Source organism: Engystomops pustulosus, chromosome 7, assembly GCF_040894005.1.
Source record: "Engystomops pustulosus chromosome 7, aEngPut4.maternal, whole genome shotgun sequence".
In the NCBI taxonomy this organism is placed as follows: domain Eukaryota; kingdom Metazoa; phylum Chordata; class Amphibia; order Anura; family Leptodactylidae; genus Engystomops; species Engystomops pustulosus.
In genome coordinates, this window is record NC_092417.1 from 62048629 (window position 1) to 62154153 (window position 105525).

At 42.2% G+C, this 105525-nt stretch overlaps 2 protein-coding genes across 12 annotated transcripts; both read right to left on the bottom strand.

The window, feature by feature from the left end:
• Positions 1–4697: 4697 nt before the first annotated feature.
• LOC140070180 (uncharacterized) lies at positions 4698–8764 on the bottom strand. The gene is made up of 3 exons (XM_072116523.1): positions 6903–8764; positions 6127–6624; positions 4698–4808 (listed from the first exon to the last, which is right to left on the bottom strand). Exons 1-3 carry the CDS (start codon positions 8151–8153, stop codon positions 4698–4700), a joined length of 1860 nt encoding a protein of 619 aa, XP_071972624.1. The 5' UTR covers positions 8154–8764.
• Positions 8765–11448: 2684 nt separating this feature from the next.
• On the bottom strand, positions 11449–104846 carry EML1 (EMAP like 1). Of its 11 annotated transcripts, none has more exons than XM_072116178.1 (26): positions 104709–104846; positions 54011–54193; positions 49799–49855; positions 47443–47472; positions 44674–44806; positions 42529–42579; positions 41136–41270; positions 36985–37013; positions 36287–36313; positions 29874–30003; positions 28313–28462; positions 27692–27761; positions 25154–25264; positions 24349–24444; positions 23833–23967; positions 22371–22470; positions 21535–21686; positions 20679–20804; positions 20348–20479; positions 19181–19248; positions 18761–18849; positions 16593–16690; positions 15382–15469; positions 14852–14947; positions 14247–14377; positions 11449–13982 (listed from the first exon to the last, which is right to left on the bottom strand). In XM_072116178.1, the coding sequence occupies exons 1-26, from the start codon at positions 104734–104736 to the stop codon at positions 13857–13859; spliced, it is 2571 nt and encodes an 856-aa protein (XP_071972279.1). In that variant the 5' UTR covers positions 104737–104846; the 3' UTR covers positions 11449–13856. The 11 variants fall into 11 exon arrangements, with proteins under 11 accessions (XP_071972279.1, XP_071972272.1, XP_071972274.1 ...); XM_072116171.1 differs by lacking the exon at positions 104709–104846 and adding an exon at positions 96305–96484; XM_072116173.1 differs by lacking the exon at positions 104709–104846 and adding an exon at positions 65567–65900.
• Between the last annotated feature and the right edge of the window lie 679 nt (positions 104847–105525).

Sequence of the window (105525 nt, forward strand, 5' to 3'; positions counted from 1 at the left end):
AACAAAAAAAATATATAAATGTTCTGCCCATTGTTACATGAAGATACAAAAACAAGCAAATTTCGCACAAAATGAGTTCTATATTCTGCAAAACCAGTTAACCATAAAAAAGCCATATAAATGGGGTATCGCTGTGATCATGATGACCCATAGAATAAAGATAACACATTATTTTTATGGTATGGTGAACGAAAAAAAATGCTAAAAATCATAAACAAGAATTAATGATTTTTTTAACCACCACCAAGAAAGAGTTAATAAAATCTAATTATTAGCTATTGAGCCCCCCATAAATGTTGCACCTGAAAAGTGGATCTCATCCACAACAAAAAAAAAATCTCCCATATGTCCAAATTGCAAAAAAATAAACATTTTATAGCCTGTAAAATGTGACATTGCAGATCTGCTCTGAATGGCGCCTCCTTCCATCCTATGCCCAGCCGTGCGGCCGTACTGCTGTCACCACCACATATGGGGCATCCTTATACTTGGGAGAAATTGGGTATCAAACTTTGTGGAGTTTTTTTGTCATTTAATACTTTGTAACGGTAAAATTTTTGGCCTAAATTAATATATTGTCTAAAAAAAAAATTACAGCTTGTAAATGACACCTCCATTTTGTTTTAACCCCTGTGAAGCATCTAAAGTGTTAACACACTTAAAGTTGATTTTTTTTTTTACACATTGAGGGGTGTAGTTTCTAAAATGTCATGATGTATGGGGTTTTGCTGCTGTTTAGGCCTCTCAAAGTCAGTTAAAGCTGAGGAGGTGCCTCTAAATAAGGGTTTTGGTGATTTTGATAAAAATAAGAAAAATATGGGAAATGTTAGTTATAAAGTTACTTAGGTGCTACGACTATCTGTCTGAAAAGCAGAAAGTTTAGAACTTATTAGAAATTATTAATTTTTAGAAATTTTTGCCAAATTTTATTTTTTTTCATAACTAAACTAAAAGATGTTATCAAAATGTTTCTATTACTTTGAAGTACAATTTAGAGTAAAACAATCTCTAAATCCCCTGGATATGTTAAAGCGTCACGAAGTTATAACCTCCTATAAAAAAATCAGGCCTGGTCCTAAAGGTCTAAAATGGCTTAGACACAAAGGGGTTAACATTTGTATCATTCTCAAAACTTATGGCCATGACTATAGGCTTAAAATGTCAGGCTCACCCAAAGCATCAATCTTCTTCTCCTTTCTGTGGTGGCTGTATGCCGCTCTGAAGCCAGTAGAAGCGATGTGATGACATCATGTCCGCTGGCTTCATGACGCATAACAGTTACTGAACAGAAGAGGAGAGCTGCTGCTGCTTTGGTAGAGCATGGAAAGGGATTTATTAACTATTTCATGAGCTTTGAAACCAGACCCCACTGTAGGGATAGACGTCCTTGCAAATAAGGTCATAATTTCCTGCTCTGATATTCTCAACATCTCTACTAGAGATGAGCGAGCACTAAAATGCTCGAGTGCTCGTTATTCGAGACGAACTTTTCCAGATGCTCGAGTGCTCGTCTCGAATAACGAGCCCCATTGAAGTCAATGGGAGACTCGAGCATTTTTCAAAGGGACCATGGTTCGGGAATAAAATGTGTTAATTAATTGAAAAAGAATGTCTTCTGATAAGTTAGCAGATGTATGCAAACATCTGCAATCTATTCTTCACTGTTCCGCGCGTATATTATCTCCCGACAAGTTAACAGATGTGAAGAATAGAATAAAAACAGTGACCACATGATCATTTAAGTGAAAAACACAGTGAAGAATAGATTGCAGATGTTCTGCACATCTGCTTACTTGTCGGGAGATACGCTGTCCCGGGATCCGCTGCTCTTCTTCCACTGAAGTCTCCCCGATGTCTCCGTGCCCATATGTCTCCGTGCCCATATGTCTCCGTGCCCATATGTCTCCGTGCCCCGATGTCTCCGTGCCCATATGTCTCCGTGCCCCGATGTCTCCGTGCCCATATGTCTCCGTGCCCCGATGTCTCCGTGCCCCGATGTCTCCGTGCCCATATGTCTCCGTGCCCCGATGTCTCCGTGCCCATATGTCTCCGTGCCCCGATGTCTCCGTGCCCATATGTCTCCGTGCCCCTATGTCTCCGTGCCCCTATGTCTCCGTGCCCCGATGTCTCCGTGCCCATATGTCTCCGTGCCCATATGTCTCCGTGCCCCGATGTCTCCGTGCCCATATGTCTCCGTGCCCCGATGTCTCCGTGCCCATATGTCTCCGTGCCCCGATGTCTCCGTGCCCCGATGTCTCCGTGCCCCGATGTCTCCGTGCCCCGATGTCTCCGTGCCCCGATGTCTCCGTGCCCCGATGTCTCCGTGCCGCTGCCCGATGTCTCTGTGCTGCTCCCCGGTGTCTCTGTGCTGCTCCCTTGTGTCTCCGTCCTGCTCACCGTGTTCTGCAATGTCTTCTTCACACATATATATTGTTCTTCACATACTATTTTGTTCGCACCGTTCCGCGCGTATCTTCCGACAAGTAAGCAGATGTGCCGAACATCTGTAATCTATTCTTCACTGTGTTCTTCACTGTGTTTTTCACTTAAATGATCCTGTGTTCACTGTGTTCACTGTTTTTATTCTATTCTTCATTGTTCTTCACTGTGTTTTTTTAATTAAATGCTCAATCTCGAGCAGGGGAAATACTCGTCCGAGCAACGAGCCGTCTCGAGTACCTTAATGCTCGAACGAGCATCAAGCTCGGACGAGCATGTTCGCTCATCTCTAATCTCTACCCTTTAGAGCAGTGGTGGCAAACCTTTTAGCAGTCGAGTGCCCAAAATGCAACCCAAAACCCCCCTTATTTATTGCGAGGTGCCAACCAAAAATTAAAGCAGTAACTTATTGCTCCCTTTTCTTCAACAACTTTCAATCATATTGGTCTCCTGAGGACAGCAACACAGTAGAAATATGGAAAATGTTAGCTTCTTTCTAAAAGCGGCATCTTTTAAGTAGCTTGGAACTGCAGGAAGATTCTTTGAATCCTGTATGGTGTGCTTGGGTGATGGCCCGGGTGCCCACAGAAAGGGCTCTGGGTGCCGCCTCTGGCACCAGTGCCATAGGTTCGCCACCACTGCTTTAGAGGGTGATATCAGTGTTACATTAGTCATGGCCCTTCTATTGGCACGTGGCAATGTTGGTGCAAGGCTCCAGCGTGGTGAACTCCCTCTGCTACCAGATACTGTATAACCAGAGGGGGTTGAGGTTGTCTCCATGATGAAGTGGTAGTAATACAAGCAGGGCTATAGACACAATAAGCAGGAGCTTCCAGCTGTGGTACATATCTACCTGGCTGAGCACAGTAAAGAGGCACAAGTCACTGGCCATGGTCTGTAGTACCCTTTCATTAGCAGCGGCTTGTACTATTGGAGGCTATAAAGGGCGGTCTTCAACCCCTGGAAGGTGGTCTCTCAAGAGTTTAAACACCTGACTGTGGAGGGCAGCTTCTTCTCGGTGAGGTCCATCAGGGACTTCACTGTAGCGCTGAAGTGTGGACTGAATCTTCATAGTACCTGGCCGTGTCCATGAAATAAATCGCCTTTTTCTTTGTCCCTGTGTATGCCCAGGCTTTATAACCCGTCTACCCATTGCCCCAGGTAGAGGACCTTGCTCATGCCGAGGTGGCACATTCCCTGCTTAAAAAGTCAGAACTGTCTAGCAGATATGCCTGAGCACCTGCATCATATGCTCTCAGTGATGTTGTGGACTCTCTCGTGTGACGTAGTATATAGGGAAGATCCATCACCCTCTCCTGTGTAGCATATTATATACAGAGGAGTTGTCGGTTCTCCTGTGTGGTGTAGTTTATAGAGGATCTATCAACCTTCTTGTGTGCTCTGAATTAGCATTTTATTACTAACCCCAAAATCTATTTGTCATTGCTACATTGGAGGACACAGCAACATGGGTATAGGCCTGGCCACTAGGAAGCTGACAGTATAAAATAACCTGGGAAAAAACACAGCATGTACCCATAAAACTAGAGAGTGGGATCTGCCCCCCCATTGTAGCGAGAAAACAATTTTACAGTAAGTACAAACATTTCTCGCTTTAATATTGGGAGGCACAGAACCATGAGACATCCCAGAGCAGTTCCTTAAAGACAAGTCATATTGTAACACCCCTCTTCGGGAAACTGCTCCGCCTTGTGTCCTTTTCAAATTAAAAAAGCCTCCCATGTCCCGGCTGAGCTCTGCCCCTATTATATCCATCTATAGATGCTCTGCCTGCTGTCTCCAAGTCTTGCTACGGAGTTTGCCTAGTTCCCCACGCCTCAGTGTCTAGCAACCAGAAGCATACAGTAGCACATGCGATACTTGCAGACAGCGGTCGGAACATCTACAAATGATGTCCCCAGGGGGAATAGAACAGGGGGCGGAGCTCAGTCTGGACATGGGAATTTTTTTTTTATTTGATAAAGGACACATGTAGGAGCCACTTCCCAAACCCTCCTCTATATCCATGCCCAGGTAACAAATACCTAGTCACAGCTCACATGGAATATAAAAGGTACAACATAACATTTTTTTTTCTGTAAAAGCTATTTGGAATACAAAAGCTGTTTGGCAGTGTATGTAATATGCTCTGTGGGAACTGAAGGGGGGGGGGGGTGTGCTAAAAATGGGTCTCCAAATGACAGGTTCTCTTTAAGGGAGGGAAACATGATTCCATGCGTACAGCTGCATGAAGCACCTTACACCTCACTTAGAGAAGGTATGGACAGAGGTCTTGGTGGCCTTGCATACTGGAACAACTGAAGTCTGATGCCGAACACGCCAATTACCCAGGTCGATTGGGTGGTGACCTGAAGGGGGAAAAGGGGGAGTGTAGGCTTCACTAATTACCCTGAAAATGGTGAGCTTAAAAGCCGCTAAGCCTTTATGTGGATCCTCAGGAATCAATAACAGGGAATACGGACATCGGAAGAGACAGACAGAGAAGCTTGATATGGTCCAGGCTATTAACCTTATTAAGAGAAAGTTCTTGTGGAGGCGTTGGAGATGGACAGTGTTCTTATTGAGATGAAAAGAGGACACCACCTTCTGAAGAAAGGTAGGAACGGGACACAAATGCAGCATTACAAAGGCAACCTAAGAAAGAATGCATAGAGAGACCTCTCACTGGGGCTCGAAAGACGAAAATAGAATAGCCTCAAGAAGTAAATTCAGGTCCCAAAGTTCAATTGGGTTCCATTAAGGAAGGGGGGGGGGGCACAGTGCACCACAAATAAGACAAATGTGAGGCAAATAAGTCTACAATCATGGTGCCCACACCTGACAAAGCAGTTAAAGACCTCTGGATTGAGTCACCACTTCCCCTATCCAACAAGTTATTTGCCATCCAATTGATGGAATGTGGGCCGCCAAGAGGACAAACGTTTCTCTCAGCCCACTTTATGAAAGAGCTGCTTAGGTTCTGGTACCCCCTTGATGGATGAGATAAACCACGTTTGTGGCATTATTACTGTGCTCCTGAGGGTGATTCCTAAGAAGAAAGGTCCAGTGATTGAGCAGTGCACTGTAGTAGGGCACTGAAATTCTCTGTGCATATACGACAGGTTGAAACTGGGTGACCGGCAAAGAAAGCAACCACACAGATATCCACTCTGCTGCAAAAGCTTAGGGTGTACGCCCAATACTGGCAGGTCATGTCTGCCTCCTAAAGACACTAGGCTAATAACTGATCAGATTAAGGCCTGTAGTAAGGCCTACCATTTCTCTACCTAGTGTCATCCTGCTAGCAGCTGGGCCTATGCCCATGGTGCTGTGTCCCCCAATGTTAGAACGAGAAAATGGGAATTATTCTCACCGTTAATTCGGTTTCCATTAGTCCACCATGACGGCCCCACTTGGAGGATGACCCCTTGACCTCTGTAGGGACAGGAAGCAGAGAAGTTATACCCCACCCCCGGCATCCATACTCCAGTGACTACCAAATAACTACACCGGCAGCGGATGCAACTCTTTTATTGTATGTTAAATCACACACACAATCTTTCCATAAAGTACAGTATAATATACATGGGTGGGAATATATATGGGCTGTCATGGTGGACTAATGGAAACCGAATTAACGGTGAGAATAATTCCCATTTTCCATTGCGTCCCCCATGACGGCCCCACTTGGAGACATAACAGATTAATTTTTTTCAGGGGGGGGACAACAGCTTGAAGTACTTTTCTGCCAAATGCTAGTTCTTTTGTACTCTGTAGGTCTAACCTATAGTGTTTTACAAACGTCATTTGACTAGACCATGTTGCTGCCCTACAAATTTCATTAATGGAAGCTCCCCTTTTTTCGGCCCATGAGGTTGCCATGGCCCGTGTGGAATGAGCTCTAATAGTTTCAGGTATAGACATATTTTGAGCTACATAAGCATTTTTAATGACAGTTTTGATCCATCTCGCTATAGTGGATTTTGAAGCTCTCGTGCCTTTGTTTTTCCCGCTAAACTGTAGAAGGATATTTGAGTCCCTTCGCCATTGCCTTGTTGTTTCTAGGTAGAAGAGAAGAATCCTTCTGACATCAAGGGAGTGCCCTTCTTCTTCCTTCGGAGTTTTCGGATTTCGACAGAATGTAGGTAAGATAATCTCCTGGCTTAGATGGAAGCTAGAGGATACCTTGGGAATAAAATTTTTATCAAGCATTAATGTTATTCTATCTTCAGATACTTTCAGGTATGGTTGATAGATAATGCCTGGATTTCTCCTAGACGCCTGGCTGATGTTATGGCAATGAGAAAGGTTAATTTGAGCGTCAATTCTTTAATATTTTTTGAGTCTAATGGCTCAAATGGAGGACCGGTAAGATAATTTAAGACAACAGATAAGTCCCAACTTGGGACAGCTATTCTTACGGTAGGTTTTAGTCGGGACGTAGCTCTTATAAATCTCCTTACCCATTGGTGATCCGCTAGAGGACTATCGAAGAAGGCACTCAACGCAGATATCTGGACCTTCAAAGAGCTGGTCTTCAGGCCCTTGTCAAACCCTACTTGGAGGAAATCCAATACCTGGGAAATATTGGGAGAGTTCTGGTTAGGAATCTCAGGTCCACAGAATGTTACAAACTTATTCCATATACGGAAGTAAATAGCCTGAGTGACAGGTTTCCGACTCGCCTTTAAGGTGGAGATGACCTTGTGGGACAAGCCCTTGGTTTTTAGCAATTCCCTTTCAGGATCCATGCTGATAATTGGAGAGCCTGGGGATTTGGATGCAGAAGTGGTCCCTGGAATAGTAGGTCCGCACGAGGAGGGAGGTGAATAGGCTCTTCCAGAGATAGCCTCCTGAGTGATGGAAACCATACCTTCTTTGGCCAGTAGGGCACTACGAGGATTACTTTTGCCTTCTCTCTTTGGATCTTCTGAATCACTCTGGAGACTACTGGTATTGGTGGGAAGGCATACATCAGTGCCGCATTCCAGGGATGTCTGAACGCATCTAGTTGGCTCATAGGTGTTGAATTGTCTAGCGAGAAGAAAAACTTTGTCTTCGCATTTGTGCGGGTTGTGAATAGATCTATTTTTGGAACACCCCATTTTAGGGTTAGATGTTTGAAGATCTCGTTGTTCAGGCACCATTCGTTCTGGTTGATGGTCTTCCTGCTTAGGTAGTCTGCTACCGTGTTTTCTTCTCCTTTCAGATGGACTGCAGATAGGGATAATATGTTCTGCTCTGACCAACTGAAGATCTTTTCTGATAGAAGAAGAAGATCCAAATTCTTTGTGCCCCCCTGGTGGCGTAGATATGCCACTGTGGTGACATTGTCTGAGTATATTCTTAAATGATGGGATTTCATTAAATCTCCGCTGACTTTCATGGCTTCCCACACTGCTCTCAACTCCCGGTAATTGGAAGAACGTTTTTGTATGGATAGAGGCCATTCCCCTTGAAGAAGGGATCCTTCGAAATTTGCCCCCCATCCAGACCGGCTTGCATCTGTCTGGAGCGACCACAAGGGCCATGGGTGCCAGGCTATCCCTTTTTGTAGGTTCTCTTGATGTGTCCACCAGGCTAAGGCTTCTTTGACCTTTGCAGGGATCTCTATCTTCCCATCTAGATGAGACGGATCTTTGTCCCATACTGATAGGAGCCAACTTTGTAATCTGCGGGTATGAAACTGACTCCACTGTACTGCTTGGATACATGCCGTCAGTTGGCCTAATAACTTCATCACATCTCTTATGGAACAGTTGACTCTGTTCTGAAATAATTCTACTTCTTGACAAAGTTTTGATACTTTTCCCTGACGAAGGAAGGACATCTGGAGTGATGAATTTAGAGAAATCCCCAGGAAAGTAATAACCCTGCTGGGATTCAGATTTGATTTTTCCCAATTTATGATCCAACCCAACTGTTTGAGGGTGGTAATTGTGAAATCTCTGTGATGTATTAGCTCTTGTTCAGATCTTGCCACAATTAGTAGATCGTCCAGATATGGGATTATGATTATCCTTTTTGTTCTTAAGAAGGCAACTATTTCGATGATAATCTTCGAGAATGTCCTGGGAGCTGAGGATATTCCGAAGGGAAGTGCCTTGTACTGGAAATGACTTATGATGCCTTCTGGGTTGAGGACCGCAACCTTGAGAAATTTTTGGGATGCTAGATGTATTGGCACGTGATAATAGGCATCCTGCAAGTCGATTGTGCACATGAAGGCCTCTGGGGGAATCTGGGTGATCGCAGAGTTCACAGTCTCCATTTTGAATTTCCTGTATAGGATGTATTGATTCAGGTCTTTCAGGTTGCATATCATCCTGAATGTCCCGTTGGGTTTTTTATTAGGAATAATGGGGAATAGTGACCTTCCCATATTTCTGATTCTGGAACCGGAATGATGACATCCAGATTCAATAACTTCTGAATTTCCGACCATAACTGAAGAGCAAGCTCTGGAGACGGTTGTCTGGTGAGGAAGAATCTTTGGGGAGGAAGAGATGTAATTTCCAGCCTGTATCCATCTTCCAACATCGATAAAATCCATGGATTCTGTGTAATTTTTATCCAATGTTGGTGAAATTTCAGGAGTCTTACCCCCACTCTGGCGTCATTTCCTAAATGATGAGGTGGTGTTGCTGGAACTAAGGACGAACCCCCTTCCTCTACCCCCCTTTGGGTAGCTCCATTTCCCCTGCTTTCCTTTCCCTCTATAGGGAAATCTCTTTTCTTTTTGGTCCCGAAAGGGCTGCTTCTTCGGAGTTGTTTTTGCCTCCGGAAAGCCCTTCTTCCTATTGGCTGCCTTTTCAAGAATGGTATCCAATTCCTGTCCAAATAGGTATTCCCCTTGGAATGGAAGGCCACACAGTTTAGATTTTGACCTGAAGTCTCCTGTCCACTGTCTTAGCCACAGTGTTCTCCTTGCCGAATTGGAAAGTGCTCTTTCTTTGGCGCTAAACCTTACACCTTCCGCCGAGGCGTCCGCAACAAAGGCTGCTGCTGATTTAAGTACAGGAATTGTTTCTAAGAGAATTTCTCTCGGTGTTCCATCCTTGATGTGATTTTCTAGCTCAGATAGCCAGTAAAAAAGGGTACGAGAGACTGACGTAGTGGCGATGTTCGATTTAAGATTCCACATAGACGATTCCCATGTCTTTTTCAGCAGGCTGTCTGCTTTGCGGTCCATGGGATCTTTGAGCTGAATAGAGTCTTCAAAGGGAAGATCGGTCTTTTTCGCAATTTTTGTGACCTGGACATCTACCTTAGGAAAGGAATTCCAGATCTTTGATTCTTCTTCCCCAAAGGATAGACGACTCTTAAACTCTCTTGATATAGAAATTCTATTTTCTGGTTCTCTCCATTCCTCAAGGATTAGATCCTTCAGAGTCTTATTGATCGGAAAGACGCGTCTCTTTTTAGCCTTAAGGATCCCAAAAAGCTCATCCTGAATAGATGTTGGTTCTTCAACCTCTTCAATCTTTAGGGTGTCTCTCATGGCTTTTAATAGAGGATCTAAATCCTCGGACATAAACAGGTATTTGGTTTCCATTTTTACTGCTGATGTAGATGGAGTTGAATCTAAATCTAAGGAGTCCTTGACCGAACCCTCTAGTGATTCTATATCGGACTCTGATTGATATTCAACTCTCTGTCTTTTTTGTACAGGTTCCTGAGGTATTAGGTTAGCTAGAGATGAAGCTAATGAACACTGAACCTCCCCTTTTATAAAAGTCCTCATTTCGTCCATAAATGATGACTTTTCCTCTTTCAAGAGGCTATCAATACAGTCCTTGCAAACTGCTTTTTTATAATCGATAGACAATTTGTAAAGGCACATGTTGCATCGACGGGAGGTAATTTTTCTTTTCCCCGCATCTTTGGGAGGTGGATCCTTAGATTCTCTATGCTTTTCCTTCTCTTTCGGTTCCTACCAACAGAGAAGGAGAACAGTGTCACTATCTAAGAATAGTAATACTAAATCTTTAGACATAAATAAATTTGTGTATGTTAGGATATGACCCACAGTAACACTTAGATACCCCGAAACCACTCACAGGAGCTATAGGCGGGGGATCTATAGACACAGCATCCATAGTACAAGATTCCGCGTTGCCAATGGTAAAAAACGGCACCTATGTGTACACATATTATATATTAGCATATTTCAAAATAAACGTTATATATATATATATATATATATTGGACTGCTGTTCATACTTGCCTTGAACACACAAGATCGTGAGGTAAGGCAATATTTTGGCCCAAAAATGGTGGTGCCTGAAAAATATACAGCCCATATATAATACTGAGTCATTGCATATTAAATGTCTCAGTCCGAGTTTACAATGAAAATACCTTAATAGACCGCAGTGGAGGATATGGTGCGCCGGGATACAGGAGCATTAGACCTCAGATCATTGTGCGTCCCCGCCAGCTTTAAATCTTACCGCTCCACGCGCCTGTTTCCGGACCGTGCGACAGATTACCTCACTTCCGGTGCGCCACCGGAAGTTGTCACTGGCGGCCGTGTCAGGCACGCCGCCGCCATTTTGTTGAAGTCCGGGTGTCGTTAACCTCACGGGGTCGCGGACAGAGCCGGAACTACCGGCCCCAACATGCCGACAAGGGAAGGGTCGTATGCACCGATCGCTGTCCTGGACCGGAGGGGTAAGAGGAGGATCCCCGCGCCACACATGCTCCCCTCTCACTGTCCCTCTTGGATGGAAGGATCAGAGGAGAGATCTTCTCTACAACCTGCCCTGTGTAGGGACAGGAAGACACTGGAGTATGGATGCCGGGGGTGGGGTATTTAACTTCTCTGCTTCCTGTCCCTACAGAGGTCAAGGGGTCATCCTCCAAGTGGGGCCGTCATGGGGGACGCAATGGAAAGTAGAGCAGAGCAGCGACACACATAGAATCATAACCGTTTGCCGAGTTTCTATCAGGGTGCCGAAATATTTATGTGCATATTATCTAAAACACAAGACACAAGTACAATTTTATTTCATAACAAATTTCAAATTTATTTTTCACCTTCATCCCCCCCATGTAAACAATGCATTTCAAGCCTTTTAATCAAACATTCAAAAACGCAGTAATGGTTCCTGTTCGTGTGAATACAAACATTCACATAGACGTGAGTGCTCAAGTCCGGAAGATTAAATAGTTGTATATGAATGTTCCCTTCCATGCAGATGTAACCTGACACAATAAAACCACTGTACACGAAAACATTTTTTTTTTACAATAAGTCACAGAAAATTAAAAGGTTAAGCGGAGCCGTGCCGCCTAATACATCCAGTATAAAAAGCGTAAAGCTTAGTGCTGAAGTGCCGCTTAGAGGGAAACATTGTAATAGTAAGACAGAAAAAGGCACTTGGCTCTATAGTAACATATCCTTCATTAAACACCTGTTGGGCTACATGAGCGGCAAATCTACAACTCCCACCCTAGTCAAACTCTGTTTACAGTAGAGGGTCCATCATTCAGGATGTAATCTATAAGCCACAGTGACTACCAAGAGCATCTCTCTATGGAGGACAGCATATCCGTATATTACTCGGACAGCCCATTGATAGCACAAAGAACTGTGCATTTCCTTATTTCTCCTATAGTGGTGCTGCAGAAAATCCAATGTCTGTTCCCTCACATATCACAGCTCATCCCCAGGGATACTAGCAGAAGTCCGGAGTCTATAAGGTATTTGTAATTCAAGCTAAAAAGTCAGGGCTTGTATAGAGCAACATATATTGAGCCTCATATTATGGCTTCACATGGTATTACAAGGATTCATCTTCAGTTTACAGTCTGTTTGCCAATGATTATTGTACTGATTCTGCAGGGGAAACAAAGCCAAATGCGTACATGTCATTTCCATCATTATCTCCAACAACCTGCGTGTCCGTCCTAGGTCGAGAGGCAATAGAGTGCATAATTGCCCCGCATTTATGATGGGATTGTCCATTCTGATATATAAAGCTTATTTATTGTATTATGGTTATTTCAATACAAGTTCTGCAATTTTCCATTGTGGTTGGACTTTCCACGTGGTGCTATTTTCTTGCTGTATACATTTCATACTTGACCTCATCGAGAGCTTGCTACAAACATACGAGGGGTCCCCCAAAACACTGCTCTATACACGGTGCATCAGTCTCTCTCCTACCTTTAAGATTTGCAAAGTGTAGCAGAGAGCAAGAAAGAGCCATGTGACTGAAATCAATGGGGCATAAAGGATTTCATTCACTAGCAGAAAAAAAACATAAAATAAACTATATGAGCGGAATTCAATTGTAGGATCTTGGTACAGATTTTCGGTCTGAAAATCCTGTTGAAAATATCTCTCCTATTGGGAGACCATAGAGTTTTTCCTCTGAAAGCATCATGGTCTGCTATATGGGGTATATTCTGAGCACAATCCAGACTGATGGCGCTGAAAATATACTGCATGCTGGACAACTTCTGCATCAGATGGCAGATATATACATGACATCTGAAAGGTACTCTTAATGGCGTGTAGCTTCAGATTTATATATAAGAGTGGACAACCAGTTCCTTATTGAACAGTAATACTTCAAACCATTGCACATGCCCAATTCATCAGTTTTCAGTGCCACCTCAGGTGTCAAGACTTTACTGCCCACCTACAAAGCAAATGTTTCTAGCTGATCTGCTGTGATATGGACGCCTTCATCCCTCTGATATATTTGCTACAACCAGACTTCTAAGCGATTTCTCTTCTCATAGATGCAGAGCAATATTCCACTTCAAACTAGGAGAAAGCAGATAATTGAACACAAGAGCTACAAATCAAAAAGGCAGAATAGAAAAAGTTATTGCAGGTTATACTGTATATTCCTCAACAGATGCACACCAAGGTTACCAACATATGGAAGTGAGGCAATGGCATTACACAGATACCATGAACAATCCCATCTGAGGAACAATGGGGAGAGTTACAACAGGTAACTAACTACAAGTGCGTAAGCACTGATGCCCATAAACAAAAAACATTTACACAGTTCCTAGGGTATCAAGTCTAATGCAACGTACCAACTCATGTCACCGTCATTGTCTGAATACTGCTCGTGGTAAAATAAGACGTACACAAGGCAAGTTTAATAATTTCTTGAAAACTAAACTGACAGCACATTATAGACAGAGAATAGAATATAAGACCTTTCTGCGTTACAATGTAATGTGTATGGTGTTCTGCAGGATACGGTGCCAGCACAACCCCCCTTTATTAGAAGCCTAGGGATGATGACAATCAGATTGACAATCATAAAGAGGGGGAGATATTTGGTTCCTGAGTTCTCCACAACTTGTTAAGAAGCAGCCCGTGTTAAATATAGGAAGGCATGTTGGTTACGGGATTCTCTTGGTTTCTTCAATGTAGATTAAGCAGGTGACTAGAGAACGCGCCACTGCATGATGCTCATGTCTTTACCACCAGTAGAGATTAAATGACTGTCGTTCTGCAGAAAGCTCACATTGGTGACATGGCTGCTGTGGCCACCATAAGCGTGGCTGGATGTCTGCAAACACAGTAACAGAAATAAGAAAGGTTTCTCCCTTGAAAGTATCTCCAATCATAACAATTTTTTTTATTTACCAACAATAAAAACATGGCCTACATTACAGTCTGCACATCACAAAAAGGGAGCATAGAGAGCAATACAGGCTACACTGCATTTGTCTGTAACCATAGCGACACAGGTCCACACAGGTCTGTATACAAAAAACATACATTCTATAAACTATATGAACTATAGCTAGTTTAGTCGTTCATGGTCACTTACCCGAAACTGTGAACAAGGATATGAAAACAGATGGACTTTGCCAAAATCATCTCCAGTAGCCAGAAGCTTCTGATCCGTTGACCTACAGATTGCATTGAGATCTGTTCCATCTGACCCCTCTGGCCACACTCCTGCAAGAAAGATGAGAAGCAGGTTCAGAACCATAGAAAATAAGTTGCTTGGTAATGTATACATCACTTCTGTATCACTTTGTTTACCATATCTCTTAAAACCATATTCCTATTTATGACATCTCCAAAGGTGAGACCCATATCCATCTCAAGAACATGATCCCCACACCTTAATCCCACAGCCAGGCTGAGTGGAGAGGTGGCATTGCATGTTTTAACACTATGCAAGACACTGATATACAATGGCTGAAGCGGTTTGATTGGTGATATTCAGATCATGAATGAGAAGTGCCTCAGATCCTCTCTTCTCACCATTTGGCACCATGGGATGGGGGTTATATGACCCACATTTTTGAGAAAGATGCAGGTAACTGGCACCTGCACCTATCTGGTATTTATGACATAACCTGTGGATACTGTATGTTAATGGGAATAAGATTAAGAGCGCTTGACAGAGAAAATGGTTTTACTAACCAAAAACCTGAAATCCAAGAGTGCAGGTATATGTTGCCCATTCAAGGTCTCTGGTGGTCTCAACACTGACTACTTGCTTGCAGGCCATAGGAATCCCTGCAACAGAAAAGTCATTATGTGAAAAGAAGGCAAAAAACAGAATAACTTACTCATCCCCACTCTCCACATTCGCCATAAATCCCCAAAACCATTGGTAAAGTGCATGGAATATTTCATAATCAAACTATGTAAGAAAATCTTCTTGATAAGCAATGTCTTGCATGAGGGTTTATTTGTACTTTGCCTATTTACGATCTGTACTTATTCTATTTTATTCTTCTATCAAAGCATCTGTAGTTACTGCAAGGAAAAAGCTCATTTCTAATGTTAAATAGCGACTGCCCACAAGGTGCCTGAACTAATCTGCATTGTAATTAGATCAGGTGATATCCTTCATAAATTGTCCCCAAAGCTTTATTTTCTTACATTCAACACAAACCAACAATAGTCAGATACAAAAATGTAGCAAACAGGATGCTGATAGCACTTACAGTACAAGATTTCATAATCCCCGGAATTAGACATCAAATATTGTGAATTCACAGACCAATCCAGATGAGTAATAAAACTGGAATGACCCTTAGGAGGGGAAACATATTTATTAGAAATTAGTATTTTAAAAGAAAATAAAAGAATTCTATAATGGTCATAGGCTAAGCCGTATCCCAATCTAAACTTTAAAGATTAAATGTTAATCTAAACCTGTGGCTAGTGGAATAAAATGGAATGGATTAGTTTCCATAGTTGAATTCTACCTCAAACATCTATTAAAAAATAAATAAATAAATAAAATCAATCAGAAGGCTACTGACCCCAACTATGTAAGCCGTGGCTGCTGCAAGTGAGGACTGTATCAAGTTTGTCCTTTATCATGCCCCTTTATTCATGTGACAGCTCCACTTTCAGGACACTCTTAGTGGAGCCACTAGCCAAGGCTCCTCCGCTGCCTATGGCTCAGCATTGTGCCACGCAGTAGGTTTGATTGCTCTAAAACTTTACTTTTTAATATGGATACATGGGGCACCATTAATGCAATATATCTGGTGACCCTATAATAATGTGTAGAGAATATGTACATATGAAGTATGGAGTCATTATTTACAACTCAGAAGTGATAAATGGGACTCCTCAAGAACTATACCTTACAATAATAATACACACAGACCAGTCATTATACACTCCTTTCTATGCATTCCAATCAAAAAATCTCCTTAGATACATTCCCTAGTACAGGGGATGAGGAATGAGGAGGGGACTCATGACTGAGGCTGAACAGGAGTGACTGGAATACTGGAATATGACACTTGGACTCACCTTGGAGGGGAAAATCATGACACATAAAGGTCATGCGGGGGGGGGGGGGGGGTCACGGGTGTAGGTTCAATGAATGTTGCCTGCCCCCAGCCCCTCTCCTGACCCAGGGACAGCACTGTGTATCAGATTTGTCTGGAGTGCTCCTTTAAGTACCAGACTCTGAATAATGATAATAATAGTAACATAAAACATGACAGTACCCGCCTGAACATTCCACAATAAAATATTGATTATAATTTACTGCTTCTAATATTCTGTTTGTCAGTGCTGCAATATCTTTTTATTGAGCTCTGATGTTCTCTGTCACTTCCATAATCGTTTATGAACAATATAAATTGTGCATCAGCAAAAAAGAAAGTGGGGGGGGGGAAACAAAAAAACAACTTACTGAGCATTTGCCAATGCGACTGTATTTTCTTCCATTCTCATTAACAGCATAAATATAGATGTAGTTGTCATGGGAACCGATTGCAAGGAAATTTCCATCTGTTCAGGAGGAGAGCAGGAGAGAAATATAAAAAAAGATGATCCCAGATATGAGTCAGCAGAAAGGAGAGGATCGGTTCCACATAATCTACTGGATGTCTGTCTATGTGTATCCGCTGTTAGAGGCACATGGGGAAGGACTTTCCCATCAGTCTACAGTTGTTACTTTCTTAGCACAACTTAGGGCAGGGGAGGATTCATATTAGGACATTTCTTTTATTGACAATATTTAAGAGACATTTGTCCTTCGTTTCCTCCAGCAGGCGGATATGCCCTACCCCTTCCCAGTCTAAAAAAACACCTTAAAGGAAACCTACCACTTGAAGTGGCAGGTTTCAGAAGAAAATACCGAGCACCAGCTCAGGGTGAGCTGGTGCCGGAGCTTATTTTTGTTAGTGTTTTAAACCGCTGTATCGTGGTTTAAAACACTTTTTAAACTTTATAGCTGGCGCAGGCAGGTACGCGCTCGGCGCTTACCGTGCGCGCGGCTACATAGGAAGTGAATGAGAGCCGCGCGCATGGTAAGCGCCGAGCGCGTACCTCCCTGCGCCGGCTATAAAGTTTAAAAAGTGTTTTAAACCACAATACAGCGGTTTAAAACACTAACAAAAAAAAGCTCCGGCACCAGCTCAGCCTGAGCTGGTGCTCGGTATTTCCATCTGAAACCTGCCACTTCAAGTGGTAGGTTTCCTTTAAAGAGCAGCTTGTCATCTGACTAGAGAGGAAAGAAGGAGAGAATTTTTGCGCTAGGATCAGGATGAGATTACTGTCATTTATGGTACAAAATATACCTGGAAGTTGTCAGAACTGGCAATATACAGCAATAACCCATACACTAAGGGTTCATTCACATGGCCGTCTGCGGGAACGTACATGCAGCCGCATGTACGTCCCCATAGACGGCAATAGCGGCACGGCGGGGATACGGACCGCAAAAAGATAGATCATGCTCCATCTTTTGGCGAGTGTGCGGCCGTGCGCCGCTGTTTTCTATGGAGGTAGGAGGTCACCTCCTCCTCCTCTCCAGCACACAGCGGTATGCCCGCACAGTGGGCATACCGCATGTGAATGTGCCCTAAGGCTGAGTTCACATTTTGCTTTTGTTGTGCTTAACATTTTGTTATGGTTGATGAATTCCCAATGCAAGTTAAAAACGCAACAAAATGGCACATTGTAAACAAAGTCTAAAACCACTGCCAAGCAAAAGACACTTATCTTGTTACAATGGCACCTGTCAAGGGGTAAAATATATGAAGCAACAAGTGAACAGACTTGGAAAAAGGAACAGTGAGGCCATGTTCACATGCTTCATTTGAAGTGCAGTAGGCAGGAGTTCCTCCCCATCACAGATACGTTTACACCTAAACGCTTGCGATCAGGAACGAGCACCATGTGTTTTGCTGGTAAACTAGTGCTCTTTCTAGGTAGCAAGCTGCGACCAGAAGCTTCTTCTCCCCACTGCACTTAAATTGCATTTGTAATACAACTCATCTACGTGTAAATGCGGCCCAAGGATTGGAGCAACTGTGAGAAGAGCAGTTCAGTCATCCTATTGCAGAAATGGAAGTAATGTTTTTACCTGTATAGCAAAAGAAGGTAAATACACTTCAGCATTACTGTCCCATCAATTCCTGGTATATTCATTACACCACTACATATGACGTAACCTTTATTGCACTGGTACATCATTCTAACTGGTCCTGATCAGGTGAATTAGAATTAGACTGGGTCACATGCAGGTCACTTACATAGGATTTAAAAATGGATAAAAAAAAAAAAAAGAACAGTTGTATTACATTTAGGTTACCCCAATAAAATTATACGGATGTTGGTCCATAATTATCTAATTTTGTTGCATGTATTTTCTGGTTTCTATACAAGAACATGGGTTAAATCAGTGGCCTTGTATCGGAAGTGAAGAAAATCAACGTTACCTAGATCTAAACCTACCAAATTGCTCTGTTGACAGCTTCAAAACAAAGTTGTGACATTTCCTAACCAGTTCTTTTTGGAAAAGCAGAAAGGAAACATATCTTGGCTTTAATTTAAATGCTTGGGAAGGAGGCTAACCTGGAGAGTAGCACATGACGGAGAGCTGCTCGTTCCCATCTGTATGTACAGTCACCAGGTCTTTGGTATCTGTATCTAACACAAACCACCTTGAAAACAAAATACAACAAGAACTGTGAGATGGAACCATATGAAACAGTGACATTCATCAGTCCACGTGCAGCTAAGGTTTTATAATGCGGTTGTCATCGAGTAGTAATAAAAAGTAACTATGTTTAATTAGTGACTGGTCGGAGAGTTTATTTGCATGATGAAAGGATAAATCCAAATCATCATCACTTTAATTGTATTAACCATCAAAACAAAATAAAAAGAAACTTTACAATGACCACTGGTTATTACACAAATGACCAGTAGAGGGGGTTAGATATCAGTGGACGTTACTTGCATGTGAGAAATTGTACTTTGGACCATGCATACCTGCCAGTCAGTGTTCCTATTGCTACAACAGAACCATTGGGATGAAAGCCAGCAGATTGGGCTGGATCCTAAAAATAAACAATAATAATTAAAAAAAAAAAAAAGTGTGAGTTGCTAGTTTTTTTTTTGTCAATTCTCAAAATAATTTCCTTTAAAAGGAGTTTTCTATTTTTTCATTGACCAAAATCCTGGCACCAATCAGCGTTCTTGTGGCCAGAGACATATAGTCAGAGCTTTTGTCGCAAAACCTAATTGCAGCTCAATTCCACTTAAAAGAGAACCTGTCACCACATTTTCACACATTAAGCTAGCTTCCTATAGAGCCCTTTTAACAAACAGACACCCTTATTTTAGCTAAAAATTGTTTCCCTTGCCCCCCCATAAATCAAGTTTATATTATATTCCGTGGCATCAGAGAACATTTTGGCCTATCCGTGCCATAACTCTCCATGTGTCACGCCTCTTCTCAGCATTTCATGTAACCAAAGTGATATCATCACAGGTCCTTTAGCCACCTAACATTAGCAAACTGTACACCATGCATATATCTGATCATTTGAAATCACGGCAGCAACTTCTTCCCATCCTTCATGGAGGCTGCTGTTATTTCTTGTGATCAGATACATACATGGGGTAGACATTGCAGATGTAACAGGACCTTAGAAGAGGTCATTCTGGTCACATCACTGAATTCCCAATGAGCTCTCTCAATGTTTTATACAGCAGAATATCATAGCCCTGAGACATGTCAATCAGGCAGGACAGTGCAAGTAAACTTTAATATGCATGAATCAATTAGTGCGAATGACTCACATCAGTCGACTTTCATATAAGTTTACAAACCTTTGTTTTGTAATTGCAGCCATGGAAAATAAAAAAAAAATAGGGATAACGGCAATGAGTTGGGTGGGTAAATTGCATGACAGGTTCTAAGTAAATGGGGCTGTGCTGCAATACCAGACACATCCATTGCATAATGTATTTGGATGCTGGGTAAGAAGTGAAAAGACCACATTGCTTGAATGAACACTGCAGTAGATAAGAAAATTGCCGTGTGTGACCAACCAATCTGATATTGATCATCTGTTCTATGAACAGGTGATCAATAAAAACATACTGAAATACTGCAAGTCTGTTTCTGGGAAAGCTGAGTGACCATATACAAACCTCGATGATCTTGTTCCAGACTGGACGATGACTGATGGCATCCCACAATGTTATCTGCTTGTCATGACCACATGTCAGAAACTGAGGCTTCTGGGAATGTGCAGTTAATCCCCACAGTTCATCAGTATGACCCTGGGAACAATAAACATTTCCAGTTAATTGATGGTCATTCTTATGGATGTAAATAATACAAAGTTGTATCCACTGGTGGCAATTGGAGATCTTGAAAAACACAAGATATTGAAACGCATTTTTTTCACTATAAAAAATTCTGGATCTTTACTTTTAAATGAAGTATCATACAAAGGATTCCCATTCATTTTAATCGTACCTGGGTAATTGTACTGAAGTCACCAGCTAACGTTCCTTGAAGGACAAAGTTTCTTGTTGTTCCAATCAGCACAACATCACCTTTCCCTTCTGCTACAGTACGCACGGGACCAAATTGCTCTGGAATCTTACAAGAGATATATCTGCCAGTTATTAGTTGCATAAATAATCTCATATGTGCTTATGTATCATCACTCCTTTCACAATTTAACAGCCCATTACTGCATTTTGATGGGTAGCAAACATTCTGTGTCTGCAGTATCATCTTTTAACATTACTTCTAAACAACTCAGTGACCACTAATACGTGTTTGATCTTTGTATAGCAGAAGTATACCTTGCTGGAAAGAGCAGTTGTTCGGCCATCTTGTGACAGCTGAAAACCTGCTCTAACATCTTAGATAGGAGAAAGATCTAAGAAACGTATTGCTGTATTTCCTTATTTCTCTGCCTGATACAATTTTAAAAAAAATGTAATAAGTTACACATACCTGAAAATGGTTCAGTGCTTATGCCCCTCTCTATACCCTACGCGAGATAGCGATCTAGCTTGATAAAGGTCAGGATTTGACCAAAATATTTATTCATTTTGATAAGTTTTGCATAAAAATGCACAATGTACATAAAATAACTTTTCATGTTGAAAGTTTATTTTGAAAAAATGTATCATATGTTATAAAGATTTTATCAGCATCAGGTAAGTTTATGCAGCTTTAAGAGGAACTATTGAGGCAATGTAGATTGCCCAGCATTTCTCTCCTCGTGCAAACTTTGTGCTGGACTATCAGTTTTGTGTATACCCTGCCGTAGATCTCAATCCTGGTTACATATTCATTTTCAGCACAGTGAACCCCTTACCTCAACTAAATTTAGTTTCTGGTAATTTCCATCCCATGATATGAGCTTCCGATCTTTTCCTCCGGACACCAATGTACCATCCCTTTGCATGCAAAGTGCAAAAATACCGCCGTCATGGGCTCCTTGGACTGCATGGCTAATCCTGTTAGAACCTTTAAACAAAAGACAATTCAGTGTTAATAGAGCGTATAATATGGTATCCTAAACCAACTAGAGCTACCGTAAATCATTTTTCCTTCAAGATATCTGCCTGTTTATAATGGTTGCTGTTCAGTTTGGAGAACCCCTTCCCTAAGGGTCATCCAAAATTACATGGAAGGTATTGAAATCTCTGCACTGGCTAGTGAAGGGGAAAAGAAGCGTTAAGGGTTGTAATCCAGTACTTCCATATACCATTAACAGGCATACAGCCTCTTAACACCTAGTCCTATTAGGCTTTAATAATTGTATTCCCCATTAAATAACACATTGGGGCAGATTTATCAAGCAGTCTGAAAGTCAGAATATTTCCAGTTGCCCATGGCAACCAATCACAGCTCAGCTTTCATTGCACCAGTGCTCATGAATATTTTAAAGGGGAGCTGTGATTGGTTGCCATGGGCAATTGGAAATATTCTGACTTTCAGACTGCTTGATAAATCTGCCCCATTATGTTTTTGTATTTTGTTATTATTCCTAGAAATTTAAGAATGTATTGACACTTGGATGTTCCTCTTGTTCCTCTTCACAGTAACGGTACCAGGTCAATTTGAATCCCAGAATGTTGTAGTTCCACCACAATTTGACAATGATATGACGGACATGGAGACCCACATAAATTTTGTAGACAGATTTACCTTTTCCCCAAACCAGGAGATTACCACTTGAGTCGCCTGTAATTGTGTCACCATTCTCTGAAAAAGTGACACACAGAACAAACTTTGGCTTTTCTTGTTTCTGCAAAAAAAAAAAAAAAAAAAAATGGAAAAAAAAGATGAAAACTACTTATAAAACAATATAAATACGGTAAGTATATACACATATGCTTCAATATACAAAATGTTTAAAAAAAAACCCTGTAAAGCTAGATCAGCACAAACCCTAAGGGTGAAGACACACATGGCGTTTTTGGGACGTTTTTACTAAGTGCGTTTTCAGATCGTAAAAACGCATCCGTTTTTGTCCGTTTTTAATTGCGCAAATTCGGAAAACCGGTCAAAAACGTATGCGTTTTCAAAAACGCATGCGTTTTAAAAAAACTGATGCGTTTTTTAACGCATGCGTTTTTTGCAATCTGAAAATGCACTTAGTAAAAACGGCCCAAAAACGCCATGTGTGTCTTCACCCTAAGGCTAGATGCGCATGTGAAAATGCCGATAAATAGAGATTTATTTGTCAACACAGTTTTGTTACTAATGAGACTGCACATGAAGTTCTTATGTGTTGGTATGTTGTCCCTAGCCGTGTAGCACATGTGTGGTATGTGATTACCTTACTATTGCACATTTGTTAGCTCTGTACCAAAGTAATATAAGGGTTGTGTATGTGGCCTGTTTTATAGTATATATGACACATGAATCTCCCTTACCAAACTTTGATCCCAAAAATGTTTTGAGAAATGTTGCCAGTTGGCTCTCCCATTACTAAGTTCATCTATGTTGGCCCATAAAGGATGTTTATAGTAACCATTACAGGATATTTGTGAGGTAACCTATTTTTTAGACAAGGCATATTTTGTATCCATTTCACAAAGCTGTCATCGTCCTAAGTTTCACAATTAATCAATTAAAATTATGGACCAAAAAAAATTAAACTTTAATCTAAATTATTTATAATCACATTTGCGGCAAATATGCACATTCGAAGTTTTGTACATTTTTCTGCCTTCCCTTCCATAAGGCTGTATGAAAACTTCAGGGAAAACTTTAATTTGCTGTGTTTTTTTTTTTTGTGAAATGTCTATTACCCATGTGTAAGGTGGCCCAACATGTTAACCCCAGTTGATACGGGTAAACTAACAACCAGCAGCAACACAGCATCCAAATTTCCACTTCCTGATCTGTTTACGTGTTGCTTATCGAGTCCTGTAATATTGAGAACAGTAATAAACAACTACTGCAGTTCTATAGGGAGTCCTCTCTAAAAGCAGTATCTCCAGTCCTACAGATGCAAAGAAGTCTGACAGTTAATTTATTCATCAGACAGCAATTAGGAAACTGGATTTCCAACCGAATATTTTTTTACCTTAGCATCCTATTCCCACTTTAGAAGAAGAAGCTGGATATGCATGAGAAGTCACTTCCGCTTATTAATAATTACCTCAAATAACCCTTGCTTTTTGATCAGAGTATTTCCTTCGAGGGTCCAGAAATACAGATGAGATTTGCCACATGTGACTATGATGTTGGTATCTGTCGGGTGGAAGTCCGCCACAAAAACAGCTTCATTTGAGCACTTTAAAGATTTAAAAAAATAAATTAGAATGAGTTATAAAATAGATGACAGTCCACAGACTTCCAAAGACTTTACCAAGTTATACATAAAAAAATAACACGAAGCTTAGAATTGAATCTCCTCTCAAAGTTAAATTACTTATATTATGACCCCACTGAGGTTCAGATTCTAACGGCCGGTCGGCTTTTTACATAGGAGTAATGACCCATAAGCCTGAATGTTTTTTAGCCTCAAAAACAGTAGATTATCCATCCCTCGATAACATGAAACCTCATCAAATAATCCAATCAAAAAGTGAAACAATTTGTATGTGTAATATCACCCAGGGCCTAAATGGAAAAAAACAGAATCATCATTAGAGGCTGATGTGGCAACTGTTACCTTAACATCAGCCAACTTCTCTTCTTTCTGCCAGTCCCAGACGGAGAGCACATGGTCATTGGAATCATCCACAGAACACAGGTTTCCTCCTCCATTCTAAATAATAAAGCAAATATTCTGAACCAAGCAAAAGATGGGGGAAAAATTGGTGAGCTGTAAAAATTAAGCTTCATCCACACCTCATTTTATTTCTATGCTGTAAGGATACAATCAGCAGGATTCTCAATTTACCCTTACAATGTAAGACAGCAGTGTATCCCACTGTATGCTCACAACATCAGGGCGTTTCCCCAGTGAGGTCACGGTCCTCATACGGCTAATTACATAACTGGGAACCTCCCAAATTGTACGCTCAGTGGAGGCTGGAGGTGAATGCATCTGTCCCCCACAGCCTCCAATAGATACCGCTGCACATCACTCAGCGGTATGGAAAGACCTAGATTTCTGTCTCTTTCCTTCCCGTGTTTCCTCCATGGATATATCCACAAAACAAGGTATGCATTTAGCCCTAGAATGAGTTTAGGCACTAATTGCATATTGTTTTTAATAATGAGATAATAAAAATTATAAAAGTAAGCTCCCTCTAGTGGTAGCAGCTGATCGAAAGTATCTGCTCTTTTAAAACCACTGGATAGACAGAAACTGCTTGATTGCTGAGAGTTTAAATTTTGTGAACTTCATCGATCACCAAAATGTTTAAATGGTTATTTCTGTTATATTGTAAAAATCTTTATGCCTTTTGAATGAATGTAATTTGTACTTAAAAAGAAGTATCAATGAAGTAGTCCCAGCTTCTATTACTTACAGATTTCGAGAAAGCAACACAAGTTACAGCGCGATCGAAGAAGCCCATGCCAATGACATGCAATGTGTTGAGTGTCACAGAGTCCCAAACACGGACATGTGGAGGTAATTGCTAAAAAGAAAGAAAAAAAACAACATATTACCGGCTCACAAAAAGTGAGTGTCATAAAGATTAATAGATTATATATACAGTAAATGTGATTAAAAATATTGCTGTTGAGAATTTTTGGCTAAGAGTATCCTCCCTCAGATGACCCACCTTCTTCATCCCTTCCTGCTAGGCCTTTCTCACTTTCAGGAAAAGGTTAAAGGTAAAATAAAGAGGCAAATATACTTTTTAATATCACTTTTCTTAGCAAGGAAGTAATGAAGTTCTTTTGCTTTTCAGTTCCTCATTATTTTAAAGATCTCTGCTTGACATCAGTGAACGGGATCATTTATGTTCCACTGAAGGGATTGCAATTGTGATAAAGTTATTCAGGTCAAGATGCTCTTAATTATTGTTTATACATTTTATTTCTATGGTATATAAGCTATATGTCTCCAACCTGGTGTAGTTTATTCCTGCGGTATATCCATTTATATCTAATTATATCTACCCCAGTCTTTATAAGACAAAAATTGGGGACATATGTAAAGCCATATGACCTCAGGATCACACTACAAGTGGCTTCCACAAACTGCAATAACCAAAGGATAAGTCATCAATACTAGTTTTTTCAAAATCTCTTGAACATTATTTACAAATTATTTATAAAAGCATTAACAATTAAAGTTTTAGTTTTTAACTTTTCCATCTAACATAGCTGAGATCCCATGTACACAGAAAACCCAAAAGGAGCATCCTAATATTATAATTGTTTAATAACAACAGAACCCCTTTAACTCCTTAAGGGCGCAGGATTTTTTTGCTAATTTCTTGCTCTCCACCTTCAAAAATCCATAACTTTTTAATTTTTCCGTGTACAGAGCTGTGTGAGGGCTTATTCTGTGCGTAACAAAATTTCACTTTCCCGTGATGTTATTTATTATTCCATGCTGTGTACTGGGAAGCAGGAAAAAACTTCCAAATGTGGAAAAATTGTGGGCTCAGTTTTTACGACTTTCACTCTTCGCTCCAAATAACACCTCTACTTTATTCTTTGTTCGGTACGATCGCCGTGATTCCAAATTTATACAGGTTTTATTGTGTTTTAATACATTTTCAAAAATTAAACGAATGTGTACGAAAAAGGAAAAAAAAAATGTGGCATCTTCTGACGCTAATAATTTTTCATGCTTTGTTATAGGGAGTGGTTTGATTTTTTTTTGCAAAATGAGCCGACGTTTTCATTGCTACCACTTTGAGGACTGTGCGACATTTTGATCATGTTACACTACATTGTTTATGTGATGTCAAAAGGTGTAAAAGTCGCATTGCAGGCATTTGGACGCCATTTCCGTCTCAGAGGTCACCGCCGGTTATAACCGGTTTTATATTTTGATAGATTGGGCATTTTGGGCAATACCTAATGTGTTTGTGATTTTTACGGTTTATTATAGTTCTAGGGAAAGGGGGGGGTGATTTGAATTTTTAATATTTTATAAATTTTTTTTACATTTTTTACTTTTTTCTTTTTTTTTCCCCCCACAATTTCTTAGACCCTTTAGGGTACTTTAACCCTAGATGGTCAGATTGTTCCTACCTTATACTGCAATACAACCGTATTGTAGTATATGGAGTTTTTGGATGTGATTCATTACAATGAGCCACTGACTCATTGTAACGAATCTGCAGAAACCATTAAGCCTCAGGTCTGACGAAGACCCGAGGCTGTCATGGCAACCGATCGCTGCACCCCGATGATGTTCGGGGGAGCAACGATCGGAGGTAACATGGCGGCCCCCATGCGCCACCACGTTTTAAGTGCCGACGGCAATGAGGAAGTTAACACCCGCGATCAGTTGAGGCACCGACCTTGGGTGATAGCGATGGGTATGGATAGCATATTGCAGCAAAGCCCATCTCTGTATGAAGAGGGCTCAGCCCGTGAGCCCTCTTCATACACCCTTCAAAGCTCTATGGCGGATATATCCGTCGCAGAGCGTGAAGGGGTAAAAAAAAAAAAAAAAAGCCCTGCAGACTCATTAGCATCATTTTAAAAGTTGATTTTAGAGGGAAATATTGCCACAGTTACAGCGTCCCTGTTTTGTCCATGCTTGGTTTTGATGGTATATTTCCTTTAAGAAATTTACAATCATATAGATAATAGGGAAAGGACCCAAAGTTTTTTAGTAAAGTGCCATAGATGCATGAGATTATAAGGAGCTGTAGTAAAAAGTGGGAGTGAATATTCACAGTATAATAATAATGTATTTTAGGTTAATTATATGAACCTTTTCCAAAAATGTTAATATGTTTCCTTTTGTGTTTAGTGGAGGCACATGCAGCAACTCATCCTACACTTGCAAGGAATATGACAACCGTCTCAACATAACACCAGCTGTGTAGCTCCTTATCTTCTATTCTGCACTTCATTAACAGTAAAGGATAACTTACTTTTCCATCCTTAGAAGTACCTGCGACTTGGCCTGTTGCTATGGTAATTTTATCAGGATGGACGGCAAGGCTGAAAGAGGAGGAAAAAAAAACAAAAAAAAAACCATGAGTTTCTGAGCAAGGCCATAAATAATTAATATTTACTTCTCAGACTCTAAAAAAGGCACACGCCTGGCGGCTGGTATAGAATGACTTCCTAGAAGACAAACATCTGCTGTGCAGAGAATACAGGGTCAGCATTACTATGCTATCAAGTATCACCGAAGAACATGGCTGCTATGGGGAAACTGATGTAGATGTAGAATTGTGTGTTACCCTTGAATACAGTTCTCACTAAGCAGGGAAGACTTTTAAAGTCTCCCACAAATGTAATGGATGCGGTTTATCAGTGAAAACAAATTATTAAAAAGGAGGAATCCCTTCTGCCAGCTGCTGATATTACATTGATAACACTGGGGATAATTAAGATTTGTGTGGCTGATATTTATGCACTACAAGCAGGCACCACATATTCATGGGTTTAATAATGACATGACAACCGTGTACTTCTAGGATCCTTGATCATTTGTCATTATTTGTACATTGACAAGGACTCAGGTAAGGCGTCATATTTGGACTTACCACTTGACGTCATCATTATGACCAGTGTAATGTCTTTGCAGTTGTTCTTCAACATTGTATAACACAACGACAGAAGCTATGAAGTACACGGTCTCTCCAGTGGGTAACAGGTACAGGTTTGTGCGACAGTCTCGACCACGGTAGCCATAGCTAAAATACTAGTAAAGGAAGGACAACAGAACTGGGAGAGGTGGAAGAGTCCAAATGCAATACAGATTTGGAGAATAGATTTGCCTTAAAGGGGTTTTCCAACGAAAGAAAATTCTCACTTTTAAATTCTCTAGTGATGATAACACAATAAAGATCATTTTAACGCCTTACTTTACAATTGTATTGAGTTTTATTGCTGTTTTAGCTCCTATCACTCTCTATAGTGCTCAGTGTAAAATCCCAGGGTGTTCTAAGCAGACACATTACTGTATTATCCATCTAGTTTTGAGGGGTGACAATGTGGTTACATTATGAGGGTGCAGGGTTATATACACTTTCATCTGGCTTCTGACATTGTACTAACACAATGACATATAGAAGGAGAGATGAGACAGATCAGAGATGTAGGAGATGATTACACAGAGGCTGATAGACACAGCGTGACAGACCATTAGTGTTACAATGTGAGCTCTGCTACATCTCACAGACATGTGCCTGCATCCCCCTTCCCCCAAGTCACTTATCTCCTTGCAGCTTGTGGTTTGCAGCCTCTCTCTCCTCATGATTTCCTGGCAGCAAGTGTCCATTTCTCAGTGTGCAGCAGTGAGCTCAGTGCAGGGGGCGTAGCTACAGACAGAAATCTCAGCAGCACAATCTCACACAAAAATCCAAGATGGCTGCTGACCCTAAGTGAGAAGTTACTGGGTCTTGTCTAGGAGAAACAAATTGTGTACACCAGGACTGAGAGACCGGTTGGACACCTGCTGCATTTTTGTTAATAATGTGAATTTGAAAAAAGTGTTATTATGTTGTTCTGAGTACATATAAGAAACTTGTCTACGTGGGAATACACCTTAAATACTTTGTGTTAACTTTTGTATTTGTAAAAACATTATTAATGGAGTTTTAATATTCGCTTACAAAATGCAATATTAACTTAAAGCATTTATATCGTGTTAACGCAATGTAATTTGGCAAATATAGCCTTTCACAATGCAATGTAAGCTCCATGTGTGAACGCAGCGTTATAGAGGTAGCTGTGCACATGCCCCGAATTACTTTTGCCGTTTCCAATACTTTCTTAGATGTCAATGAACACATACTTGGCTATCTTGCATTGTACTCTTTACCTAGGGTAAGTCACAGGGGTCCCCTCACTTATTTCTCAGACAGTTGTGGGATATTGCATTACAATAAAATTTCAATGACATTATCAATACTATTAGATCAGAGTTTATATCAGCATGTACATTAGTGCACTAGTGTCTGTCCCTAAAATATCGGATCTGTGCATCTCATGTCTACCAACGTGCTTCCTGGAGTTTTTAAGTTACTACCTGCACCGACTACATAAGCCACACTTCGATCATCAGCCCATGTAAACTTATCCTGTGATTTAATAAAAGGATACACCCATTCCAGTTTCAGTTTTTTGGATGGAAGTTCCACTTTTGCCTCTATATTATACGATTCCACTTGGTCTTTGGGCATGTGCATAGTCACTGGGCGACCTCGCAAAAACATTTTCACATAACCTTCCTCTGAAGGAAAAAAAAAGTTATTTAAAAAAAGAAGTTAAAAAATAAAAAACTGCAAATAATTTAACAAGCAATAAAAAAAAAAATCAAATAAAAGTACAAATAACAGCTGCATCAAAATCATGTAATTAAAAACAAAACATAATATCTGGTTAAGAGTATAAAGAAAAGAAAACACAGGACCAGTAAAGTAATTCAAAGACTCTTTAATAAAAATCAGTCACAACATGCATATATGACGATACAAGGCTGCTGGTTACTGAGCTACAAAAGGATTAGTACAAATGCAAAAAAAATTACAAAACATAAAAATCTGAGTAACGTGGAGCAGAAAGATTACACAAATCCTGACATCTGGACTACAACTCCAATATGGGACAGGGGTCACTGCTGAGACCTTCAGGGTTTAATCCCCATACCCAATGAATTACATGGAACAACGTTTCGTACAGACAGTCAATTAGATTTTTTAAGTTTTGGGCTGTCATGTGAACAAGGATTAAGAATAGAATTACAGGTATCTCTTATAACTCTTACAGCTCATCATTGCAGCCTGGTGGTAAAATTATTAGCATCCAGGGTGTCCATCTGTAAGGCTGGGTTCAAATTATGTTTTTAGTATACACTTGGCATATCCAGTGACATATACTGGCAGACGTCTGCTCAGTATACAATGGGGCAGATTTATCAAGCTATCTGAAAGTCAGAATATTCCTAGTTGCTCATGGCAACCAATCACAGCTCCCCTTTAAAATATTCATGAGCACTGGTAAAATGAAAGCTGAGCTGTGATTGGTTGCCATGAGCAACTAGGAATATTCTGACTTTCAGACAGCTTGATAAATCTGCCCCAATGTATCTGGTGAAAAAGACACAATACAATCAGCAGGGGCAATGGAAGCCTGTAGGAGCGGATGCAGCGTCCCCCGGCCTCTGCTGAGCGGGTACGTCATAAGGGACAGTGACATCACAGGGGAAACGCCCCTTACATCACCAGCAGCCAATAAACAGCTGCTGCTATTGTTTACTCTTCCCCCAGAATTCCCCCGTGTGAAGCTTATAGCGGTATACGTCTGTGCCATATGTTGTTAGGAAACGTCGGGAATCTGCCCAATGTGTCCTTACAATTCATGTAAAAAACGTGATGTGAACCCAACCTAAGTCAAGTGTTCTCGGGGACTAACTATACTTTGATGGGAATAGTGCAGCCACTTTGATAATGTTTCGACTGAACTATTGAAGAGGGTATGTCCAAATTCATCCAAAACAAACAAGGAGACAAATAGCCCATTTGGTTAATGTTCCTATGTAGTTATCCAGGTTATACCTTCCACGTTGGATTTACATGTCATTCCAGAACCATGACACAACGGGGCATATAACAACTCCCATGTATGTGCAGGCGATAAAGATAATAGTAATGACATCACTAGTCACTAAATACTACATAATGTCACTTAGTTGTGTGATTGCCAGTAGTCACTAGCACCTAGTTACACCATGCACCCTGAACACCCTTAACAAGTGATGGCATGGAAGGAATTGCAGTATGGCAAACTCCCATATATTGACAGCTTCATCATTACATACATCTTTATCTATGCCCCATATAAAACTCACAGGATATCATCAGAAATGTATAAAATAAAGCATTTCAATGCACAAACAACTTCTCATTCTTATCCATTTGTAAGAGGAATAGAAGATTAGAGTTGTAATACAGTAGCCAAAAGGACAGACAAAACTATTTTTTTTCCAAAATACAGTATATGTTAAAAAAAAAAAAAAACATACAACAAAGACATGGCATCTCTAACAAATCAAGCTACACCTGCCATGCACAAGTAGAAAGCATTAATAGCAAAGCTGGAAGTAGCTGCTGGGGGACCTGGAGCTTTTGAAGCTAGGTGACCTGGGGAGGGGCATATTGGTTTGACTGGGGCTTTTAGTCAGTGGCAAAGACAAATTCCTTGGGGAGACGATCGCCAATTGTCCGCATTCAGAAGAGAAATCCTGCAGTTGTGCGAGTTGCTCAACTGATTCGACCTTGTTCTCAAAGGCGTCAGGCAAATGTGAAGCCATCAAAACCTGGACGGTTACTATATGACAATGGACAACCACAAAAAGGAGGAAAAAAAACAGAATGGGAGGGCACAAGATACAGGTTAATAGAACAAAAGAGAAAGAAAAGAAAAAATACTAAAATTAAATCATTTGTGTGAGCAGGTGATATATGCAAATTAAGGGAGATGAGGGGAGGGCGCAGGGTGGGGGCACATACACCTAGGAACCTCTCTATTGAGACGCTTCCATAGCCCTTGAAGCGAATAGAAGATTACAAAGTTCAAGGTCTACCCCAAGCTATACAGCCATTTCATTTAAAAAAAGTGCCTGATGTCACAGTTACCAAATATATATTGACCAGTCTATAAAATGGCCACGCTATGTGTACGGTCACTGCCAAGTATTACAAACACTGAAATGTAATTGTTGTGGCTTGATCCTTGTATTGGTGATAATTAGGGGTGGTCTTTAGTGTAAAAGCAGGAATATAGGCAATGCTCTACCATTTGTGTACTGTAGACATGGAAAAGCCAAGCTAGGTTTACAGGTGACAGAGATACTTTACAGTGTCTTGATCTATTCATGTACTGAGTCTCTGTCATGCACAATATTCACCCTCTTGGCGTTCTTCCTGTTGCACAATCATTTTTAATTTTTATCATTTAAAGTGGATTTGCTATACAACTACTCATCGAGATCTGCTCCATGCAAGAACTTCAGAAGTTAAAAACGGGTCAAAAACGGATGAGTTTAAAAAAAAAAAACAAAAAAAAAACGAATGCTTTTTTTTTACCGGACTACTTAAAAAACGGCCCAAAAACGGGTTCAAAGCACGTGTGCCGCCGGCCTAACACATAAGTTTTCAAATGCATCAACTGAAGAGGAGATTTGTCTAATTTCGTTGTCAACATGGCAGCATGTGTTAACGCTAATAAAACGCAACATGTGAACCCAGCCTAAGTCAAAGGGGCTTATTTACTAAGGGTCCGCGGATCGCATTTCTATCGTACTTCCTGACATTTTCGGGATTGGCGCCAGCTTTCATGCAACAGAAATCGGGCCGGGCCGTCAGATGATCCAACCGATTCCGACTGAGCGCCAGATTTAACATTCAATTTTTGCCACAAGACAATGCCCTTACATGCACCGGGAAGAAGATGGTGAACTCCGGCGGACCTGAGCGGGGATGCGTCACATACAGGATATCGGGCGCACGATCTTTGTGAATCACGGCAGATGTGCATTCTGGTTGGACAATGCACTTTCGGGGATCGCGCAGGATGGGTAAGTAAATGTGCCCAAAACGGTCACATACATGAGAATATAAAACACACCTGTTGGGCCCCCAAACCTGCATCACCAAAAACTAGAATATCAAGGAGCTCCTCAAACACAAAAACTGATGAGGTGTATACATCAGGGTTGGGCTAAAAATATCACACATTTAAAATCTCATGAAGAGGCCTTAAACTGAAAAGTAATAAAATGAGAATAAAAGCCAAAATGGTCAATAATTCCAATATGCTAAACTAATAAACATACCCCAATAGACTTGCATCTATATTTGTAGTAAAATGTGGTTGTATTACTAGTGACATTGAGGGTGCGGTCACATGTGACGTTCAACAAGCGTTTTAAAACGCAATGCCACAGCTGAACACAGATTTGCCTAATTAACTTAATGTTTATATTTGCATTTCCAAAACGCAACAGTTAATGCAATGTTAAAGCACAATGTGTATGTGACTGCACCCTGAGGAGGGTTGTTTGTCTTAACAATTGTGTCACAGGCCGACGACACATGTGGTATTTCGAACCCGTTTTTGGGCCGTTTTTAAGCAGGCCGTTAAAAACCGCACGAGTTTTTTGAAACTGCATCTGTTTTTGACCCGTTTTAAGATAATTGGTAAAACCGGTTAAAAACGGATGCATTTTCAAACACGTGTGTTTTAACGGACTTCTTAAAAACGGCCCAAAAAGAGGTTTCAAACCGCCACGTGTGCCGCCGGCCTAAGGGTTCATTCAGATATACCGTTCTACAAACCCTGGACAACACGAAGGCTGTACAAGGAGTCCTTGCATCATATAGCACCATGATGAAAGGAATCCCCGATTCCCTGCAGAACAGGTCAGTGCTGCTATGACATGGGCAAGAATAGGTTCCTTGCATCATAGATCACTATGAAGCTTGGAGTCCTGTCCTCAGCACTGTGTTTAGTGAAAACTGGCACCACATGTTGGGGAATCCGGGACCAATAACCATCTGTTTTGTGTTTTTTTTTAATGGATTTGATGAAGTTGTACATGCTATGTAGATCAAAATGTTAGAAATCCATAAAAACGATGTCAATATCTGGTTGTAATGCATCAAACAAGGAAAACGCTAAGCGGGTAAATACTTTTGTAACGGACCTGACAGTAGCTCCTGTGTTTATAATAATATTGTGAATGGTATATGGATATTTCATTTTATGTGCACTTTCTGGTGTGATAAATATTACAATTCTTTCAGCTGAAAATAGTAAAGGGAGTTGAATGCAGGATGTTATTACATGCAAATACGATGCAATACAAGGAAAAGCAGTGCCAGCCACATTGCAGGTCCGATCTCTGTAGACCTTATCATACATCGTTTAGTAAGACAAATGACTACTACAAGTGGTGAAACGCTCTGCGTGATCTTCCCTGTGCAATGCACTTAAGGGCCCATACTGGCATCTCATAACATTTCCATCTTATTACAACAGGGTTTAGCTACTACTGCACAAGAGGCAATTATCAGAGTACCCTCTGTAATACATGGGTGTGCAATGCTGGATGGCATCATTGTAAAAATTCTGGCATTTGGAATCTGAGATTATGATGTGACTAAAAGATCAGAAAGCAGAGCTGCACATATTGAGAGGGTTCAAAACGGAATATAAGATGTGATAAATTACAGTAAGATGACCTTTAGAAACCCTTACAACTTAGAACTAAATATTTATGGTCACCCAGAGCCAAAATTCTCCAGAACTACTTTAACAATTCATCAGAGCTGAAATCTCCCAGCATTCCCTGCCTGTTTAAAGTCAGCAGAGAGTTTTATCTGGCGATTTGCATTGTGAGAAGTGCCATTTTCACACTGGTATAGTATCTTATAGACTAATAAAATAGATATAGTAAATACTCTTGTACATGATAAAAGCCTCTTGAGTGGTAAATATACTAAGCAGACGTCCTCCTCCACCTTTGGTAGATTCACAACACCTGGCACTATATTTATGAGCCTGGGGCCTGAAACTATATATAATAAGTAACTCGAAAGTGTAAATGAAAACAAACCAGGGACAAAGAAAACAAAACACCATTAATAATGACTGTCTATTTACATTACAGTTAAAACACTACGTGACGGCATTTCATCTTTGTAAGGCTCAGTGTTACTTTCAGTCTGCACAGTGTCCAGTAGAGGCTGCTAAAGCACCAATCTAGAAGGGTGAAGCCCTTGTAAATCCTCATTCATTGGGAAGTTAAGCAGCTTCAAGATTTATATCCGCTGCAAGAGTTGAGTAATTTCAATTTCTTGTAAACAGTATAGAGGGAAAGGGAGGGTTTGGTAACTCTGGGACTGACAGATATGGTAAGGAGTAAATAGAAATGCAATGATTTCTATTTGTGATTAGGACGCTGCTATATTTCGATTTTCTGTTCTGCCTTTGTAAACATGAAATGCCATTGTGCAGAAATACATTGTTGTACAAAGCAACCAATGTGCAACAATTAGAAAAGCAAATAAATCCGCTGAATAAAAAAAAAAAAAAAAATACTAGGGGGTAGGCAGTGAGTGGTGCAGCTAGTTTGGAGGTGCTGGCTTCTTACACAGTATCTACCGCACAAACATACAAGTCCCTGTGCAGACACCATTGAGCGCTTGCCAAGATTAAGCAGTGTTATTTTTGTTTTTTAGAATACAGGATATTATTTGCATTTCCATTTTGCAGGATGAAGACTATTCACTGGTCCCCAGCATATCCAAAGGAGAAAATGCTGCCGATCTACCAGGCTGCAAAATGGAGGCCTCCGACACAGAGGATATGCCAGAGTTTTATGAGTGATGGAAATGCAATCACTAGTGGCCTTTCAATGTCGTTCAGCATTGAAGGGTTCAGTGATGAACCTGCTACCATCTTGGCAATCATACTGCTCAGAGAGCTTGTCAGGCATGGCGACAAAATCCTACCTTTACAATGTGTCACCCGGCGCTTCCCTTGTGATTACAGAGACAGAAAGAGAATTCTGGGTAAAGATGTATTAATGGCAGCAGTGTCATACACCCAAAGCATCCTCTACATTCATCAAAAATGTGTGCTTAGGGAGGGGGCCACTGTTATACTGAGAATACTCCATGTGAGATACAGAAACTGTAGTGTCAATTGCTTTCTCTCATATTATTTATAGGATTATAAATAGAGTGATAATTTAATATCAACTCCTCTAGTAACAGTAGACATGGTTATTGCCATTGGCAGGGGTCACAGTAGTAAAGCCCCCACCCTGGGCAAGCACTTAGGGCAATTGCCTTTTGATAACTTTTATAATCAGAACAAATGCCATATTGTTAATAGAAGAATTCTATATAGAAAACATAAGCAAAACAGACAGACTAGAAGTGTGGGATACAAAAATTGTGCAAGACCCCCCTCCTCCCAAATATAAGGCATTTCCAGAAGATACTTTATGGCCAGTAAGATAAGGTGAAGCACCTACCACATAGGAATTGTATACATGGGATATATATATTATATATATTACACACTTATTCTGCAGGCCTGTATAAATTCAAGAGCGCCTGCTAGAGGTCAGATGAGTTAACTAAAAGAGCTCCTCATAACCCAGACAACAAGACAATCACAGATAAGAGGAGAGGTATGGACTCACCGGCACTAAATATGGGTTCCTTCGGTTTGCTGAAAAACAAATAGAACAGAATTAGAAACATATGCATGTAAGCACCAAAGCCGTGTAAAGTTATCTGTGCTTTGAAGCGTGTTATTGTGGGATGGTACACTATGGACTCTAGGAATGGGGGTTAGGTTTCGGTTAGGTTACATTTAAAAGATGCTGAACATGAAATGAATGCTTCGCTATACAGGCGGTCCCCTACTTAAGAACACCCAACTTACAGACGACCCCTAGTTACAAACAGACCTCTGTATATTGGTAATTTACTGTACTTTAGACCTAGACTACAATAAACAGCTGTAACAGTAATCACAGGTGTCTGTAATGAAGCTGTATTGTTATTCCTGGTTCTTATGACAACCCAACATTTTTAAAATCCAATTGTCACAGAGACCAAGAAAATTCTGTCCGGGGTTACAATTATAAATATATAGTTCCGACTTGCATACAAATTCAACTTAAGAACAAACCTACAGAACCTATCATGTACGTAATCCAGGGACTGTCTGTACTTGACTAGATGCTCTGGCAGCTTGTGAGCCCTTTGATGTAGCCTGTCCAACGAGTTGTCCACCTTGAGCCAATTTGGAGCAGATTGCAGAACATTAGGTCATAGCCAGTTACAGCACCGAAGACCAAAATGAAATCTGGATTAACTAAATTTCAGTGTTGAATGCACAGACTGCTACATGAATGAGACCCATTTGTGCAAAAGAGGAATCTATTGCACATTATTTTTATTCACAACCAGCAGACACTTTGGTTGAGGAGTTGGATTATTACATGAACTAATTAATCCCAGCTGCCACATACCGCCACCACCACCACCCAGAAACTGGCTGCTGTACTGTATAATTCAGAGAGAGCTAATATCTGGCAGCTGCACTGGAAAATGTGCATCTTCTCTCATCTAGTACAAGAAGTCATCTCCCCGCAACAGTGATGTGAAGGCAATAGGGCAGCGAGAGGTCTTAAAGGGGTATTCCCATTTCAGCAAATTAATGCTAATGTTTTTATGATAAAAAGTTATACAATTTTCAAATAAACTTTCTGTATCAATTCCTCACGGTTTTCTACATCTCTGCTTGCTGTCCCGCTATAGATACGTGGCTCGTAAAGATCACAGAGTAATCAGAGCTGTGTGATATAACAAGCTGTGCACCTGGGTGACTATGGTCAGGTTTCTGCCCACTGGAAGTAAACATAGAAGCTTTCTATAGCAGGACAGCAAGCAGAGATCTAGCAAACCGTGAGGAATTGATATAAACAATGTATTGGAAAATTATAAAACTTTTTATAATACAGACAATTTGCTGTAATGGGAATACCCCTTTAACTCTTACAAACCTTAAAAGGAGTTGTCCACTTTCAGCAATTAATTGATATGATTTGTAGAAAGAAAAGTTATACAATTTTCCCATATATTTTCAGTATCAATTTCTCATCTTTTTCTAGATCTCTGCTTGCTGTCCTGCTATAGAAAGCTTCTGTTTACTCCCAGTGGACATAAATCTGTCTCTAATCAATACTGTGCGATTATCCGGGATAATAACGGCGCATGCACTTGTGTGACATCACATGGCAATGGACAGATTTCTAGCCACTGGAACATGGAAGCCATCTATAGTAGAACATCAAGCAGAGATCTAGAAAACTGTGAGGTATTGATACAGAAAGTATATTGGAAAATTGTATAACTTTTCCTCATACAAATCATAATTATTTGCTTAAACTTGACAACCCCTTTAAATTCCAAATGTGGAATTCCTGTGTCAGAGAGGAGCATATGTAAATTTAGGCATAATGCTTCATTTACAAGTTTCCACCCGTGTGAAAGTGCTGATCCACCACTGAAACTCATTATGCACTTCACGCACAGACTTAAAACAACATAAAATATCAAGTCATTAAGTAGATACACTTTCTGCATTATGTTCCAGAGCTTAACTCTCTATTACACCGATGGAGTCACTGTGTGCATACATGCCATTACTTATCCTGAGTTACATCCTGTATTATACTGTAGAGCTGCACTTACTTACAGAGGAATCAGTGGGGCAGACTGCTCCAAATTTATAAAATGTATCGGATGCTGGATGATAAATCTTGTGTAGTTTAAAGGAAACCTACCAGTAAGAATGGCAGGGGTAAGCTGTAAGTACCGAGCTGGTTAGTGTTCATTAGTGTTATAAACCGCGGTATCGCGGTTTTAACACTTTTTAAACTTTAGAGCAGGAGAGGCTTCGGCGCTGCGCGCAACATCTCCGCTATTTCCCATGTAGGCGCGCGCACGATCGTGCGCACGCAGCGCCAAAGCCTCTTCTGTTCTAAAGTTTAAAAAGTTTTTAAAACCGCGATACCGCGGTTTATAACACTAACGAAAGTAAGTACCGGCACCAGCTCACCCTGAGCTGGTGCACGGTACTTACAGCTTACCCCTGCCATTCTAAATGGTATGTTTCCTTTAAGGCTGCCTGGTCTAACTTTGCGCCTCCTATAAGTTGGTACAGAAAAATCTAATTGTTTTTCGTAACCTTTGCCATGCACCAGTCACAAAGTGGTACAAAAAAATAATTTTTGGTGTAAATTTAAAAATAATTCTGTTGCAAACTCTTTGATGAATCTGTGTATATTCATCATTTATCCTCACACATTGTGAGTTATATGCTGTATACTGCTCCAGAGCTGCACCCGCAATACTGGTGGTAGAAGCCCAACAAAGCCCTTTATTTGTAATACAGGTTCTTTGCCATGAGAAGATTCATACAGTCTCATAGTGAACGATCACTGTGATAAATGTAACTATGAACACACGGATCTGCATGACATCATCCAGCCTCACACACAGACACAATGGGACATCCTTACAAGGAGCCACCATTCACTTCCTGATTACAAGACACTGTAAATGTAGGGTCCTGATAAGGAAGATGTCTTGGTCAAACTTAAGCTATTTCCAAGTCAAATACAAACACATTTACGGAAAGTTCTGCTAGGGAAGAAAGGATATATTTTATGCCTCTCAAGAAACTTAAAAAAATAACTTTAAACAATCTTTTTGAAAGGATTGTTACAGCGCTTACATCTATTTTTAAGCATTACGTTTAGGCATTGAACGGCGGGGATTTGTACATGAAAACACATAACATGACACAAACATTATCTTCCTGCCTATTCTGGAGGATCCTTCATGTCTGCTGATTGCGGAGGATCAACTTATTTCTCTCCCCGATTCGGATGGTATGACGAAGATGAAGTCCGGCACAATTCACTACCAGCGTGCGCCCGAGTTCCTGCATCTGTCACTTCCCCGCTGGAGTTCACCTTCTTCTTCCCGGTGTATGCGAGTGCGCGTCTTGTGACACAATTCTAAATGTTAAATCCCGCGTGGATTCTGAATCTGTCGGGTTGTCCGACGGCCCGCTCACCCCGAGTTGCGTCGTGTGCAAGCCGGCGCCCGTGCGCCAAAATCCGATCACGTGTGCCAAAATCCCCTGTTAAATGCAGCGCAAAACAGAAATCGTCGGGAAACGCGACGAAAATGCGCTCCGCGGACCCTTAGTAAATGAGCCCCAATATCTTTTGAGAACTTTATCCTGTCTCCTAACAGGCCGTCTCCTCTTTAATCCTCCTTATCCAAGTCTTTTATTTCCTATAGAATAATAAGACTGGAGCATCTGTTCTTAGATGCTACTGTTGTCATTTAGGCTTCTTTTACACTAACGCGTTCGGGACCAATATCCGGCCGCATAGTTTGTGTCAGAATATCGGACCACATAGAAGCCTATGGCGTCTGGCTGCGGTAAGGCGACCATACGCGTGTATTACCATGCTGTCCAAGGGAAAAAAATAGAGCATATATCCCTTCTCTCTTCAGCGCGAGGCTGGATGCTCGCCCTTTGGGAACAAATTGCTGTAACATTGTCTATGCCAAAGGGAAGTGTCCATGCATAGTCTGACAAGGTCAGTAGTGATTTGCGTAGTGGTCTGTAGTAAATAGAGTTGGCCGGGCGTCCCTACCCACTTTTCAAAAATTCAGCTTTTCAGAGTTTCTAGCTTCCTGGCAAGTCCCATTCTCTGTGTGTAAGCAAATGCCAGAGACTTCAGTAACTTTATAAACTTCTCACCTCTCACTGTTCTTCTTACTGCTGGATGAGCTGCTAGTAGATCCAGCCCGGTTCCTGCTGCCTTTGGCATCCCCAGCACTTTCTCTTCGGCCACCTGGAGAAATGCGTTCGGTAGAGTTTGTTCTTTTGACATTGCTAGAATGAAAGAAGATAAAAATTACTGCTTTTAAAGAAGCAAAAGAAGTCTTAACAGCATCTACTGAAGGTCATATCTCAGACACAGATTTGCTGTGTAGTACAATACTGTACTCATCCCGAGTTACTTCCTGTATTATATTCCAGAGCTGCACTCACTATTCTGCTGGTGGAGTCGCTGTGTATAGACATTACTTATCCTGTACTGATCCAGAGTTACATCCTGTATAAAACTCCAGAGCTGCACTCTGGAATAAAATATTCACATACATACATACATCAGTACAGGATAAATGATGTAAGGTACATTCTGGATTTCACTTCACATGACATAACTACTTCAGGCATCTCTCATCATATCCTGTTTATTCAGTGTCTACAAAAATCAGGTCAGGTGGTCAGACAATTCGGAAAGAGTCATCTTCAAATTCATCTCAGGAACTTTATTAAACTCTAGGGGTAAGGCTGAATTCACACGACCATAAGGATGGGGGGGCGTATATACGGTCACAAGCTAGTGTCCATACGACTCCTCTCGCGGTGCGTCCAATGGACTCCTCTCCATCATGGCATACAATCGTTTGAATTAGTAAAATGGTTCATGAAGATGCTCATAGCACAGTCCTTATCTGCCTATAGGGAGTTTATAGAGGTTTCTAAATCTTGAAAGTAATACATATAAAATATTGTCCGCATTTTAATAGCACAAAAATGAAACGAGGAAAACAACAGATCTGATCAGTGAATTGAAAAAAGCAAGTTGAGTAGGAGTACAAACAAGTAATACAGAAGCTGCGATAGAAAATGCTTAGATCAATGAGCTATATTTCACAAATTCTAGACTAAGCAGTAACATACCAGGTCTTGAATACATGTACAAAGTCCCCTTGCCTAGTTGCTACTTTCTATTTGGACAGGAGTAATGGTTTAAATGCTATTAAAGCTTTAAGCTAAAAGTTTCCTGTACCCGGAAATAAATGGAACGAAACGACCCATTCGCTTCTATGACACTGCTGGTAATAGCCAAGTACATTGCTCTGCAAACTCTGGCGACCCCAGTGCATGCGCATCCAGCCGCTCCGATCATTTGGGGTACAAAGCACCATGGTTCTGGTGATCAGCGTGGGTCCCAGCAGTGGTCATAACCCCCCTGACCAGCAAGTAGACTCTATCCTGTAACAGTCATTTAAAAGCTACATGATAGCTATATATGAATTTCCAAGTGAAAAAATAAATAAAACAACTGAAAAGTATTTACCTTGTGGTGGTTTTAGTTATTTTACATGAATTCAAGAGACGGACAGACTTGCTACAGCCAGAATGGTGCAGGAAAGAAGCAAAGAGTGTAATCGGGTGAGAGAACAGGTAGGTGCCAGCAAAAAAAAGAGACAGAACAATGAACACAAAGAGATTATCTCCTCATACCACAGATTCAGTCATCAGCCTAGATAAAACAAAGACTACATAAATGCACACATATCAAGGTGGAAGATTGAATTAGTCAGCCTGGTTGAATGCAACAGAAGGGAAAAAAAGAAAACAAACAAAACAAACACCGAGACAGTTACTGTAATAGTTCCCTTTAATGGGCTTTATAATCCCATTCTACCTGCACACAGCTAATGCCTTATCCTCCATACTTGTTTTCTATGTTAATGACCAGGCCATTTTTCTGTTTTTTTTATCCTTTTCTTTGTCAATGTGTTCTCCGAGCTCTAACTTTTTTTTTGTTTTTCTGTCACTTTTGTTGTGTGCGGTCTTGGTGTTTTTGGAACTAAATGAAGTTAATAGCACAATTTTGGAATTCATATATTCTACTGGTGACCTTTTTTTAACCCTTTCTGTGCAGCATATCTAACTTTTTTTCTAATATTAATTTTCTGCCATCATCGAACCCAAATAATGCAAAAAAATATGCATGTTTTTTTCCTTAAAAATTACCTTCCTTTGCATAAAGAAATAATTTAGGAGGGGCGGGGGAGATTTAGGATCCCCACCTTTCAAGCAACATTACTTTTTCGTTTTGTAGCCTTGGTTGGTATGGGTGTGGACCTACAAAAGGTATGTGATTTCACTCTTTTCTTAAAGGGGTGGAAAATTTCGTCGAGTTAGCATTTTTAAAATTTTGTATATCAATTTGACCCACAAGGACACTGACATGAGATCATGTTTTATATAATGCAATGCATTACTTACCGTATAAACTCGAGTATAAGCCTAGTTTTTCAGCAAAAAATTTTTGTTCTCAAAAACCCTAACTTGGCTTATGCTTGTTTAGATGCTCTGGTGCCGCCGCAGGTCCTTCGGATCCTCTTCGGGTTTTCCCGCTCATCTTTGGGTCCCCTTGCGATGCCAGCAGCTCACAAACAATGACGTCGGCAAGCAGATGACGTAATTCTGTGTGCCGGCCGAGCACGGAGACCCGGAGAGGAGCAGAAGAATCCGAAGATGACCGAAGGACCCGAGGCAGCATCGGAGACAGACTCGGCAGTCTATATACTACAGGGGCTGGGCAGGCTGTATGCTACAGGGGTCTGGCAGGCTATTCACTACAGGGGTCTTGCTGGCTATATACTGGGAGGCTGTGACCAATGCATTTCCCACCCTTTTCTTATACTCGAGTCAATAGGTTTTCCTAGTTTTTTGTGTTGAAATTAGGGGTTTCGCCTTATAATCGGGTCGGCTTATACTCGAGTATATACGGTATATACTTATGTAGTTCAGTGCATTGCATATCCCTGATCCAGCCTGGCCTAATAGATAGTTAACACAGTTAACCCTGGGGACCTTCAATGCTAATTATGCTATGGAGCCTGAAGGGCTCTGGGGGTGTTACCAGATCTCCCCTGTGCCTGGATCTATGGATCATTGCCCTATGGGTCAATTTGTCAAGCTTGGTTTTGATGGTAGATTTCTTTTAAAGGCTAATGTTTAATCAGTGTTCAGGGCAAAGGATGGTTATATAAAGAAGAAATAACATCCAGGAGTATAGTCATGAGATTCCACATAAGGCAGGCTTAAGACTGCGTATTTCACAGGGTAATTTCCAAGAGCAATGTTTGTAGGAATGATCATTACCTGTATTAACACGCTCCTAATCGGCCGAAAAATTAGAAAATACTTGATTGTCAAACGACTGCATGTTTGATGCAGCATAAAAGATGTGAACAGGGATGTGAACATTGTAATAGCCAACAAGCAATGACACTGTATGGGTAAGAGTGCGTAGAGATTTTTCCTACCTTTGAGTTTTGCTCCATACAAGAAACAGGTAAGAAATGCATCACAGAGCAAGTTATGTATAATCTGCAATTCACGGCAAGTCCAGCAAATAACCATGCAAGTAAAGATGCCTTCGAAATACAATTGCTATCCCCTGCCCATTGATGTAGACCGCACTGACCTTTTGGATCCAAGTGGAACAATATCTTTTCTGGTCCCAGAAGGTGATGGGAGAGAATTACTTGGTTTCTTTGGTAAGATGGTCTCACTGTTAACAGCCGCTCTCAATGGCAATGCCTGAACTAGGGGTCTAGCTGTGGGGAAAAAATGATACATTTACTAAATATTTAGTGATTACCCTTCCAGCCACAAAGTTAGTTAATAAGCCTGTTAATGTAAAAACAAAAAAAACAAAACAAAAAAAAACACATGTTAAAATGCTATTTAGTGGTTTAGGAAAAATGTAAGACCTGTGTGATGGAAGAGTTGGCTATGTACACACTGGTGGCACAGACAAATAGCAACAATGTAGAAACAAGAGGATGGGAAAAAAATTAATTGCCAATCCGTTGCCATCAAATGTGGATCTGCAAGAGATCGCCCAGAGATAGGACAGATCTCTGACAATCTTCAGGAGTTACAGGTCTGGGAAAAGCAATGATAAATGGATGGACAGCACCGCTTAACATTGTACCTGTCTGTAGTTCGGCCGTCTCTTACTGCTGGTTTCCTATACGGGTTAGTATCTACCCCTATCTCCCTTTGTGGCAGGTATGTTACTCTCTGTCAGGGTTCATATTTCAAATATTTTTAATATAAGAATGTTTGGCAAAGTCAAACAATCAGACATGGTGATTGTTCTCTTCTATGTGACAAAGCTGCAATTCTTTTAATGAAGTACCAGAAAGTCTACAAGAAGGTCTTCCAGAGAAATGGTATTTTCATGAAATTGTTTTAGTTGAATACGATACCTGTAATATTTGCTCAACACCAATGCTCCCATATCAGTTTATTTTGCATGGTATTTGTTTTATGTATGTGATATGTTTTATATTTATGTGTATAATTAACCCCTTATCACCGACACTAGTTTTCAGCTCAATGACCAGACTCGATTTTTCAAATCTGACATATCTCACGATAATTGGTTATAACTTCGGAACGCTTTAACATTTCCCGGTGATTTTGAGAATGTTTTCTCGTGACACATTGTACTTCATGTTAGTTACAAAATTTAAGTGATAAGTTTTGCGTTTCGTTCTGAAAAAAAGTGGAAATTTTCCAAGTTTGAAATGTTCTCCTTTCCAGACAGGAAGTAAAACTACCAAAAAAGCTTGATAATTAACATTTACGGAATGTCTGCTTTATGCTGAGATGATATTTTATGCATCCTCTCATTTTTCTAGGATGTTATGAGGTGCAGAACTTTAGGTGCGATTTTTCCTCATTTTCATAAAAATTGTCAAAACTCACATTTTGAGGGACAACTCAGCTTTCAAGTGACTTTGAAAGGCCTAAATACCATATATACTCGTGTATAAGCCGAGTTTTTCAGCACAAAAAATGTGCTGAAAAACGTCCCCTCGGCTTATACACGAGTCAGTCAGTCAGTATTACTTTAAAAAAAAAAAAACATATACTCACCCTCCGGTGGCCCCGATGCGCAACGCTGCTCCCCTGATGTCCACGTGGCTCGCCTTCAGACATCCGTGCCCGTCTTCTGTCTTCTGCAGGGCGCCGCCATTGTTTTTCCCCCGGGCGGCGCCTAGCATGACGTCAGCAGTGGCGCGTCATACTAGGCGCCGGCCCGGGAGAGAGCAATGGCAGCGCCCCGCAGAAGAAGGAAGACGGGCACAGAAGCCTGAATACAAGCGGCGCGGACATCGGGGGAGCAGCGCTGCACATCGGGGCCACCGGAGGGTGAGTATATAAGTTTATTTTTTTTTTTTATGCTGGGGTGGCTGTATACTACGCGGGACACGCTACACGCTTGACACGCTACACGCTTGACCGCGGCGTGTAAGGGGTTAAACACCCAGGATCTGAGTTTTTCCGATCCCGGGTGTTAGTGCCGGGTCTGGGCTGTAAGATCACAACCCGACACCAGCACCAGCGAGACCCGGTGTCCCGAAATCTTCCTCTGACGCGCCACTGTAGAAAGGCGTACGCGTCAGAAGAAGTACCCTTAATGACCGCCGTAAAAAAGCTGATAGGGCGGTCATTAAGGGGTTAAAGTGTAATCTTTTATTTGCTATTGTTTACACTACTAGTGGTATATTGTTTACACTACTTGTGGCTTATGTTGCATTTATTTGAGGTATTTGAGGCAGCTATACTTGCTTCCCTCCAGCGTTCTGATCTAGCACTGCGCCACAGAGTCTCTGGGGTGACATCACGTCCATAGTGCACTCCTGCTCTGTATCCCAGAGTGCCAGAGTGAGGCAAGTAGAGCTTCCCCAACATGTCTCTGGAACAAATATTATGTCCTGGACAACTCTTAATAATAAATGACCAGAAAATCCCTTTATTGCAGGGGAGCTGGGTTAGAAACAGACCGGTGCGCTTTGTGCAAAATAAAAATGTAAAAAAGTGAAAAGGTATAGGTCCAAAAAAAATGTAGGTACAAGTCTACTGCACCTGCTCCCTCCGATTCCTGCAACTGTTCCTAGTTTAGGATAGATTAGGGAATTGCTTATAGTGCAATATCTTATAATAGGATTAACCAAGGGCAATACTGTGCGATGGCAGATAACCAGCAAGGCTGGAGATTGATAAAGTGGCAACATTTTATATGTGATTTTCTTATAAGTGTGAAAATTGCTGGATGTCAGGTCACAACATAATAGAAGGGTGAAGGGGTAGATGACATTTATAGCATGCATAGTGCGTGTCCCCCTCAGTTTTAGCATGGATTAAATGGCCATGCATGATGCCACTCACACTGGATTACCTTTGTGTTTTTCCTTCCCAGGCCCGGATGCTGTATAAAAACAGATAAATCCTCTGGAAGGTTACATCTTAGCATCCAATACCATTTTTTCACAGTCATCATCTGACTAATGCATTGTAAGCCCCCAATAAATCTATATGATGCAATCTTCAAAAGGTTTGGCCACTTTTCTATAAATCTGTTCCATTAGACACATCTCTGGATGTATACATACCTATGTTTCTGCCTCCTTTGAAAGCTGCAGCCTTTCCCTGTTCTCAGTATACTGCCCTCTATATATGTAACAGCTTGCCGGACAGGTTATGTTTCAAAGTGTATCCGCTTCCAATGTCCTTATGATGTAGATTGGCCAGCTAATCCTGCAATCTGTGTAGTCTCATAGTAGATGTCATTTAAAGAAAACTTAATCAGTTTAGTGATGTAGATGTATCCTAGTAAGAAGTTCTCAGGACTGTTTTTTTATAATTACCGTATTTTCCGGACTATAAGGCGCACTTAAAAGCCTTGGATTTCCTTGGAAATCCAAAGTGCGCCTTATAGTCCGGTGCGCCCTATATGAGGGCAGCGAACCCTACTTACATAGGTCCCCGCTACCGGAGACAGCAGATCTCCAGCGGGAACTGCAGACCACACGGCACGAACAACTTCTGCCGCGTGGTCTGCAGTTCCCGCTGGAGATCTGCTGTCTCCGGTAGCGGGGACCTATGTAAGTATTCCATTCTCCACCTTCCCCGCTCACCTTCCCCGCGTTCCGTGTCTCTTCTCGGTGTCGCGTCGGGTCTCCGCTCCGCCCCCGGACCTCCGCCACGCCCCACGACCCTGCGCCTTATAGTCCGATGCGCCTTATATATGGAATTATTACATATATAAGGCGCATCGGACTGTTGCGCCTTATATTCCGGTGCGCCTAATGGCCCGGAAAATACGGTACTATATCCCCACAATCCTGGAAATCTAGAGTTATAAAAGCTTTACTAATTACTCTGGAGCTCTCAAGCAACCTCACCAGAGCGCTTCAGGGAGCCTTGTACCTTAATGTATGCACATTAAAATAGCACTTGCTGTCACCTATCTATGCCCTATCAACTGTCCTTCGTAAAATTGAGATCCCTATTGACAGGTTCCCTTTAATATATGTTCATCCCTTAGCAACGTTGTCATCTACTGGTTATATTCGATATTCCAGCTGCATCCCAATCTGCATGGCAAGGAAATGTTTATAATGTGACCAATAGGATGTCACGGTTTCTACATCTAGTTGAATCAGGGTACTGCCAGTCCCCCAGTGAGTTATACAAAATTCCCTGTGGCTGGAAAGTTCTTCTTTCATGAGAAGCAGAGGTGTCCAAGACCTGGTTTCTCAGACACACAGCCTGCAAATAAGGTCTGTAGCTCTGAGCCCTACTAGAGCCTGCCTGGGGGCACTGCTAATAGCAGCTCCTCATCTCTCCAGCCTGAAGCTGGAAGCCAGGCTGTGAGCATCCTTTGCCAGATACATCTAAGCGATGCTCACATACATATACATGGGGAGTGCCCCAAGGAGAATGGTTTCCGTTCATACACAGTATCTTCCCTCTTTTCTTGAAAACCACCTGACAGGTGAAACCACCTGTTCCACCTGTACCAAGTGACCATTACCCAGTCGAGTGCTAGGCTGCGTTAAAGCCAGCCACTCAGGGAGGGTCTGCACACAGTACAAAAGTAAGTAGAACTGCTAAATCACTTGACGAACATTCAGAGATTATCAACAAAGCTGTAAAGACACATGGGCAAGTTATCTACAGGAGTGGCCAACCCCTTTAATTCTTCTACGATACTGTAAACTGCATTTAAAATAGTCACAGTATCTAAAATCTCAGCCAGAGAATAAGTACCTACTTGTTAAAATTCACTGGTTTAAAACAGATCTAATATTGCTAGAACTTCATGTGTTTATATCATAGAAAGCCATCTAGACTACATGTACTCTAAAAGTGAATGGAAGCCAAGCTGCAGTAACAGCACACTGCCTCTACACGGGGCATGGAGACATCAGTTTAAGGTTTTGCACATTTTTGATTGTTAGGCAGCAATCAAATACTGATGGCCAGTATCCCTGTCTTCAAAGAAAAGATTTATAGTACAGAATTTTCAACTTTTCCACTGAAAATGATGTCTGCAAGTAGTCAGTGTAAGAAGATGATCTGTTACACAAGTAACTCAACAAATACCTTAGTTACAGTAGGTAAGGATTGGCTTCATAGGTAGACTGCATACACACATGCAAAGACATGGCCAACTATGTAACATAAAAGCAAATCCAAAAAGCTTGTGCCACAATTCCAGCTAATGTTATTTTTTTCACCCCACACCTTACCTGAACCTGCAGAGCTGCAATGCCGGTCAGTATCTGACCTCTTATGCACAGTTTGATCTAGAGGTGTAAAGGGGTTTTCATATTACACAGGGTAGAACCGATTATTTCAGAATTTCTAATAGTGTTTTATAGTTAGATAAAAAGGGGTAGACTGTACAATGTGTGAAGCTGTACAATAATTATAACAGCTTTAGTCTAACCAAACCTAAATGAATGCTAGGAGTCAGTCAATATGTTCTAAAGCATGTATTGTTACAACACAATGGCCATAATGGCCAAAAATGACCTCTGAGCCTCCTAATGTGCCAACCTAAAGAAAAATGAAAGGAGAAAACCAACAGCAATTTGCTGCATCAAAAAATAATATTTCTTAAATGAATAGGATAAAATGGATAGTGAGTGCAAAATAGTATATACCAGGTGAGACAAATGGGACTGAGCAAGGCAGTGTGTCCAGACTTGTATACCTATATACCTATGGTAAATTCAGGAAATCTAATTAAGCAGGAAAAAGCTTAAATAAGCTGTAACAATATATGTGATCATGCATGTGTCCAGTAATAACAACGGCAGGCCAACATCAAGGGACAAGACCTGGCGTTGCTAGTGCTTTTTAACCTCTGCAGGTCTCTCTCAAGGGACCCCATTTTCCTAAGTGTAGTCCAAGTTGGTGAGCTCTCAGAAAACGTTTCTGAACGATGCTACATCTTAAGGCTGCGGTCAAATGTGGCAATTCCAATACATTTTGAAGCGCAATGCAAAGGCTGTTTTAATGAGATCTGCCTAATTGCATTGTGGTTAAAATTATAATGTTTATGTCAACAATTGTCCTATATCAAGAACGCTAGTCACTTGGAGATCCGATCTGCCTGTGTGGATATATCCTACCAGGTGAGCGTTGCCAACTTTCCATATATATCTTTATTAAGGTCACAGCAATAAGGCAAATCTTCTCCAAACAGCCTTTGCATTATGCTTCAAAACACAAATGTAAAACGCCACGTGTAAATGCATCCGGAATGAATTCATCTCACAGCCCCCCCTTGTGGCCACGTCACTGATTTTTGAGGCACACGCACAGTGAGACAGTGGGGACCCGATGCCTCACAGTCTGGAGTTGGGGTGAGGACCCATGCTGCTCCATCCATTAGAGGAAACGGGACCCAGTTCTGTGGATAGGATATAACATTTAAACTTGGAAAAACCCCTTTAATAAAGGAAATCATCTGAATAGGATCTTCATCTTTTAAGTGCTATGGAATATGATGGCGCTACATAAAGATTATTATTCTTATTCATTTTTTGACCAGGCTAAAGAGCTGTTTCAAAGAGTCCTCTCACTCCCTCATGAAGAGCAGTAATGAACTGTATAATGTAATGCTTTACTATTAATGTGGTATTCCTGCACGGAGAGGAACAGATGCCATACAAGGACAGCTGTTTGTGGCAATCGGCCCATAGGTTTGCCCGATGCCACAGACTGGATAGGACGGGAGTTCTTTAATTATATCAAAATATGATGGAATCACTTCACATGTGCTGACCAAACCGGGAGATGTGAAGTCCTTGCATCAAATTTTGATATAATGTAAGAACTCGTGTCCTGCGTAAGGGGTCCAATCAATGAGATCTGGCACACATACAGCCGTTTCCATGTGCTGTTCACGTTCGTATGAAGAGCCCCTTTCAGTCAGTTACCTCTGACTAGTAGTCAGGATATAATAGTTGTCAGGTTGGTGATCATTGATTTCAGGAGAGACTTCTTTCAGCTGAACGGCTAGGAAACATTTGCTTATAGACTGGACCTGTGCCTTTACCATGTTTTTCATCTCTAGAGGACTCCTTGTTAATTCTCTCTGTACCCTCCACGCAGCGCTTTTTCATGGGACGCCTGTGGAATCCTCCAATTAAACACGACAGAATGAAAAGCTCGTAAAACCAATTTATACCTTGGCTCTTTGTTGCAGTAGTCCTATGATGAACTGCCCTCAAACAATACATTACTAGTTCTTTACTCTTTTAGAGGGGTTCATAAAAGCTTGTATTCAGTGTGAAATTAAAAAAAAAAAAAAATAGCTTGACGGTAGGGGGAAAAAAAACAAACATAAAACCAGTAACATGTAGAACAGCAGAAAACGTAGTCCATCGGTTGCAAGTTAAAAAAAAATTAAGTAAAATAAGCAAGTGGGCTCATTGTGACATAAGATCTATAGTGATAAAATGAAATTCAACTTAAAGAGATATAGGCTATATTAATAGGATATAGGCACATTGGAAATCAAGGACCCACCATAAATTCTCCAGAATCTGGGAACCATGGTCCAAATATAGAGACAAAACTTAATATAATACAAGGATGTGCACAATAAAGTGTAATCCAAAATGCGGTAATCTATGCCACTCAAATAGAAATCTTCCGAGAAGAGAGGCATATACACTTTAGAATACAATCTAGACATAAAAACTTTAGAGTACAGTCTATACATAAATAATCTCATACCTAATTCAAAAATAAAACAACAGATATAACATTTTTTTTTAAATCTCCTAATGGCAAAAATTGTTCTATTATTTGGTTGTTTATTGTTATTAACTCAAATGTTTGAAAAACATAATAAATACTCATTTGTATATTGATAAGATACACCCCATCAACCCTCCCCTTCTCCCCTCCCTCCCCAGAACAAACACACCCACCACTCCCAATACCCAGTCCCAACCCGAATATGATCATTGATATTTGAATGCTCATTGGTATACTTATATTTGCAATGTAAAATATAAAATCAATAAACAAGAGATATAGGCTACATTTACATCTCATCTTTTGTATACACCTGAAAAGCTCCTTGGTATACGCTGGGTGTAAACATAGACACATGATGGCAGACCGAGGCATTCATTTGGCCTCAATCTACACAGATTACATTGTAAACTGTGCAAAAAGAAGGATGGAAAGACGCAGACCATTTGAGGAAAAGTGAGATGATAGTGCGGCAGTCTTCAGTCTGTTGCTAGATAATGTGACAGATTTCTGCAATACTATTACACGTTATTCTCTAGCTTAAAAATAAATAAATGGTAGACAACTCTTTCTGTCCCACAAGGAGGGGATTGCACCATTTTACTTTTTTTTTACTCCCAATTTCCTACCTGTTCAGCCCCATGGCAACCTCCTCTCTGAGCTCCTCAGAAAAGTCTCCCTTTTCAAAATGCAGGGGTATTTCCTAAAACACAGACCAGCACATAGGCTTCACAAAAGGCGCACTTTGTTCCCATGGTGCCACGGGTGCACTCGGGATCTGACCCTGGCAACAAAAATCTAAGAGAAGGAGCAGGCTATACTGAGTGGACGTATTTGAACACGTTTTCAATGGAAACCATTACCAGAAGGTAGAATAAAACATTGAATATGTTTTATAGAATAAAATAATAAAACACACTATACTCTACCTACAGAGTAACCAGAATAAATTATTTTTAAGGCTATTTCAATCATTTTCCAACAGGAACAGTGAGTAGTTTTTTTTGCAAAAAATAAAATTACAACATGTAGGATGTGCCTGCCATTTGTAAAACTGATAGTAGATGTCCTGTAAGCCATAACTTTTTAAAAAAATGTATATGACTTTCTGTGAATTCCAATTTTTTATAGCTTAAAAAAAAGTATTAAAAACATTTGACAAAAGTGGTGGCAGATACGTAGTTTGTAAAAATGTTAAATAATTTTTTACAATTATTAATGGAAACCCATCATCAGAAATGGACCTAATTAGCCATTACCAGATTTACAACTTCCGGTTAATGTTTCTTTCATGGCAAAGTGTGGTGGACTCATTCAGAAAATCTACTTTGAAGAGAGTTGTAAATTGTTTGTATAAAGTCATGGAGGTGGAGAGCTCAGCATTGCAGTCATGCTCTCCTCACCTCAGAGTGAAAGAGATCTGGTTCGTGATGTGACTGTATGTAAGACCATCAATTACAGTGAAGAGGGCATTTTGAAGTGAGGGAAGCTTGACTTGAATGTTTAACATTGAACTGATGTGTAATTTGGTTGGATAAAGTCAAGGAGGCAGAGATTTTATGTTCTGGGCGATGCCACCGCACTGGGCCATTATCTAGAAGGTGTTCAGCTGCTTGATGACATACTGGTAGTGTTTTTTAGGTCAATTTCCCTTTAAAGGTCTATAAATTTAGATCAATGCTACGCACCTTTAGTGGGTCCTTTCCGGTTCTGTAGAGCATGTTGCTCCTCGGAGACATTGAGTCGCCTCACTACATCGGCCAAGGCAGACTTCAGCAGCTGGATTTCATCCTCTTGGATCTGCACACGCTGCTCCAGTGATGCAATGCGATCTGTCACCTCCATACTGCTGGAGGCTGAGGCGCTGTCATCTGTAACACGAGCAGAGCAACTATTCAGGACACCATGTAAACAGAGAGACACCACTGTACTCGCTGCAATGTGCTAGTGGGTTATTAGCCAAATGACACAGAACATAACTATTCTGGTATCTGGGTGGCACATTTAGTTACACTGGGATAACATAAGATATTATCTGCTCTCATATCAAGCTTTTAATTAAATGACCTACTCAGGCTAATAATCAGAATTCAATTTGCTGCCTGAGCAAATGAACCAAATGCAATTGGTTTCAAGAAGAAGGTCATGTAGGAACAAATTTTCAAATAATCGTCTTCACCCTCGCCCAGTTCCCTGGTTTCAGCCTTCCGTGTAAACCATGGCAGCTTACATTATCATAAATCTGGCTCACAAAACAGGACAGCGTCGATGCAAAATCAGAAATTTTCTCTTCTACTTTATACAATTATTTGTTTCACACATTTTAATGACATGATAGCATTTTTGCATCAAGTCAAATAAGACATAGCCTAATCACACACACTACACTATCCTGATACAAGGGGTTCCAGGTTCGAATCTCCAAATGACACACTTACAAGTGTCCGAATAAGAAGGTTACTCGAGTAGGATGTAAAAATGTTTAGTTAATATAATATATGAAAATAAGTGCTTCTTTGGCAGCAAGCCATTTTTTGTTGGACCATCTATTTAATAAAGATTTCATATTCTTCCAACTTTACTTTTAGCCGCTTTGTGATTCATTTCACACACTACAGCTCTTAGATCATTTGGCTTTTATGAAAAAAAATATCTTCCATCGTGGCTCTGCTTATTTCATTATCTATCCATCTCATCTTCTGCAGTTATTATGTATCTGATCATCTCTTTGGCTTGCTTAATATTCATCCAGTACTGTAGTCTCTTTCTGTACACCCCATTAGTAATTTCACCTTGGAAAAGGATGCTTCAAATTGATCAGCGTAATAAAACCCTAATCCTGGACTTCTACAACGCACTTATTATATCAGTCTGCTTTACATGCTGCAAAAAGGATAAATATACGGTAGTATCTCACATGGGATCCAGTTCAATGCAGCAAGACAGAACATACATACATACATAGTATCAGTTTTGTTTTTTTAAATGAGTCAGATGGAATATAATGTTATGTTATTAAAGCACTGTCAGAATAAATTTTTATTTTTAGACATTCCTGTTTCTCTACATTCCTCACTAGATCTCACAGTAAATGAGACAACTCATATAAACAGCATTCAAGGAAATTCTTCTGCCACGTTAGACCTAGATGAGAGAACTGTAGCACATTTGGCTTTATTGGTGCAAAGTTTCAATTGGATATAAAGCTATGGAAAGGGGAAGCAGATCTGCCCCCACCCAATAACCACCTGTTTGGTTTATTCATCTAAATGTTACATTGAATCATTAAAGCCGAGTGAACTGTATATAAATGTATAAATGTATCTGTATATCTCTTCAGAGAAGTTTCAGTAACTTCTGATCCTCTTGAACGCAACACGTGGCCTGATGTCTGCTCCCAATTATAGCATTTCTGCCTACCGGAGGGGCAAGCGGTAGCTTTTTATTAAAGGGAGTCATGAACAAGTAGCCAGGGCTGTGAAGTGATCCGTCTGTTCAGAGTATAATAGATACAAGCTGTAAGATACGTGCAAAGCTGAAAGTAAACAGCTTCAATCCAACTTCCGAGCTGTTTCACCAGTACAAGAGGCCTCATTGTGGGGGCTGAACTTCAAAGGGAAATCTGGAGATGCTTTCCACAGCTTTAGCTTCAAGTGGACTCCAAATTAAAATCCCCATAATAGAATATAATGGACTATTCCTGTGGTTATTGTAGAATACACCCTCCGTGACTATATATCACACCCCCATTTTACTTCTCATAACTACATTATTGCCAACCTACAGCTTTATTACTTTACAATTTGTTTCATGGCCCATTCCATTTACTGAGTTTACAATTACGGTAGCTATTTTTGCCTTCAAAAATTCAGCAGTCAAACTGTGTAGAAATACCCTCAAAAAGCGATTTCTATACCTTTACGATACCAATTATCCATGACAGACACCTATCTGTATTAGGAGATGTTAGAGACATCAGTTTATTCGGGGGCTAAAAGCTTCAGATACCTGCAGGTAGCAGTGGGATAAGAAAGTATTGCAGACCTGCAGGTTAACATTTACCAACATAACCATCCAAGATCTTGCAATACCAAAATCTTTATTTAAAGTGAACATGTCACCAGGAATGTCATTTTTAACAGGTGACTCTGCAATGCGGATTTTAAAAATGCCTTTGTCAACCTTCTGAATCATTGCAGAACTTAAAACTTTATGTCACATCACCGGGTTCCCTGCCAGCATCATGTGGCGAATCCCTGGGCAACAAGCAAAATATGGCATTCCTGGAGACTGGTTTGCTTTAACTAGGTCTCTGCACATTAAAGAGTTAACACCTTGCAGACAATATATCAACCTTCACATAAAAAGTCTGTTGCATCTGTTCTATTTTCAGCTTTTCTCATGCAGACAAAGTAACACACCTTGTGGACACTCATAAATATTCATGAAGCCCATTTTTAGAATATGCTCTCACTGTATGACATCACCTGAATTAAGTAAGTGATATCAGATCTCCCAAATCCTGAAAGACCCAGAGCCCCTTGTATAAAGTATTCATGTCATCTAAATCTGTAACACCACAAGAAGATGCCCTTCCTGGGGTTACATTTTAAATTTTCTCTTAAAAGGAACCTTTCACAAAAGCGTTGGAGGTCCTAGGGTAAAACTGCAGTAATTATGTTTGTAAATTTACAAAGACCATGCAAGGTGTAATCTGGATTTTGTGTTACATTTTGTATTGAAGTCCTGTCACAATCTCAGACATGTAAGGTTTGCAGGCTGCCATACCTTAAATAAAATATATTTTAATAAAATATTGGAGTCCAAAGTGAACAGCTACATAATGGGAGGACGCGCAAAAAGGAACTAGTGAACTTTTTTCATCCTTCTATGGCTTTCTGGCTCAAGCTTGGGAATTTACAAGTGATATTTAAGCAATATGACATAATGTTCATATGACAGAGGATCATTGTGCCAAGCGACTCCTACACTCCTACTCACTGCAGCCCGATAGGGCACGATACTCTCAGATTAAAGAAAATCCACCAAAAAAAAAACGACACAAATTCATAGATCCAGACACTGCGACTGTGAGAATCTTCTAAGATTTGTTATATATGGCCTCCATTTCATCTAAAATCACCTTTGAAAATTACTATAAATGAACCTTAAGGGGTTTGTGGTATACCAGATCCTCTCAGTGATGCAGATTCACAGGCTGTAACAATGAGCAGAACATGTCTAACCCAACACCCAGTTCTCTCCGTCCTCCACTGCCTGTGTAATTTAGAAGCAGCAGGAAGTACAGGGGGAGGGGATACATACTGTGCTCATTGTAACAGCCTGTGCAGCTACAGCACTGAGGGGCTCTAAAAAAAAAAAACGCCAAAACATCAGAGACATAACAGGATGTAAACCAATGGTCCTTTGTCGTGGACCAATGATGATAGAAAAAGATTACCATGGGCATGAAGCTGTAGGAGTAAATCTGGACGTGTGCTAGCCGCTAAAAAAAGGTCACTTTTCGGCAGTGGATAAGAAGTGGGTGATGGTGGTGAAGACCATTTTGGCTATCCTTCAACTACTGTTGTAGCTACCATTGGTCCTACTTTGACTCATCAGCATACACTATTTTTCAAGCTTCCTTTTTTTCCCGTTTTAGTAAACTCCCTATATCCAGATGATATGGCCCATGATCCCTTTGGGTTTGGAGCCTGGGTCCATGACGGGTCATCATTTCAGTGCCAAGCTGTCAGCTGTCTCAGTGCGCATGGAGGTCATGGAGGTCCCTTCAGTGGTCTCATTTACTTTCATCAGTTTCAGATTTGTTGGGCTTTGACAGACCCATCAGCTTCTTTGAGTTCCTATTACATGTCTGGGATCTGGCCCTATTCGTCACTCTCTGCCTGTTGTCCACCAAATCAGACTTTTAGATGATATTCTGGAGTTTACTCATAGCCTTGATAACCAGCAAGTACCAGGGGATGAGAAACAAAATGCTCATAAAGTGGTACCATGTTCTCGCCAAGACATATCCATCAGCTTCATACTTTTGACTCCGTAGTCAGGTTTTGGTAAGATTTTGCATATATTTTGGGAAAGAGTCTGTCCAAAGTTTCTGGGTTTCAAGGAACAACAGCCTATCATACCCGTTTGGGGATATCTGGCCACAATGACTGGGCAGTTCTTCCTCCCTGGTGTCCTTTCTTTTCGATACAATTTTTTATTTTTTTTTTAAAGGGTAGGGATCAGGAACTTAAACATTCACCATTAAGATACCATTTCAACAAAATATTTAACTCATATTCAATGTCTGTGCCACAGCAGCATCCAAGTAAAAAGCCATGTGTCAATTTATCTAATGAATGTAGTGTATATGTGTAGTGGGCACAGCAGGGATGGGAGAAGGGCAAGTGATCCACGTCACAAAAGATTATCCCGATCTGCTAAAGGACCCAATAACCTCAAAAGTAATTGACCCTTACCCATTTGCTTGCATTAAATTACATGAAGAGGAATATGGTTTTCTTTTGCCGAAACTGTAAGTAACACTGTATATGACCGCAGGGTCAGGGTCCAGCTAATTGAACAAACACTGCAATGCATCACCAACACAAGAACCAGGGAGAAACATAAGCTGACAGGGAGAAATATTAACCAACTTAAGTCACATGTAAGAAAGCTGCATTTATATAGTTCAATAAGAACAGAAGGGAAGAAAAGATTTCACACTTTTTGTAAATGGCAATTATCACTTTTCTACCTGTGATTTTGTAGAAAACCTGTCACCATTACAATGCAGTGTAATCTGCAGGCAACGTAGAGGAAGATCTAAGCAGATGGACTGATATATAAAAGTTATATGGGGAAAGAATTTAATGTTAGTTACAATTTAGCAATTAAATACGCTGCCATGTCTAGGTTTAGGAGTCTATTGGGTGGTGCTATCGATTGGCAGTCATCCCTTTATGAGTGTACATACTTTCCGGATCAGCAAATGAAAGTATAAAATGGAATCACTGTATTTCTGAGGCAACAAAATAAAATGCCCAATAAATGATCAAGTGATATGTAACTTTTAAGAATATAATTGGTAATCTTCCCTCTGATCTCAATCACAACCACAACTTATATAGAATTCCTTTTACAATCTACCCCCATCTCATGGTCATCGATGATAAATCAAAACATGGGAATCTGCCTCATGATCTTTGTCCAAACTCAAAGTTTTCCAGCAGCAGAAAGAATGGAGCGATTTAGTCATTGCCTGTGTCACTGAACCAGAGCGAGAAGAACAAGCTGTACTATGTATAGAACAGAAGGAATTTGGCTGCAGCGGATGGTGGTATATCATGGGGAGCCATAGGCAGCTAGTAGCAGGATGAGATGAAGGCTAAAGCATGCAGTCACTGGGTAAACACTGGCAGCATGACAGCCGGTCACTAGGTTCTGGACTGGATGGAGGTCTGCAGAGATCCCTTATGGAAATTATTTCTACTTCCTTCGCTGAGGTATGTGGTCACTGGCAAACTCTGCTACCACTCATCCAAACAAAACTGATTTATTATGGATTATACATTTGCACCACTTAGTCTAACTAATAACTATTTTCACATAGCAGTTTTTGGTCAGTATTCTGCATCAGCATTTGCAAGCCAAAATCAGAAGTGGCTCCAATAGTACAACTCTAGTACCATGGATCCCTATTCTCATGTACAGTGAAGGTTCCCTCAGTCGTACCAATTTATCACCTATTAAGCTGCAAATCTGCCACAAGCACTTTACAAGGTAGTATGCAGCAAAGTTGGCATGAGAACGTTTTTGCAACGTCACTGGTTAAACTTTGTGTCCTTTGCAGCTGCCATAAATGAGAGGGCACAGACTGCACAGGACAAGAGTGATCACTGGAATGTACAATCCTTTATCATCCTGTCAGTTCCAGAGTTCTTCCTCTCTGCCGACTCATCAGTACTAATGGAGAGTGACGTACTTATATAATCAATACACACGAGTGCCATTACTCTGATTAAGAAACTCATCTCATCACAGACCTCACTGACCTTACCCCTGAAGGATGCCTCCTGTCACAATGAAAATACAGTTTAATCTGCAGGCAGCACCCCATAGAGCAGGAGGAGCAGAGCAGATTGAAGTATAGGCTTTTGGGAAATGATTCAGTACAATATATGTAAAGCTTTGCTTTTTCTATGTGTAGTAATCGGACCAGATACGAAGATTAAAATTCCAAACACAGCTAAAGAGAAAACAGAGAATGCATTAGGCCTAAAATGACTACAGAACAATGTGGAAAAAATTCTAAATACAAAATTTGCATAGAAAGTTGGTCATTTAAAGGGTTGTTCTTCTTATAGGGTATAATGGGCAAAAAAACAAAAAACAGACACTGAAAAAAAATGGTCTCTTGTGGTCTTGTAAAAATGAATACAGTAAATTATCTCCAGATGTGCACATGCTTTCATCAAAATCAAACAGTAGCCAATAAGAACATGTATTAAAGAACTTCTTGAGCTTTACAAAACCCCTATAGGACCCCTGCTCGTCAGCTTTCTGGGCATAATATATGACAACTTGAATGAAAGCACATCGCACATTCATGATTAAAATAGCATGGGGCGGCTTCCTATTCATGAAATCCCATAGCTACAGCTACCAACACTTTATTCCTTGCCCCATTCTCCAGTGAAATCTAATTTGATGGACATTGCAGAAGATCTTTTATCCAGCTCTCAAGCTGCCGTAGAAGTGATTTATTGGTATACATTATTATGTAGGGTATCAGCATTTTTCCAGTAAATTGCAGAGCTCTTACCTCCATCTATAATTAAACAATTGGCTGTTACTATTAGTGGATTGGTTTCTCCGTCTCCTGCTGAGGGTTGATTTACACTTTATTGAATTAAGCATTACTGTGTGTAGTTAGTGAGAAGACCAATCATAAAAGCCTGAAAATATACTTCCCAAGTCCAAATCAAGTAGGGCCTTTCACAAAGATTACCAGGAGCAAAGGAGACGTCCTTTCTCACTGCAGTATAGGGCTCCCAAGCTCACAGAGGAATCAGTAGACTAGATACAACTCTAACAAATGTTATGTCTGAAGAGAATCTAAGCCTGAAATGCAAGTTTTTCTTCAGAAAGAAGAGGCCCTGAAAAAGGTTTGATACAAGAATTACATAGACTGTATGTATCTGTAGTTATATAGTGCGCTTTATAAGTAGCAATTAACCTGAACATGAATTACATTCATTCCACTTGTGCTACCCATGGGCAATAAACATTTCAGGCCTCTTCCTATGGAGAGTCTCTATTCGACCAATGTGTTATATGTTATTGCAGTAGAAGAAATCAGCTCATTTTAGTGGTTGAAATAGTTAACTAAACTGGTTTGTTCACTAGGTATCCCAGTGTCTGCCCTGCACCTCAGTTCCAATGAAAGAAAGTTTCTTTATCTGGTGACAATAGGCTGAAAGAACAATACAAAATACAGTTCCCCTTTTTGTAAATATGAAGTTGCCCTACCACTATACAGAAAGAAGGCAGCCGGCAGATTCAATGGAGTCCTGACTACAGAAAACATTTACAGGAAGGAGTTGGATAAACTCTCCCACACTCATTCTGCATCTCCTCACCAACGCCCTGGACTGGATGAGACACCAGACTATGAGGAAGCAGGAAGATCATGTACACACACCAAGACTATGCAGTAATAAAGATGGATGCTCAATCTATACCTCTAGCCACAGAGGTGACATTTCCCATAACTAGAGAAACAATGAAAAATAAAGAAGAAACCAAAACCTATCAACAGAAAGAACTCAGTTTACCGAAAACTTATGCATGCTGAAGCGTCACCATCGCCCCCTGTTCTGTTACATGGTTACACATTCCTTGGCACATAAAAGCAACTTATCACATTGGAAATTGGCAGATTTGTCAGTAGCATGTTATAGAGCAAGATTAGCGATGCAGAATCCCATCATTGGCCTTTCTGCTTCCAGTGGGTAGTCCGAAACAGTGACTGACAGATGCCACCTATATAAGAACACACAGTATATACAGTCATTCAATCATTGAGGGGAGGTTGCCGAACTGGGCTACTAGGTTCAGAAAGAAGAGGCATTTCAATGGAAAATGTACTGAAAAAAGTACTGTACTGAAACAATTTATTTGATCATGCTCTGCTCATTCTTCAGACTCATGCTCAATCCAACAGAAATTATATGTGAAACTGATGTCAATGCAGTCTATTGAGCAGGCATCAACATCAGAGGAGTATACAAGGTGGTATAAGGGAAATATGGGAAAAACCATACAACCAGGACTTGGTTTCTGTCCTTTACTCAAGACTTTTATGACAAAAAGAAAAAGCTAGAAATACCATTAATACCCAATATAAGAGGACTGGGCCCTTAGGCGCTAAACAAATAGAAGAATGATCAGGCTTTACATGCCGTGATAAACAATGAGGCAATGGTACACCATAGTTTTTCACTTTGGGGGATGTGCCTTTCCAAGGGCACAAATGCACAAGTTTGAAGATTTAAGGAATGTCACATTATTTGATGTCAGAAATATGGCAAATAGGGGCAAGGCCTTCACTTACAGGAATTTTGTTTTAACACATACTGTTCCAGGGTAGGCAACATAAGAATGAAAATTGCCCCATGTGGCGATGCATCCCACTCTACATGATCAGGACACGTTCATTATCAGAACCTTACATAATACCAGAGATTTCCTGCAGTCTCTGTCTCTAAACAAATGAAAGAGTTAATAATTGACATCTCTGGTCAAAACAGCCTCATTTGCCAATCCCTGTAATACCCAGATATCAAAGCCTTTACAGATTATACAGAATATTATGTATGCACCGGTACAAACAGTAATAACTGCACATCATAAACGTATAATACATGAGGGGATTAGTCCTATAAGGTTTTCCGCCATGATTGGAAACAACAGCCAGATCTATAAAGATGTAAAGTCTGCACTGTGATATTCCAGAAAACTGTGTGAAAACCTGGCACAAAGTGAGAGCAGATTCCCCCATTCCAGTCTCTGCAGCTGAGCGTTTGACAGAATATTAATTATTACACAATGTCTGTGGCTGCTTGTGCCAAAGGATCATAGTCCGCTATTGTGCCAAAGTTTACCAACAAATGCAATAACTTCCATGCACTGAGCCCACACACAGGCATCCAACACCCGGCAGGATAATGGATGCGCAGACAGGGAAGTCAACTTCTGTGTGTTGCCAGGGGAGGATCATGATGTAGCTCCAAGTTGTGTCTCTTGAGCTTTCTCTTCACATAAAAGTGAATGGCAAAGTTACAGTAAAAAAAATTCATTATGCAGCTAAACAATGTGTAGGATGCTCAAAAAAGTTAGCATCTAACTACAGATGAGGTTAGAAGGGTTAGTTAGTCTACTAAAAAGATTTTTCTAGGAAATATTGATGCTCTAAGTTATGCTAGGTGCAGAGCGTGGCATGCTAGCAGGTACAGCACACTCGTGGGCACCAAGTAAGCATTGATTAAAATCGAGATGTCTTATGTCACATCCTCACAAAATCAGGTTACCCAGGATCAGTAAAAATGTTATTACATTTACTTCCACCACTGAAATGCAATATCAGATATACAGGCCATGAACAAAAGTAGCACCTAGACCATTGTATTGTACTTCTACTAGAGGCCTCAAAGACAGGCGATTAACATTGTGATACTGAGGTCTTCCCAAAAGGATCTAGACTTTAGAAAGTATGTGCCCCCATGCCTTCTAAGGAGGTTTTCTCACACGGTGGCTTAGTGGCTAGAATTACAGCCTTGCAGTGCTGGGGAACTAGGTTCAAGTCTCAGGGTCAACATCCACAAAAAGTTTGTATGTTCCCTCCGTTTTTGCATGGGTTTCCTCCCACACTCCAAAAACATACTGGTAGGTTGATTAGATTCTGAGCCCCATTGGGCACAGGGACCGATTTGGCAAGCTCTGTGCAGCGCTGCATAATCTGTGTGCGCTATATAAAGGAATTATTATTATTATTCAAGAAGCCAGGCCTGCTTTTCACTGAAAGTCTCAGCTTACAGACTATGGACTGTATACGAGTTGTCCAGTCCAAGACACTTCACAAGTTATGTATCAAGGGTACTTTCTTAAACATCTCTGACATTTTATGCAAAGGCATAGCCCTAGTGGGACGAAAGGCTCTCAGCATTAGTATGGCTAGGCGGGATGCAGGTATCTAAAGCTCAGAAAAGGTTATGAAATATACACAATATGACATCTTTATATATGGCCAAAATCATCCAGACACAGGCATGGTATATGAGTGTACTGTGAGGTGTGCCAGCTGGAATCTGTAGTCTAGAGGATAATAAAAACGTTTAAGCCTAAATTGATACATTCACTTTTGTGTCAAAATAAAAACATATGGTCATTTCTGTACATTTGTGGTTATTTACAGTACATCCATGGTAAGACACATGTATGTACATAATTCAGGGCGCATACCTTTACCTTTCTAGGGTAAACACATCAGCACAAAGTTCCCCCCTGTCCTGAGATTTGGTAAAATGTATCGTCCTAGAGTTCAAGACTTTTAGGCACTAAATCTGTTTCAGAATAGACACACATGGCACCTGATGTACCCCAATTATGTCAAGCCGCTGTATTAATACAGGTATGACTATGTACAGAGGATTCATGAGGCTTCACACTGTTGTAGCCCAATTATTAGGCGTATTAGGTCTGTAGACATTAAACAAATTGATTTTTATTCAGTCACAGCTATCACAGATCCTAAAAATAAGCCTGTGCTTCAAGGAAGGGCCCATTATTTTCATTTTTATGTTCACATACAATGTTGAAGTATTTTGTCTATTGATAAAATTTAAAAAAAATAAAGTCTCTGAAAAAAAAAAGTTGCAGAGCCTTGTATTATACTATGATCCAGAAACACACAAGGCTGGTAAAAGACTGCAGAAGTAGAGCTCCCAGCATTCATGGAGATAACCCAGCCATGCTGGGACCTGTAGTCCTGACATCACCTATGAGAGAACAGCCCAGGTACGCACACACTTCCCAGCATGCTCTCTGTATCTACAGCTCTATAGACCTGCTGGTATGTGTAGTGCACCAGAGACCTCATGAGGAGGCTGAGCAGGGGCACGGTCATGGTTATGGGATGTGTAGCCCCTCACACAGGCAGCTCCCCCCAGTGCACTCACCATTGCAGAACTGGAAGAGGGAGGTGGTGTCGTAGAGGCTGCTGTTGTAGCTGGAGAACCCGTCCTCCATCCTGGCAGCTCCTCCGTTCTGTCTCACAATGTCCGCTCTCCCCGGTGCACGGGTGCTGGCTCCGGCCTGCAGCCGCCCACGGTTACCATGACAACCACTCTGAGGGGTTTCTCATGGCGCCTAAAATGAGTGTGAGAGGAAACCGTGAGGAGAACGTAGGAGGAGCCCCTCACCGCGCGCCGCTGTGTCGTCCTACTCCGTCCCGGGTCCAGTTGTCTCCTTTCAGCCTCGCCGCCGCTGCACTGAGGGGGAGGGGCTGGAGCTCCGGGATTTTGGGATGAAGACATGAACTTGCTGAGCCCCGCCCCCATCTCCCGGCTATGAGACGTCTCCTCACACACAGGGACTGGCGGCGCCTCATCCCTCGTTATACCTGACATCACACACACCGCGGGGTGTATAAAGGGGCAACTACCCCAAACCAATGTGTAAGAGGGCTACTCCTCCGCACCAGTGTAGGAAGGGGCAATTCCCCCGCAACAGTGTCTTAGAAGGCAACTACCCCCCAGAAGTGTATGAGGTGATAACTACCCCCAGCAGTGTATGAGGTGATAACTACCCCCAGCAATGTATGAGGGGATAATTACCCCCAGCAGTGTATGAGGTGATAACTACCCCCAGCAGTGTATGAGGGGATAACTACCCCCCAGCAATGTATGAGGGGATAACTACCCCCCAGCAGTGTATGAGGCTATAACTACCCCCAGCAGTGTATGAGGGGATAACTACCCCCCAGCAATGTATGAGGGGATAACTACCCCCCAGCAGTGTATGAGGCGATAACTACCCCCCAGCAATGTATGAGGTGATAACTACCCCCCAGCAGTGTATGAGGCGATAACTACCCCCCAGCAATGTATGAGGCGATAACTACCCCCCAGCAATGTATGAGGGGATAACTACCCCCCAGCAGTGTATGAGGCGATAACTACCCCCCAGCAATGTATGAGGTGATAACTACCCCCCAGCAGTGTATGAGGCGATAACTACCCCCCAGCAGTGTATGAGGGGATAACTACCCCCCAGCAATGTATGAGGTGATAACTACCCCCCAGCAGTGTATGAGGCGATAACTACCCCCCAGCAGTGTATGAGGGGATAACTACCCCCCAGAAGTGTATGAGGTAATAACTACCCCCAGCAGTGTATGAGGGGATGACTACCCCCCAGCAATGTATGAGGGGATAACTACCCCCCAGAAGTGTATGAGGTAATAACTACCCCCAGCAGTGTATGAGGGGATGACTACCCCCCAGCAGTGTATGAGGCGATAACGTACCCCCCAGCAATGTATGAGGTGATAACTACCCCCCAGCAGTGTATGAGGCGATAACTACCCCCCAGCAGTGTATGAGGGGATAACTACCCCCCAGAAGTGTATGAGGTAATAACTACCCCCAGCAGTGTATGAGGGGATGACTACCCCCCAGCAATGTATGAGGGGATAACTAACCCCCAGCAATGTATGAGGTGATAACTACCCCCCAGCAATGTATGAGGGGATAAATACCCCCCCCCCCCAGCAGTGTATGAGGTGATAACTACCCCCCAGCAGTGTATGAGGGGATAACTACCCCCCAGCAGTGTATGAGGCGATAACTACCCCCAGCAGTGTATGAGGGGATAACTACCCCCCAGCAATGTATGAGGGGATAACTACACCCCCAGCAGTGTATGAGGCGATAACTTACCCCCCAGCAATGTATGAGGGGATAACTACCCCCCAGCAGTGTATGAGGCGATAACTACCCCCCAGCAGTGTATGAGGCGATAACTACCCCCCAGCAGTGTATGAGGGGATAACTACCCCCCAGAAGTGTATGAGGTGATAACTACCCCCAGCAGTGTATGAGGGGATGACTACCCCCCAGCAATGTATGAGGGGATAACTACCCCCCAGCAATGTATGAGGTGATAACTACCCCCCAGCAATGTATGAGGGGATAACTACCCCCCCCCCCCAGCAGTGTATGAGGTGATAACTAACCCCCAGCAGTGTATGAGGGGATAACTACCCCCCAGCAGTGTATGAGGCGATAACTACGCCCCAGCAATGTATGAGGTGATAACTACCCCCCAGCAGTGTATGAGGCGATAACTACCCCCCAGCAGTGTATGAGGGGATAACTACCCCCCAGCAATGTATGAGGTGATAACTACCCCCCAGCAGTGTATGAGGCGATAACTACCCCCCAGCAGTGTATGAGGGGATAACTACCCCCCAGAAGTGTATGAGGTAATAACTACCCCCAGCAGTGTATGAGGGGATGACTACCCCCCAGCAATGTATGAGGGGATAACTACCCCCCAGAAGTGTATGAGGTAATAACTACCCCAGCAGTGTATGAGGGGATGACTACCCCCCAGCAGTGTATGAGGCGATAACTTACCCCCCAGCAATGTATGAGGTGATAACTACCCCCAGCAGTGTATGAGGCGATAACTACCCCCCAGCAGTGTATGAGGGGATAACTTACCCCCAGCAGTGTATGAGGGGATAACTACACCCCCAGCAGTGTATGAGGCGATAACTTACTCCCCAGCAATGTATGAGGGGATAACTACCCCCCAGCAGTGTATGAGGCGATAACTACCCCCCAGCAGTGTATGAGGGGATAACTACCCCCCAGAAGTGTATGAGGTGATAACTACCCCCAGCAGTGTATGAGGGGATGACTACCCCCCAGCAATGTATGAGGGGATAACTACCCCCCAGCAATGTATGAGGTGATAACTACCCCCCAGCAATGTATGAGGGGATAACTACCCCCCCCCAGCAGTGTATGAGGTGATAACTTACCCCCAGCAGTGTATGAGGGGATAACTACCCCCCAGCAGTGTATGAGGCGATAACTACCCCCAGCAATGTATGAGGGGATAACTACCCCCCAGCAATGTATGAGGGGATAACTACACCCCCAGCAGTGTATGAGGCGATAACTTACCCCCCAGCAATGTATGAGGGGATAACTACCCCCCAGCAGTGTATGAGGCGATAACTACCCCCCAGCAGTGTATGAGGGGATAACTACCCCCCAGAAGTGTATGAGGTGATAACTACCCCCAGCAGTGTATGAGGGGATGACTACCCCCCAGCAATGTATGAGGGGATAACTACCCCCCAGCAATGTATGAGGTGATAACTACCCCCCAGCAATGTATGAGGGGATAACTACCCCCCCCCCAGCAGTGTATGAGGTGATAACTAACCCCCAGCAGTGTATGAGGGGATAACTACCCCCCAGCAGTGTATGAGGCGATAACTACCCCCAGCAGTGTATGAGGGGATAACTACCCCCCAGCAATGTATGAGGGGATAACTACCCCCCAGCAGTGTATGAGGCGATAACTTACCCCCCAGCAATGTATGAGGGGATAACTACCCCCCAGCAGTGTATGAGGTGATAACTACCCCCCAGCAGTGTATGAGGGGATAACTACCCCCCAGAAGTGTATGAGGTGATAACTACCCCCAGCAGTGTATGAGGGGATGACTACCCCCCAGCAATGTATGAGGGGATAACTACCCCCCAGCAATGTATGAGGTGATAACTACCCCCCAGCAATGTATGAGGGGGATAACTACCCCCAGCAGTGTATGAGGGGATAACTACCCCCCAGCAATGTATGAGGGTAAAACTACCCCCCAGCAATGTATGAGGTGATAACTACTCCCCAGCAGTGTATTAGGGGATAACTACCCCCCAGCAATGTATGAGGTGATAACTACCCCCCAGCAGTGTATAAGGGGATAACTACCCCCCAGCAATTTATGAGGGGGATAACTACCCCCCACAATGTATGAGGGGATAACTACCCCCCCCCCCAGCAGTGTATGAGGTGATAACTAACCCCCAGCAGTGTATGAGGGGATAACTACCCCCCAGCAGTGTATGAGGCAGCAATAACTACCCCCAGCAGTGTATGAGGGGATAACTACCCCCCAGCAATGTATGAGGGGATAACTACCCCCCCAGCAGTGTATGAGGCGATAACTTACCCCCCAGCAATGTATGAGGGGATAACTACCCCCCAGCAGTGTATGAGGCGATAACTACCCCCCAGCAGTGTATGAGGGGATAACTACCCCCCAGAAGTGTATGAGGTGATAACTACCCCCAGCAGTGTATGAGGGGATGACTACCCCCCAGCAATGTATGAGGGGATAACTACCCCCCAGCAATGTATGAGGTGATAACTACCCCCCAGCAATGTATGAGGGGATAACTACCCCCCCCCCCCAACAGTGTATGAGGTGATAACTAACCCCCAGCAGTGTATGAGGGGATAACTACCCCCCAGCAGTGTATGAGGCGATAACTACCCCCAGCAGTGTATGAGGGGATAACTACCCCCCAGCAATGTATGAGGGGATAACTACCCCCCAGCAGTGTATGAGGCAATAACTTACCCCCCAGCAATGTATGAGGGGATAACTACCCCCCAGCAGTGTATGAGGCGATAACTACCCCCCAGCAGTGTATGAGGGGATAACTACCCCCCAGAAGTGTATGAGGTGATAACTACCCCCAGCAGTGTATGAGGGGATGACTACCCCCCAGCAATGTATGAGGGGATAACTACCCCCCAGCAATGTATGAGGTGATAACTACCCCCCAGCAATGTATGAGGGGATAACTACCCCCAGCAGTGTATGAGGGGATAACTACCCCCCAGCAATGTATGAGGGTAAAACTACCCCCCAGCAATGTATGAGGTGATAACTACTCCCCAGCAGTGTATTAGGGGATAACTACCCCCCAGCAATGTATGAGGTGATAACTACCCCCCAGCAGTGTATAAGGGGATAACTACCCCCCAGCAATTTATGAGGGGGATAAATACCCCCCACAATGTATGAGGAGATAACTACCCCCCCCCAGCAGTGTATGAGGTGATAACTACCCCTCAGCAGTGTATGAGGGGATAACTACCCCCCAGCAATGTATGAGGAAATAACTTCCCCCCAGCAGTGTATGAGGTGATAACTACCCCCAGCAATGAATGAAGGGATAACTACCCACAACAGTGTATGAGGGGATAACTACCCCCCAGCAATGTATGAGGTGATAACTACTCCCAGCAGTGTATAAGGGGATAACTACCCCCCAGCAATGTATGAGGTGATAACTACCCCCAGCAGTGTATGAGGGGATAACTACCCCCCAGCAATGTATGAGGGGGATAACTACCCCCCAGCAATGTATGAGGGGATAACTACCCCCCCCAGCAGTGTCTGAGGTGATAACTACCCCTCAGCAGTGTATGAAGGGATAACTACCCCCCAGCAGTGTATGAGGGGATAACTACCCCCCAGCAGTGTATGAGGGGATAACTACTCCCCAGCAGTGTATTAGGGGATAACTACCCCCCAGCAATGTATGAGGGGATAACTACCCCCCAGCAATGTATGAGGGGATAACTACCCCCAGAAGTGTATGAGGGGATAACTACTCCCCAGCAGTGTATTAGGGGATAACTACCCCCCAGCAATGTATGAGAGGATAACTACCCCCCAGCAATGTATGAGGGGGATAACTACCCCTCAGCAATGTATGAGGGGATAACTACCCCCCCAGCAGTGTATGAGGTGATAACTACCCCCCAGCAGTGTATGAGGGGATAACTACCCCCCAGCAATGTATGAGGGGATAACTACCCCCCAGCAGTGTATGAGGGGATAACTACCCCCCAGCAGTGTATGAGGAGATAACTACCCCCCAGCAGTGTATGAGGTGATAACTACCCCCCAGCAGTGTATGAGGGGATAACTACCCCCCAGCAGTGTATGAGGGGATAACTAACCCCCAGCAGTGTATGAGGTGATAACTACCCCCCAGCAATGTATGAGGTAATAACTACCCCCCTGCAATGTATGAGGGGATAACTACCCCCCAGCAATGTATGAGGAGATAACTACCCCCCAGCAGTGTATGAGGTGATAACTACCCCCAGCAGTGTATGAGGGGATAACTACCCCCAACAATGTATGAGGGGATAACTACCCCCCAGCAATGTATGAGGGGATAACTACCCCCCAGCAATGTATGAGGTGATAACTACTCCCCAGCAGTGTATGAGGTGATAACTACCCACCAGCAGTGTATGAGGGGATAACTACCCCCCCCCCCCAGCAGTGTATGAGGCAATAACTACCCCCCAGCAGTGTATGAGGAGGATAACTACCCCCCGGCAATGTATGAGGGGATAACTACCCCCCCCCCAGCAGTGTATGAGGTGATAACTACCCCCCAGCAATGTATGAGGGGATAACTACCCCCCCCCCCAGCAGTGTATGAGGTGATAACTACCTCCCAGCAATGTATGAGGTGATAACTACCCCCCAGCAATGTATGAGGGGATAACTACCCCCCTGCAATATATGAGGGGATAACTACCCCCCAGCAATGTATGAGATGATAACTACCCAACAGCAATGTGTGAGGTGATAACTACCCCCCAGCAGTGTATGAGGTGATAACTACCTCCCAGCAATGTATGAGGTGATAACTACCCCCCAGGAATGTATGAGGGGATAACTACCCACCAGCAATGTATGAGGGGATAACTACCCCCCAGCAGTGTATGAGGTGATAACTACCCCCTAGCAGTGTATGAAGGGATAACTACCCCCCAGCAGTGTATGAAGGGATAACTAACCTCCAGCAGTGTATGAGGGGATAACTACCCCCCAGCAATGTATGAGGGGATAACTACCCCCCTGCAATATATGAGGGGATAACTACCCCCCAGCAATGTATGAGATGATAACTACCCAACAGCAATGTGTGAGGTGATAACTACCCCCCAGCAGTGTATGAGGTGATAACTACCTCCCAGCAATGTATGAGGTGATAACTACCCCCCAGGAATGTATGAGGGGATAACTACCCACCAGCAATGTATGAGGGGATAACTACCCCCCAGCAATGTATGAAGGGATAACTACTCCCAGCAGTGTATAAGGGGATAACTACCCCCCAGCAATGTATGAGGTGATAACTACCCCCAGCAGTGTATGAGGGGATAACTACCCCCCAGCAATGTATGAGGGGGATAACTACCCCCCAGCAATGTATGAGGGGATAACTACCCCCCCAGCAGTGTCTGAGGTGATAACTACCCCTCAGCAGTGTATGAAGGGATAACTACCCCCCAGCAGTGTATGAGGGGATAACTACCCCCCAGCAGTGTATGAGGGGATAACTACTCCCCAGCAGTGTATTAGGGGATAACTACCCCCCAGCAATGTATGAGGGGATAACTACCCCCCAGCAATGTATGAGGGGATAACTACCCCCAGAAGTGTATGAGGGGATAACTACTCCCCAGCAGTGTATTAGGGGATAACTACCCCCCAGCAATGTATAACTACCCCCCAGCAATGTATGAGGGGGATAACTACCCCTCAGCAATGTATGAGGGGATAACTACCCCCCAGCAGTTTATGAGGTGATAACTACCCCCCAGCAGTGTATGAGGGGATAACTACCCCCCAGCAATGTATGAGGGGATAACTACCCCCCAGCAGTGTATGAGGGGATAACTACCCCCCAGCAGTGTATGAGGAGATAACTACCCCCCAGCAGTGTATGAGGTGATAACTACCCCCCAGCAGTGTATGAGGGGATAACTACCCCCCAGCAGTGTATGAGGGGATAACTAACCCCCAGCAGTGTATGAGGTGATAACTACCCCCCAGCAATGTATGAGGTAATAACTACCCCCCTGCAATGTATGAGGGGATAACTACCCCCCAGCAATGTATGAGGGGATAACTACCCCCCAGCAATGTATGAGGAGATAACTACCCCCCAGCAGTGTATGAGGTGATAACTACCCCCAGCAGTGTATGAGGGGATAACTACCCCCAACAATGTATGAGGGGATAACTACCCCCCAGCAATGTATGAGGGGATAACTACCCCCCAGCAATGTATGAGGTGATAACTACTCCCCAGCAGTGTATGAGGTGATAACTACCCACCAGCAGTGTATGAGGGGATAACTACCCCCCCCCCCCAGCAGTGTATGAGGCAATAACTACCCCCCAGCAGTGTATGAGGAGGATAACTACCCCCCGGCAATGTATGAGGGGATAACTACCCCCCCCCCCAGCAGTGTATGAGGTGATAACTACCCCCCAGCAATGTATGAGGGGATAACTACCCCCCCCCAGCAGTGTATGAGGTGATAACTACCCCTCAGCAGTGTATGAGGGGATAACTACCCCCCAGCAGTGTACGAGGGGATAACTACCCCCCAGCAGTGTATGAGGGGATAACTACCCCCCAGCAGTGTATGAGGTGATAACTACCCCCCAGCAGTGTATGAAGGGATAACTACCCCCCAGCAGTGTATGAAGGGATAACTAACCTCCAGCAGTGTATGAGGGGATAACTACCCCCCAGCAATGTATGAGGGGATAACTACCCCCCTGCAATATATGAGGGGATAACTACCCCCCAGCAATGTATGAGATGATAACTACCCAACAGCAATGTGTGAGGTGATAACTACCCCCCAGCAGTGTATGAGGTGATAACTACCTCCCAGCAATGTATGAGGTGATAACTACCCCCCAGGAATGTATGAGGGGATAACTACCCACCAGCAATGTATGAGGGGATAACTACCCCCCAGCAATGTATGAAGGGATAACAACCCCCCAGCAGTGTATGAGGGGATAACTACCCCCCAGCAATGTATGAGAGGATAACTACCCCCCAGCAATGTATGAGGTGATAACTACCCCCCAGCAATGTATGAGGGGATAACTACCCCCCAGCAATGTATGAGGAGATAACTAACCCCCAGCAGTGTATGAGGGGATAATTCCCCCCCAGCAATGTATGAGGGGATAACTACCCCCCAGCAGTGTATGAGGGGATAACTACCCCCTAGCAGTGTATGAGGTGATAACTACCCCCCAGCAATGTATGAGGGGATAATTCCCCCCCAGCAATGTATGAGGGGATAACTACTGAGGGGATAACTACCCCCCAGCAGTGTATGAGGGGATAACTACCCCCCAGCAATGTATAAGGTGATAACTCCCCCCCAGCAGTGTATGAGGGGATAACTGCCCCCCAGCAATGTATGAGGTGATAACTACCCCCCAGCAATGTATAAGGTGATAACTACCCCCTAGCAATGTATGAGGTGATAACTACCCCCCAGCAGTGTATGAGGTGATAACTACCCCCCAGCAGTGTATGAGGTGATATCTACCCCCCAGCAATGTATGAGGGGATAACTACCCCCCAGCAGTGTATGAGGTGATAACTACCCCCCAGCAATGTATAAGGGGATAACTACCCCCCAGCAATATATGAGGGGATAACTACCCCCCAGCAGTGTATGAGGTGATAACTACCCCCCAGCAATGTATGAGGGGATAACTACCCCCAGCAGTGTATGAGGGGATAACTACCCCCCAGCAATGTATGAGGGGATAACTACCCCCCGGCAATGTATGAGGGGATAACTAACCCCCAGAAGTGTATGAGGGGATAACTACCCCCCAGCAGTGTATGAGGGGATAACTACCCCCACCAGGTAAATAACTACCCCCCAGCAGTGTATGAGGGGATAACTAGCCCCCAGCAGTGTATGAGGTGATAACTACCCCCCAGCAGTGTACAAGGGGATAATTACCCCCCCCCCCCACCAGTGTATGAGGGGATAACTACCCCCTAGCAGTGTATGAGGTGATAACTACCCCCCACCAGGGAATAATTACCCCCCAGCAGTGTATGAGGGGATAACTAGCCCCCAGCAGTGTATGAGGTGATAACTACCCCCCAGCAGTGTATGAGGAGATAACTACCCCCCAGCAATGTATGAGGGGATAACTACTGAGGGGATAACTACCCCCCCAGCAATGTATGAGGTGATAACTACCCTCCAGCAATGTATAAGGTGATAACTACCCCCTAGCAATGTATGAGGTGATAACTACCCCCCAGTAGTGTATGAGGTGATAACTACCCCCCACCAGTGTATGAGGTCATAACTACCCCCCAGCAATGTATGAGGGGATAACTACCCTTCAGCAGTGTATGAGGTGATAACTACCCCCCAGCAATGTATAAGGGGATAACTACCCCCCACCAGGGGATAACTACCCCCCAGCAATATATGAGGGGATAACTACCCCCCAGCAGCGTATGAGGTGATAACTACCCCCCAGCATTGTATAAGGGGATAACTACCCCCCACAGGGGATAACTACCCCCCAGCAGTGTAGGAGGGACTACATTTTACCAGTACATGAGAGGGAAACTACCCGACAATAGTGTAAGAGGGCACAACTCCCCCAAAACAATGTATTAGGGGGCAACTACCCCAAATCAGTGTCTGAGGGGGTAACTACTCCATAACAGTGTATGAGGGGGAACATACCTCTCACCAGTGCATGAGGGGGCATTTCCCCCAAACATAAGTATGAGGGGTAACTACTCTATACCAGTGTATAAGGAAGTAACTACCTCTCACCAGTGCATGAGGCACACAAATTGCTGAAGAGGAACAAAACAGATTATCTTAATACAGCAGCAAACATGCCATGCTCTATTCTTTATGGAAAAGGGTGTTGGGTGCTAAAGTCCCACTACACCTTCCCTCTCTGTGACCAGTCTTTAACCCAGAAGACTTGGGAAATTGTCACTTAGTTATTAGCCTTATTGACATGGGAGCTATAAATGGGCACAATGTTGCATACATGCAGTCTAATACAAGGAAACCCCATTAAGGTCCCCACTCATTTAATGTCTCCTGATGCATATGTTGCTGGGGTGTATCCACGGTAAGTGTGATCTTTTCTGTGACAAGGACCACGCTGGTGCTAAGTAAATATGTATATAGTATCCATGGAGAGGATAAGAATGGCCATCCCAGCATAGGACATCTGACCGGGTGCGATACATGATACCCCAGCTACCACTGATCTTCTTTGGTTCTATTCTGTCAGAAGAAACTCTAGACTAGGACTGGAATCAATTTACAAAATAAAACACCCCAAGCCACTCATCTGGTAAAGTAAACAGGAGAAGGACCAGGTCAGGGGTGCTGTCTGCTTCATAAGCCAGAGGCAAAGCCTGGGAACTGCCTGTGGTGACAGCCCAAATACCCATCCTTTGTGAGGTTTGCATACAGGAAGCTGCAGCTTATCCCACAATAACAGAGTTCATAAAAGTTTCTGGTGTGGAAAATTAACTCGCCCTTTCATTAACCACTGAGGGGAACTACACTTCTCCTTTAATTAGGACTGCTACCTCACCCCTCTAAACCTGACGCATGCAGAAGATGCAGGCTTAAAGGATGAATATGGACTATTGAAGACTGACATATTTCATGTACCCATGCCCATTCCTATAAACCAATTACTGATCATCAATGATACAAGAAACATTATTATATTACTTAGATAACCATTGACTAATAAAACATCTTTTTACAAGAATATTATTACAATTACACTACCTCCTATGTACAAGAATATCTCTACTGTACGTTCTTCCTATGTACAATAATATAGTATGGCACTGCCCACTGTGTACAAGAATATAACTAATATACAAATAACCCTATCCAAGAATATAATGCTGTTATAAAACTTCTTATAGAGCAGAACATATCTACTGTAATGCTACTTCTTAGCGCTCTTTACTCTTCCTCTCTCCATAGGTAAACAAGCGTCCGACTCGCTGAAGTTGTGGTGACACTCTGGGCCACATTTATCAAAACTAGTGCAGTCTGTACTATGTGCAATTTGCCTGTGGAGTGTGCAGAGTGCGCCAGATTAACCAAAACTGGTGTCACTGATGCCCCTGTGATCCATGTCACAGCTAGCGGGCACACCCGTTCCCCTTCCCGTAGTGCCGCCCCCCGGCCCGCACTTACCTCTCCACGATCCTGCTCCGTTCCAGGATAGGCCGCACGCGCGTCCCCGCTCCCTAGGGCGCGTGCACCGGCACTTGAAGATTTAAAGGTTCCAGGTTTTTCTTAATCACTGGCGGCTCCCATCATTCCCCGCCGGATTTTTGAGCTCATAGGCTAAGAGAAAGCTTCCGTGCGCTTGTTCCCTGTACCTGCCTTACCTTGATCTCCTGTTGCCGACCTGAACTCTGACCTCTGCATCTCTGCCACCAGCCGTGACTACCTGTCTGTACCCGACCGTAAGCCTGAACGCCGATTCTGTACCGCCACCATGACTGCCACTGCAGGCTAGTCGCACCTGTGAAACGACCTGACAATTGGCACATGTTCCTCATGAATATGGTGCCCCCTGCAATGCTCTGGAAGTATGCACCAAATTTTTATTGTGCTTCTTGTTTTTGCTGCAGAATTGTGTCGGACGTCATTAATAAATGTGGCGCAAACTCTGACTAAGCACTAACATGACCCTTTAGGTGCACAATTTTTTTTTGGTCTCGTCAGGTACATAAAACTGGCGCAGACACTTTATCAATACATGTGCAAGCAGTTGCTTTCAGTGCAAAGTCAGACAGAAATCTGGCGGGAACGCTTTAATAAATGTGCGTCAATGTGTGCTCACCGTCTCCAGGAGCCACAGCCAGGGGCGGACTGGCCATTGTACCCACCGGGAATTTTCCCGGTGGGCCGGTCGGTCCTGGGCCGGTGTGGGGCCGGTCCGGAGCTGGTGCGGGGCCGGTCCGCACTCCCTCCCTACAACTTTTCATCTAATCTATAGTACCTGCATCGTACGATCGTTCGATGCAGGTACTATAGCGTGGAGGAGGCTGGCACTTACCATGTCAGCTGTCCGGCCCTCCCTGCAGCTCCGCGGCTTGGTGTAAGAGGCGTGGAGCAGTGACGTCACTATCCCGCGCCTCTACACCAAGCCACAGAAGACCGAGGGAAGAAACCTGTGCTTAAAAGGGTGAGTATGATGTTTTGTTTTGTTTTTAATGATAGAATGGGACAATTATTATTTCTGGGGCGGGAGGGGGTGCATTAAGGCTGGCAGGGGGCATAAATTATAGGTCTGGGGCGGGGGGAGGGCATTATTCTATATCTGGGGCGGGGGGGGGCATTAATTATATGTCTGGGGCAAGGGGCATTATTGTATATCTAGGGCTCGCAGGGGGCATACATTATATGTCTGGGGCGGGGGGAGGGCATTATTCTATATCTGGGGCTGGTAGGGGGCATAAATTATATGTCTGGGACAGGGGGGGCATTAATTATATGTCTGGGGCAGGGGGCATTATTGTATATCTAGGGCTGGCAGGGGGCATACATTATATGTCTGGGGCGGGGGGAGGGCATTATTCTATATCTGGGGCTGGTAGGGGGCATAAATTATATGTCTGGGGCGGGGGGGGGGGGGATTAATTATATGTCTGGGGCAGGGGGCATTATTGTATATCTAGGGCTGGCAGGGGGCATAAATTATATGTCTGGGGGAAGGGGCATAAATTATATGTCTGGGGCAGGGGCATAAATTATATGTCTGGGGCGGGGGGCATTATTGTATATCTAGGACTAGCAGGGGGCATTAATTCTACATCTGGGGCTGGCAAGGGGCATCAATTATATGGTGGGGGCATTATTGTATATCTGGAGCTGGCAGGGGGCATTAATTATATGTCGGGGGCATTATTCTATATCTTGGGCTGGCGGGGGCATTATTCTATGTCTGGGGCAGGTTAGGGCCATTATTCTATGTCTGGGGCAGGCGGGTGCCATTAATTCTATGTCTGCGGCGGGCTGGGGCCATTAGTTCTATGTCTGGGGCAGGCTGGGGCCATTAGTTCTATGTCTGGGGCAGGCTGGGGCCATTAATTTTATGTCTGGGGTGGGCTGGGGCCATTAATTATATGTCTGGGGCGGGCTGGGGCCATTAATTCTATGTCTGGGGTAGGCTGTGGCCATTAATTCTATGTCTGGGGTAGGCTGGGGCCATTAATTCTATGTCTGGGGTAGGCTGGGGCCATTAATTCTATGTCTGGGGCGGGCTGGGGGCATAAATTCTATGTCTGGGGTAGGCTGGGGGCATTAATTTTATGACTGGGGAAGGCTGGGGCCATTCAATTTATGTCTGGGGCAGTCTGTGGCATTGATTCTGTGTCTGGGGCAGGCTGGGGGCATTAATTTTATGACTGGGGTAGGCCGGGGCCATTATTATTACACCTGGGTCATAGTCGGAGCTCTATCAATACTGGGGTGGAAGTGGGGGGTTAAGGAGGTTAAAGGTGAGAAAGAAGAAATACATTATCCTTACATTATGGGGCACTATTTGTGTGGTACTAATATTGTAGGGGGCTCTATTACAGTATTTGGGGCACAGTATTGGTGGTAGCAGAAGAAGGGACAATGGGAAAGTGCAGAACATAAGACGTCTGTGTGGTAAACTCTGCAGGAAAGCTGTGTACCTGGAGGAAGAGACAAGGTGATGGTGGAGCTAATGGAGAAGATGAGGAACGAGTACAATCAGAGGAGACGTCACCTGATGTCACTGGATGCAATAGGTGAGGATCTCATGTGTTTTCTGTAGCTGTATATGATAAATACTGATTTTTTGCATGTTCGCTTCTGTGTATATATGTAGTATTATAGTAGTTATATTCTTGTACATAGGGGGCAGTATTATAGTAGTTATATTCCTGTACATAGGGGCAGTATTATAGTAGTTATATTCTTGTACATAGGGGCAGTATTATAGTAGTTATATTCTTGTACATAGGGGGCAGTATTATAGTAGTTATATTCTTGTACATAGGGGCAGTATTATAGTAGTTATATTCTTGTACACAGGGGGCAGTATTATAGTAGTTATATTCTTGTACACAGGGGGCAGTATTATAGTAGTTATATTCTTGTACATAGGGGGCAGTATTATAGTAGTTATATTCTTGTACATAGGCGGCAATATTATAGTAGTTATATTCTTGTACATAGGGGGCAGTATTATAGTAGTTATATTCCTGTACATAGGGGGGGCAGTATTATAGTAGTTATATTCTTGTACATAGGGGGCAGTATTATAGTAGTTATATTCTTGTACATAGGGGCAGTATTATAGTAGTTACATTCCTGTACATAGGGGGCAGTATTATAGTAGTTATATTCCTGTACATAGGGGGGGCAGTATTATAGTAGTTATATTCTTGTACATAGGGGGCAGTATTATAGTAGTTATATTCTTGTACATAGGGGCAGTATTATAGTAGTTACATTCCTGTACATAGGGGGCAGTATTATAGTAGTTATATTTTTGTACATAGGGGGCAGTATTATAGTAGTTATATTCCTGTACATAGGGGAAAGGTATATAAGGCTTATCGGGTCATGTGTTTGCATCATTTACTGATCGGCAGGTCACATTCTTTGCACATCAGATTCACTTACTAGTAAAAGATGTTCTTGTTTTGCGTTAAGGCCATCTACCAACAATTTGTCTGTTATAACCCCACCCACATTATCTGACCACACCCACTTGTTTTGACTCCGCCCATAAAATGGGGCCACTTTTACAGTTTTTTCCAGGGCCATTTTAAATTCCCAGTCCGCCCCTGGCCACAGCAGTCTATGCAATTCATGCAACTAGATCACAGCCTCCATAACGGCGGACTGAATGAAACCTTATGTACAGTAATATGCTACAGTACTTCTCTCCGTCTACAAAAATATAACAACTGCAATACGGTCCCCTCTGTCCAAGAATATAACTACTTTAAAACTATGTACTATGTACACATGATAATACTGCTCCTATGTGCTATAAATACTATAATACTGCCCTCTATGTACATCAATATAACTACTATTATACTGCCCCAATGTACAAGAATATAACACTTACAATTCTTTTAACTATGTACTAGAATAAATCAACTACAATGCTGTGCACAAGCTTGATGTAACCGTCAAGCAATGCGGTAGCCAGGCAAAACTATGGCTTGAATGCCTACACTTCTTCTACAGGTGGCTGCAGATAGATAGGCTTATCATTTTATTAGGTCATTGTCTTATTAAATAAATCACAAAGGAATCATGACGGTTTCTCCTTTCACTTTAATGACAAATCACTGTGGCCACATGTATCAAAAACAGTGCAAACTACACTACGTGCAATTTGCCTGTATAGTGTGCAGGGTGCAGCAGATTCATGATTTGTGTTGCACGTTTTTCATGAATCTGGCATTCCCTGCACTGCTTCGGTAGACCAACTTTTTTGCAACACAATTCTGTCGGACACTGCATGATAAATGTGGCGCACAATCCACAGTCCAACGCCCCTTTCAGTGCAGATTTTTGTGTCACGTCATGAATATTGCAGCTGTGGACACTTTCAGACATGTGCAAGCAGTTTGCACTGAAAAGAATGTGCAAGGTCATACAGAAAACTGGCGCAGGGGTTTTAATAATAATAATAATAATTAGCTCACAAGCCATTTACACAAAAGGTTACTTTCTATACAAAATAAAATGGCTTTGCGCTTGAGAGGATCCCTTCCGTATGGTGTAATTGTTTTAGTTTGCAGAGCTGAGAACTTGGCACCTTCATTCCTCCTTCAGCTCATAAAACTAGATATTTTTGGACAAGAAGGTTACTTCATAGAGATGCAGGAGGTTTCTCCTCTGTTTTGTCTGTTTGTTTTGCATCGCTCAGGAAATATAAGACTTAACAAGATGTTCTTTAAAGAGGACAACAACTATTTTGGAAATGAAAATAATGATTAGGATGGTGTCTCTTTTACTTACGTGACTTTTTTATGACACACACCGATAATGCTCAGTCTGTAAATAACAGACCACAAGTGCATTGTTTCACCCAGTTAAAAGGACATGTCCAGCCTTACCCCGTAGTATTAACTTATATGCCGCAAAGTAGAAGCAAACCATTACATAACCAAGAGAATGGTGGCAGCTGGCTGCCTAATACTGAGCAGACTGCCAGCTACTATCCTGTAGGGACCAATTACAAATATACTCCTGGTTGCAACTCAAATGTAACCTTAATTACTTCTTGTTTGTTGTGTCTTTATGTAACAAATATTGAACATGTTTATTACAGGCACTGTATTTTTTATTATAATCTACAATTATAAAGAAACAAAATGATTACACTATCTAGACAACAGTCAAGATGAAGACTGATAACAACCATCTGTCTGATTATTACGCTGCATTATTTTCTTACTCTGTTTTCTCACTATTAGTTTCTTAATTTTTTTTTACTGTACTGGACATCCAACCAATGCCCCTTTCATGAAGATAATTATAGTTATAGCTTTGCATGCAAGATAACATGACTTGAAACTTCAGACACATTGGGGGACATTTACTTACAGTGTCGGTGTCTGCATTGGCTTTGTTACTGACCTGCTCTCGGTAAGAAGATACACATTTAATATTGTAGAGCTGTGCAGAGACATTTCTGGCGCCGAGACTATTTTCTGTCCTTGGGACAAAATCTGTCCCGAGCACCAGAAATGTGTCCAACAGTCCCTGCTAGACCAGTTTTCTTTTGGTCTACTTTCCGTCAGTTTACACCGCCCAAAAAGGGCTGCGACACATAGTAATTGTGTCTGAGTTTCCACTCCGCCAAAGCCACGCCCCTTTTCGGAGAAGAGTCGGAGCAGACGGAAAAAGGCATTTTTTCTGTCCCCGACAGCTAATAAATAGGTCGGAGAGCAGAACATGTGGTGAGAGCGCCACAAAACTGGCGGAAACGCCATAGTAAATGTCCCCCATTGGGGCAGATTTACTTACCCGGTCCATTCGCGATCCAGCGACGCGTTCTCTGCAGTGGATTCGGGTCGGGCCGGGATTCACTAAGGTAGTTCCTCCGACGTCCACCAGGTGGCGCTGCTGCGCTGAAGTCCGCCGAGGCCCACTGGAATGCCCAGAAATTCACCGGCCTATACCTGGTGAAGGTAAGTGCAAGTTTCGCGCCACATTTTTTTTTTAAACGCGGCGGTTTTTCGGAATCCGTCGGGTTTTCGTTCGGCCACGCCCCCGATTTCCGTCGCGTGCATGCCAGCGCCGATGCACCAAAATCCGATCGCGTGCGCCAAAATCCCGGGGCAATTCAGGGAAAATCGGCGCAAATCGGAAATATTCGGGTAACACGTCGGGAAACCGTGAATCGGGCCCTTAGTAAATGACCCCCATTGTGGCTCATTTACTAAGGGCCTGTTGGACACATTTTCGCCGTATTTCCCAACGATTTCCACGATCGGATTTTGGCGCATCGTCGCCAGCTTGCATGCGACAGAAATCGGGGGGCGGGCCGACGGACAACCCGACGGATTCGGACAAACCGCGGAATTTAAAGAAATTTGTGTCGCAAGATTAAGCACTCACATGCACCAGGGAGAAGCAGGTGAACTCCGGGGGACCTTGAGGCAGAAGCGACGGATGCAGGAACTCGGGCGCACAAGCTATGTGAATTGCTCTGGACCCGAATCCTCGGCGGACAACGCATCGCAGGATCGCGATGGGACCGGGTAAGTAAATCTGCCCCATTATTTTTGTCGCTTGTATCTTTTTTAAAGGGTGCATTTTAAAGCAGGCTGAAAATGCATGAATTGACCAGGCTTTTGGCTGGTTTGAACCTGTTCAGCTTCATTCTAGAAGTGTAGGCAGCTGTGAAACCAGCTAGTGGCAGGTTCTCATAGAGGCATAGTAAATAACTGACACCCGTCTTTTAGCTAAAAACTGTTTCCCTCAGATTCCCATATATTCAACTATATAAATTTACTTGGTATCCAAGTATGTCTACAGTGAGCCGATTCCAGCAGCTCCTCCCCATGTGGAGCTCCTCTTCATGCAGCAGTAATGGCATTACTTTTATTACTTTGCTTTTACTTTTTTAACCCCTTCTAAAAATAAAAATTTAGGGGCCAAAGCAAGGTTTTTTGGAAAAAGATTTTCCAAAGTAAATGTAAAGTAAAGTAAATGTTTTCTATAAAACATCTGTGGTTATATAAAGCTCAACATCAATGTAGATAAATTCTCTGGGTGGTGTAGTTTCCAAAATAGGATCATTTATAGGGGAGCACATTTACTAAGGTCTGTCGCTTAATCTGTTGCTTCTCTGGATTGGCCAGCCAACTTTTCATGTTTTGGATGTCAAATCTGGCGCACAGTCTGAATGAGCACCAGAATGCCCCCTAATTTGTGTCACATGATGCCTAGTGAAGCTGCAACACAAAACAGTTGCCTGCGAGACAATGGTGGCGCAGACACTTCTTAAATACCTGTGCAAGAAGTTTCCACCTATTGGAACATGCAAATAGTAAATTTGCCCCACTATGTCAGCATTGGAAGAAGAAATTTAGAGGAATGTACCCAAGAAGACTGTTAATACTTATCAGTCTGGGCCATATGCTATAATTTATTCATTCTGATAACAGTACATTTTTGCATCAGTTATTGTGAGCCACAATCAGGAGTTTTTGGGATCTTCAAATGTCTACATCTTAGGGTGTAGGTGAGTATTTTTCTTATTCAGGGGGACATGGCAGTTGGGGCATGATGGCAGAGATCAAAAAAGTGACTACATTATGACTACAGTAAAAGACATCATTGTTAAGTCACTGAATTCTTATTGGACTCAAATCACTGAAATGGTTGGAACAGTGCCTGTGGATAACTAGTAAATAAATAACTACCATATATACTCAAGTATAAGCCGAGAACCCTAAAAAAATCTGACAAAACCTATTGACTCAAGTATAAGCCGAGGGTGGTAAATGCATTGGTCAAAGCCTTCCCAATATATATCCAGCAAGTCCCCTGTAGTATATAGCCTGCCAGCCCCCTGTAGTATATAGCCTGACAGCCCCCTGCAGATATAGCCTGCTCGCCACCTGTAGTACATAGCCTGACAGCCCCCTGTAGTATATAGCCTGCCAGCCCCCCAGTATATAGTATTCCAGCTCCCTGTAGCATATAGCCTGCCTGCCCCTGTAGTATATAGCCACCACTCCCCTGTAGTATATAGCCTGCCAGCCCCTGTAGTATATAGACTGCCACCCCTATAGTATATAGCCTGCCAGCCCCCTAGTATATAGCCTGCAGCCCTTCCCCCTATTTAATGCCTGTAGGAAAAAACCAAACAGTGAACTTACCTTGTGACCCCCCCCCCCCCCCCCCGGCGTAGTAGAATGTCAGCGAGCGGCTCGCGTCACGATCCCTGTGAAGGACAGCCCGGGGACACGGAGCTGATGTCGGGGCATCAATGTATAGAAGAGGACCTGCCGGGGGGCATCAGAAAGTGAGTACACAGGGGGTTGTTTGACTTGAGTATAAGCCAAGGTGAGGTTTTTCAGCATATTTTTTGTGCTGAAAAACTCAGCTTATGCTCGAGTATATACTGTATATGGTCACTGTCTGGTGGTAATCTGGGTAATACTGGGTTGGGCCTACTCAAATCAGCTTTTACCCACAGGCACTGAACCCCTAGCTACACCTCTCACACATATATCTGCTCATGAGAATTTCTTTAGTAGAAGGATCTCAGGATGAGGGGAGAGATACCTCCTTTCTGTGTATTTTCTTATGCAGTGATTATCACCCACGTCATTCTATGCTCGTATAAGGTCAAAACATTAAAGGAATGCTCAAGTCAAAGCTAATTCATTGAATAGTCCATGGTGCAGGGCTTGAAGGGAGGAGCATGACTCATTTTCATTGTAGATTCATGCTCCTCCCTTCAGGCCCTGCACAAGGAAAAAGTCAATGAATCAGCTGTGACTCTAGCGTTCCTTTAAGTTGGTCATGCCATAAACATGTATTAATCTGCAAGTATTGACTACAAACAGGTTTTTCAGACAAAACTGGTCAGTACTGAGATGCTGCGCATTTGACAAGCAAAGTGGATACTGTATGTTAATAATGAGGTTATGCAAAAATACCACATCATAATATTCTGTGTAGGTTTTGCTTCTTACAGGGTCATTAACCCAAAAGCTGGTAAACATCCTAATGTGCACTGATATACCTTGTAAACTAGTGGTTTTTGCTACAGGGTTGTCAGTCATCCCATTGAAGGATCCTATAGTCTTCTTCTTAGACTCTCTGCACACCAATGTAGTATTTGTCTGTTGAATGTGGCTGGGTGACTGGCTGGTTATATACACTGGACTGGCTGGTTATATACAGGGGCTGACTGGTTATATGCAGGGGACTGGCTGGCTATAAACTGGGGTGACTGGCTGGCTATATACTGGGGGGATTGGCTGGCTATATACTGGGGGGACTGGCTGGCAATATACAGGGCCTGGCTGACTGGCTGACTATATACTGGGGGGACTGTATGGCAATATACATGGCCTGGCTGACTATATACTGGGGGGGGACTGGCTGGCTATATACTGGGGGGGACTGGCTGGCTATATACATGGGCTTTCTGCCTATATAAAGGGGTCTGGCTGGCTATATACTGGAGAGACTGGCTGACTATATACAGGGGGCTGGCTTGATATATACAGTAGGCTGACTGGCTATATACTGGGGCCTGGCTGGTTATATACAGGTGACTGGCTGGCTATATAAAGGGGCAGACTGGCTATATACAGGGCCTGGCACGCTATATACAGGGGCTGTCTGCCTATTTAAAAGGGGGGGTGGCAGGCTATATACTGGGGAGACTGGCTGACTATACACAGGGGGCTGGCTGGCTATATACAGGGGACTGGTTGGCTATATATAGGGGCTGGCTATATACAGAAGCTGACTGGCGATATAAAGGGGGCTGGCTGGCTATACACTGTTCAACCTGTGAGCCCTCTTCATACTCCCCCTCCCACATCAGGACATTGTAACTTATGGAGAAGGATTGCAAACAATGAAGAGACTGACAGGAAGATGACCACAATGAGCTTGGCCAACATAGATATAATTTGAACAGTAAATTATGTTTGTGCGTGTCTGAACGCAGTAGAGATGTGAAGTACATATAATGCTGGTATATATTAACCCCTAGGGGACTCAGCCTATTTTGGCCTAAAGGACGCGGCCCCATTTTTCAAATCTGGCCTGTGTCACTATAAGTGGTTATAGCGTGGGAACGCTATGAGATATCCAGGGGATTTTGAGATTGTTTTCTCGTGACACATTGTACTTCAAATTAGTTTAAAAATTTGGATGAAATCTTTTGCGTTTAGTTATGAAAAAAAACTAAATTTGGCAAAAATTTTGAAAAATTCTTTATTTTCAACGTTCTAAATTCTCTACTTTTGATGCAGATAGTCAAAGCACCCAAATAAATTCATAACTTACAGTTCCCAAATGTCTGCTTTATGTTGGCATGGTTTTTTAAGATTCCACATATTTTACTAGAATGTTATGAGGCTCAGAATTTGGGTGCCATTTTTAAAATTTTTTGTAAAATCACCAAAACCCGTACTTAGATGGACCTGCTCAACTTCTAATTGACACTGAGAGGCCTAAATAATAGCGAGACTCATAAATTACCCCATTGTGGAAACTACACCCCTCAACGTATGAAAAACTACTTTTAAGAAGTTTGTTAACCCTTTACGTGTTTTATAGGGGTTAAAACAAAACGGAGGTGGAGTCTGCAAATTGTAATATTTTTTCACAATACACTCATTTTGGGTGGAAAATTAAACATTTAAAATGGATTAAATGAAAAAAGGCTCCTCAAAGTTTGATACCCAATTTCTCCCGAGTACACGGATACCCCATATGTGCTGGTAACCTGCTGTATGGGCGCACGGCCGGGCATAGAAGGGAAGGAGGCGCCATCCAGATCAGATTTGCTATGTCACATTGTACAGGCTATCATTTTTTTCTTTTTTTTAATGTGGACCTATAGGGGCTTATTTCTTTTGCCGCATGAGATGCACTTTTCTAATACATAATTTTGGAGCCTCTATAGCTAATTGGTGAGATTTAATTAACTCTTTGTTGGTGGAGGAAATGAAAATCATCAATTTTTAGGAACATTTTTATGTGTTTTTTTTTTTGTCCGTTAACCATACCATAAAAATAGTATATTATTTTTATTCTATGGGTCGCCACGATTATGAAAATACTTCATTTATATATATTTTTAATTTTTTACCATTTTTACTGAATAAAAAGTAATTTGGCAAAATTTTAGCATCACCGTCTTTCATATGTATAACTTTTTTATTTTTCACCTCACAAATCTGTTTAAGGGCTTATTTTATGCAAGAATGATTGCTCTTTTTAGTGGTCTTATTTTAGATTGCGTAACTTTTTAAAATCACTTTTTTAGAGCATTTTTAAAGGGCATTAATAAAAAATCATCTTTTTCAGAGAGAGTTTTTTTAGGTTGTTTTTTACGGGGTTCACTTTGCGGATCTAATAACGATTCTGTTTTATTATACAGATTGTTACGGACGCAGGGATACCAAATATGTGGGGGTTTTGGGTATTTTATTCAATTGTACTGAATAAAAACTAATTTGGAGAAAATCTTATTCATTTTAGCATCACCATCTTTTTATATGCATAACTTTTTTTATTTTTTGGCTGACAAATCTTGTTAGGGGCTTATTTTTTGCGAGAACAGTTGTTCTTTTTAGTGGGCTTATTTTAGAGTGCATAAAATTTTTTAAATCACTTTTTAGAACATTTTTTATAGGGTATTAATTAAAAATTATCTTTTTTCGGAACGTTTTTTGCGTTTTTTTTCCTCCGGCGTTTACCGTGCGGGTCCAGTAACAATTCTGTTTTATTATGCAGATTGTTACGGACGCGGCAATACCAAATATGCAGGGTTTTTTTGTGTTTTTATGTTTTTTATACTTTATTAAGTTTTTTTATGGGAAAGTGACATTTTAGGGGCTTATATTTTATGTATTTATTTTTTATTTATTATGTTGTGTAGTGTTAACTGTTTTTGCATTTTTTTACTTATACATACTTGAACTTAAACCAGTGATGCTCTGATCACTGGTTTAAGTCCAATACACTGCTCTACAATACTATTTTATTGTAGAGCAGTGTAAACTGTCTGAGCAAGCTTGCGCATGCTCAGACAGTTTGCAGTCAGACCCGGAAGGGATCTGGCTGCCATGGAGACCGGGCAGCTCCGGGGCACATGCCAGTCCTCGGAGCTGCCCGGAAGAGGATCGGATCCCCCGGTAAGCGGCACGGGGGATCCGATCCACAGCAGGAACACCCTTACACGCCGCGGTCATGCTTGACCGCGGCGTGTAAGGGGTTAACACCCGCGATCGGAGTCGGCTCCGATCGCGGGTGTTAGCGCAGGCTGTCAGCTGTACTAGACAGCTGACAGCCGCTGCTTCTGGTACTGGCTCCGTTCCTGAGCCGTTCCCAGAAGCTGGACGTTATACTACGTCCCGGTGCGCTAAGCATCTAGCCCCGGGGACGTAGTATAACGTCGTGGTGCGCCTAGGGGTTAATCTGTGGTTATTTATTGCTGATATACAGTATAAATTATGAATGTTGTGCATGTGCTGTTTATTCATTGCTGGTAAATATTTATAGTTATTGTTATTTATGTGTTTTGTACATTTATTGCAGGTATATATGTATATTTTTGCACACACATTTTTTTAATTTGTGCTGTATTTACTCATGGTAGGGCTTATTGTAGATTATCACATTGCAGTTAGCCTCTTAGATTTCATTCTTATGATTTTTTTAATGGGATGGGGATCATTTCATCTTTACCCTCAGAAGTGGCCCCTAGATCTGTATGGGTTGTCCAGGAGATATTTTTTATAATATATGGCTGGGGGTAGGGGGTCAAAAGATAAAAATAACTTTTCTCACCCGCTCCCGTTAAGCCATTGCACCATTACAACCACTGTAAACATTAGTTTCAGACTGTAACAGGTTTGCAGCTGTGTTCGGGATGGCACCGTCTGACAGAGGCAGCAGTGACAGGCAGGTGAGTATGTTATAAGTTTCTTTTTTTACACCCCTCCCCAGCCATATATCAAATTTGTTCTTTTGGACAACTCCTTTCATAAAGTAACTCTCTTGTTCAATGTGTTCTTTGATAGTAAGTTGCAGGACATGGACATGGATAACAAATATAAGCAGATTATCACGGCCTCAGCCTGGATCTATGGGTAAAAGTACCTGGTTTATCATATTATCATAGTTTATACGGTTGAAAAAAAAAACACATGTCCATCAAGTTCAACCAAGGAAGGGAAGGGATTGGATGAGGGAGGAATTTAGGGGAAACAATTCTATATAACATAACCATCAATGTTATTTTGGGTGCAAAAAGTCATCTAGACCCTTCTTGAAGCTCTCTGTTGTCTCTGCTGTTAGCAATGTGTTAATATGTGTAATTGTTAACACACTGCTGTGTTAACTTTATGTTAACATGGTTAACATAATGTTAACATAGCATGCATTACTGCCACTGAACACACACTGCTTACTGAACACACCCTACAATATATTTTATTTTATTTTTTTGCCGTTATGCACTATGGAAGCTGCCTCCTATGTGCAGACCACCACTTAGAACTGAAGGGGATCTTGAGCTCTGGCTTTATTTGTGCATTGACACTTTTATACACACACTTTTTTACTATATCAAGACTTTCAAACACAAACAGCACTGCTACATACCATTCCTGTTAAGTAATTGGATGACGTGAAGCATGTGATCAGTCACATGCTTATGACCTCATGGCAGGTCCTGCAGCTTCTGAGCTTTTACTGACAGTGAGAGTGCATGTGCTAGTAACCCCTCCGCCCAGCCTCCTCTCCTCTTCTCTGTCTAGCTACAGGATCACAAGGCAACCAACCAAACAGACAGCCAGAGAGAAAGGGTCCTACTGTTAGCTGGCAAGCGGCTGCAGATAGGTAATGAGTGTGCAGAGCTAGGCAAAAGTTTTTATACTTTACAGCTACTCTTTAAATAAACTACTGAAATGATCCAGAATGCTGACAAAGGCATTTTTGAAATTAGCATAGCATAGGCTATTGGAACCTGTTTCCAGCTAAAAATCACATTCCTGATGACAGGTTTGCGTTCATTAAGTTTACTGTTAGTGAAAGAAGACATTCATAATGAAGTTCACTTTTACATCTAAAATGAAAAATTCCATGTGGGCTGAACAACCTGGACTCCTATTTACAGAAAGTAGAAGACCCTGGTGAGAAATTGAACACATAGGGGCACATTTACTAAGAACAGTGCAGTCTGTACTGTGTGCAGTTTGCCTATGTAGTGTGCAGGGGGCGCCATATTCAGGATTTCTGGCGCACGTTTGTCATGAATCTGGCGCTCCCTGCACTTCCCCGACAGAGTGCACCACCTATTTTTTTGGTGAACCTTTAGCATGGGCTGTGCGACTCATTTCTGTCAGACTTTGCACGTTAAATGTACGCCCCCCTCAGTGCAGAAATTTTTGTCGCATGAAGAATAGTAGCCGCGACACAAAAGGGTCATGTACGACACATTTGTGGTGCAGTCATTTCGTAAATACCTATGCAAGCAGTTTGCCCTAGAAAGAATGGAGCTTGGCAAATGTGCCCCAGTGGGACAAATTCACTTACCCAGGTCCCATCGCGATCCCTGATCAGGATGGTCCGACGAAGATGAAGTCCGGCGCGATTCACGTAGCTCGTGCGCCCGATTTCCTGCATCTGTAGCTTCCCCTACTGAGGTCCGCCGGAGTTCACCTTCTTTTTCCCGGTGCTTGTAAGTGCGTGTCTTGAGACACAAATTGCTTTGTTAAATCCTGTGTGTTGTCCAAATCTGTCGGATCGTCCGACGGCCTGTCCCCCGATCAGTGTCTCGTGAAAGCCAAAATCCGATCGCAGCCCACATTGCAAATCGTTGGGTATTCCGACGATAGTGCGGACCGCGGACCCTTAGTAAATGAGCCCCAGTGTATGTCACCTGTATTATTCAGTCATATATAAAATTTGGAGTTAGTTGTGTGTTGGGGAGAATAATCCATAGTCACTTCAAATATTACTATCATCTTTTCTGTGATGGTAACCACAATATTTTACTCTCATCATTTGGCCTTTACCAATCTCCAATTAAAAGCGCTGTGCAACATCTTGTGGCTACTTGGGGTACTGCATGTAAAATCATTTTAGAAAAAAGATTATGTATTTATGCAAATTAGCTTCTCAGTATACCAGGTGTGTGTTCATGGTAGTGCATTCAGGTTTTTCTTTCTATGCTGTCAATTGCTGGGCAGCCCCTATCCCTTTACACAGTGATAGGCATTTTATACCAAATGCACATACATAATTAAATACACATTATATAAAGTTTATAGCTGCATGTTCAATATCACTATATACAAGGAGCTATAACTAATATACTAGCTGTACATATATAGTTACATGCAGGAGATAACCAGGTTATACCAGCATGCTCAATATCACTTTAGGATGGATTGACACTAGGAGAATTTTGGTCTATGAACCATTGACCATGTAGGTTCATGATTCACGGACCTAACCCACCCCTGAGGATTAGACTCCAAATACTATATTCATATGGTGCTGGTGATAAGCCGCCCTTATATACAGAATAAAGAAAACAGGGGTACCAGCAAACAGGGATGGGCAAAGATGTGGATCTGCACAACAATATAAACAGAATTTTCCTAAAATTATAAATTGCTGGGAAAAAAGGAAAGGCGTTTGTTTCTACAAAGCTGATGAATTGCCCTTCTTATTTTTTATTTTATTTTACATTATGGCCAAGTTTTCCACTAAGCTGCTATGGTAACTTACGTCTGGATAGCCCCTGGAAATTCCAGGCTAACCTGCAGTAATTTAGCTATGTGTGTAGCCTAAACTTTTCTTCTTTTTACGAGTACAACATATCCCCCAGCTACAGGATTGGAAATAAGTTGTAGATCCATGGGGGTCCAACTATGAAAAACAGGGGGTTCTTTTCACACACACAGAGCCGGACAGGCATGCTGCTTTCTCCATACATTTATAAAGGACTAGCAGTCTGATATAGCAGAGTAATATTGATTACCTATCTCCATAAGCTCCCTATAGAAATTAAAAAAGAAATGTAGACTGTTGCTTCAGATGGGAATAAAAGGACTCCCATTCTTGTGATATGTGGTGGTCCCAGTGGTTAAAGGGGTTTTCCCATGAAAGACAATTCTCAAATTTCAATCCCCTAGTTATGTTCACACAATAAATATCATTTTAAACCCTTTACTTCACAATTTTACAGTGATGGCCAGTGTGTGTGTGGGGACTTGCTAAGCAGACACATTATGATTTATCTAGTTCTGTGAGATACAGTGTATCAAGGTACAGGGTTAAAGGGGTATTCCCATCTGGGCATTTACATTTAATTAAATTAATTTGCCTTATGTAAACATTTCTTCAATTGGATGTTAATTAAAAAAATGTTCCTGTGTGAAGATAATTTCTCATAAATGTAGTCATGTTTTCCCTTAGAAACCAGATAGCTTCCTCAGATACGACCACGTCACACTCTGGCAGCGGTGGCCAGACTTGCGCTATTGAGTCCTGCCGGACCACCAGGATTCAGCAATCATTACCACAGGGTGGCTGTGCGACATGCAGTAACTCCCGGACATTTTATATACAATAACCTTTTGTTTCTTTGTGAAATCCCTCCAGCAGAGGTGGCCGTATCCAAGGAAGCCATCTCGTTTCTAAGGGACAACATGGCTACATTAATGAGAAATTATCTTCACACAGGAACATATTTTTTAATAACATCTAATTGAAGAAATGTTTATATATGGCAGATTAATGAAACTGAATGTGAGTGCCCACATGAGAATACCCCTTTAAATACACTTTCATTTAGCATCTGAACATTGTACCAGTATCTGACACATAGAAAGAGAGATGAGACAGAGCAGAGATTATGAGATCCAAGAGATGCCTATTGCACACAATTACACAATACCTACATCTATTCTATTCCACAAAACATTTCTGGATCTGCTGTGGCTTTCTGCTGTCCCCAGATAAAGAACTTATCTATCTGTAGCTTTATACTCCTGACACTACTGCTGGCAGGATGTCAGTGTGTGTGGGTTAGATTGCAGGGAGCAGAGAGAGAGAAGCTCAGCTTCACGGCTGTCACACAGAAATCCAAGATGGCTTCCCCGACCATAAGTCAGAAGTTACAGGGTTGTGTCTAGGGGCCACTGAAATTGTGTACAGCAGGACTGATAGAGACAGGTTGGACTTATATCTGTGAAATGTTGCATTTTTGTTAATAACTGTGAATGTGTTATTTTGTTATCCTGAGTATATATAAGAAACTTGTCTTTGTGGGAATATCCCTTTAAGGTTTCCCGCTATGGGATCTCATTTAAAGATGAGAGGTCCATTCATATATATGAACACAAATTGTTGGCTTCCGGAAAATATAAGCATAAAGTAGAAACTTAGTGTGAAGTCCTTTCCTTTTTTATAGATTTTATCACACACTAGTTGTAGCACGTGTTTAGTGCAGAGGAAAGCAGATATAAAGTAGCAGGCGGCAGGGAAGCACAATGCTCTATGTGGACCTGAGATTACACAGAAGAACAATCCGTTCTTATCTCCCAGTGAACCAGTAATGGCATTAGCACTCACTTATAAGCCATCTGCTTAATACCATTATGGAACAACCCCAATACAGCCATAGGCACATCCATTCACTTATAATGATAACAATACACTGTAAAATAGTTATACTCTAACCATTTCCACCACAAGCCACCCATTGTTAGCATCCTAAACATCCATGAAATAGGTACACCATCATTTGAGAAATTGGTCCTATAAAACAGCAGCTTTCTTATCCATGGTTTGTCTCTATTTTTGCAGTGCACTTTAATGAGGATGAGCTGCACGGATTTGATGGACAAATCTGAAGGTGTTCTGTTACTTGAATAGTAAAGATCCTATCTTATATCATATTATATATCTTTATCATATTATACTACATAAGATGCTGCAAATATACTCATGGTTAAAGTCCCATATCCACTATTTATCTTCTATGACATGTAGTACCACATTTCTCCCATCAGAGGGAAACAACATACACTGTAGTATAGTCAATTAGCCTTTTTCTGACTATATTCTTCTATTGAAGGTGGAAAAGAAAAGAAGTTATACTGTGTAATTCTATATAACATACATTAAACACACAAAACTAACAAAGTGACACTGTGCAATTCTCCATACATTCAGCTTACAGGATAAAAGAAGTGAAACGGTGTAATCTGTCATACATCTGGCATCATTTTGAAAACTGCCTTGGGAAACCAAGAAGCCCCTTTAAGATGGTAAATACAACGGTAGCACAAACATATCTACTATCCTATATTTGTGATGCAAAAATATATATACGCCACAAGCTCTCCAGTAGTTTAGTACAATGAATTTATGACCTTATTTCAATCAAACAAACAATTAATTGCAAGAAACAATGTAACAAGTTCTGCAGCTATTGGGGATAGATAAAATCATGGTGTAGAGGTGTTCAGTATACACTGCGGAGTATAATGTATTCCATAACTCTGCTCAGTATTAAAAAGCCAATAAAGAAGCCCTTCATGCAGGTTTTATCCACAGGATATATGGTATGCTCCAGATAGGACACCCCACCATATAATCTTACAGTCTATTTCTATACAGTGACATATGATCAGTAATATGCTACAGTGTGAATAACTATAACAAGCAATAACCTGCTCGAGGCTCTTGGGTTCCTCCTTGGTTGGCCTGGAAGGTCTCCTCAGGAATGGACTTCATAGTGGTCCAAGCGGGGTCAAGCATGGGGGATTGGGTGCTCACAGAATTCATGGACCTGTATTTCCAGGGAGGTTAGAGCCAGGGATGTCACTTATCACACACCTGTTCCACAAACTAATGCGCCTTTAAGCTGCAGTATTATGCTGATGTCATTCAAGTAGCTTAGGATTACAAGGTCGTTGGGAAGGGGTATTTAAATAATGTCACTGATCTCATTTGCATGACAAATATCTCGGATCATGTTGATTCTTTTTTTGTTCTGAGAAGTAAATACTGTATGTAATCTTATCACATTTTACTGCTGAGTCCATAAAGGAGAAATAGTCTTAAAGGAGAACAACTAACTGCAAGATTTTCTTCTGGGCAAAGCTACAAACTCCTTAAGTTCACATGAGAACACTTCCTAGCCCTATCCTCAGTGTTGTCTAAGGGATGGTGGGCTCAACACAAAAATGTTATATTATTTTCCAGAGGCCTTACGTGCTGATGTCCCAACAGAAAATCTGTACCAGGCTCCTGACTATAATGTATCATTCAAAATTCTAGTCTTGTTGAGTTAGAGACACCTACACTCACCGGCCACTTTATTAGGTACACCTGTCCAACTGCTCGTTAACACTTAATTTCTAATCAGCCAATCACATGGCGGCAACTCAGTGCATTTAGGCATGTAGACATGGTCAAGACAATCTCCTGCAGTTCAAACCGAGCATCAGTATGGGGAAGAAAGGTGATTTGAGTGCCTTTGAACGTGGCATGGTTGTTGGTGCCAGAAGGGCTGGTCTGAGTATTTCAGAAACTGCTGATCTACTGGGATTTTCACGCACAACCATCTCTAGGGTTTACAGAGAATGGTCCGAAAAAGAAAAAACATCCAGTGAGCGGCAGTTCTGTGGGCGGAAATGCCTTGTTGATGCCAGAGGTCAGAGGAGAATGGGCAGACTGGTTTCGAGCTGATAGAAAGGCAACAGTGACTCGAATCGCCACCCGTTACAACCAAGGTAGGCAGAAGAGCATCTCTGAATGCACAGTACGTCGAACTTTGAGGCAGATGGGCTACAGCAGCAGAAGACCACACCAGGTGCCACTCCTTTCAGCTAAGAACAGGAAACTGAGGCTACAATTTGCACAAGCTCATCGAAATTGGACAGTAGAAGATTGGAAAAACGTTGCCTGGTCTGATGAGTCTCGATTTCTGCTGCGACATTCGGATGGTAGGGTCAGAATTTGGCGTCAACAACATGAAAGCATGGATCCATCCTGCCTTGTATCAACGGTTCAGGCTGGTGGTGGTGGTGTCATGGTGTGGGGAATATTTTCTTGGCACTCTTTGGGCCCCTTGGTACCAATTGAGCATCGCAACGCCACAGCCTACCTGAGTATTGTTGCTGACCATCTCCATCCCTTTATGACCACAATGTACCCAACATCTGATGGCTACTTTCAGCAGGATAATGCGCCATGTCATAAAGCTGGAATCATCTCAGACTGGTTTCTTGAACATGACAATGAGTTCACTGTACTCAAATGGCCTCCACAGTCACCAGATCTCAATCCAATAGAGCATCTTTGGGATGTGGTGGAACGGGAGATTCGCATCATGGATGTGCAGCCGACAAATCTGCGGCAACTGTGTGATGCCATCATGTCAATATGGACCAAAATCTCTGAGGAATGCTTCCAGCACCTTGTTGAATCTATGCCACGAAGAATTGAGGCAGTTCGGAAGGCAAAAGGGGGTCCAACCCGTTACTAGCATGGTGTACCTAATAAAGTGGCTGGTGAGTGTAAGTTTGACGCTATACACTACTTGTTCTTTGTTAGCTTTCTGTAGGAAAAAGGTCCCTATGCGCCTCTCTTTCTCATTTTTGCGTTTCTGTTTTTTACTCCCCTGCTTCCAAAAGCCATAACTTTTTTATTTTTCAGTTTACAGAGATATAGGTGGGCCTATTATCTGTGGGACAATTTGTGGTGTCATTCAATATTCCGTGCAATATACTGGAAATCTACAAATTTGGTGATATTGCCAAAAATGCATTTGCAGCATTCTCTTGTGGGCTTTGTTTTTACAGCTTTCACTATGTGCTACAAATGATACCTCCCCTTTATTCTTTGGGTTGATACAGTCATGGGGATAACTTTATATTTATATTGTGTTTATTATTTATTATAAGATGTAAAAATATTAAAATCTGTTTAACAAAAAAAGTTGCCATTTTGCCATAATTAACTTTTGCATACTTCAGTGAATGGAGCTGTGTAAGGTGCCATTTTTTTGCAGGACAAGTTAAAGTTTTCACTTACCGTTTATACTCGATTATAAGCTGACCCGAGTTTAAGCCCAGGGACCTAATTTTAACACAAAAAAACTGGAAAAAACTATTGACTTCAGTATAAGCCTAGGGTGCGAAACACATTGGTCCCAGCCTGCCCCCATGTACAGCCTGCAGCCCTTGCCCCCCCAGTATACAGTATACAGCCTGCAGCCACCTGTCCCCAGTATACAGCCTGCAGCCCCCTGTCCCCACTATACAGCCTGCAGCCTCCTGTCCCCAGTATACAGCCTGAAGCCTCCTGTCCACAGTATACAGCCTGCAGCCCCCTGTCCCCAGTATACAGCCTGAAGCCTCCTGTCCCCAGTATACAGCCTGCAACCCCCTGTCCCCAGTATACAGCCTGAAGCCCCTGCCCCCCAGTATACAGCCTGAAGCCCCTGCCCCCCAGTATACAGCTTGCAGACCCTTTTCCCAGTATATAGCTTGCAGCCTCCTGTCCACAGTATACAGCTTGCAGCCTCCTTCCCCAGTATAAAGCCTGCAGCCCCATGTCCACAGTATACAGCTTGCATCCCCTGCCCCCCAGTATACAGCCTGCAGCCCCTGCCCCCCCAGTATACAGCCATCAGCCCCCTGCCCCTAGTATACAGCCTGCATACCCTGTCCCCAGTATAAAGCATCGGAAAGGGGTTAAACTGCCCCTATTCCCTCTTTTATGTGAAATCTCACCTGTATACCTATGAAAAATCTTCCTCAAAGTCATGTGAGAAGGGCTGAGAAGATTCAAATTTTACCTAAGATGCGTCGAGTTTAGAGGCTGCACTTTAAAGGAAACCTACCACTTGAAGTGGCAGGTTTCAGATGGAAATACCGGGCACCAGCTCAGGGTGAGCTGGTGCCGGAGCTTATTTTTGTTAGTGTTTTAAACCGCGGTATCGCGGTTTAAAACACTTTTTAAACTTTATAGCTGGCGCAGGGAGGTACGCGCTCGGTATTTCCATCTGAAACCTGCCACTTCAAGTGGTAGGTTTCCTTTAAATGCCCCTATATTCCCCAAAGAAGTCCACAGAAGCATCACTTCTGAGGACTTCATTGGTGGATATCTGGATGCGGTTTGGACGACTGTTTGGAAGGCTTTCACCCTCAATGTTACATGTGTTTCTCCTCTTTCAATCTATTCTTTTTGCCCCTATATTCAGTTGTATAGTACCCAGATACATGCTATTTGTGTCACATTAAAGTCATATTGTAGATACACATAGTATCTACAAAGGCATAAGAATTGTATCTGCCTTTGCATTTCCCACTATGTCTTCAATTTCCTGTATTTTCAATGCCATAGCTAACAGAACAACAAGCCTGAGGCTGTTGACACCAAAAGCATGTGTCTGGGTGCTATAGAAATAAAGATAGGGGTGTCTCTTCTCTCCTCATTTTCAAAACATAATTTGCAATATATTTGAAAAGGAAGCATAGAAATATTATTTATTTTCTTTGTTGTCTTATGTGTTTGAATAAAGAATGGAGGACTTATCATGCTGAGAGTTGTAGTTCTATGAGTATTTCAAGCTTTAGACCCTGTCCTTAATCCTTAGTCTTATAACAGGTTTTCACTGTTGGTCATTAAGATAGTAGTAGACAGATGGAGGTCCTCATGACTCCAGCATATCACTGGCCACGAGAGTAACGGATAAGAGCACAATCCCTTTGCCTTCTGTGTTTTCCTGAAGCTTAGTCCCAACTTAATTATTGAGAACACAAAGAGAAGAATTGAGCGTGTTAAAGTGGACCCAAGGTCGCTACTGGCTGTTTCAGCAGGAGGTTATGTTGTGGTAATCCCAAGATATTAATGTGACTTCAGGACAAAACCATTATGGATCCATTTTACCTTATCTTTATGTCGTCCCCGCACGTGGTTTCGACATACAATAACGGAATATGAAATAACTTATGTAAATTGGTCCAAATATAATAATTTAAGAAAATATGAGTAACCCTGTCCATTACATGTAGTACCCTCTGTAGTCACTATGGCCCAATCCTACAATTTGTCTTTTGCAATTCCTATATAAAACACAATGCCTGGGGTGGCTTGAGCTCCCACCAGATTGGGAACTGTGGGGGGTGACAGCATCCAGTCATCTGCTAATGGAAGTGTTAATCCTTAATTGTTAATTCTTATTTTAAACCATTTAGAAAGCATTTGCCTTAAAATCCCCAAATCACATCAAATTGGATCGTTCAATATGAGCGGATGTTGCCTCCTATCTCACACAGATTATCATTAATCATGATTACAGTTCGGCGCTGCTGTTTGTCTGATAATCGGGGACTCCATGCATCATACTTCACTAATATGTCAGTATTCTGGTAACTATGTCCATCATTATGTCTGTCACCAACACTGGGCTTGGTCGGTGGAATCCGACAAGCACATACTCCAGTTTTCACGTACAGAGTCGTGCGACAGCGGCCTTTGGGTGTATTCACACGACCGCCATGGGAATGCATATATATATCCCCATAAACAGCAACAGCCTCCCGGTGGCGGTACTGCTCCACACACGGGGAAAATATAAACATGGATAGGGGAGGGGTGGTTGCGCTCACCCCTTTTCCTCTTCAGAATACGTCCAGTATGCAGGCATACGTTAGTGTGAATGCTTCCTTCGACAGTTTTCAGACACTTTTACAACAAAAGGGGTGTGGCTTCCAAAAGGTTAATGAGGAAAAAAGTATGCCAAAACACGCTTGAATTGTGACGCAGATCTCTGGCATAAACTAATAGAAGTTGCAAAGTACAACTAAACAGTCTTATACTAGACCAGATTGTTGTGGTGCTGCTGATGTAGCAGAGCTGAACTGGCTCCATAGAGATACTCCCAGTGAAGCTGACCACACTGATGTTCCTACAAGCCAGAGCAGCTACATATTTTGCTACCATGGTATATATGTCCTGAACAGCAATATTTAGACTTCATCTGTATTGCAATTCAGTGAAATAATGACGAAGTGTTACATAAAAATATTTTTGTAGGTGCACACATTGGGCACAATGACATGGTTGCAATTTCAGGGTTTTTTTTCAGTTTTTTGCCTCAGTATTTGTAAGACAAAACCAGCACATGTTTATGATACATGCAATGAATACATTATACCTTATATTTGTGTTCCATTTCAGATTGATGCAAAATTCTGATCAATACTGACCTTGTGAACGAGGCCTATGTTACAAGATGCTGTAATTTTTGACTCAAGTGTCACCTGCACTGACTGAGCGGCTCTACACTCTCTATGCCGGACAGAGGTAGCGTGTTCCCTGACAAGCACGCCCAGTTCATTCCATCCATCATTTATAGGATTGAAATGTAATATGTGCTCAAAAATGTCTGCTGTGTCAACACCCAAGGGAAGACTGTTCCACAAAGATGAACACTGAATTATTAATGATTACTTTTTTGCTCTTTCCTGTAATTGTTACTAATGGGAAATTCTCTGATCACTGGCACTTACAGACTCTTACACATGGAACCCAGCACTAACATTACCTTTGCTATCATTGTGTGTAGACACAAGACATTACATTATATCATTAATTAGTCCTATTTACTTTATTGTTGCCAAGATGCAATACTAGACATTATGTCATAGCAGCCATTGTTCCCCTATTCCTGGACAACCCATGTTGGGTAGAAGGATACCTTCACACTAATCATGAAGGCCGCTCTTCTTCCATCTGTGACCATTTGAGTTATTTACTGGAGATCATACTGCCTATAGTAAAAAAGGCTGAGCTGCCCCCTACAGGCCTATGAGCATCCACATAATTGCCTCTATGGTATATAGCCCCAGTTATAGCATAAGAGTAGCTCTGTTGCCCCTTCACCTGAAGAAAGACCCAATGACACGCCTCACACTAGGGTGTGTGTTGGCAGTGTGTCCCTTAAGGGGATGTTAAAAGGACTATTACCTGTGCAGAATTCTTACCTCATCCAACCAAGTAGCATTGAAAGAGATTTCAAAGTATTAAAATGTTGATGATAGAAACAGAAGAAATCTTTATTATTTAGGCCATCAGGATGCAGCCACTTTGAAAGTAACCTGTCACCACAAATAAAGCTAGTGACAGGTTCCCATTGAACCCTATTAACCATTAGCATGCTTCTATGGTCTTCTACTCCTCCCAGTCCTCCATGGAGGCATGCTGTGATATCATGTTATCAGATACATACATGGGGTAGACATTGCAAATGTAACAGGACCTTAGATGACATCACCCTGGACACATGACATGAAGTGTCCAATGATGTTCCAAGTTCCTGTCAGTCAGGAACAAGGAGGCAGGGCAATGCATTGAACAGTTCATATATTACATCCTGTCATGGAGTCATATCAGGTGAGTTGCATATAAGTTTACTAACAGATTTTTTTAACATTGCAGCCATGGAAAAGAGCCATTCAAGGGCAATTGATTTGTTGAATATTTACCATTTAACTATGAAAAAAGGTTATCCATAATATCTTTTTTAAGGGAAACTGAAGTATCATGTCAAGATAACTCACAACTCCTCTTTAAACAGTCACTTAGCTTTTAACAAACTTTGCACATATGTTTTTTTCAGGATGGGACAAGGAAAACTTTGACTCACTGCTACCTTGCGAGGCAGCCCCCTTTACATCAAGCATGACTTTCAGGAAGCCTAGTGACATGATGTGGGATAATAGCCAACCCAGTTTATCTATTTCAGAAGGAACATACTGACTACTGTGGACAGTACTGTTTTGACTTTGTATGACCGGCATCTAAAGCCTGTCACATAGCCAAACAGTTCCCTAAACTGAGCTGAAGAGATGCAAACACATTGAAACAGCGCTTTTTGTACTTGGGAGTCTGTCCCTTCCGTAAATGATATACTGGTTTAGCTATTATTAGACATTTTGTCATTAGGCTTCCTGATAAAGGAATTCTACTATCAAAATTAAGCATGATCAACCAGGGACACTTACTTATAGATCCAGGCACCCTGGCCATAACAGGCTATGGACATGTTATCAGAAGCCCTGCGTGCTGTAGCTTTACAAGCTGTTACACTGTGCAAGGAGTTTAGATTCTTCCCAAAAAACTTTGCATAATTCAAAAGAAGAGATGAATTTAAAAAGAGGTATCAGATAACATAGAATTTGAGGAAGTCCCCAGGCTGGTTATATAGTTTGTTTAAAGCTTGAATAACCCCTTTAATTAAATGTTCTGTACAGATGAGATGATAGTTTGAAACCATAGTATCTACTGATGACTGGCACCATTCTGCCTGAACACAAGAGGTTTATGCTAATGATTGTTGTTTACCAAACAGAGGATACTGATTTGGCTAAAGTGTCCATCTTCTCATGAAAAGGAAACAGCTCTAGCATTGCCTTTGGACTAAATGGCATTCTATGGACTATATGGGCAAATTAGGTAATGCACTCTATAATGTAGTATTATGTAGGCACTGTATGGCACTTTATGTGTTTACTGTCAATCAATGAGGTTATTAGTTACTTCAGTTTCCATTCACAATGTAGAAATCCCTCAGTGTATGGCATGGTTATTTTCACTGTAAGGCTCTAATTTGTGTTCATTATTTATCAGTATTTCGTGTCTATTGTATTCAGTATTTTGTGTGGTGTGTATGGTCTGAAGATATTTGGCAGGATTGCATAGATAAGTATGAAACTCTTTTTTCGGACAGTATTATAGCAAAATAAAATATTCTGTATTTCCTTTATATCAATGAAAGCATAGGAGGGTTGCCCAGATATTTACAATGATTCAACATGATCCTAGTGACAAATTATATCAATATATTTAATAATCTTAGATCATTTATATTATTAATAAATACATTTGGATGTATGTCTGTCTGAGGGCCATGTCTGAGATTCATTTCATTTTGATTCACTTTCCGACCCACCCTTTTCACTGCCCCTGACACTTCAGGCCTCTGCCCTGTCAAAATATAGTTGTGTGACTGTGAAATGCGAAACTGTGCGGCCAACGTAGGTAAAAATAAACCTGACTCACCCACAGCCAGCCCTTCACTGTCCGACATCCCGGAATGGACACTGCAGGAATATATTCTGAGCTTCGGAGTAATGTTGTTTTCGCTGCCTGACAAACAGCTGTAGTCCTGACTTGTCTTTCCAAGGGAAAAAGAGATAAGGACAATACTCCTAGCAGGCAGAATGGGGATTGGACGATATAACTTGATCTCCCCTCCTCTTGGATTTTCCATTTCCCATTAGACTGCAGCAGACTGTAATATTAACAGCACTGGGGCCTTTTAAGACTAACCCTAAATGCCCATTGACAAGTTTTGGATCTAGCATCTGCTGCGCTGACCTGGAGCAGATGTTTTCAGAATCTCTACAAAGTAATATCAGCAACAAAATGAGGTTTTACCCAGCTTTCTCAGATGCTGAACATAGTTTCTTATGAATGTGAATGTGTAGATTAACTATTCAGGATTCTATAAAATATTTAAAGTGAGTCTTGTGGTATCAGAATGGCGACCACTTAACTTTCCAAGAAAGATAACAAATACAAAATAAAATGGTTAAAGGTACACTGTAGGCGCTACTTATACCTGTGTTATGCCATGTTCAGAGACTAAGCGGGGAAAGCATGTCACAGACTCCCGAAAGCTGTAAAACAACAGTGACTGCTTACTTTGAAAAACTGCATCACAAAGGTCCAACAGCTATGTGTGGTATTGCAGCACAGCCTATTAAAGGGGGTTTCCCACAAAAGAAAATTCTCACATCTTAATCTCCCAATGATGATAACACAATAAAGATAATTTTAACCCCTTACTTTACAATGTTACTCATTTTAAATGCTG

Excerpts from the sequence above, each read along its gene's own strand:
- LOC140070180 (XM_072116523.1), bottom strand. The coding sequence starts at position 8,153 with ATGTATCCAAGCAGTACAGTGGAGTCAGTTTCATACCCGCAGATTACA. Across the intron at positions 6,625-6,902 it reads CTCTAGCGGATCACCAATGG|GTATCCTCTAGCTTCCATCT; the intron begins GTAAGGAGATTT and ends TTTATTCCCAAG. Across the intron at positions 4,809-6,126 it reads TTAATCTGTTATGTCTCCAA|GTCACCACCCAATCGACCTG; the intron begins GTGGGGCCGTCA and ends TTCCCCCTTCAG.
- EML1 (XM_072116171.1), bottom strand. The coding sequence starts at position 96,419 with ATGAATTCTGTGAGCACCCAATCCCCCATGCTTGACCCCGCTTGGACC. Across the intron at positions 37,014-41,135 it reads AGTAAGAAGAACAGTGAGAG|CAAACCGAAGGAACCCATAT; the intron begins GTGAGAAGTTTA and ends TTTGTTTTTCAG. Across the intron at positions 36,314-36,984 it reads GGAACCCATATTTAGTGCCG|GGAAGCGCCGGGTGACACAT; the intron begins GTGAGTCCATAC and ends TGTAATCACAAG.